The sequence below is a fragment of the Camelina sativa genome, chromosome 8, assembly GCF_030686135.1.
Source record: "Camelina sativa cultivar CO46 ecotype springtype chromosome 8, ASM3068613v1".
In the NCBI taxonomy this organism is placed as follows: domain Eukaryota; kingdom Viridiplantae; phylum Streptophyta; class Magnoliopsida; order Brassicales; family Brassicaceae; genus Camelina; species Camelina sativa.
Window position 1 is genome coordinate 9,403,960 of NC_141887.1, and position 135,845 is coordinate 9,539,804.

Below are 135,845 nucleotides of genomic sequence, written 5' to 3' on the forward strand. Positions count from 1 at the left end.
TCATAAATGCTTGAAGTACATTTTCACTCAGCCTGAGCTGAATTTGAGGCAAAGGCGTTGGATGGAGTTGGTAGGCGGATTATGATCTGTATATAGCTTACCATCTCGGTAAAGCTAATCTGGTTGCTGATGCGTTGAGCCAGAAGCGGGCGGCTTTGGCTTAAGAGCATGATATAGAGGCGTTAGTAGGTGAGGTTAGTGCATTGAGGCTGTGTGCTATCTCACATGAGCCTTTGGGTTTAGAGGCAGCTGATCGAGCAGACCTATTGAGCAGGGTACGGTTGGCTCACGAGAGTGATGAGGGGCTGGTGAATGCTTCTAAGGATATAGGTTCAGAGTATCAGTTCTCTATTAATGGGACTATCCTTGTGCATGGTCGGGTCTGTGTGCCCAAGGGTGAGGGTCTTAGGCAGGAGATATGAGAGAGGCTCATTCGAGCAAGTTCTCTATTCATCCAGGAGCGACGAAGATGTACCATGACCTCAAGCGATATTATCACTGGGTCGGGATGAAGAAGGACGTAGCCGATTGGGTTGCGAAGTGTGACACCTGCCAGCTGGTGAAGGCTGAGCATCAGGTTCCCGGTGGTTTATTGCAGATTTAACTCATTCCGAAGTGGAAGTGGGATATGATCACTATGGATTTTGTGGTGGGATTGCCTGTGTCGAGGACGTTTGATGCGATTTGGATCATTGTGGACTGTTTGACTAACTCTGCACACTTTCCGGCCATCAAGAAAACTGATGGAGCAGCGGTTTTGGCTATGAAGTATGTGAGGGAGATAGTCAGATTGCATGGTGTGCCTACTAGTATTGTGTCTAATAAAGATTCAAAGTTTACTTCGGTGTTCTGGAGGGCATTTAAGGCAGAGATGGGCACGAAGGTGCATATGAGTACAGCCTATCATCCTCAAACGGACGGTCAGTCAGAGAGGACGATCCAGACTTTGGAGGATTTACTGAGGATGTGCGTGCTGGATTGGGGTGGTCACTGGGCAGATCATTTGAGCTTTGTTGAGTTTGCTTGTAACAACAGTTACCAGGCTAGCATTGGGATGGCCACTTATGAGGCGTTGTATGGGAGGTCATGTCGTACACCATTATGCTGGACTCAGGTGGGGGAGAGGAGCATGTTTGGTGCAGACATTGTTCAGGAGACCTCGGAGAAGATCCGGGTTCTGAAGCTGAACATGAAGGTGGCTGAGGATCGGTAGAGGAGTTATGCTGATAAGAGGAGAAAGGATCTTGAGTTTCAGGTGGGTGACAGAGTGTACCTCAAGATGGTCATGTTGCGGGGTCCGAACAAGTCGTTGACAGAGACTAAGTTGAGTCTGAGGTACATGGGTTAGTTCAGAGTAGTTGAGCGGGTAGGACCAGTGGCATACAGGCTGGAGTTGTCCGAGGTTATGCTTGCGTTCCACAAGGTATTTCATGTGTCGATGTTTAGGAAGTGTCTTCACGAGGGTGATCGGTTGTTGGCTAAGATTCCTGAGGATATTTAGCCCAACATGACCTTTGAGGCGAGACCGTTGAGGGTGCTCGAGAGGAGAGTCAAGGAACTTCGAAAGAAGAAAATTCCTTTGATGAGAGTCATATGGGACTGTGATGGTGTAGAGGAGCAGACTTGGGAGCCAGAGGCGAGGATGAAGGAAGGTTTAAGAAGTGGTTTGAGAAGCAAACCGTGACTTGAGCTTGTCTAGCTGGGTCCCAGTTGTAGTCTGTGCCTGGAGCGGGTATAGAGTATTCCAGCCCATCTCTCTTGATACTTGGTCGTTTAAGGGTGGTTGGTTGTGACTACGTACCAAGATGAGGTGGTGCTCAGGATGCGGGTCGTTGGCTTGGATTGTTGTATCTCATTTTTCTTATGTATTTTCGTTGAGGTTGTAACTATTATTACATTTTGACTAAGGTTGTCATGGAAAAAGAGAAATAGCTCGGGTTTCTTTATTAGGAAGTTTCCACAAAATGGAGGTTTCCATAATTAGAAAGTTCTAAAAAGGGAAAGTTTTGTGGAAAGAGTTGAGGTAGATCTAGTCGGGAGATACTCGATGGCATCAGACTTGTTTGCTCAAGGCCGTGTGCGCCCAACTCGTGTGATACCGATAGCTCGATGTACTTTGTGGCCACAGAGTGGGAGTGGTATGTTGCTTTAGATGACGATCTGAGAGTGTGCTTTAGGGTGACGACCCAAGAGCGGAATTTTTTAAACTCCCTGGATACCGTAGCTATGGGCCGTGGCTCGTTAGTGAGCCGGTATATCTCGAGGGTTGTGACCCGAGAGCGGGGCGGAGTGTGTGTGAGTGTTTTCCTGGATGTCGTAGCTTGATGCATTGGGTGTGTCGGTCGATGCATGGTCGGTTTTGAGCGGACGAGTTTAAGTTAAACGTTGCATTTTGGGGTTAGGAAAACCCTTGTGTCGATTATAAAAGGAGTTTTGTCGTTTTGTGACATAGGTTTAGCCGCTTTTGAGAGAAAGAAATAGAGGAAAGAAGGCTCTTACTGTTCTTGAGTGTTCTTGGGAGTTTTGAGAAATTGGAGGTTGTTCCTGTAGAGATCTGTAGATGGGATCGTTGTAGGAGCTTCTTAGGAGCGTTTCTCTTCCTGTTATAGAGTCAGATTCTTCTTTGGCAAAGGTAAGTGCATGATCATAGCTTATCTAAGCTGGAGATTTCTCTGATCTTCTTGATTATGTGTTTTTCTTGGCTTGTTAGTACGTTGTTGAGTCGCTAGAGGCTTTGGGAAGCTTTTTGTGGCTTTGGTTTGTGTGTTTTGGTGGTTTAGGGACGGAGATCCGGCGAGAAGCTTCGAGGAAAAATGGTGTTTGACATGTGCGTTGGTCGATGCAATGCAAGGACGGCGCGGATTGACCTAGGAGCATCGGTCGATGCCATGTGGAGGCGTCGGTCGTGGCAATTAGGGATTTCGTGCAATGTCGAGCATGCGTCGGTCGATGCAAGTGAACCTTGTGTCGGTCAATGAAAGCTTGTGTATGTCGATGCAATCCCAGTTGGTGTCGGTCGATGCATGGGTTGGTGTCGGTCGATGCAGAGTCCTGGTTTGTTGTTGATTGGTTATTTGATTGTTGGATGATGGTTAGAGATGCCTCTATTGCTTGTGTGTATAGCCCAGTAGATGGGAGGATTGCTTTACTAAGTGTTTATAAAATACTCATGCATCTCAATTTACGTTTGTGGTGCAGGTAAAGGAAAAGTGTGATCGTGAAATCAAGGCGATGAGGAGGAGGATGTTCTAGAAACTTGATTGATTGTGGTCTAGCTATTGTTAGGTTGCTAGAAATGAGTTGATAGAACATTGTAGGATGTTGGAATTGCTATTTGCTTGATTGGTTACTGGATTAATTTCATTGTTGGATTTATTGGGTTAATGGAATTGTTTGGTTATCTGTTGCTGTTTATTACTAAGGCCTTGATTGGAACAACTGTTAATGGAGCATTAGCATTATGCAGCATGAGCAGTATGCTGCATAAGCTGTATGCTATTAATATATTAACAATGATATGTGATTGGTACAGTTGTTAGCATTTAGACATAAAATTACAAAATTAGACATTTTAAATATACAAATATACTCATACCTTGCTTGTTGGTTGCACACGTTCTTCTTGATTCGACATGTTGAAACTGTTTACAATATTATTATATGTTATATTTCTGGCTTTGACAAAAAATGTTGTGAGACGTTGCATTAAAAAACAAAAAGGTAATAATAGATGAGAAACAATGAAAACCATCATCTTCAAGAAAAACAACAAGACATCTTCGTACCCTTTGCATCATATATGAATATACACAAGAAATTTGACTATAAGATTAAAAAATGGAAGAGTTGCTTTTCAACTTACGAGGTTTGCTGCTGCAGACTTTTCTCTGATGCGTTTTCTTTAGGGTTAGATCAAAAATATTATTGTGAATTTATAGTAAACTCTAGGTGATTAATGAGAGTAAAATTGTATTTTAATAACTTTAAAACCATTATGCTAGGGAAATGTTTCATTTAGGAGCATTGGGCTATAGAGCATTTAAAAGCCTTTTATGCTCGCTTTATGTTCCTTTTATGCTTTCTAAACAAAACATGATTGGCTTTATGCTTATTTATATACACTATCAATTAAGGTCTAAATTGTTAGTAGATATAGACCACTAAAATATTAATATTATTATTTTGTAAAAAAACAGGATGGATTGTTTCTGAGCATAACATACCGACATAATGATGATCTTGTCTAAGGGAAGAACGTCCTATGAAAACAAAACAAAAAAAAAGTTGAAAAAATCTATACAATTTATTTTACTCATGCTTGTGTCATTCCAAACCTTATCTCTTCAGTATATTGTTTTTGTAGTCTACCTATTCAATACACACAACTCCAGAAAATATAGAGGAAAACTTTGTTTTTTGATAACCTATCATAGAAAAGGAAAAACAAAATCATTTCTCAATATAGAGAAAAATAAATCAACGAAAGTAAAAATTAAAAAAGGGCAGAAGTATTAGAGTTTTTGATTAATCATCCTCTCGTGAATATTAATTTATATTTTCAAAATCAGTAACACAAACACATATTTACAGAGATATCAAAAGAATATAGCATGGAGAAATAGAAGAAAATGGAGAGAAAGCTTACTTGTAAGCAAAAGACCAGAGAATCTTTGTGAGAGATGGTGGGCGAGAGTGAAGAACAAGTAGCCAAAAAGACTTGTGGGAGAGAGTGTAACATTTTCCTAATTATGTGATGAATTAAACGACATCTTTACAATTAATGCGGTAAAAAAAGTCTTAATGGTTTCAGTTTTTGATATATGAAATTTGAAATAGAAATCATTTTTTCCTGTCAACATCAATTTAAAATAGAAATCTTGAGATTTACTTGTCATTGTGATTTTTTAAGATCAAAAGTATTTAAAATTATCATTGCTATCTGTCTCTATAAATTTATAATGTTGGGACTACTACATTTTATTAATTTATCTATAAATTAATAATTATTATTTTATAGTGTAAATTAATAATTATTAACTTATTGATATATATTTTAATTTTTTAATTTTAAAAAATTATGAATTGAAAGAATTTTAGCAAAACAAGATTAACATTTAGATGTTATCAAATTAGGAATGAATTTGTAATATATAGAAAACATTATTGATTATAAATTACAAATAATCTATACTAATAAAAAATAGGAGCTATAAACTCCTAAGGCCGTCCACATAGGATTTTAAACAACCAATAGAAATTTGATATATCACTTATTAACATTTTATACAATTTCTAGAATTTTCTATAATAAGAATTATTTTAAACAACCTATCATGATTTGACATGTCATTCATTAACATTTTTTAAATTTACAGATTTTTTTAGAAAAAGTAAAATTTTAAATTTATGGAAATCAAAGAACTAAGCACAATATCCCATATCGGCTAGAATTTTTTTAGATTATGGTTCAGAACCAGTATAAATAAGATTAATATGCTTCCAACAACGAATGAGCAGGAAAGCTTGATTTATCAGGCGTCCAAGTTTAAAAGTTTTATTTGGTTTGATCTGGTTTTTTATTTGATCAAATTAAAACTTTAAACAGTTTCAAAAAAATATTCTAATATTCAAAAAATTTAAAAGTTTAAATATTATAAATATTGAAACTTTTAAAAGTTCTTAGCTTTTAAAAAGTTTTTAAATATTATAAGTTTTAAATTTTAAAAGTTTAAAATATTATAAATATTGAAATTTTTTCAAAAGTTCAAATTTTATATTTTGAAACCTTTTAAAAGTTTAAAATATTATAAATATTGATGCAAAACATAAATTATCTTATTTATCTACATTTGTGCTTTTTATTTCTTATGAGCTGTAAAACATACTTTTGTGTATGATTTTAGAGATGAGTTTATATTCTTTCATTAATTTTTTATTTTTGGGTCTAAGGAAGAAGGATTGACATCGCAAGACCTTAATTTGATGTTTGAGTCAAATTTTAAGGTTTAAAGAAGAAAGATGGACGACAAACACACAAGTTTTATTAGTTATACATATGCATGACCAGAGTTACGGTTGTCACGGTTAAAGTTTATTAACCTTCGGTTATGGTTAGAAATTTTTGTAACATTAACCAACAGTTACGTTTAAATACAGTTACGGTTCAAGCGGTTACTGTTATATACGGTTACGGTTATTTGATAATATGATACGGTTGATATTATTTGATGATATAATATAATTGATATTATTTATTTATAATTAATATGTTCTTATAGTGTACTCATATTTCTATATATTATATGATTCATATTAAATAAATAATTATTAGTATATTTTTAATGTTTTTAAAATATTATAAACCAAGTAAGGATTTTGGTTTGAGAAGTTTCTAAACGCGTGGATCTAAAACCAAATAAGTATATAGATAAAATTGTCAATAATTGTGTGCATGTGTTGACTTGCTGGTAATCATGAATTTAACAAATTTTATGAGAAAAGAAATTATTTTGTTCTTGGAGTTTGATGGGTTAACAAGTTGTGTGGTAGTCTAAAAAAAGGTTTTTCAGTGGAAGAATGTGAAGAAGTTGACGAAGAAGAAGAAGAAGAAAAAGAGTATAACGAAGAACCAAACGGTAAAAGTTATGATGACAATTAACACAAAATTTGACAATGAAAATGACAAGAAATAATATGAAGAATAAGAAAACATTGAATAAAAAACACGAAAACATAGGTGGTAGCGATCAATTAAATATGAAAACGAGTTAAATTCATGATTATAAAATTGTTTCATTTTTCTGGTGGTCAAAGAAAATGGTTTAGGATATGTGAGGTCATCAGTTTGATTTGTCTCGTCTAGACGTCAAGTTAAATTTATGATTTTGTTTATGAGATTTGATTTTATAACACAACTGATTTTTATATTTTAAAAAATTGGGTATCTGAAATTTAATTTTTTTCCTTAGTACTAATTTTAATTTTTGTTATGAGATAATATTTTAATACCATAATCAATCATATATAATTTTTATCAAAATATATCAAATAAACCCACGCGTAGCGTGGGTTCAAAACCTAGTCTATAAAATATCAAAATAAAATGATGCATATGTAGAAATTGAAAATTTACAAAAAAAAAACTTAGCTATTTTTGTGACATGTTATAAAGTATTTTCCATCATTTTAGTTTAAAAATATAACATAACAATTTTTTTATAGATATGAGCTCTATGAGAAAATTCAAAATTAGAAAACATATATATATCAACATATATGTATATATATGTAAATTTACATGATTATTAATTTACGATATTATTGGGACCAAATTTTACATGTGAATTTCAAAAAAAGTATTATCTTATCGAATTTTGTTATTTTTTACACTGACCCAATTTGGGAACAACAAAATTTATTAATTTATAGAGTATTAATTTATAAAGGTTTTACTGTATATTGGTATTATAATGAATTTCTCCACTTTTTGTTTTATGTATTAGTAGAACGTTAACCACGCCAAATGTTTATACAATCATACTGCACCATATTATACGTACCATGAAATAAAATACGTGAGAAAAGTTTTTTAGTATCATATAAACTAAAACGACTTTTCCCCTTCTTCTTTTTATTAATCATTTCGAAAAATATATGATTAATATAATTACATATTGGAGACACCAATTGTGCTAGCTGGAAACGTTTCCGAACGTCCCCGTATCCAAATCTTTGTCGTACCATAAACGGCGAGCCGTCCCTGCCATGTTTGAAACGTAGGAGACCTTACCGAGCCGCTCGTGTTGAAGACGTAAGCCTGACTACAAATAGGCGGGCTAAATAAAGTTAAACTATATATATATTTAGTTTATGCCTATAGAGAAAATATAATATCATAACAAAAACTGAAGAAATAAATATCAAACAATTTCAAATTAGAGCTAAATTATCACAACCTATACATATAAAAATCTGCATTGTATATCCTCTCCAAGACATTAAGAGGATAACATGAAGACCTCCATGAGCAGCATCGTCTTCTTTGTGACCTTCATTGCAGTTTATGTTGCTTCCATGGCCGAGACAATAAACCGCGAGGAAGACTGCATAAGAAGAAACATTGCCCGGTCGCAACAACCAAGCCTTTCAGCTGAGCCCATCAAGAGATCAACGTTCTATTTCCTCGAAGACCAATTCTGTAGAGAATTAGTGTAAAATAGAGTTACACTATATAATAGGATTTGAGCAAATATTACTCTACAATTTTGACTCTAAAACAAAGTGACCTTGGAGATTTCCTTGCTTCTCCGGTTTTCCCTTCAAGCGTCTGGGCAACCACAGTGAAGCATGAGTGAGCAAATCTTTTTCTCCGGCAACAATGAGGCGTGAACAAACCGTCGATGCAGCTGTGGCTCCTTCAAGGCAGTCAAGGGACTCTACTCTCGTGTTTTCCATAGTAGAGGACGCGAGAGGATGTAGGCGGAGGTTCTTGAGGCTCAACCGTATTGGGGGTCACTGTGGTTGCGGCGGAAGTTACCGGCGGGGCAAGGAAGGTTTCGTTACTAGTCGCGGGTGGCTTTAGCATTCACCAGACCGGATTGAAAGGGAGTCTTGTCTCGGAGAGGGCAAAGGGAGCATGCAACGGTGCTCAATCGAGTGTATGGCGTCTTGGTGGGTATGGGATTTGTCAACGGAGAAACGCTGTCGGATATTAGATTTTTCCGGGAGAGTTGTTCGTCGGGGTTTGCTCGGAGATGGGAACCGGATGAAGTGGTCAAGGAGCTCAGCGCCTTCGTTCGTGCCCCAAATTGGTGAGTCTTGTAACCGTCGGACTCTTTCTTGGGCCTCGCCCGTAATAATGAAATGGTTTATTCTTGATTTGAATCATGATAACTAGGTGGTGCTAAACCACTCTTCTACAACATGCAACAGCCATGTATAAAATTGAAAAATAAAAACTAGAAATAGAATTTTTTTTTTAATGAAAACGGATTCATATTTAATACTCTATAATTTTTTTATAAGACCATCTCCAACCCATCTATATTTTTTACTCTATAATAAAAAAATTCTATAATAGAACTAAGTTTTACTCCAATTCATCTCTATTCTCACCTATAAAATAGAGATTGCTATTTTTTCCTCTATTTATAGAGAACTCTATTTTTTTCTACAAAGGTTTCTCTATAAATAGATGAAAAAATAGCAATCTCTATTTTAGAGGTGAAAATAGAGTTGGGTTGGAGTAAAACCCACCTCTATTATAGAGTTTCTCTATTATAAAAAAAAAACTAGGGAAAACCATTGGAGATGGTTTGTTTCTGAAATAGGTCTTTGATGAGTCTTTAATTGATAGCTTGATGAAATTAATTTATTTTATCTATTAAAAGTCAAAAATGAAGAATGACACATTTTATTGGTTAGAACTATTATACTTTTTAATTAATTAAAAGTAAAATTTCTTAGAATGAAAATGGATTCATACTTAAAACTCTATAACTGTTTTCTACGTCTCTAAAATAAGTTCTTGATGAGTCTCTAATTATTGACTTAAAAACTTTATATACTATTTCCTTTTTAACTGGCTATTACCATATAATACCATTACATAAATCAGTGATTTAAGTTTTTGTAATATTATTGACGATTACAATAAGAATCAAATTTTTTTTTAATATATAACAATCAAGGTTAGTTCACATAGACCTAGTCATGGGCGTTCGGATATTCGGTTTGGTTCTGGATATATCCATTCGATTTCGGGTAGTTTTGATATAGAGGTTTAGGATCCATTCGGTCAATTTGCTATATTGGTTCGGGTTCGGTTCGGTTTCGGTTATTTTTGGTTCGGTTCCGGATACTCGAAACAGTGTAATCTATTTTTAAAAAATATTATTTAAATAAAATTTGATTATAATTTAACAAATATATGTAAAAACTTCCAGATATTTGGTTTATTTAAAATATTTTGATATTTTGGTCTAAATATATATGATATTGGTTTGGTTTTTTAGTTTAATTTTTATTACCCTATCTAAATTAACACGTATTGTAAAGTCAAAAGTTCAACGTGGCGCAGTGGCCACTTCGCACGCTCAAGTTTGTAGAGGTTTCAGGCTCGATTCTTGGCTAAAACATATTTTTAATATGAATTCGGTTTGATTTGGATAACCGAATGGATATCGGTTCGGTTCGGTTAATAACTGATATCCATGCATAGATGAAAACCAATGCCATATGATTCGAACAATGGAACGATAAAGTTTTTTTTGTAATTACTATATGTAATAGTTTAATGATATAGCTTTTTTTATATACAATGAAGTTATATATATATATATATGCACATAAAAAATTCATAAATGTATATAATGTTTCTGTTGACAAAAAATATTATCATGTACATTTATGCTTTTTATCATTACTATTCTTTAAGAAGTTCTTAATTTAACTTTTTTCCAAAATTTATAATAAAATAATTTTTAAGTAACTTTCTTTAAATTTATTGGTGGATATGCTCTTAAGCTTGCCAGGCCGCCAGCCTTAAAATATTATAACTCTACGTTGTTTTTAATACGAAATATTTTACAATAGCAATAGAAATATAAATTTTTTATACATGAAACCAATACATCATCTATTATTTTTTCTTTATTTTGTTCTTTTATCAAATATAAATAGAAGGAAATTTCACCATTTTTTCTTTCTAATTTACCTCTTTCAAATTATTAAAAATATATACTATTTGAAATATTAAATATACTATCTACTTCTAAACCTCCATTTCAAATATAGATAAAATCGATTAGTCATAATTTTAAATTTAATTTTTGATTTCTAATTTGACGTAAATTTCATTCCTTAAGACTTTAAGAGGATAAAATTATAAATATTTTACTAACTTTATTCAAAATGAAATTCTACACATGTTATATAATCTTATCAATAAAACACATTTTCAAATAGGATACTGTTTTCTTTTTTTTGGTCAATAAAAAATCTAGACACAATAATTATAATGTAGACATATAATGCCAATGCATATATGAAACGTACACATTATTCAGTACTATTTACTAACAACATTGTATTTGTAAAAAGCATTTTTTTATCTCACAAGTTATACAATTCATTTCACCAATCCAAGAATCAAATATTAGTGATATTATCTAGCACATGTGATTTCGTTTAGGTAAAAGTAATAATTATTATTTAAAGATAAATATAAGAAAATATATAAATGTTGAGTTCGTCGATTTGTTTTCATCTTTTGTTGTAGAGATAACATCTTATCAAAAGAAACTAAAGTCCAAATAAAATTGGCTACTTTTTTCTCTCAAATTAAATTGCCAACTAAAACCGTGTAAATTTACAGAAAGATACATCTCATTTCCATTTATTTATTTTTTCTTTCTAATTTTTTTTTGTTGCTTTATTTTGGACATGTAAAATTGCGTTACCGTTTATATATATAGGAGACGTCTAAAGGAGAGGCTCAGAAGACATCGAAACAAACATGGGTTTGACAAGAATGTCGTTGCTTTTCTATTTTCTCTTGTTTCTCTATTTGCATCACAACTTTTTTTCCTTTGTAAACTCACGAGATTTACGTCTAGCCTCCGTCGATATAGGCCATGTTTCCACCATATCCAAACCAGAAAGTATTATTGGCTATGGAAGAAAGACACCGAAACTAGCAATTTTTATTCGAAAAGGTGGTGGCGGTAAGGGAGGAGGAGGACGCAGTGGTGGTATCAAAGGAAGAGGAGGAGGAGGAGAATATGCAAGGCAATCTCACGGCGGGTACCCGTTTTTTGTGGCTTCGTCGCACCACCATGCTAATCCATCGAGCGGTAGCCGGTATGTTATTGGAAGGCCAGGGTGTGGCTGGTTGGGTTTATTATCCGTTTTAGCCGGATTTGTTTTGATTTCATAGTATTTATGAGAATGCTAATTTTAGGATTGTTCCTTAGATTTGCATAATTTAATGGATTTAAATTTTAAATATATTGTAGGAGTATTATTAAAGCATTGGTTTAATTTGTTGTCAAAACAATTTACAAAATTACAAGCAATTAAGCGACATAGTCAAAGATTCAAAGTCTCAAACTATGGCCATGAATGAGAGCCGCATTATATGTGGGATTGGAGGAACTGCAGTGTATGTCACCATTCCCAATAATTATGTGGTTAACTTTTGGTATTGGTTTATTGAGCTATTTTAGGGCTTAATGTTTGGTGCAGGACCGTGCATTTCTTAGTGTACATATTTGTCTCGCCATTTATACTAAATTTTACAGTTTTTAGTTAAAATTAAAAAAAAAACAAAAAAAAGTAAAAAACTTTTGGACCGCTACGGTATAAAATACTAGTACATTTTCAGCATTTAACGAAACTTGAGCGTTTGGTGCGGATTTATGAAACGTACAGCATATTATTTATCGTGTTTCCATTAAAATTACGTTATGTTGATCCACACCACGTACTGCAGATATATGAAGAAATTAGAAATATACAGATCCATACTATTGTAACTAAACACACCAAAATTGCTTTGTTTTTAAGTCTTAAGACAACGAAAGTAGGATACTTTAGAAAATAAGCCATAGGTTTTATATTAATCAATGATTGGTTATGATGCGTATTTCTTGTTGAGATATTCAGCCCCTTATATTATTAAATAAATAGTTATGGAATTTTCAAAGTTAATTAAAGACATGAATGATGTACATCCGTTTTTAATTTATGTATTTAAACAATATTTCAAAAGACTTATTTATTTGAATTCACTAGTAAAACTAAGGAGGGGGTATTGAGAATTTAAAGTATTTTTAAAATCCTTTGTTATTCAATTGAGAATTTTAAAAAATCTAATAAAATCTGATGTTATTCAACTAAGATTTATAGAAAATTCTTTAAAATAATTCAGAATCCCTTGTTATTCAATCAATAGTTTATAAATCCAACTTTAAATCTTTTGTTATTCAAAATATGACAACCTTTTTTAGAATGCTACTTTGAATGATTCTAGGAGACTTTTTTTTTCTTTTTAGTTAAAAAATACTCCTCTCAAAATCATACCTTTTGAGGTAGAATTTTGAAGGATTTCATTTTAAATAAAAAACACAGTCATGAACTTCGGCACTCTCCGCAGATCATCAACCACCTTCTCCATAGGTGAACCTGAAGCTCTCTCTCTTTTCTCCATATGTGTCCTTCTCCACAGGTGACACTGTAGAAGGTGAAATGAAAATGTAAAAGAATGAATTAATGCCCTACACAAATGAAAGGAGCAGAAAACTCTTGGGCAACAAGGGTCAGCAAATGATGCACGAACCCTCAACCCATCGTCTCTTATTACAATTTTCCATTAACGTATCATGTTGCTCCCTCCTTTCCTCGTTTCCTCTCATAATTGGTGTCTCTCATAACGTCTCTCTCTCTTTGTTTTTGTTTTTTTTTTTGAAAAATATGTGAATTCCTTTAAACTGAAAGTTTGCATAAGTTACAAAAAGCATGATGCAAAGACTGTCTCTTGCCAAAAAAAAATTAAAAACAAGAGAGCGTTTAAAAATTTAATACGAGAGTAGGAATCCCTAAGCATACTTTAACCAGATCCCTAATGAGTCCTTGAACTGCTTCCTCCTTTGTTTGCCGAGAATGACGTCTCTGACTTGTCGATCGAGTCCTTAAATATATATTTTTTTTGTAAAATATTTCAAAATCACACAAGTTTAATTAGAAAATCTCAGAGAATCTCATAGAATAACATTTCATTTTCTAAAATAGAAAAATAAAAAATCTAAAACACAATCAAATCTCCTAAACATCTCCTAAATCTTTCAAAATTCTAAAAATATTAAAATCTTACCAAATCCTTTAAAATATAACTTGAATACCCCCTCTAAACCTCCCAAACTTAAGGTACTCTCCCGTCATTAACTTAAGTTACTCTCTGGTCATAAACTGTAACAATCCTTTTCTAACGAAAAGTTGTTTTTACTGTTGAAGATATTAACAATACGGATGTTATTAACATACCATGTTCTTCTTCGATCCATATGTTATGTGTTTTCCTCTGGCTTTGTAAGCCAAAGCACCAAAGCACAATATATAACCTTGAACCAAAACAAAAATTAATAATGTTAACTTTCAAAAGTTCATGACAATGATTAACACATTCTAGCCTAAGGGTTGCAAAGGCTCGTCCGTGAATCAGCCAACCATTCTAGACTTTCCAAAATGAAAGTTGCAGCCCCGACCATACTAAACTAAGCTAAACTATGTAACTATTCTTCAATGGAATTTTCCTTCTAATTTGCAAAATTTGTTGACACTTTTATTTATGTTTGTTCTTATAAATCTACTTTCAACAGTTTTCTAATTAGTTTTTATTAACATATCTATAAATATGAAATCAAATTTTTTGCTACTAAATATGTATTAGTATTTAATCCACAGTATACCGCGAAACACTTTTTCTTTAAAACAATCTGAACTAAATCAATTTTATTTTATATGTCGCATATTTGTAATGTTCAAAGTAGAAAATATAGGATTTAACCCATATTAAAATACGGATTACTGATATTTTATTTTTTTAGTAATATCGATTTAAATTCGTCCCGTCATACAACCCATCATATAATATAACCCCGTCTTTGTTATTTTAAACTTTTATTATGTTTAAATATTTGTAATTTAAAAAAAAATATAAAATTTTTTTGTTAAGTTTAGATATATCAATTATAATATTTTAAACGTCTTTGAAATTTAAAATTTTCTATATACGATTAACTAAACTATGCAGCTAAAAAAAAGATTATTATACAAAATACAAAAATTAAATTCGGATGCTTATTACGTGAAGCTTCCTACTCATACGGATTTAGATTCATTTTTATCTTATTTATTATAATATGACTGTGAATCATTCTCTAAATATTTTTGACAATGTGGGCATTAAACACATCTTTTTATATTTATTAAGTAATATATATATCCGTTTTTAAAACTTTGAATCACAATATATGCAGAAAACTTTATATTGTTATTAACTTTATGTATTATATAATTATTTAAAACAATAATAAAAAAAATTAAACAAAAATGATAGGAAAATCATAATTTTATTTTAAATCATGAAAAATCTTATATAAACTATATTATTAATCGTGGAACATTATATGAATATTTCAAACTTATAATTTTGTTTGCTTATATGGATAGTAGAGAGAATTAAGTAACGATCTTTCATGTAAAATAACTAAAATGTAAATTAAGTAACGATCTTGCATGTTTAGTGAATAAAATTTCAATTCTAATCAAGTTACAGTTTACTTTTACAAGAAAAAAATAAACGATTTGGCTAAGTGAATAAGAATTCACTTCTTTAATAAGGTTACACGTTACATTCACTTTTTTTTTGTGCAAACCACGTTACATTCACTTATTGTAAATATATATATATATATATATATGAATTTCATATATAAGAATAAGATTACAATGTATATTCGATGTAAAAAAAAGATTACAATTTATATTCACTAAAGACTTCGAAGATTTTAAGTTAAATATTTAATAAGATTAAAATTAAAAATTTATTAAAAAAATATATAAGAAAATCAAAATATACATCATCTGGCCAACCCAAAACTATACTCATCAACGTTTTCTCCTAAATATGAGATTCTCTATTTATGAATCAAACGTAAGAACTATTTTTGTGATTCTCTTTTTTTGAGATTCTTAATGTAACAAAAAGGTTTAGAGAGAGAGATGAAGGAAGAATCTAATTTCTCATTAATTGGTATGCGAAACCATACAAATGTATTTATATTAAGTGTATTAAGCTAAAGGAGACTTAATACACTAACACTATACTAACCATATATAAACTATACAATATAAGATTATAGTGTTAACACCCCCTCCTCAAGTCTTTGAACTGGAATCCGTGGATGGAAGGAAAAGACTTGAAACAGACATCCTGTCAAGAAGAGAGTGAAATGGACCAGCTTGCAGAGGTTTGGTAAGTATATCTGCAAGTTGATTGCCTGTGGAAACATGGATGACTTGCTGAGTCCCTGCGATCACGCGATCTCGTGTACGGTGCAAATCAATTTCCATATGCTTGATGCGCTCGTGAAAGACAGGGTTGTTGGCAATATGAGTGGTCGATTTGTTATCACAGTAGAGCTTCGGTGGTCCATGAAGTGAGATACGGAAAGCCTGCAATAGTTGTGTTAACCAAACCAACTCATCAGAAGCTAAAGCCATTGCCCTGTACTCCGATTCAGTACTGTTGCTACTGACAATCTTCTGCTTTTTAGATCTCCAAGTAATAAGAGAAGAGCCTAAGAAAGTGCATAGCCCTGTGACTGACCGTCGACTGTCAAGACAAGTTCCCCAGTCTGCATCAGAAAAAGCAGTCAATCGAAGATCATCCTGAGCAGAGTAAAATAAACCTTGTCTTGGGTTCCTCTTGAGATATTTAAGAACATGCTGCGCTGCGTGGAGATGTGCATCAGTAGGACAAGACAAATACTGGCTCAATTTGTTGACAGCGAAGGTGATATCAGGTCGGGTGATAGTAAAGTACAATAGTCGGCCGATTAAAGCTCTATAAGAACTGGCCTCGTCTGCAGAGAGAAGAACACCAGTGTCCTTGAATAACGCCTTAGTAGGATCCATCGGAACATTCTTAGGCTTGCAGCCTAAATAACCTGTATCACTCAAGAGATTCAAGCAGTACTTGCGCTGACTAACAGATATACCAGAAGAATTACGAGCTATTTCAAGCCCCAAAAAGAACTGTGTTGGTCCTAGATCCTTGATCTTGAAAGCCTTCGCAAGGATCGCCTTGATAGAAATAACCTCTGCATCACTATTACTCACAATCATGATATCATCAACATACACTAAAAGTGTTATAAAAGATGAATTAGTCATTTTGACAAATAAAGTATTCTCATAAGGTGCCTGGGTAAATCCATTGTTCAAGAAAACAGAAGAGAAACACTTGTACCATTGACGAGAAGCTTGTTTTAAGCCATAGATGGATTTCTTCAAGCGGCAGACAGGGTTTGGAGGTAAAACTCCAGAAGCCGGAGTATATCCAAGAGGTAGGCTCATGTATATCTCTTCATCAAGTTCACTATGTAAAAAAGCACTTGTGACATCCATTTGGCAAAGACTCCATCCTAGCTTTGCTGCCAAACCAAGAAGAAACTTCACACTACCCATCTTAGCAACTGGTGAAAAAGTTTCAACGAAATCAACTCCCTCCCGTTGAGTAAAACTCTTGGCTACCAATCGAGCCTTATACCGCTCAACACTACCATCGGCATTGTATTTGATTGTATAGACCCATTTACAACCAACGACGTTTTTACCAGGAGGTAGAGAAACAACCTCAAGCATCCCACTATCCTCCATATTATCTAGCTCCACATCCATAGCCTTCGTCCATTTCTTACATTTGATGGCTTGTTGAAAAGATGTAGGCTCGGTGTGAATAGAAAAAGAAAGAACAATAGACTGATAGGGAGATTTAAGATGTTCATAGGAAAGAACTGAAGAAAGTGGATATGGAGTTTTATGTGTTTCTGGGAGAGGAATAGGTGATGTAAGATGAGAAAGGGCACAATGATAATCAGACAAATAGCCCGGTACCTTAGCTGTGCGTCGTGGTCTAGCATTGTTTAGAGGAACGACACCAGTGTCTGCTGCAACACTCTCTGTGGTAGAAGGAATAGCACTAGAGGGTGTATGCACATGTTCAGATGATGCATGAGACGTTGATGCAAGAGGGGTCGGTAATGAATGCATCACATCAGCAGGTAAATCAATCGAAACTGGTAAAGTTTTGGAACTAAAGAACTCAGAAGGAAAAGATGCAAAGATATCATGAAATGGGAAAATTGTTTCATGAAAAATGACATTACGAGATATGGAGATAGTATTTGTATCTAAATGCAACACTTTATAGCCTTTGTAACCAGACGCATAGCCTAAGAAGACACATCTATCAGCACGAGGGCTGAACTTATGACGATCGTTCATCAAAGTAGAAACATAGCACAAGCAACCAAAAGATCTAAGAAGGGTATACTCTGGTTTTCACTTAGTAAGTAACTCATAAGGTGTTGCATGATGAAGCAAAGCAGATGGAGTTCTATTGATTAGAAAAACTGCAGTTAAAACACAATCGCTCCAATATGCAAGTGGGACATTAGATTGAAAAAGTAAATCTCTAGCCACATTCAGGAGATGCTGATGTTTTCTTTCAACTATAGAGTTCTGTTGAGGTGTGTAAGCACAAGAAAACTGATGCAAGATTCCATTTTTTTAATAATATCTGTAAATGCTAATTCAGGGGCATTATCAGTTCGTATGACTTTGATTGTAGAATTATATTGAGTATGAACCATTTGTATAAAAGCTTGAAAATGTGTAGAAACATCACTTTTATTTCTCAACATATACAACCAAGTAGCTCTAGTACAATCATCAACTATACTGAGAAAATATCTATATCCATCTACTGATTCTGTTGAGAAAGGATCCCAAACATCTAAATGAAGTAAATCGAAAGGTAAATCTGACAGTTTTCTATTAGACACATATGACAATCGTTTCTGCTTAGCTAAATGACACACATGACATGGAGATGAAGACTTCGTAGATTTTGAGACAATACCCGGAATATGTTGTAACTTGTCAGCAGATGGATGTCCAACGCGAGCATGCCAGAGATAACCATCAACCACCAAGGATCCAAAGAAATGAGACGAAGTAGAAGGATGTGTGATGGAAGACGAAGCATGAGATGCAGTGGAATCAAGTTGCAATATGTAGAGATTATGTAATAAGATGCCTCTACCAATCATCAAGCCCTGAATAAACTCCTGAATGAAACATGAGTTAGGAAAGAAATGTGCAGAGCAGTTGCTAGATTTTAACAAACTACTAACAGATATCAAGTTAAATTTGAAAGAAGGAACATGTAAAATGAGAGAATGCGAGAGATGAATTGTGCCAGTGTGTGCAATATCAACTCTAGTAGCATCCGGTAAAGAGACTGTCACACCAGATACCGGTATCGTTTCACTGAACAATGCAAGATCAGAACAAACATGCGTTGTGGCACCAGTGTCTATAATCCAAGAACCATGGGGAAGACTTGAATAAAGAGATGAGAGACATTGGTGTTAAAAAGTAAGGTGATCATGTTCATAACGAAGAGAAGAAGAAGGAAAAGGGATAGTACCAGCAGATGATTCAACAGCCATAGCACCATGTTCAGAAATGGAAGAAACCTTGGTAGGAGCCTGATTTTCTGGAAGAGTCATGTGAGCAGAAAGTTGCTGAATCAGAGTCTGCATCTGGTCTAAACTCATTTTACTAACATCCAGATTGATCGCATTCAAGGCAGGTGGAGGAACAAAAGGCATCATCGATGTGACATTGGCAACAGCATGAGTCCTTGGTTGATATTGAGCCTGCGATGGACCTTGATTTTGACTCTTAGATGGAAGACTCTGGGAATGTGGTCGTTGTTGAGCATGATAACTAGAAGAGATACTCTTGAAACCAGGAACGTATCCAGGTGGATAACCATGAAGTTTGAAACATTTCTGAACAACATGTCCTGACATACCACAATGAGTACAGAGAGGTCAAGATTGCCTTGGACGATAGGAGTTCTGAACAGCATAAGCTACATGATCATGTGGTCCAACATAGGTAGAAGCATCAGTAACAACCGTATTAGGAGGACCAGAAGCTTGAAAAACAACACCATCAGTCCGAGTAGGTTTAGCAATGTTCCGTTGCCTCTCATCTTCAGTCACCATGTGAAAAGCATTCTCAATTGATGGCATGGGCTTGATCATCAAGATATGACGACGAGTGGCTTCATACGAGTCATTTAATCCCATCAAAAACTTAGTCACACGACTCCTTTGTTGCAATTTCTCCCATACCAAAGCAGCACTACACTCACACTTGCCACAAGTACAAACAGGGAGCTCTACATAGTTCTTAAGCTCCTCCCAAAGAGTTACCAACTCAGTGTAATAAGTAGTCACATCCATTGCTCCTCGATGAAATGAGCTCAGTTTCTGCTCTATTTCATAAACTCTTGGAGCATCATCCTGCTTAAACCTCGAGATTATATCCTTCCAAATCCCTTCAGCAGTTGGGATAAACAAAAGACTCTGGCCTATTTTCTTGGACACAGAATTCATCAACCAAGTAGAGACCATATCGTTGCAACGACTCCAAGAACCATAGTCACGGTGATCTGATGATGGTTTAGAGATCGTACCGTCAATAAATCCCAATTTGTTCCTGACATTGAGAGCCATCCGCATGGATCTTCGCCATGAATTGAACTCTGCACCTGTAGTCAATCTATCCGAGACTAAAACCAATCCAGCATGATCAGTGCCATGAAGGAAGTAAGGATTGTTGTATTGATCAGGTTGTTGAGCTGAATCGGATACTGAATTCGCCATAACCAAGAATACGATGCCAAGAACAAATCAAAAAATCACCAATCTCTCAAACAGAGAAAGTAACAACAAGAACACTTACGAGAGCAACGACAAGGATAACAAACACTGTGATCGCCAGCAAAAAATGTAGAACAAAGAGCGAAGCAATCTGATCAAACGTCGCACTCATCGCGAAACAAATTTGTGAAATCGAGCTGGATTTGAGCTCCAAAAACGAAATCAAAAGAGAAACCCAAAGAGAAAAAAAAAGATTGAATGAGAAATCAAAAGTGAAATCGAAAGATCAGATGATGAATCAATCGAATTCAACGAAGCGGAAGAAGATTCTCTCACTAACGTACTTGCTCTGACAGTTAGAGAGAGAGACGAAGGAAGAATCTAATTTCTCATTAATTGGTATGCGAAACCATACAAATGTATTTATATTAAGTGTATTAAGCTAAAGGAGACTTAATACACTAACACTATACTAACCATATATAAACTATACAATATAAGATTATAGTGTTAACATTTAGATCCATAGCAAAACCATGGAAGGAAGAACAAATAATATTTCATCATTTCCCATGACAATGCAGCAGCAAAGACTAAATGCACAAAACTAGTAATTTTTGGGTTAGAGACTTACCCCAGTGACCTTCACGTATTGACCATTTTTGGCAGTTCTAAGATCAGCATCAGGATAACGAGCGATAAAATCTATGATACCACGTCTTTCACAAGAAATATTCCAAATGAAAAGTGCAGCAATAACTGTGAACAAGACCGCCACAACAATGAGGAGAACTGCATTGTGAACTGCTCCAAGAATGAAGCCTCCAGCAAGGAATCCCATAACAAATATAAGTATCACCAGCCATAGCACAGGCTTGGGGAAGCTCTTCATGCAGGAAAAGTCATCTTCTGGACCAAGGGTAGTTACTGCCTGGTTGTGGACAACGGAAGTCATATTTGTCTTCATCGAACCAGAATAGTCTAGAGGACCAGAAATTTTCCTGGGAGCGGCCAGATGAATTTAAAGGGCCCGAGGTAATTTTCCTGGGAGCCCCAGTCGTCGTAAGTCGTAACTCAAAACTATTTGACTACTGAGTAAAAAAATACATTTTTCCAAAGAACGTTTTATTTAGAAAACACAAATACCTTAGTATCGGGAAAAAACAAAAAAAAAAAACAAAAAAACAAGAGAATTCAAATTAGGTTTTTAAAACCAAATACAGTAAATGTAAAACTATTTACCATCAAAACTAAACTGGCCGCTTACGTGTAATGGAGTTTAATTAGCTTTTTAAAAACAACATTATTGTTAAAACAGTTAGATTCATGGTTTACTGATTAATCATGTTTTATTTTAAATTCACAGCCCCATTTTCCCGTAACGGCGACCAAAACCAAATTTTGCTTTCTAATTTCTAGCCAATGATATTCTGACACCTCATCATTACAAGTCTTTCTCATAATTCATTCTTCTTCTCTCACAATCTATTTTCTTGTTTTGAATTTTCTTCAATTTCTCTCTGTCTAACATATTCCTCGATTCTTGCGGTCTCCAGGTATATCGAAGTAGATTCATTGTAATGATCTATTGAACTTTTCATTTATTCACTCTCTCTCTCTTTAGAATTATGATGTTTTAGGGTTGTAACTATAAAATGCGTGTGTAACACGCTTTGTATCTCTGGATTGATGCAGCAATGGAGAGTGAAGGAGGAGGAGGAGGAGGTCCATTTCAAGGAATACTCCGAGATATCGAAGGTAGACGAAAATGTTACAAACAAGATTGGATTCGTGGCATTAAAACCGGTATAAGGTAAGGTTAACTAAATCTCAATCTTTCTTGAAATGTATACTGATGCTAGACATTGAAGTCTTGATTTCAATGTTTCACTAGAATCTTGGCTCCGACTTGCTACATTTTCTTTGCGTCGTCTCTTCCTGTAGTTGCTTTTGGTGAGCAATTAAGTAAACATACAGGTATATATATAAACATCTCTTTTTCATGTTGCTATTTTTAATGATTCTCCTAGTGGATTTACCTCAGATGATTTCTATTTAACTTTTGGTTAAAAGGCGGAGCTCTAAGCGCGGTGGAGACATTAGCTTCTACATCAATTTGTGGAATCATCCATGCGATTTTTGGTGGACAACCTTTGTTGATACTTGGGGTTGCTGAGCCGACCATCATTATGTATACTTATCTTTACAGTTTCTGCATTAGTAGACCGGATATAGGTCGAGAACTTTACCTAGCATGGGTTGCATGGTAATGATAACAACAAAATAAATAATCACGTTACTTAAATTAGATGTAATCTGTTTTCTAAGATTTCTGTTTCTGTTTCTGTTTCTGGCAGGGTTTGTGTATGGACTTCAGTTTTGCTTATCCTTCTTTCGATATTTAACGCGTGCACGATAATCACGAGGTTTACGAGAATCGCTGGAGAACTCTTTGGCATGTTGATTGCTGTTCTGTTTTTACAAGAAGCTATCAAGGTATACAAACAAATTTCATAGTCCAAGTTAGCCATATATATATATGTCGCAGTTAACATTCTTAGTTATAATAAATTTGTAGGGATTGATCAGTGAGTTTCATGCAACTGAGAGTAAAAGCCATGAATCAGGGGAATCTCATTTTCTCTTGTTGTATGCAAATGGGTTACTCGCTGTAATTTTCTCGCTCGGCCTTGTAATCACCGCGCTAAAGAGCAGGAGAGCGAAATCTTGGAAATACGGTTTCGGTACGTCATATATTGTCTATTTACATTAGTTCCTTAAAAAGTATTACATAGATATTCACTAAGACCAATGAACAACAACAGGGTGGCTTCGGAGTTTCATTGGAGATTACGGTGTTCCTTTAGTGGTCTTGTTCTGGACGGCATTGTCTTACACAATTCCTAGTGAAGTCGCTCCAAGTGTTCCTCGGAGATTGTTTTGTCCTCTTCCATGGGAGCCAACTTCATTGTATCATTGGACTGTGATCATGGTAAAAACACTTTCATGCAAAACATGCTACTATGATCAGTCCAAATACAAAACTTATAGAACTATACAAAACGTATTACATACAGGACATGGGGAAGGTTCCAGTAATGTATATCTTTGCTGCGTTTATACCTGGTGTGATGATAGCAGGACTTTACTTCTTCGACCATAGTGTAGCTTCACAAATGGCACAGCAGAAAGAGTTTAATCTAAAGAACCCTTCTGCTTATCATTATGACATCTTCTTGCTTGGAATTATGGTTAGTTTCGATGTTCTTGAAACTGATACTTTCTTCATGGAGAAACCAATTAAATCTTGTTGTTATGGTGATTTTGTAGACTTTGATATGTGGACTACTTGGACTTCCTCCTTCAAATGGTGTGATCCCTCAAGCTCCAATGCATACAAAGAGTCTTGCCGTTCTAAATCGTCAGCTAACACGCAAGAAAATGGTGAAGAAAGCAAAAGAGTGTATGAAGATGAAAGCAAGCAAATCAGAAATATATGGGAAAATGCAAACAGTGTTTATAGAGATGGAGACATGCCCACCTCAGGTTAATAAAGCCTCTTCTCCTATATATATATATATATATATATATATCTATGGGAATAACAAGCTTGAAAAATAAACAAGTATCAAAAGTTTTTGCAGGATAATACAGTAGCAAGAGATTTAAAAGACTTAAAAGAAGTTGTAATGAGACCGGACGAAGGAGGAGATACGAAAGGAAAATTCGATCCCGATGTGCATATAGAAGCTCACTTACCCGTTAGAGTAAACGAGCAAAGAGTGAGCAATCTATTACAATCAGTTCTTGTTGGTTTAACACTTCTTGCAGTGCCAGTCATCAAAATGATCCCAAGTTCAATACTTTGGGGTTACTTTGCTTATATGGCAATAGACAGTCTCCCGGGTAACCAATTCTGGGAGAGATTGTTACTTCTCTTCATTCCTCCTAGCCGGCTTTTCAAGTTAGTTACATATTAAAACCCTTTCTTTAATCTATTTGTAGAGACCAATAGCTTTTTCTCAATCACTAGTTACATCTAAGTGCAGAGTCTTGGAAGGAGTACACGCTTCGTTTGTCGAGTTAGTACCATACAAAGTGATTGTGACATTCACACTTTTTCAGTTGGTGTACTTTCTCTTGTGTTACGGCATGACATGGATCCCAATGGCCGGGATATTTTTCCCTGCTCTCTTCTTTCTACTCATAAGTATAAGAGAACACTTGCTTCCCAAGTTATTCGATCCGCAACACCTTCATGTACTAGATGCTTCTGACTATGAAGAAATAGTAGCAGCACCAATACAACAGTCAAGTTTTGCTTACCGGGTAAAGCTCTATTTGTATTTTTTTGGTCTCTTATAATGAGTTTCAACTGAGTCTAAGAGGTTTCTGTTATCGTGAACAGAAACTAGGGTCTTCTCATCATTTATCAGAAGGTGAAGATGAATTCCATGACGCGGAGATATTGGATGAGATGACTACTAGCAGAGGTGAAATCAGGATTCGAACCATAAGTTTTAAAGAGGTAATATATATATACATTATTTTCCTTAATTACAATCCAAGAATTTATATATGTAAAAAAATGCATAAACAAGAATCTTGTTTCAGGTGCAACAAGAGACTGAAGATAAGCGTGTAACGTTTGAACCTTATTAAACAAAATTTCATAATATTTTTGCAGTTTTTGTATACAAAATGTATTTGTGCATATGCCATACACCATTGTCTTCATAAATTTTCTTATAGTGGAACATTGTAGTTTTCTCTTCAAATCTGAGCTATGTTTTATAAGCTCACACAAAAACCAGCATTGGCATTGATGATATACACCACATAGACCGACGACGACAATTAAAATTAGTCTAGTATCGATAAGTCAACGTAAACCCGTTGAAAAGGTCAGCAAGTTTGCAAAATTCTAATACGGCGACGTTTATTAGAACGAATAATACGACAGCGTTTAATGAGATGTCTCTGGATCTTTCTTCTTCCTTCCTTCCTTATTCGTTCCCGGGTTAAATTACAAAAGCCTTTGGCTCCTCCATCACAAATCTCTCATCTTCATCGGAAGAAGAGTAAATGGCGTCGTTTCTCCAGAGATTAGTAGATCCCAGGACCAACTTCTTAGCTCGTATGCATATGAAGTCTGTCTCTAATCGCCTCCGCAGATACGGTACACTCTCTCTCTCTCTCTCTCTCTCTCTCTCTCTCTCTCTCTCTCTCTCTCTCTCTCTCTCTCTCTCACGCTAGGTCGAACGAAACCCTAGTTCTTTCTATTGGCTGATTTTGGAAACTTAACAAATTTTTTTGTTTAGGTCTGAGATACGATGATCTCTATGATCCTTTGTATGACTTGGATATCAAGGAATCGCTTAATCGGTTACCGAGAGAGATAGTTGATGCTCGGAACCAGCGTTTAAAGCGTGCTATGGATCTTTCTATGAAACACGAGTACCTCCCAGCTGATCTTCAGGTATATATGTCTCCAACTATAAGTGACAACTGAGTGAGCTAAGAGATATGGTAGCTAGCTATGGAGTTAGATCCGGTGATAGTTTGAATTCCTCTGTTGTGGTTTAGTGTTCTGAATTAGAGAAGATGATTGTGTTCTCTTGATTGATCATGTGTATCGAAGCAGTGCTTGCATAGATATGGTAGGACTACTGCACCAATAATAAAATGTTTTCTAAATTAAGGTCTAAGGTGAGGCCACTTGCTGTCTCAGACCATTAATTTCATCATCCAAACGCTTAATCTGCTCTGAGGCTTCCTCGCTTTTCGCACCATTTGTTTCTCCAACTCTTCTTTTTGCTTTACGGATCAATTGAGTGCTAGTCTATATGTGAAACAGAGTAAGGAATTTTATAATTTTTCATAAAGCAGTCAAGTCTGTGGATTCAATAGATCTTGCATGATTGGACATATGATTTTGTATCAAGATTAAGAACACTCTTGTGTTTAGAGAGCTCTTTTGTGATCAGTCTTACATTATAGCTTTTTGGATCTTTATTATAGTATAACCGTGACCTGATAAGTTGTGTGTGTATGACATTACTCATGAGTCATGACTATAGAGAGGCTTGCTAAATCTAGTACAGCTTCTTCCACCTTTTCATTGAAAGAAATGTTTCTGATATGGGTGCGTTAATTTAACTGTGACATAGAAGCTTATGTAAACCTTTTGCCTTCATTTGTCTTCGCAGGCAGTGCAGACACCATTCAGGAGCTACCTCCAAGATATGCTGGCTCTTGTAAGTCCCTTTTCATTTTAGTAATAACTAAAAACAGGATTAGGCCTAACTTTTTATGTATTTTCCTTGTAAAAGGGGAAACAGGATTAAGCCTAACTTTATTTTGCCAGAGCAAGCTACCCAATATGTTGATTTGATCTACTGCACAAATATTCCTATTTTTATCTTCTGCCTGCTAGATTAATGATAAATGCTTGCTCCATATACCACTTGCTTCTATAATTCTAATGAACTTGTGTCATATGGAATTATCTATCTTGTAGTGTTAAGAAAACCTGTAGCAAAGTTCTTATAATGGGGGTTTCTCGTGTGTAGGTGAAACGGGAGAGAGCTGAGCGAGAGGCTTTGGGAGCTTTACCTCTCTACCAAAGAACCATTCCTTAAGCATGTTAATTACTCTCTCTCTCTCTTGTGCTAGAGTAAACCCCACTTAACCAAACAGATCTTAATATTCTCTCTGTTTTAGTACTCTTATCTCTAGTCTTAAATTTTCCGCACAATGTGCTATTGTATAGTTTATGCACAACGGTTTTCATGTTATATTCATTTAAACCTATTCATAAGATTATATGATGTTGAATTTGATGTGTAACGTAACCTCGATTGAGATATGGGTTACAGAAGTCTTGTTGTAACACATAAAAGGAAGTAGAGATGTTAATGTTTATCCACAATTCCTCAAAAATGCCACTTATAAACATTTTTTACATGAATTCATACACAGCGATGCTTTGCACGGGTGTGGTGAAATGAGGTTAGATAAGAGAATATGATAAAAGTACTACATTTAATAAGAGTGGTGTCAGTGCAGTAGAGAACGATATGGATTTGTATTTTGAAGACATTTCCATGTGAGTCACATTAGCACAGGAGGGTCCTTTGCCTAAAATCATTAATGAATTTACTTAAGAAAAAAACAAAAGACAATGTTGAATTAAATGTGAGTTAATTTCCTTCCTATTCGTTTCTGTCACTTGCGAGTTGCCAGATGCCAATTATTATTTATTTATTTTTTTTTGTCAAGAAAATATCAACTCAAACGAGCCAATGCGAAGAAAAGTTGTTTATAAACAAAACATGATGCGGAGAGGTACGAGCTTGGCGTGCCAAGGAATTCGCACTAACATTAGCGTTTCTTGAAATTAAAGATAAAGAAAAAGATGAAAATTCTTCCCTATCAATCTTGATGTCTTCCAGGTACGTAGTGAAGGCTGGCCAGTCAGAAGGAGAAGACACCATCTTCACTAAATCGGAGCAGTTCGTATAGAAATCCACGTCTCGGAAATCATGACAAATCATACACCGCATCGCCCAAAGAAAAGCTTCAGCTTCGGCATGTAATGGTGATAGACTTCGAAGAAAATTCCTAGCGCCCATCAGCGGTGACACAACCTGGAGCGAGGTACAACACCATCCAGCACCTGCAAATTGGTCTCCTGCTTTCCAGGAACCATCTATAAAGCAACGATAGCCCGAGAAAACGGGTGGGAGTGAAGTAGTACCCACCAGACCCGATAAACCTACAGGGATAGGGTGAGAGATGTCTACATCATCCTCTACTTGAGCCTGCTGCCACCCTGTAGCTTCTCCTTCTGCAACCCTAACAATATCCTCTGGTTTCTCCACAATATCTTCAAAAACTCGTGCATTCCGGGATTTCCAAATATACCACATAAGCCAAGGAAAAGCCACAACATGAGCCCCTGGATTCTGCTGCCCTAAGAAATGATCCACATTTGCATACACCGAATCTGTCGGAAAGGAAAGTGGGCCCACCGGCACATGGGCTAAAGCCCATACCTGACGAGCAGGAGGACAAACAAAAGTTGCATGATTTATGGTCTCCTCCTCCGTTCCACAGCGAACACATCCTAAATCACATGCAATACCACGGCGTCCCAGATTAGCCGAGATCGAAATACAGTCAGATAACACCTGCAACATAAAATGTTGAATTTTTGGAGGGCATCGGACCCGCCAAACGCTAGCGAGAAGGGTTATGTCTGGCCCAGAGCCACGAGCCATGAAAGGCTGATTTACATCAAGTCGTGCAATGTGATAACCCGATTTGACTGTATACCGCCCTGTTTTCGTGAAATGCCAACTGAAAGGGTCTCCCCTTTGATTTTCTCCTAATGGTATAGCCTAGATCAAAGCCACATCAAGTGGATCAAAATGCTCATGAAGCATGTCCATCCGCCAAGTGTTCGTCTGACGATCAATTAAATGATTCATTTGAAGAGAGAGGTCCTTTATCGGGCCCCTACTTAAAGCTGGTCTCGGGGATTGAGCTGGCACTCAAGGATCAGATCATATGGAAATGGTGTCCCCGAAGCCAACCTGTTTAATAAGTCCTTTATTACCAGAGACCGAGCGGAACATATACTTCTCCATCCGTATGATGGGGAGTAAGACCTAATAGGATCCAAAGGATGCGTATTCCTATACTACCTACTTTTAAAAACCCTGGCAAACAGTGAATCCAGAGCATCAATCAGACGCAATAGCTGTTTAGCCAACAGGGCGGAATTAAAATCGTCCACATTCCGAAAACCGAGACCGCCGAGCTGTTTGCTGACACATCATTTTTCCCAAGCAAGCCAATGCATGCCCCTTGATTGACCATTAGTGCTCCACCAAAAATTCGCCACTGCACTCGTAAGTTTGGATGTAATTGTTTTTGGTATCCTAAAACAAGACATCACGAAAGTCGGGACAGCAGTAGCCACAGATTTAATCATTACCTCTTCCCCCCCTTTCGAAAGCAAATTTGCCGTCCAACCATTCGTTCGACTCTGAAGTCGTTCACGAACAAAGGAACAAACTTTGGTTTTTGCCCCACCCAAGCTTTCAGGTAAACCTAGATATGACCCCATACCGCCCAAGGTTGTGATCCCAAGGACATCCTGTAATTCCGACTTCTTTGTGTCATCAATCTTATGGCCAAACTGAACCGATGAGTTGGCAAAATTTATTTGTTGTCCCGAAGCAGATTCATACTGTTTTAGGATATCTAAAATTACCTGACATTGTTCCCTATCCACCTTACAGAACAGACTATCATCTGCAAACAACAAATTCGTAATAGGTGGGCATTTATTCGCCACTTTTATCCCAGTAATAAGCTTGTTTGTTTCTGCCTTCCGTATATTTGCAATTAAAACCTCTGTACATAAAATGAACAAATAAGGAGATAAATGATCCCCCTGCCGTAACCCCCTCTAAGGAATGATCAAGCCATTGGGCTGGCCATTGAGAAGAACTCTATACTCAACCGAAGTGACACAAAACATTATCCACGACACCCATACCTCTGCAAACCCCATTTTGTGTAACAAAGTCGCGAGAAAGTCCCACTCAACCCTATCATAAGCCTTACTCATATCTGTTTTTATTGCCATAAATTGCCCTTTACAAGACAGGTTGGTACGTAAACCGTGAAACATCTCTTGTGCAATAAGGATATTATCTGAGATCAATCGGCCAGGAACAAAAGCCGATTGGATCTCAGAAATAAGGCCCGGTAAAACTCTCTTAAGCCGCTGGCACAATATTTTTGAAATGATTTTATATCCCACATTACATAGGCTAATCGGACACAATTATGCCATCCTAGTTGGCTTGGCCACCTTTGGAATAAGACAAATATGAGTTCGATTAAGATTCTTATCAAAAAACCCCTCCACAAAAAACCTATTAACCAAAGCCACAAGATCCAATTTCACTATACCCCAAGCTTTCTGGAAAAACAAAGCGGTCATCCCGTCTGGACATGGGGCTTTACCCGGGTGCATCATAAACAAAGCTGACTTTACCTCGGCCTCTGTTGCCGGACCTATAAGCCGCTCATTCTCCTCATATGTAATAACCGGGTTTACCTCCCTTAAGATCTCCTCCAAATTGGCCGGATTTGTTGAAGTAAACAATTCCTCGAAATATGATACCGCCGTGTCACAAATGTCACCATCCTCAGTTGACCAAATATTATCCTTACAAAACAAACTCGTAATCTCATTGCGAGCACGTCGCTGCTTTGTTTGGGCATGAAAATATTTTGAATTTTTGTCACCCAATCGCATCCACTTATTCCGACTCTTTTGATACCAATAAATTTCTTCATCCTCGTATGCTTGGCGCAACCTATTCTGTAAATCCGAGATCACAGAAGAAGGAATAGAATCATCCTCCAGAGCCACCTCTAATTGACATTTCAAATCCTCAATGGGGTCCCTGCCGAAAGGAACTTGTGATTTGCGCCAATGGGAGATTGCCCTTCGGCAATTCACAATTTTATCCACAAAGGAATTTGAATCCGGGTCTAAATCCCCGTCCCAGCCCAAATTAATCGCATCCATCAATCCCGCCTTACCAATCCAGCGACGGTCAAAAATAAAGGTCCGTTTCCCCGGCGGCCGCTTGGCACCAATATTAACCACGAGAGGCTTATGATCCGATGCTATCATCGGCAAATATTCAGTGACTGTGTCCGGGAACAACTCATGTTAATCTTCATTCCCTAACGCTCTTTCCAACAGACAACGGATTGGTTTTTTGTCCCGCCAACCTCTCCAGGACAGACAATCGCCAAGATAGGAAAACTCCAAAAAACCACAATCCTGAATCATTCCATTAAAAGAAAGGAAACAGGAAGGATGTCGTAACTTCCCCCCCCCCCCCCCCCCACGCTTTTCATGGTTCCCTCGCAGCTCATTAAAGTCCCCAACCACAAACCAAGGAGAGGAACGAGTAGTACTAATTCGTACCAGACGTTCCCAAACCAAATCCCGATTCTTAGGAACTGGATCACCATATATAAGAGTTAAGTGGATTATCTGTCCTTTAAAAACCGCTTCAATATCAATTAACCGATTAGACTCGAACAAAATCGTTACCTGAAAATCAACTTGATTGCAAAAAAGAGTCATACCCCCACTACAACCAATATGTTCAACTGTTTTAAGATTCTTGTATCCAAAATGACCCACAAATTTTTCTAAGACAAAGTACGATTGTTTCGTTTCCATAAGAAATAAAAAATCAGGCCGATGTTTGGTCCATAAATCCTAGAGATTATCAATGGTGGTCTTGTTACCCAGGCCTTGACAATTCCAACTTACTATATTCATGAAAAAACTTGAAAATTTTGGGGGTGAAGCCACCCACAATGATCTCCTCCCACCCTTAGGAAAAGGAGAGCACGACAAGAAACACCAATTATTATTGTTGCTTATTAAATACATTTATATACATTTTTTTTTATTTTGTGAAGATATGACATTTTTCTAAAAATAAATTAATTATATGGCTTTATTTTCACAAGTAAAAGTAACCTATTATCCAAAACCAAAATGATATTTTACTGGCTGGTAAAATCTTGTTACATTTGCAAATTCAATTAAATAATTTTAAGTTATCTATCTAATGGTATCAAAGATGTCCTATTCCAAGATATGGTATGATCCATGCTGAATAAATCGATATGAAAACCATTGCACCCTTGGAGAATCCGAACTGAAGTCGAACAAAAACTTGGATTCAATATCCCTACCTAATACTAGATGATTATACAACGAACCTGAAATATTATTTTGTCTTTACTTATATCAATTATAAATAACGGAGTTATGTATTAAAAAAAGGTTATCGATAGCTTTTTTCTGTATGATGGATGCAGAGAGAGATAGAGTGATGAGGCAAATGGGCCCGTAAAAGAGTAAAAGAAGTGTACAAAGAGGAGGAGACAAAGCCATGATCCTTCCTTTTGCTATCTCTTCTTTCTTTTTTGGTAGGTTCCACTCCGTTCGTTACCTACATGCCCCACCCACGTTTCCGACGGTTCCTCGTCTCTTTTTTGGTTCTTCTCTCCATCTTATTATACTTTTCGTTTATCTTTCTTTAGATTCAACATTTCTAATTGTGAATTTGGTTTCTTCGAACTTGCTCTTAAAGTCCTAATCAACATATATTTTGATTTTATCGGAAACAATTCTTTTATTGGAACTATATATGTGTTACATTTTTTTTCATGGATGATAAAAATTTATCTTCTTTACCTACCAACTGCGAGGCAAGATATTCTTGTTGCGGGCAAACGTAAATTAGCATAGCCTTTGATTGTGTGTGTATCAGATAGTTTCCAACTAATTAATATCGAATTAGCATTTCGAAATTGCGAAAGAGATATAAACTATGAATGAAGCCAGGATCTTAGTGTTTTCAAACACGAAATATGCCTATGAAAATGAATCAAACGGCTCTAGTTCTCAATCTTTCGGATGTTCTCTTAGGGAACCAAAATTATGGTCACCACTTATAGTGAGAGAGTAGATGTGTTCCACATGAGACATTAAAATAAATTGTCCGGTTCAAAAAGAAAATGATTTCATTCATCAACCAGCTATTACAAGAGACTCCTTTATCAAAATCAACATATTCCCTAGTAATACTATTTTGGTAGAAGAAAGACAACGTATTTAAATAGAAAGGTTTCCAACAAAAATTTTGATGAATAGCGACTGTGACTATAAGTTTTTTTCTTTTTTCTTTTTTGAATAATTAAGAGATTTTGGATCCAGGCCTATACATTCCTTTAGATCCGGGAACATAACAGATTATACAAAGTGGTGTATCTTTTCATTTTCAACGTATACACATGTTCTAATAAGCGTTCCTACAACACATAAACATACCAATACTCAATAAGGACCGAGCGAAACATCTAGTTAGTTTTAGATAAAGTAAACATACAATTAAAAAAAAATGATCTCTAAGAGTAAAACACGCATGTATTGGTAGTTTTGGCGGAGCTACAATCCAGAAACCGAACATAAGACAGGTAGTTAGAACTTGGAAGGTGAATTTGGATAATTTAGAAAAATGGAAACAATACAACCCCCCTTTCTTGGGCCGATAAGATAAGAATGCGAAGAAGACACCACTCTGAAAATCTCTGAGGCCAATTTCATGGCCGACTTCGGAAACCGCATTTTTAGCCAGTGAACGGCGCCCTTAATACCTTACATACACATTTCTCAATTCCATCATTATAAAAAAATATATACAAAATACAAGAAAAAACCAACAACAACAAAAAAAACGGTAGACGAAGACGACAAAAAAAAAAAAAGAAAAAAAAAAAAAGAAAACAGAAAAAAGACTTTCGAAAAACAAAAGTTCAAAAAATAACGAGATTTTTTAGTTATTGAACTTTTTTTGGGGCCATAACACATGCCACGATAAACGATTCTCCTAGTAGTAGTAGTATCTCAAACGGTGACCTATCTAAACGATCAAATTTGGCCTTTACCAGTTATTATCATAATTAAACGATATATATCACGTAGATTCAGATGTGAGATTACTAAAAAACATCTCAATTATTTTCACAATCTTGACTCAAGTGTTTTTGGCATGTGGATAAGGGTGTGTGTGTTTTTTAAGTCTCTAGTTTTAGAATATCACTAGTCTAACTCTATTTCTTCTTCTACGCTATAACTATAAAGTAACTACATGTTTTCTACTAGTTTTTAGAATTAAAAAACTAGAATGATATATATTCTTACATTATCTAGTTACTCTATTTTGGATTTAAAAAAAAAAGTAAAATATAACATTGAAAAAAATTTATAGTTATTTCAAACGGTTTTCAGATTTGATTCATAAGTCATAAGTTTTTATAAGTTTTGGTCTAATACTTGAATTCATATCGTCAAAATTTTGCTAACCATCCGAAATATAGATCTTTATCCGAATTAGTAATAGAATTTCGATTTTTAACTCTTAACTATCGAAATTATCGGAATCCGAACCATGACTAAATGGTCCACTATACCGTATATTCCTAGTAGTTTTATTTTATATATAGTTACGCCTATTTATACGCAGTTCACGTCTAGTACCTGTCCCAGTCGGACACTTCTGGCTTCCCCCAGTCACCGCCTAACAGAGCTTGACTATACAAAAATAATTGCATCAACATTTTATTTCCGAAAGTAACCCCAAAATGTATAAATGGTCAGTTCCAAATCTCTCTGTAAAAGGAGTGAGGTCACAACCCCACGTGGGATACGACGAACTACATCAGTGGCACAGACTCGTAATATACAGTAACCTCCAAGGTCATTTTAATAGCTCCATCCCCTTATAAGCAATAGCCACAAGTCTCTTTGCTAATTACATTTTACACTCATCTCTTCTCTCTCTCTCTCGGCGTCCTTCATTATGGGAGGTGTCACCGTCGTATTTTTCTTCCTTCTTCTCATCGCCACCGCCACGGCCGCCAAGCCCGGCTTCTCCTTCCGTGACGGTAAGCCTTACTTTACACCTATACATAAACGCTATTTTGTCACAAAATTGTTTTAATTTTATATCCACAATTCCGATTTAAATCACCCAAAAAAAAAAAAATCGGATCCTATCCAAATTCCTATATTCTAACTTTGGTTATAGTAAAGTTATGGCCATCTCATTTCTTTTTTCGTGAAATGGTATTTAAATAAAGTGGTAAACTATATGTTGAGATCGAGTTTATAATATGAGTAATCAATATTATGCTGTAGTGGTAGTAGTAGTAGCTAATAAATATCATTGAATTTTCTAGAATAGTAATGATGATATTATACTCGTACGAACCTGCCTCTGCCATAGCCGTATATATGTACTTAAGAAGCGAATAAAAATAGTGAAAAAAAAAAAATCGTTCTCCATACGCTTTAGATTGTTTTTGTAATTTTACAATTTTGCCCATGTTTCTGACACAAAACACAACACGATAAAGTGTTTTGGACATTACCAATCAATGAAGTTTGAGAGTAAGTAAGTAGGTCCTTTGTTCATGTGTCTTAACAGGCCCAATGAGGCTGTCTTCGGATACACTTCACGTGCCTTAATGTCTTTTTTTTTTCAAATTCCAAAATTATTTACAAGGGTAATTTGGTCATTTCAGGTATCTTACCAAACGGCGACTTCGAGCTAGGACCAAAACCATCAGACCTGAAAGGAACAGAAGTGGTGAACAAGCTGGCGATACCAAACTGGGAAGTCACAGGGTTCGTCGAGTACATTAAATCAGGACACAAACAAGGAGACATGCTCCTCGTCGTTCCCGCCGGTAAATTCGCGGTGAGGCTTGGGAACGAAGCGTCGATCAAGCAAAGGCTTCGAGTGGTGAAAGGAATGTATTACTCGCTCACTTTTAGCGCTGCTAGGACTTGTGCTCAAGACGAGAGGCTTAACATATCTGTTTCACCCGACTCCGGTGTGATCCCGATACAGACTGTGTATAGTAGTAGTGGGTGGGATTTGTATGCTTGGGCGTTCCAAGCCGAAAGTGACGTTGCCGAAGTTGTGATTCATAACCCAGGTGTTGAGGAAGATCCAGCTTGTGGTCCTCTCATTGATGGTGTTGCTATGAGATCTCTTTACCCTCCAAGACCAACCAACAGTACGTTATTATTACTATACTCTGTTTTATACTCTGTTTCTTGCTCTGTTTTTGTGATTCTTGAACTTGTGATGTTATTTTAGTGATGATTGTTCTATGTTTGATTTGACAGAGAACATATTGAAAAATGGAGGATTTGAGGAAGGTCCATTAGTACTACCTGGCGCGACAACAGGAGTTTTGATCCCACCGTTCATTGAAGACGATCACTCTCCTTTACCAGGTTGGATGGTCGAGTCTCTCAAAGCGGTCAAGTACGTAGATGTAGAACACTTCTCAGTCCCACAAGGTCGCCGAGCCATTGAGCTTGTAGCGGGCAAAGAGAGCGCCATCGCTCAAATCGTTCGAACAGTCATTGGGAAGACTTACGTGCTGTCTTTCGCTGTTGGAGACGCCAACAACGCTTGCAAAGGATCAATGGTGGTAGAGGCTTTTGCAGGTAAAGAGACACTTAAGGTCCCTTACGAGTCGCGTGGCACAGGAGGGTTCAAACGAGCTTCTATCCGGTTTGTGGCGGTTTCGAACCGATCTAGGGTTATGTTTTACAGCACTTTCTATTCCATGAGAAGCGATGATTTCTCGTCATTGTGTGGACCTGTCATCGATGATGTCAAGCTTATAAGCGTTCGTAAACCATAGATGAATCACAAAATCCTAATACAAAAAGATGCAGCGTGTGTGGGCTTTTTTATTTTTACTTAAATTTGTCTTTGGTGTGTTTTCTATAGGCAGATGGGGGCCTTGCTTATATTGTTTTTTCTTGTATGACAAGGCAAAAGAAACGTTGCCGTTACTTATCTTATGTATGTAGGCCTTTTAAAAAATTTATATGGAGAGTTCGTTACAAACTTTACAAATGTGTGTGTATGCATATCTGATTAATTTACTAGTACATAAATCTTATTTCCAATAAAAGAGCATTCTAAGTTGGATGATGTCTTTAAGTGACAATTGCTTAATTCGATGATGTCAGATAGGTAACGAGGTCAGCATCATTAAGTTGATTTGTGTTTTTCTTAGTTAAGTTGACAAGGAAGATGACTTCTAAGTTGTAACAACACTCATTGAGAAAGACTTGTAATGTCTCCTAGCCGTTGAAGCATAAGGACTGACTAAGGAGCACTTGATCTTCGAGTCTACGGTGTTTTTATCTTTTCCCCAAGCAACAAGCAAAAAAATACCCTGCTTTAGTAACTTAACCGACATAGTACCTAGTGCCACCCACCACCAGAGAACGGAGAGTCGGGAGCATCCCATATTCAAGCACGAGATGGGGAGGGGGGACTAAATGATCATGGGCCTCCACTCTCCAAACAAAATAAACGAAATAAACATTAGGAGAAACTTATCCCAATAAGGCGATAAGTATCCTCCAAATTGCACCAAAGCAACAGAAGAAGAAAATATTTAGCATGTAAGTTCGTTAAACCAGCATAAGGGTCACTCACATTCATTACAATAAGTTTGGTAAAACAGTAATGTTTAGAAACCTAATTCATAACAAAACACACTAGAGAGGGACTCATCTCATATTTTCATTAAAGAAATGCACTCTGACAGCTGTAACCAGACCTCCCGAGCGTTCAAGTTCACAAACCACAGAGTCTCCGGCTTTCAGATTGTACTTTCGACATAGACCCGCCCAACCATTGAAACAAACTGATTTACCATCGGCATAGAATTTAGTAAGGCCATTTATTTTATCATTGGGAAGAAGGTAACTCATGGTAGAATCATGGGGACCAAACTTCAAGCCATACATCTGAATCACCGGTTTGGGCACATACTAGTTGCATCATAGAACATGGGAAATAGAGAGAAAAGGCAAGTCTTAGCTGTGAAGGCAACAGACATAAACTATTAATTTAATGAATCAAACAGACTCTTGAAGCACCTATCTATTATTACCAGAACGTCAATCTTTTTGGCCAGCGTTTTCACAAAGTAGGGGTTCTCGGGGTTCAGAAGGTATCGCTCAGGGTTTTTGATATCAGCACAACCCTCTTTCGCTCGGCCATTGGTGCCACCATTTGCTGAGAATTCCACTAAACCAGAAACAGAAAGAATCAAACTTTGGCACTTAGAGAGAAAAGAAAACAAATAGTACTGAGTTTGAAAATTTGAATGGCCTTTACCAGAAGCAGAGGCAGAGGCAGCAGTGGCTGTATCCTTGTAAGAACTCTGGGTATTAGAATGAAGAGGCTCAGTTTCGGGTTCAACTTCAAGAGGTACATCCATGATCTCATCCCCATTATTCTTAAAGATTTGCACTTCAAGAAACATCGTGTCATCGTGTCTGAAGAACAAGTTGTCATTTGGACCTAAATGGTTGTCATCCACAAACTCATCCCAGTCTTCTTCTATCATATACAGATCGTCCTTCTCTCGCTCAAGCCAGAGTTGCCAGGAATTTCCCCAACGAACACTAATCACAACACTGTGCTCGAAATCCCCAGGCGTGCTTCCCACAAACTCATCCGGAATAATCCTCTTCATAACAAACCCATAGATCAGAACAGTTGACAACAACAACAACAAAACAATACTGACATTAGAAAGAGGAAACATGAGACTAAAGGCTATCACACAATTTGCAAAACATGAGTTTAATCGCTAATGAAACAACAGGCCAAGTAAAGGTACCCATATGAAGAGATACAATAGGCCAATAAGTAACAAGAAATTTCACAAAATATAGACAAAGCAGAACAAGAAGCCATAAAAATCTCCCCAAACGCTTCTTGAAAGATAGAAAGATCTGAGCTTTTTCGAACAACAGCAACAACAAACAGATAATGCTACAGTATCTGGTAATAACAGGTGTACAAAATCAAAGAAACTCCATTTCTCGAAAGATTAGAGAGGAGGATAGTAATATTGGGCATACCATGGATTTAGATTTCCAGTTTTGTCCTGAAGACAGAGACTTCCAAAAGCAAGGCTTGCTCACATTTGCTTGTATCTTACCAATAACACCCTTAGGCAACATTTTTCTTCTCTTCGAAGCTGGATTGATTCTGAAATTAGGGTTTGTAAGATGGCTTTGCATCTGTAGTCAAATCAGAAACGACATTAGGTTGACGAAAAGATTAAAAAAAAAAAAAAGCAAACCTTTAATGTCTTATTTGGACTTTCTTACTTCACTTCTTCGATCGTCTCTTTCGATTGCTATAAACCCTAAAGTGACTGATGAGAGACAGAGCAGAACGAAGAAAGAAGCAAACTTGTTCGGTCAAGGGGGGAAATTTCTTAATAGGTCAAGAACAAAATAAAGAAAAGAAAGAGCGTAAAAAGCAAGTAATTACGTTAAAAGTAACGTCGCCGGAGCGTGAACTGAACGCACCGTCACAGTCGAAGGAAGCTTTACTCTCGCTGCGACTGCTCTTCTTCCTCAAATCTCTCTGCTTTAAAGAAGTGAGAGAGACTGAGAGAGGAAGGACTCAAAACCTGCCAAATCTACTGTCACTTTGACTCGTACGGATATTTTTGTGCCAAACATTATTATTGGGCCTGACCTGAGACCCATTGAGAGAAACTGGTCCATCTTAGTCTTGAATCGACGAAACACTCATCGGTGTGTTTACTCTTTTAGTTAAGGTGACATTAGTCTAAACTTTTTTTTTTTTTTCAGTCAGACGGATTACAATTCTGACATTAGTCTAAACTTACCAGCACAGTATTTTGACATCTTAAACATACAAGGTTTGTTTAAACAAACATTTAGCATTACAACATTTGAGTTGGTAGAGATATTGTTACTAGTAGCGAGGACTAGTCTTGCCTTCGTTGACGAAATGCACTCTAATAGCCGAAACCAGACCACCTGACCGTTCAATTTCGCAAACCACAGAGTCTCCGATGTGCAGGTTATGCTTCCGACGTAAATTCGACCACCCATTGAAAAAATGGTGCCCGTTATAGAGCCTTAGAATGCCTTCCACTTTTTTGCCCCCGGGGAGAAGGTAGTTAATGGTGGAATGAAGAGGACCAAACTTCAAGTCATACCTATGAATCGCCGGTCGGCTTACATACTAGTAGTTGCACATACAATGGGAAACAGGGAACAAAGACAAGTCTTAGCTTTAAAGGGAAACAAAGAAAAAACTAACAATGTAAACACTGCTATTATTACCAGAACGTCATTCCTTTTTGTCACCGCTTTCACAAAGTAAGGGTTTGGGGGATTCAAGAGGTACTGCTCAGGATTTGTGACATGACGACCTTTTCTTCCTCGGTCATTTGTTCCTCCACTTTCTGAGAATTCCGCCAAAAACAGAATGAAACTTAACAAATGATAGTTTTGAGTTTGAGGAGTATTAAGATTGATTATTTCCATCTAAATAGCCTTACCAGAAGCAGAAGCAGAGGCAGTGGCTGTCTCCTTGTGAGAATTTTGGGACTTAGGACGAAGCGGTTCAGTTTCAGGTTCAACTTCAAGAGGTACATCGATGATCTCTATCCCATTACTCTTAAAGATTTGCACTTCAAGATTCATTGTATCATCGTATCTGAAGAATAAGGTATCATTTGGACCTAGATGGTTGTCATCCACAAACTCATCCCAATCTTCTTCTATCATAAACAGATTGTCCTTTTCTCGATCCAGCCAGAGTTGCCAGGAATTTTCCCACCGAACACTAAGCACAATTCTGTGCTCGAAAGCCCCGGGCGTGCTTCTTACAAACTTTTCCGGAATCATCCTCTTCATAGACCCAAAAAAACAGAACAGTTGACAACAACAAAACAATTCTGACATTAGAAACAAGAAACATGAGCCTAAAAACTATAGCTTTCCATAGGAAAACACGGGCTTAAAATATTAGTTTGTAGGTCAAGCAAATGCAGAGAAAAGGTACCCAATAACATTAAAAGCAAAGAGAAGAAGCAATTCGACAGAGGAAGCGTCACATGTTTAACCGAAACTAGAAACCATATATTCTTGTAACAAAGCAAATTCAAAAGAAAGAATCGAAAGAACATTAAGTTACCATGGATTTAGACTTCCAAGTTTGCCCTGGAGACGGACACTTCCAGAAGCCAGGCTTGCTCGCATTTTTTTGGAACTTATCAACAACATTCTTGGCCACCATTTTTCTGTAAATTAGGGTTTGTGTTTTGTAAGATGACTTGCATTTGTTAATAACATCAGCGCCACACAACAAAAAAAAAAAAAAAAAAAAAAAAATTGGAGAAGAAAAAAAAAGAACAAACAATTTGTACGGACAAGGGGAGAATATCTCATTCAGGTCGGAAAAAAATAAAGAAAATAACGTTTCCGAAGACTGACCTTAGGTTGGTACCGCCGGAGCGTGAACTGCAAGTACCGACACAGTTGAAGAAAGCTTCCCCTCGCTGCGGCTACTCTTCTCCGTCAATTGAGAGTGACTTACGTCTTCTGGGAGAGACTAGAGAGAGAGAGAGAGTTGAATGTAACATGCCGAAATGATGATCACCTTTAACTCGGTACGGCAATTTGGAAAAAGAAAATTATTACTGGGCCGGATATAGCCCATTTAAAAGCCTGTCCCATATGAAAGTTGAAAATCATGATGATAGTGAAATGACAACACTTTAAAGCTCCATCAGACTGAACATATCTTATCAGTAAACAAAATTGAATGATATGAATTGGCATGTTTATCCAAATTTTACAGAGCAGATTCTATATGGTTATGCGCTCCATCGAAAGAACATGGTCATACAATGTCGCAAAAAGGTAGAAGCTTGTTCAGGAGAATAACTGGTTCGGGTAAATTGGTTGCGTCACTTACTACTGCTTCCAGTACTGCAGTCAAGAATCGAATAGGTACGAAAGCAGAGGAGCCACGACTGCTACACTTAAACTGTTTCCAAGCATAGCGTATCTGCACAAAAAGGGGAATTCATGAATTTCTTTTTACAGTGTAGTTGGCAACATCGGTTTGTTATAAGCATAGATTCATACTCCACATATCGAACACAAAGTAGTGAGAAATAAGGGTATAATGAGGTTAAATTCTATTTTGGAATATCAAAAATGAGCCTCTGTTATAGTTGGATTTACGTAATCTATATATTTCGTAGCGTTTTCTGTTGTGTGTGTAATGGTATGAAACAGCGTACCTTTGACGAAGGCTTATGTGCTTGGGGAACTCAAAATCCTCAGGGAATGAGTGAAAGTTAGCTACCTAATCAAACAGAAACCCAAAATATTATTTTTCACTGAACAAAAGCTGATCCATCTCATAAACGAGGCATTGGTAGTAAAAATAAACTGTGCTTAACCTCTCTCGGGGTGAAGTATCTAAGCCGTTGCTCCTTCAAACAAGATTCTTTACCCTTGATTTTTGGCTGCGCGGTCACGGATTCACGATAAGCATTTCTTTTCACTTGTAGCAAGTAAAGGAAAATGATATTGTATACTTGATGGAAGAACATACCTGGACAGTTGCCAAGAAGGAACCAGTGCCTTTAACATATCGATAATAACTCTTTGTAAAACAACAGCATCTCTTTGAATCAGGGTAAACAATGTCCATTGCGTTTCCCCATCTCTCTATCAAACTTACTGGTACTAGATATTGATCTACAGAGTCTGGAACAGAATCGTCTTCTTGTCCATTACAATCTTTGGACCCATTCTCAGAGTCATCAAAACTACTTGGCTCGCGATCAACTTGCGCAGCTGACTCGAGAAACTTCTCTACTGGTTCGCAAAACTTAAGTAATTTATCCAATCCCTCTTCTGTTTGACAATCTCCAAACTCCACCTGATCATCACGCCCATATAACGGGTCTGGAGACCAGACTAGTTTGTAATTACTGTGTTGGGACTTAAATGGCAGAGGCTTTCTTTTTGCCTACAAAGTAACCAGAAAAATCAAATGATTTCAAAGTTTATACACCTTCATAATCAGCATATACTAGTACATTCTCAGAGTACTAGTAGAAATAACAGTTTTGGATACACAGATTTGCAACAAATGGTACTACGTATTCACAAGGTAAAGAGAACGTACCAGACAAAAATAGCGTGGTCTTGAATACGGCACACCAAACTGCAACGGACTCAAAACAAACTCTTGTGTGACATAATCTAATTTTGTTAATGTATCAATCATTTCCATATGTGTATCCGAAGTCTGCACCAACAAAACACCACCCAATAAGCAAAAAAATGTGGCGAAATTACCAGAAGATAAATCTGTTTATAACTCAGCTCGTAAGCAGAGGCAAACACAAACCTCAAATCCAACAACATTCTCTACAAATAACATCTGAGGAGGCTTAGTTGTATGAGGTATAAGCTCAAGAATCCTGAGAAACGAAAATGCCCGAGCATCACCAGAGTGTTTCTGAAGGCCTAACCACAAAAACTGTTTAGTTATCCTCCAACACAATCCCCCACAGATAAACAAGTAACAACAGAGAGAAAAAAAAAATCACCTTGACGAGTATAAGGTTGACAAGGAGGAGAAAGAAGCCAAGCATCTGCATTATACTTATCTAGATCATCAGCAGTGAGACTCTGAATATTTCCCTATGAAACAAAGAACCAAGTCACACAATCGATAATTTTGCAAATGTAACAATGCCTTGCTTGCATCAACCAAACTAGTTAAAAAAAAACAAATCTCAAAATCAAAATCAAATTGTGTAGACGATCTTAACAAAGAAGAAACCTGATAAGGACGGTGTTTGAAATTATGCTGATAAACATCATTAGCAGAATCATTGATCTCAAAAGCTTCTACTACTTCTGCGACTACGCCCGACGCCGTCAAAGAGTATCTCTAAGAGCAAAACGACACATAAATTAGGGTTTTAGAAACAGAGTAGACTACACAACACCATCAACAATAATATCAAGAATTAGTGGTGCAGGGAGAGGAGAGTGTTTACCATCCCACCGATTCCACTGTAGAAGTCGAGAACTCGCCATGGCTTCTTCTCATTGATTCTCGGCAAGCCTAGTTCCGCCATGGCTTCTTTCTTCTTCTTCGTTCTCTGCTCAATTTTTGGGAGTTTTTATTTATTTTTCTTTAATACCTTTGGGTACAATCAAATTAAACATTTTACTAGGGATTGGACCGGCACAAAACCTGCGGGGTTAATTTTAAAATAACTAAGTTTGTAATTAGGTTTGGATTATGCCGAGTTACATTTATAATTATGAATGTTAAAAATGTTATTAACATTGATAATCTAACTTTATACCAATTTATTTTCAGTTTGGTTTGGAAAGAAGATGATTAGATGTAAGTACATTAAAAAATAGTAAAAGAAAGATAGTATATCTGTTTATGTATTTCTGGAATCTGTCCCATTCCATCTACGGTATGTCCTTTTTTTTATCTTATAATCGTAGTTTTAATAATATTTTATTAATTTAAGATTGTATATTTTAGTCCAACAAATAAGGAAGTAGGTAAAAGATTCACATCCACATGACATTTTATTTGTAAATATAGTTATTTGGTATAACATAAACTTATATTGGTTTACCTTCATCAAATTTCTAAACGTTTGAAATAATAACCGCTTCACCATAAATTTTGGATTCACATAAAATTTAATTTAACTATCGTAATTTTATAATTTCATCTTGATATATTTATTTCTTGTTCTTTTTCTATGGAAAAATAGTTTATATAATGTTTATATTTTTTTTAAATTACCCATTCTCGTCTCGTATCTGATCTTCCCTGTACATTAGATTTTTTAATTAATTATATATTAGTAAAACTAAAATTATTTGGGGTTAATTTCTGTGAACTAAACCTATGGACCAACCCACACTTTTGTGCAGGGTTTTCATTTTTTTTTTTTTAATTTTGTTTAAATTGTTTATATTAGACAATTTATTAAAAATAGTGAGAAGACATATAATATATAAATTTTGACAGAAAACATAAATTTGTCTAATTTAATTCAACCCAAAGTCAGTCTTTAGGAGCCATAATTATAGAAGTCCATTATAGTAAGTATTGATAAAATAAAAAATGAAGTTAAAAATATTTAAAAACTAATATTATTATTATTTTGGTAAAAATAAAAGAAAAATAAAAAAATAATGAGTCAAAACAGTATATGCAATTCAATTTGATCATGTAGAAGTTACAAAAAACTTTTTCAAAGTTGTAAAGGTTGCATTCATAAAAATTACAGATTCAAAATATAACTTTGTAGTTAATTATTTTAAATGAAACTTTCTGATTGTTTGTTTAAATGGATATATGTCATGTTTTTTTGTTTTTTGGTATCCCTAAGTGTGCTCCCTAATTAATATTATAGATATATGATTATTTGTTTCTATCTAATTGTATTAAATTGATTTGTTATTTTCGTAAATATCTCACAATTTAAAACCAAATCAAATATGTTTACATATATATATATATATATATATATATCTAATTTTCGATTTAAATTCTTTGATTATTATGGAAGCAAACTTTAAACTTTAAACCATTTCAAAAAATATAGGGTAATTTTTATTTTATAATTAATTTCATAATTATTGTTTCCATAAATATTAGATTTTTGACTAACAGTTTTTGTTTACCATATATTGTTTATTTTTTATTTTTAATTATATAAGTAATTGAAAATGTTTGGCAACATGGATATATGTCATGTTTTTTTGTTTTTTTTGTATCCCTAAGTGTGCTCCCAATTAATAGTAGATATTTTATTGTTCGGTTTACTAGTAGAGAACCATACCAATCTTGTTCGGTTTACTGATAGAACCATGTTTTTCAGAAAAAAAACGAAGAATTTGTCGTTTTCCTTTCTCAATTAGCATAGAAAACCCTAAAAGTAACCAATATTTGCAAAATAACACCTACCTTACAAAAATAAAACACAAATCAGTAATCTTGTATGAGAGAATAAACCTAAAAAAAAAGTGAGTTATGTTGTAGTTTAGTTTACTGTATGTCTAATTAATCTTTCACGGGGCTAGAAAAATCTACATGACAAATTAACAATGATCTATCGTCGGACATTTCTTATGTCAATGCTTATGACGGTTGATTCATACCATATGCATGTATAAGGCTGTAGCTAGCTTTGAATGGTTTTAGTGAGACATTAAAAAGTAATAAATTTTTGTTTATTTAACAAGTTTATCTTTGCTATTGCTTTTGTTATAAAAATTGACTTCAACCGTAAGAATTTTTGTTTATTTAACAAGTGATATATGTGTACTTTGGTCTGGTCATCGACGGGTCTCTCTCATTTGCTCGTTAGAAGAAGCACTATATATCTATGTATAAGAGTTTATATTATACTATTACTTATTTTACTACGCTAATGTGTTCTAACTTCTAATTAACATGGATTTGCATTTAATATGACTAAAGCTATACAAAGGATGATTTTTTATGATTTTTTTCTGTATCAGAAAGATTGATTTTATATATGTTTTAATCAATTAATGCTAATAAACTGTGAATTTCAATAATTAATAAATGAGAATTTAAAAGTTTGATGGATTACTATTGATTAATAATTATAAAAATATGTTATTATAAATAAAGAATGCATTTCTAGCTAAACATTAAAAAAAAAATTAATCTATGTGAAAATCCTAAAACATCATCTGATAAGACTTAGTTTGCCAGCAATTTATGTAGCTATAAGTTAGATGAACATGATGACTATATGTTAGTTATAATCAAATTGTGTTTAATAATTAACGATATGATTTGGGAATTATGTAATACTATATATATTGATAAGCTGGAATATTAGTATTAATAATGCATTGTAATTTGTGAATGTTGATATATAAATACTACTAGTATACATCTAAATCGAATCTTATCATTGATGGTTTTGAAATTCAAAGTGGGGAAGACGTTCACCATGATGCATGATAATAATACCTAAGACGTACTTTCACTGCACTAAAACCAAAGAAGAATAAAATGATGAATGAACTTAAAAATGGGGAAAAAAACGGAAGATTCTTTAGTAAAAAAGCCAATTAGTGCAACCCTTTAACGCAAAAAAATAAAAGCTAAGCAATGGATTATAGATTTATAGTAGCAGACATTAAAGACTGCTTGTCTTCTTTTTTTGACCCGTTGATGATAATCTTAACTACACCTCTATGAGTTTATTGAAATGAGGAATCTTTTGCAAAGTGCAACGTGCATGAGGACACGTACGTGCGTGTACGCTTGCTTATATACAAGTTTAGAGTCCAAAATCCAAATCATATGATAGTAGAACGAACAATAAATTAAAGGAAAATAGATCAAACATATCAAGCGGGTGTATCTGTAATCTGTGCGAAACGGCCAGATATAACGTACAAGTGGTAAAAGTTGAATAATGAACATGAAAAAAAAATGAATCCATGTACACAAATAAAAAAATAAAAAAATGAAGTGTGCCAAATGTGGTAATTTTCTAACATTACATGCTACTAGTTAAAAAAGTTACGGGATGAACTATATTTTTTAATTTTAATTGGTCGGCTTTTTAACAAATAATTACTGATAACATAAATAATATATGCTTTTGATAATTAATTAGTTATTCTCATGCATTTTTCTTTCGATTGGTGGTAAATACTCATTATCCTCAAGCCACATCTTAATAAAAGTACACGTACAACTATTATGGATGCTTACTCTTGATTTACCTTTTAAAATTTAAAATTTTATTATTGTTCACACCTTTTTTTTTTCTATAGGCATTGGATTGAACAAAAGGTTTCGTTGTGGTCCATGGATCTATCCATTTCAAACATTTACTAGATTTTCTGTTTGGTTTAACAGAAACCTCCTTTCCTACTAAAATTTAGATGATAAAAATAATTGCTTAATATAGCATTTGCATGCACTTAATTTGGATTTTAACTAGTCGATCAACAAGTCGATCAAGTGCTTCAAACTACGAGAGAATCGTGGTTGTAGAATCAGAATGCAGCAAGTTTAACAAAAGTAAGAATAGATTAAAACAAACGTACGCGTACTAGCTAGCTAGGAAACCGATCACATTAGAACAAAACGCTTCCGGAAAATTTCGAATTGCCTACATTCTAAAATAACCAGAAGAGGGTGCTACGAGATATGAGAGGAGACAAAGGAAAGCAAAAAACAAATCATCACGACATAAAGGGTTGCCGGGTCGGTATCTTGCTCCAATTCTTCATCAGTACTCTCTTCTTTTGCTGCTTTCTGATGAATCCAAAGAATAAAAGATATGATTAAGCTACTGTTGTTAGTCTATATACAAACACTAGCATATATACACTTACATAATAGAGTAGTAAATGTTAAGAACTCGTACAGTCCAAATATATGTATATGTTGAGGCTTGTGATTTGAATTTTAGAACTATTGTTGCAAAATGAAATTAAGTTACTTGAAGATGATGGGACTAATAGGGTGGTTCGGTGGCAGGTTCCTTTGGTGCGTTACACCTGAAGCACTCTGACCTGCTTGCGAAGTTATGTTCGTTGCAGCCTGACCTATATATACAAACCAAATTAGTTTCTACAATATGCTAATTATACATATATACTAAGATATATAAATGGTCGTTTTAGCTTATGTACGTAAGCCAGCATGCATGAGTTAATATATGTTACGTGATGAAGTAAACCCATGAACCATACACATAAAAATAAAAAAAAACAAAGTACCTTGGGCAAATCCAATCTCCAGATTTCCAAGGAGAACGGCCTGTGCCGCCACCACCACTGCTGCTGCCAAAACCAAAAAGGCCACCACGTCTTGGACTAACATTCATGTCTATAAACCCCGTTGTTGCAGCGGCACTTGAGCTTGGGAACTCATCTTTAGCGGCACCGCACTTGAAGCAACTAGACCTGTTGGCAAAATTGTGCGTCCCACAATTCCTAAGGTTGCAATACCAATCACCCGGTCTCACGTCTGGCCCTGTATTGAAACCGAAGGAGTTACCAAAACCGCTGATTAAGTCCGTACTTATGCCGCCCAGTACTCTAGGCTCTCTGCAACGTTGGCATGAATCCCTTCTCTGGAAGTTGAGGTGGCTACACGATCTGCAGTTCCAATCTCCCGGCCTATTCATCTTCTTCTACGTACGTACGGCCCCATTGGAAAAAATTTAGAGTATATAGTTACACAAAACTAAAATCATTTACTTTATTTTACAAAGGTAACCTATATATAGTATGTTTTTTTTATGATTACCTGATTATGTTAAACTGGAAACTAAAAGGAGAGTGGAAGTGAGTAATATATATATAAGAGATGAGGTCTGGAGTTATAGCATATGAAGGTGATGTTGTACTCTCCTCACATATTTATATGGACAAAGCAAATTAAAGTCCACTCCTTTAACAAACCGGGAACATTTTTTGAAGTGAAACTAGGGTTTCAATTGATTTTCACTTTCTCATTTGCTTCAGCCTTAGTGCATTTCCTTTAACGTTGTGTTTCTCCGTAAACTGCGTTTTTCCCAAAAGAAACAAATTTTATCTAATTATATATTTAGAGGACTTTAAATATATCTATCATTTTTAAACCCACTATTTTTAAAAAAGATAAAGAAAATAAAAGGATTCTTTGACCTTTTTGGGACCCCAGCTCGTATATGCTTATAGATTCATTCTTAACAGTATATGCATATATATATATATATAGATTGACGTATACATAAGACAAACTAAAGCTGAGGGATATATAGTTAGCATCTCATTATCTATTTCGAGTGCATGTATGACTTTCACATGCATTATTGATGATCAACCTCTAGCTATGATTGGTAAAAATACTCCCAGTATATATAAATAGACACACACATATAGCTTGATGGAGCTAGGTTCATGGGTGTATAATATGCTCTCGTGCGCGTCAGGAGTAAAGATTTCTCTAGCACTGTTTAAAGCAAAAGTTGCATGGCAACCATTTCAAGGAACGTATCTGTTCCCCTTAGCCGCGGAAATGATGAACGTTTAAAGGAATAACTTCTCCTTTCTTTAGTTTTAGTCTTTTGAAGTTTTAAAATTACTTCCAATATATATTATTCTGAAATTGAATAGTCATGTGTATATCTATTTAGAACTTAGTGGTTCATGAATATTCTCAAACAAAACTTAAGGAAAACATCCAAAACTATATGTTAAAACAAAAATAAGAATCATTAAATGGGAAGTGAGGTTCGTATCTTGACCATCGTTGTGTCCTCTTCATTTGTCTACTAGAAAACAATTTCATTTTACCTTTTTTTTAACTGATGTTTTTTTCTTACTATATTCCACATACAAATTATATATTGTCGTTTGTGGTATTACACCGGAATCGCTTTTGTACCGTCAAATCACCCTTTCCATTGTGGTATACTTGTCTCTCTAAAGTAGAGTCAGCAATAATATAATAAGACAAAATTTCCACAGTAACATATATAAACAAATTATATAAAATTGGACGAAATTTCTAACTTTATTTAATTAATTTTATAATTATTTAGGTTAAACTCTCGTCATTTCATATTTGTAAAATAAAACTAAATAAAGCTCGGATACTACACCAAAATGGTATTCTCGTCAACTATTGCTCAAAATTCTTGGCTATATATATACCACCGTTATATGTTCAAAAATATGTTAACAGGATTTAAACCAAATAAAAAAAGTATGTTAGCACTAACAAGTTTCATAATAGAGGAATGGTTTATATATCGTTTGTTTTAGTTGGAAATCTGATATTACTTCTGTTAAGGACTTAATTAATCTGGTATGCAAGGTTGTCTAGCTAGTTACTAGCTACTTGAATTAAATACAATCGTTCATTGGTAACCAAGTGATGAGCTTCCTTGGTGTTTAAGCGTATAATTATGAATTAAAAAATAGTATATAGTTATGAGTTGCATCAGAGATAGAGGGTCCAAAAAGGTACGAGTCAAAGGACTTTTATGTAGAGCTAGAGGTTAACATAATAACACTTAACAAGATCTCTTTATTTTAGTTGGGTGTGGGCTCCTTGGTTGTTTGTTGGCTTCTTATCGCTCTAATTTACTTAAAATGACATTATGCTTTGACCCAAGATTCTAATCAAAGTACTTTAAATTTTTACAACTTTATATAAAAATGAAGTTATCAAGATGATAAAAAGAACGATGAGGTAACAAATTAAAAAACCATATCGAGTAAAAATCAAGTTGTGGGATCAACTATTGAGTCTATATTTGGCTATATATAATTTTGCATAAATGAAGATTAATTTGAGCACAAAACCCATAAACATCGTTTTTCCAACAATGTTGGTGATGTAGCAAGGACAATAAGAAAATCCACAATACTATACCCATAACTAGTATATAAATTATTTTCAAAAAGTTTGATTTTTTATATGGATTCCTATAAATTGTGAATAAGACAACTAAATGATGTCTTTTAATAGAAAAATTATGTCTTTTAATAAAAAAAATTATGTTACATGAATATGCTTCAATCTAAATAAATCATAATACAACAAAGCTACTGCTCAAAGTAATTACCATATTATAATTGAACAAATATTTATCATAATACAAGAAACACTCTAAAGCTATGGCCAAAGTAATTTACCCATACTAAAGAATTTATCGGCTTGGAAATCTCAGCCGAAATTATCACTTAATTTATTAATATTTTCATTTATTTTATTTTATATTAATTATTCGTTTGCGAAAGTTTACAATTGAGGTGAAAGAAACGAAAGAGTTATTATTAATTTATTATTTTTTTGAACGAGCCGCCAGTTGTATTCTTCTGTGTTCTACACTTCTACTTATGCCCATTCTCTTCACATCACTCTTTTAAAGCCTCATGCCTTCTTTTCATTCACTAAACTCATCATCACATCTCTTCCAAGTTCTTTTAGGTCCGTCTTTCAATTTACATTATTTCGTAACAACTTGATTATTTTTTAGATATTGATTTCAGAAATATATAGCGACAAGAATGCAATTGGCAAATATATGTATATCCGATATGCATAAATAAATTCAATTCTTGTCCTAACTTTTAACCAAAGCAAAGAGTTCAATACATAAGAGAAATTAAAGCAATCGGAGTAGGATTAGTGAGTTTGATACATAATAGTTGCGAAGAAACGAGTTCGTTTCAGTAGATACAAGTTAAAAAAAAAAAAAAAAAAAAAAAAAATCGACATATACCTATAGTGTTATTAGGGTAATTTCGGATGAGTATTCGTTTTGTATCTTTTTCTGTAAAAAACAAGTCTAAAAACTATATTAATTGTGGATCTTGGACATATGATGATTTTTAACTCACTTTTAATATTCCTACATGGGAAGCATTTCCCAAAGATAAATCGAATAGATTCTCTCTTTTCTTTTGTGTTCGTCAGTTTTTCTTTAGCATTCCCCGAGACAATATTGGTGGGTTTATTAACTATAATGATTCTTCATATATTCTCCATACCATTTTAATTTTGTGTTACTTTGTCTCTATTATGATTCTTTTTATATATTCTTTTCTAAGTTATCCAATTTTTTCTTCAATTTCGAGTTAACTTTTACGGCGACTTATGGATAAGGCATATGGCTCGGGAGCCCTGGAATGCAATGATGGACGGAGTCTTGGAAGTTGGATAGAGCGTGAAATCACCATAACCATATATCAATTCGCATACTATTGTATAAATAATTATTTTAAGTTTATGAAAATACAAAAGTCTTTTTGTGTAATTACAAAAAACTTGTTTAAGGTGCATATATAACAAATTAGTTGATTGCCATTTGGCTCTTCAAGTTAGTATGTATATCATACGTGATCTCAAAAAAAAAAAATGTTATTTATCTGATAGCATGTTAGTTTAATTACAAATGTTTTAATTTATAACACATAATCACAATTGCCAAATAAAACCATCTTTTACCAACTAATAAATTCAAAGAATAAGGATAAAACAAGAAATTTTATCAAGTTTATAAAATTACACAATTTCACGAAAGTACATCAAATTATTTTCGCCAGTTTACGTGAAAATCACCCTTTTCTTTAATTATAAAAGGGGCATTTGAGTCTAATTATATATAATCCAAAAATTGAGTATCTACAGTATATAAAAAAAACAGAAAACTTCATCCGATATTATCTTATAGCTGACTCTACTTTAGAAAGACAAGTATACCAGTTCACAATGATAGTAAGAAACAAAAATCAATTTAAAAAAAAAAGGTAAATGAAATTATTTGTAGCAGAAAATCAAAGGATACAAAGATGGTCAAGATACGAACCTCAAAGTCTTTTTCCTTCCCATTTAATGAATCTTATTTTTGTTTTAACCTATAGTTTTGGATGTTTTTCTTTAAGTTTTGTTTGAGAATCACGAACCAATAAGTTCTAAATGGATATACACATGACTATTTCAAACTCGGTATAATATATATTGGAAGTAATATTAAAACTTCAAAGGGCCAAACTTCAAAAGACTAAAACTAAAGAAAGGAGAAGTTATTCCTTTAAACGTTCATCATTTCCGCGGCTAAGGGGAACAGATACGTTCCTTGAAATTGTTGCCATGCAACTTTTGCTTTAACAGTGCTAGAGAGATCTTTACTCCTGACGCGCACGAGAGCATATTATACACCCATGAACCTAGCTCCATCAAGCTATATGTGTGTGTCTATTTATATCTACAAATATATATCTATATATTATATATATATATTTATGTATATGTACAACTTAGTGTTATATATATATATATATATTTAAATATATACTGGGGGTATTTTTACCAATCATAGCTAGAGATCAACCAAGTTGAGGTTGATCAATAATGTGAAAATCATGCATGCTCGAAATATAACGAGATGATAACAATATATCCCTCTGCTTTAGTTGTCTTATGTATACGTCAATCTATATATTATATATATGCATCCCCTCTATATTAATAGAGAAGCACTCTCCTGAAAAAGCTGATGTGTCGTCGCCAGAGAGCTCAAGACACATTTAGCAAAAAAACCCTTAAACTTTCTACTTAATTACATTAACATGGTATTATATTAAAAAAATAATTAACTGAATAATAATTAGATATGTCATCAATTCTCACACAAATTTAAATATCACATATTAAAACTAATTAAATAATTACATACTATATTAAGTCAAAATTTTACACTACAAGAAAACACGTCGTTTGCGATGGACAAATCTATCGCGAATCCCTCGCAAATCGACAAAAGCGAGAAATTTGCGAGGAAAGTCCGTTCCTCGCAAATCGCGTCTCGCAAATCGGTCAACGTTGCAATTCCCTCGCAACTTTTGCGAGGAAACGTTGTCCCTCGCAAATTCCACGCATTTTTGCGAGGAACTACTATTCTAGCAAAATCCTAGCAATTCTGGATCTAGTAAATCCCTCGCAAATTTGCGAGGCTTTTGCAATTAAAATTTCCGTTGCAAATTTCGGTGCAAATTGTAAAAAAAATAGAATTTTCATTTTGGTAATTAAATTAAACCTGTAATTAAAATTAAACCTGGAATTATAATTAAACTTTATACTTAAGCAAATTAAAAGTACTAAGTTTACAATAACAAAACATAATAACCGATAATGTTCTAAATATGAGAGGATAAAGAGTACTAAGTTTACAAAACAAGTTCATCATTGTTTACTGTCCGGTGGTTCCATCTCCGGTGGTTCCATCTCCGGTGGCAGGTCTGGCCGGTGAATCTTCTCGGCGAAATCTAGCAGCAAACTCTGGATCTTTAGATGCAAGATAATCAAAGTATGCATCATAACTATGCATCTTCTCTGAATTTTCTTGCATATTTTATGCATTGGCCTGTAATTGAGTTGCCTGAGTTTCAAGAACAGCTTCGGCAGCAGCAAGCTTCGCAGCTAGAACAAGTGGATCTTCAGAAGGAGGAGGCGGTTGAACAATATGAGCTGAAGATGCTTCTGCTTGCATGTTACCAACACCATATATCCGGTTCTTTTTCTTTAGAGCAACCTGCGAACAAAACATATAGACACCATAAGTGTTTACACAAACACAAACATTAACATAAACAATGAAGCATGTTTTACCTCGGCATAAATTTGGTTCTTCACAATTAGTGATAACCCACCAGAAGCACTACTCTCCATGTTATCCGCTGATATTAGGGAAGACTCAGCTTCAGCTATCTTTGACGACACTTCATTGAACACCTTCTCAGACAGTCCATCAACAAACGACCCATCAGGTTTCCTATGAGTATCTTCTAGTACTCGCAGGAAATCAGGTAGTGGCTCACCAGTACTCTCAGATTAAAAACAGAGAAATCAAACAACTATATTACTATATTGTATATATGATATGATTAATGAACTTGTGTTAAACATAGATACATACAAGCTTTCGTGCTCGGGCTTTAAAAGAGGTCTGACCAGAACGGTGCTTATGTATTCCGGTGCCATCAGGATCACTATAGCGAGCATTATGGCTGTTGGTACTCTTTGCTTCTGATTTTGGTTCACACCAAAAGTTGACCAAGCCATCCCATACAGTAGGATCAAGCCACCGCGGCATTGCGTCATTACCTTTCTTCCTCCACTTACCCTTCCACCGAGACACTTGATACTCATCCGGGTCTTCAACTTCTTTTCAAACTCAGCTCTAACTCTTCCATTGATGGACGCATCCCAATTGTATGTTTGCTTGTAAAGACATAAAATGAATCAGAAACAGAATCAGAACCAAATTCAAATTTAAACACAACAACAATTTGTAACTTACCGCGAAAGTTTCCCAATCGAAACCCTAATCCCAATCGAATCGAATTAAAACCCCTAAAATCGAATCGAAACCCTAATTGAAACCCTAATTGAAACCCTAATCGAATCGAAAACCTAATCGGAAAACCCTAAATCGAAACTCTAATCGGAAAATCCTAAATCGAAACCCAAAAATTGAAATAAAAACCCTAAATCGACAAACCCTAAATCGAAACCCATCTAAAAAACAACAGAAGAAGAGAGAGGAGGAGGAGATTAGTCGGAGAAGGGATGAGAGGAGGAGTAGCATAACCTGAGAAAGGATGGGAGGAGGAGTAGACACCGGAGAAGAGATGAGAGGAGGAGTAGACACCGGAGAAGAGATGAGAGGAGGAGTAGACAACCGGAGAAGGGATGAGATGAGGAGTAGACAACCGGAGAAGACAACCGGAGAAGAATGAAATCGGAAGAAGAAGAGAAGTTTTTAGGGTTTGTCGGCTGCGGGTGATGGTTTGAGCTTCGCTCAAACTAGGTTTTTTACTTATATAAGAAATTAATGGCGTCGCAATTCCTACGCAAAATTTGCGAGGGATTTACTAGAGTCCCTCGCAAAAGCATCGCAAACAATAATTAATATAAATTTTCTTATTTACAGTTTTTTGCGACCAAATTGCGAGGGACTCTTGCAAATCCCTCGCAAAGTAAGTCTTAAAGGTCTAGGTTCAACGGTTTAGGGTTGTTATTTGCGAGGGAATTGCTATGTATTGAGACCTTTGCAATGGATTTGCGACTGATTTGCTAAAGCCATAGCAAATCGGTCGCAAATTTGTCGCAAACCTTGAATATCTAATTTGCAAAAACCATCAAAATAATTGTAACAAATTAGTCAAATTAACTTTCAAGTATATTATAAGGTCCAATGGTGTCATCATACTCTTTTCTATCATCAAACTTTCCAAAATTGTCCAATTTTGCATCTTACTCTAAACATGATGATGTTCTACACTATATCACATATATGTTCAATACATTGAGACAAATATTTGCCAAATTTTCCAATTCTCTAACAATTGTGTTGCACTGCTATCTTTGATTAACAATTTTGGATTCATCCTTTTTAATCATTAATAGTAATGTAATAAGTTTTTAGGGTTTAGGGTTTAGGGTTAAGGGTTTAAAGTTTTTTTTAATAGGGAATTGCTATGTTTTGGGTCTTTTGCAATGGATTTGCGACGAATTTGCTATGGCTCTAGCAAATCAGTCGCAAATTTGTCGCAAACCTTGAATATCTAATTTGTAAAAACCATCAAAATAATGTTAAAAGTTACTAAATTCACCTTATGAACACATTCAAATGTATTTCAGAATAATTCTATTAAGTTTTGTAATAGCAAATTTGCTATGGCTTTCGCAAATTACTCGCAATTCCATAGCAAATTTGCTATGGAGGTTGTTCTCGCAAAATCGTCGCAATATTGCGAGGGATTTGCGAGGAAAGGGACCTTCCCAGCGAATTTGTCGTAAATGCGTCGCAAATGAGCAGCGGATTTGCGACGAAGTTGTTCCTCGCAAATTTGCGAGGGATTTGCTACGGTTTTTTATTTCCTATTAAATCCCTCGCAAATCTATCGCAAATTTACAAGAGCTGTACTCCGTCGCAATGTGTCCTCGCAAAAGGCTTGTTTTCTTGTAGTGTTACTAAAATTTACTTACAAATATACAAGTCAAAGTTATATTATTTTTAAGAAATCAATAAAAAAATATTGATTTCTTAAAATCAATATAAGTAAAATATTCTAAAAAAGCTATAAAAACATATAAAGTTAGTAAAAATAAAGAACATATAACTTATTAAACATATAACTTATTAACAAAATCATTTAAAAATTGTTATTTTTTATGTTAATTATCATAATAATTTAAATAACAAGCTTTCAATAGTTATCATAATTAATTATAAAAAGAAATATAATACCCTTGAATTATCTCCAACTCATTAAAGAAAACTTAATTCCCAATAAATATAGATTTATATATATTCATAAATAAATATAAAAATGACAACAAATTAGGGGATATCATGATGTATGATTATTTATATATATCTAAGTATGTAAACTAATTAATCTCAACATTTAGTGTGGTTATTCATTAAAAGTAGAAATATTGATAACCAAATAGGAATATACGTTTTAATTGTACATTAATCTATGTGCTATTAAAAAGGAATGAGACAATAACCCTTATCATTATAAATAAACTTAGTACCCAAAAAAAATCATAATATTTAAAATGAGTGATTATTAGATTATGAATAATTGTTATAGTTCCTCGATTAACTATAAATATAAAAATTTGATTTTTAAAGCACACAAAAATATATATTTCTATAAATTGTAACATTTTATAACTATTTTCTTTACCACGTTCACATAATTCACGGGTGAAATGTATTCTTACACGAATACGATGATTTTTGAAATTTCATTAATTTGTTCATAATGGTTTTTTTGGTAATAATCTGTTATTTATAAAAATATTAACAAACCGGCTAACTCAAAAGATTTAAATAGCCTAATCACAAATATTAAATCAATAAATTAGATTATCTTCAAAAAATTTAGTTTAGAATCCGATTGTTACTAACATATAATAAAATTAATTAATTAAACTACCGAGTAATTTAGTAAATGTTGTTATAGTTATATAAGAAACATGCAAAATTATTATGATTACAAAATAAAACATAAGAGATATGAATTTGATTTTTAAACCACACAAAAGGCATGTTGCAATAAATTGTAACATTTTATCAATATTTTCTCTTACACATTTAAAGATTTCACGGGTGAAACATATTTTTTACACGAAAAAACACAGCTATAAATAAATAAATAAATAAAAAACTTTAGTTACATATTATGTTTGACACAAAAAAATATTGGTTTTAGAATAATAATTTTAATTGTAATAATTTTCTTTAAATCGATTTATTCCGCACTATGTGCGGGTTGTTATCTCGTATACCTTTAACGAAGAATCTATAAGCATATACGAGCTGGGGTCCCAAAAAGGTCTAAGAATCCTTTTATTGTTTTGAGTTTATTTGTGAAATTTAGTGAGATATTCATTTTGTCTCATATTCATAGCATGAGTACTCCACCCATTAGTCATAAACAATATAGTAAGTCCAAAAAAATAATACTTATATAGTAGGCCATTTTGATATCTCTGGTTTACGTATATATTCCACACCAGCATTTACAAAGCAAGAGTTGTATAAGAGACTATTGTTTTTTACTTTGATTTATACGCCGGTATACATCTGTCAAGTATTTGAAAAAGACAAAAAATGGTATTGAATAATTTGGCTATGTATTAGCTTTTGTGAAGCAGAAGCAAAAATGAAAACGGCTGATGTCGAAAGCCTTTAACCTTGTTGTTTTCTTTTCTTTTTTGTTTAAAATAGTGGGGACTAAAATGATAGATAAATTTAGTTTCTTTTAGGAAAAACGTAGTTTACCGAGAAACACAACGTTAAAGGAAATGCACTAAAGCTGAAGCAAATGAGAAAGTAAAAACCAATTAAAACCCTAGTTTAACTTCAAAATATGTTCCCGGTTGTTAAAGGAAGGGCCTTTTGCTTTGTCGATATAAATATATGAGGAGAGTACAACATCACCTTCATATGCTATAACACCAAATCCCTCATCTCTTATATTACTCACTTACTCTCATCCTGATCAGGTAAGCATAACACTTATAAAGATATGTACGGATAGATATTTGGTTCTGTCTAATTTATATACTTTTTTTATGGGTCCGTACGTAGAAGAAGATGAATAGGCCGGGAGATTGGAACTGCAGATCGTGTAGCCACCTCAACTTCCAGAGAAGAGATTCATGCCAACGTTGCAGAGAGCCTAGACTGGGTGGAATAAGTACCGACTTACTCAGCGGTTTTGGTAGCCGCCCAGTCAATAACTCCTTCGGTTTCAACACCGGACCGGACGTGAGACCGGGTGATTGGTACTGCAACCTTGGGAATTGTGGGACGCACAATTTTGCCAATAGGTCTAGTTGTTTCAAGTGCGGTGCCGCCAAAGATGAGTTTTCAAGCTCAAGTGCCGCTGCAACAACGGGGTTTATAGACATGAATATTGGTCCAAGACGTGGGGGCCCTTTTGGTTTTGGCAGCAGCAGTGGCGGTGGGGGCACTGGCACAGGCCGTTCTCCTTGGAAATCTGGAGATTGGATTTGCCCAAGGTAATTTTTATATGTGTTCATGGGTTTACTTCATCACGTAATAGTAACTCATGCATGCACTTACGTACGTAAGCTAAAACGACCATTTATATAATATATATATATATATATATATATGTGTGTGTGTGTAGTATTAGTATATGTATAAGCATATTGTAGAAACTAATTTGGTTTGTATATATAGGTCAGGCTGCAACGAACATAACTTCGCAAGCAGGTCAGAGTGCTTTAGGTGTAACGCACCAAAGGAACCTGCCACCGAACCACCCTATTAGGCTCATCATCTTCAAGTAAATTGATTTCATTTTGCAACAATAGTTCTAAATTTCTAATTAATCACAAGACTCAACATATATATACATAAATTTGGACTGTACGAGTTCTTAACATTTAGTACTCTATAATGTATAGTATTTATATGCTAGTGAATTGATAAATAGACTAACAACAGACAGTAACGTCTTTTTTTTTTAAAGATTCATCAGAAAGCAGTAAAGGAGAGAAAACTGATGAAAGCATTGGAGCACGATCTTAGATACCGGCCCGGCGACCCTTTATGTCGTGATGATTTTTTATTTGCTTTCCTTAGATTTGACTCCTCTCATATCTCGTAGCACCCTCTTGTGATCTGGTTATTTTAGAATAAGCAATGCGAGTTTTTCGGAAGTGTTTAGTTCTAATGTTGATCGGTTTACTAGCTAGTACGTACGTACGTTTGTTTTAATCTATTCTTACTTTTGTTAAACTTGTTGCATTATGAATTTATGATTCTACAACCACGATTCTCCCATAGTTTGAAGCACTTGATCGACTTGTTGATCGTACTCAACACTGAGAAGTGATGTTTATGTGGCTCAAAATCAAATCAAGTGCATGCAAGTCTTATTACGCAATAATTTTTATCATCTAAGTTAAACCAAACATAAAATCTAGTAAGTGTTTGAAATGGATAGATGCATGGACCACAACGTAACCTTTTGTTCAGTCCAATGCCACAAAAAAGGGGGTGAATAATAATTGAATTTTAAAATTTAAAAGGTGGATCAAGATTAAGCCTCCACAGTTAATAGTTATACATTCTTAATTATAATGTGGCTTACTTAGGATAGTTACCACCAATCGAAAGAAAAATTCTCCGAGCACTCTTCTAAAATGAGAATAGATAGCCAGTTATCAGAAAATTATAATGTTAATGTTATCCTTAATTAATTGAAATGAAAAGCCATGAATAAATCAAAGGATAAGTAGTTCATACCTTAACTCTTAAATAGCAGTATAAGCATGTCATAATAGATTATCAAAGGATATAGATGTACACCACTAAACGTGAAAGAACAATTATGATAAACCCATTTGGTACACTTCAATTTTTTTATTTGTATATATATGGATTTATATTTTTCATGAAACACTAAAAGAATGTGCCAGTTAATTTTACTAACTGATAAATTCAATTTTCAAAAATAAATATTTATTTGGTTATTCAAAGCGCCAAAAAAGAAGAAGAATTTGTACCGCAATTTTCATGTTTACCATTCAACTTTTATTCTAGTTATTTTTACACTCCCTTGTTACATATATCTATTTCGCACTAACTACATTTACTCCGCTTGATATGTTTTGATCTATTTCCTTTTTTTTTATCGTTCTACTGTCATGATTTGGACTCTAAATAAGCAAGCATACACATACATTTCCTCTCATACACTTTGCACTTTGCATAGGATTCCCCCATTCAATGAACTCATAGAGGTGTGTAGTTAAGATTATCATCAACGGGTCAAAAAAAGAAGACAACCAGTCTTTAATGTCTGCTACTATAATCCATTGCTTAGCTTTTATTTTTATTTTTGCGTTAAAGGGTTGCACTAATTGCCTTTTACTAAAGAATCTTTCGTTTTTTTCCCCCACTTTTAAGTTCATTCATCATTTTATTCTTCTTTGGTTTTAGTGAAGTGAAAGTACGTCTTAGGTATTATCACATGCATCATGGTGAACGTCGTCTTCCCCACTTTGAATTTCAAAACCATCAATAATTAGATTCGATTTAGATATACTCCCTCCGTATCATAAATGATGATTTTCTAGTATTTTTTTTGTATCACAAAGAATGATTTTTTTGTATACTTTTATTAATTAATGCCAAGAAATTGTAAATTACAAGAAACATTAAAGGATAATTCTTAGATTCACCCGTAGGAGTGAACCTCTCTTATTCACCCCCTCTTGATTAAGGAAACAAATTATTAATTAAAGAAACAAAATATGTTTATAATTCAATTTTATTTATAAACATTATATTATAGTTTTTAATTATAACATCTAAATCTAAATTACATTTTAATAAACCCAAACCAAGATATAATTTTGTTTAATTGTGTAATTTAAACTCTAACCATTCTTTTATAAACCCAAATTGAAATACAATTTTGTTTAATTATAAAATCTAAACCCTAACCACTCTTTTATAAACTCAAACCGGCATATAATTTTCTTTAATTATAAAATCTAAACCCTAACCACTATTTTATAAACCCAAACCGACATATAAATTTCTTTGATTGTAAAATCTAAACCCTAAACCCTAACCACTCTTTTGTAAACCCAAACCGACATATAATTTTGTTTAATTATAAAGTTTAAACTCTAAACACTAACCACTCATTTGTAAACCCAAACCGACATATAATTTCGTTTAATTGTAAAATCTAAACCAAATCACTATTTTGTAAACCCAAACCGACATAATTTCCTTATTAAAAAATCTACAGAATTTGTTTCCTAAATTTATTTTGTCTTTTTATTTTAATTTTGATTTATTTTATAAACATGATATGACATGGCGTTTTGTTGTATTTTGATTGATTAATTAATAGGGGGTGAATAAAAGAGGTTCACTCCTAAGGGTAAACCCAAGAATTTTTCAACATTAAATGAGAATTTAAAAGTTTGATAAAATACTATTGGTTAATAATTATAAAATATCTTATTATAAATAAATAATATATTTATTGCTAAACATTAAATGTTTTTCTTAATTCATGTAAAAATCCTAAAACATCATCTATTGTGATACAAAAGGAGTATATACTAGTATTTATCACCATTCACAAATTACAATGCATTAAGAATACATTTCCATCTTATCAATATAGTAGTATTACATAATTCCTAAATCTTATCGTAAATTAAAACACAGTTTTATTATAACTAACATATATAGTCATGTTCATCTAACTGATAGCTATTGCTGTCAAACTAAGTCATTATATATCATGTATTTACAAGGTCAGGAATCAGAATAAATGTGTGCATCTTATATATATATATATATATATATATATATATATATATATATATATATATATATATATATATAGCTTTAATCATATACTCCATCCGTTTCATAATATAGGATATTTGGAGAAATATTTTTGTTTCATAATATAAGATGTTACAATTTTTCTATGCAACTTTTAGATTAATTTTATATTTTATATTACGTAGTCTTGTTTGTGATTGATTAAACTTTTTAAAAGCAATTATTTCTTAATATGCATGTTTTATCTAAAACATCCTATATTTTGAAACGGAGGGAGTACTTCATAAACACATACGGGTATATAAAATCTAAACTCTTATATATAGATATACTGTTTCTTTTAATGAGAGCAAATGAGAGAGACCAATCTAAGTAAAGTACACATCACTTGTTAAATAAACAAAAATTATTACTGTTAAAGTCAATTCTTATAACAAAAGCAATAGCAAAGATAACTTTTTATCAATTTCAAAACACCCTTAGAAAAAATAATAAATTCTTAAATACTGGGGAAATTGCAGTAACTTTTAAAAAAGTTTGAAAATTTCTCTTTAACCCACATAAAAAGAGCAAAGCATGTTCATCTTTCTATAAGGCCTTTTTTTTTTCTTTGCCCTTCTTTCTTTTGTTTTGTTGCACCCTTCCACATTCTTCTTAATAATTTCTATCTTTATGCAAAGCAAGCATTGAACATGGATGGAACATGTATTTTGTCAATATATTTGATGAACACTCACTTTTCTTTGAAGGGTATGGGTAGTATATATATATCTACTGGAAAAAAAAATGAAATCTCCACACGAGTTCTTTAATTTTTTTCACCTAAACACAATAGTATATGGATTTTTGAACATAGATAATGACACGTCAATAATTCTAGCATAAATTACCAAACCTCCACATAAATTTGTTATCGAACAATTGTTTAACGTTTGTAGTTAAATTTCATATAAAAGGATTGAAACATTATCATTTATCAAATACTACATTTTCTTACAAATAGATAAATGAAGAAGAAAGAAGAAGAAAAATCTGAAGGAGGGACAAGATAGATCACATATTGTTAATTTAGAATGCATATAAATCATTACAAATAATTTGCTACGAGAATAACATAAATGATCAAAAGATTTATTTTAGGAGTACATGACCAGAGTTCAAAGTCTCGTAGAGCGATTTGAAGTAGCAAAAATAACCGGTTTTTTCACTTAATTAGATTAGTTTGATTTCGGTATAAAATTTATGTTATATTTAATTATTTATATATACATACTCATAGTAACTAAGATTATAGGAAATACAAATTGGACTGAAATTACTGACCTCATTCATATTCATGTAAAAGTCTTTATATTTTATGTAACAATAAATTACAAAAAAAAAAAAGCGTACGCAAATTTGTTGGGGACCAAAATAATGATTCTATTTAGGTCTGAGCATAATATCCGAATCTAAAAAAACCGATCCGAATCTGAGCTTTAAATTTAGAATCCGTTAGGATATTTCTAAATTTTCGGATCCAAAAATCTGAATCCAAACCTGATCCGAACCAAAATTCGAATGAATATACTAACATGCCCAAAATATAAATACATAGTAATAATATTTTCGTAATACTTATAAGTTGTAATAACTTAGGTGTCTCGAAGTTTAAATTTTTGGATATTTTAAATATTTTCATGTATTACAACTATTTTTGAATATATTTAGATAAAAATTAAGCATAATTTTTAGATACTTTGGTTCATTTCAAGTAGTTTGAACAGATTTAGACACAAAATTTTAGATTTTTGAGTATTTTGGATAACCGAATCCGAATTCGAAAGATCCGATCTGAATCTGAAATTTGAAAATATCTGAACAGATTTTAGAGTTATAAATCTGAAAAATCGGATCAGATGCGAAAATCCGAACGGCTACGGCTAATTCTATTGGTTATAAATTAGTTTGATAATTTAACAAAAAGAGGCCTTTTATATCATCGGCCCATTAATGATCCAACCGCCATTACCAAGCTCTTTGCTTCCAACTCCATCTCTTTATCACGCAGCTTCACTTGTCAGTTGATCTCTTCTCCCCAAATCGCTTCACTTCTTTGGACGACACAGATGCTCTATTGCATTACAAGTTTTAGTTTCTTAAAGAGATCATACTTTGTGGAGTAGCTACGACCCCTATTTTGGTCATGTTTTCATTTCTCAAGAGTTGCATGCAAACTGTTCGATAAAATTCCCAAAAGGGGATTTGATGTCTGACTATTAGCTCGTTGCTGTTTCACTTAGCTGATTTTTCAAATGTGGGTTAATGGGCAACATCACGTAAGAAGGAACCTGAACTCTGGAATTTTTTTCAGAGCAAATCCGAGTCGCTTCTTCCGTTCAGTTCAAGTTTTGTATCATTCTTCAGTTGATGGTTCCTATAACGACGCATTGCCCTGTGAATGGTACGAAACGAAACTCCCAGTTTTGAAAAAACTGAACCGTGCATTGAGAGACTTTGATTTAGTCGATGGGAAGCTCGAGGACATCAATGGTGTCATCATCTATGATGATTGTATCAGAAAGAAAATGCACGCTTTCAAGTCTCTGGCTAGGATCTTCATTGGCTCTCCTTCAATTCAGCTGAAGCTCAGAGAAAAGGGACGATTCAAGTTCCCATTTTTTGGTACTGAAAGTGAAAGAGAGCCATTGGTTGTGAATTCATTGACTAAAGTTAGCAACTTTCTTTCTTAACATCTCGGCGCAACAACGGAAGGTAGTGAGATGCACCGTGTGCTCACAGGTCACACAGTACCGTATATGGAGAGGTGCTCTTGAAGATGTTCTGAATAGTCTCAAAGAAGAAGTTGATTGGTTAGTTGAACATAGGGAGATGAGGAGTCAAGGTAGAAAATTGGGTCAGCAAGTGATATTGTCATGCCTCAGATACTTGTCTGAATCATCGGTTTCGTTTGAAGCAGAGAAATCAACTTCATGGATGCGACCTGTGCCAGCTAGATACGCAAAGGCAAATGCTTCTGCCAAATGGGAAGATGTTCTTGACATGGTGAATGATCTGAGAAGGTATCTTGAACATGATGAAGAAATTACAGTACTTTACCATTTGGAGAAGCTCGTATCGATGAAAGAAGGTCTTTTACAGATCAAAGATGTGTTTTTGGACAACACTATTGGATTCAGAGAGGTTAGACATCAAGAGCACCTTGTGCACAGAAAGCTCTCAAAGATGTTGGGCAATCCGTCGCCGTGTTTGTTTGCTCTCGTCATGTATTTCCTCTACGGAAGTGTGCGTGACATCGAAGTTGATCTCTGTGGAGGGTTTTACAAGGAGAAGAGTGAGTTCTTGTGCTTAAGCATGGGGAGGATCTTGACTTCAGCGGATGAGAAAATGTTGGAGAGAGGGATGAAGCAGTTAGATAGGGCACTAGGGCTGTTTGGGTTTGTGTGGGAAACAGCAGGAATGAAAGAGACTCTTAACCTGCAAGGCCATTTGTGGTGCCTTGGAGCTGAAGAAAGGTCCATCACATATCGTGGGAAAACGTTCTTCGTGCATGACCTTAGTCTATGAATTTTTTGTGAGGAACAAAACAACAACCTGCACATTTGTTCCTTGTAAACTTTGCTCTGTGTTCACATAAACCTTTGATGTTTGTTATTGTGTAATCTAAGTTTAGATCCATAGAGGCATAGTTGAAAGAGAAAGGATATATATAAACTTAATTGATTGATACAAAGAGTTTGATAAAAATCTGCAGCATGGTTTCATTGCTTTAAAAGGAAGCAAGAGATTTAGCAATAAAACCCCACACAGCTAACAACATCAAAGTTATATAATATTACAACGGTCAACCTGATGAAAAGTACCAAAGACCATAGCTTTAGCGACAGCCACTCCATCATCTTCTTCTGATGTTGCTGCTTCATTTTCTTTGGATAAACTGTCCGCGAATTGGTTATAAGCGCGCACTATTTAGCAGGCAATGGAGGTTGCTCGAGGAGTTACCAGAACAGCCGTCTTTCCTGTTACCGGCTTCATACTTGCTGCGTTCTCTAGCCTTTCCCAATCTTGTTTCCTTTTTTCCGCTGCAGAACATTGCTTTGCTTCGTCCTCCTTAAAGCGGGAGTGGCAAGACATGAACAGAGCCTCGTCCATTTCACAGAACATTTTTCTTACGTTTAAGGTTAAGTTTAGTACGGATTGGTTCCAGTGGTCTTGAGCATTCTTTTCTAAGGCAGTGAACATGATTGGTAAGATGGCTTGCCGGTTGTGTCCAATCAAGTTCACAATTTGATCATTGTTCCACAAGAATAAAGCTCTTTCAGAAACCTGAAACACACAAGAAGCCCCAATTGGTTTCAACTTTACAAGGTTGTATTTATGCTCTTGAAAATCAAACCATACACAAGAACTATGAATTGATATATGTAACAGCGTTCCTCCGAAATTCTTCCTTAGTGGATAAAAATGTCTCTTAAGAAATAGGAATGTACCTGAAAGTGGGAACTGGTTACACAACAAGCAATCCGCAAGAAGAGAGGGACCATAATCTTTTGGAATTCCATCACACTCATTGCTTCTAAAATCTCTTCGACCTCCCCAAGAAACATGACTTCCTTTTGGCTGTTTGTGATAGGCCAGAACTTCAACAAACCCTTTATCACAACACTACCCAATTTAGGCTCCTTATCTATGAACTGAGTGATGCAGTAAGATAGCTGCTGGAAGTAGTTCCCAACAGATTTAGGCTTGTGCAATGGTATCAACACTCTCCACAAGAAGATCTTGTGCTCTTCTTTCAAAGGCAAAGCAAACCCGCTCACTATACTCCCAAAAATCTCCAAAAGCTCAGCTATACCGCTATGCTTCTCAGTCTCAAACACAAACCGGTAGAATATATTGCTCATGGACTTGCGTACAAAGGGCCTGTGAACCATGAATTTACCATACACACGATGCAGAATCGTCTTCAAACACTCCCGTTCTCTCGGATCCTCGGAATCAAACAAGTCAAGCAACCTCACAATGAAAGCATGATCTAGATACTTCTTTGCCAACTTAGCATCAAGACAAGGTGAAGTGATAAACTTAAGCAGCAAATCATAGACGATTTGCAAATGAGGCCAAGCAGGGTCGAACATTGGCTCATCATCATCGTTCTCGCCGCCACCACCGCCGCCACTAGACCGGTAATTAGGAGGGAAAACCCTAAAGAGATTCACAGCACACATTCTACACATGGCGAGAATAGCTGGCTCAGTAAACTTAACAGAACCTGAAGCAACAAAATCAAGAAGCTCCAACAAGGTCTGCCTTTTCACATCTTTCTCAATAGAGTTTTTACCAGGGTCGGAGAAATCAAATGTCACACAGCATAAACTAACTTTACTCACAAAGAGATTCAATTTCTCCGAGGTTGGTACATCCTTGAACGGTACCAAAGGCTCAATCCCAGCAACAACACTAGCTGGGAACACAGCAGATGACATACGTTTCCCTGAGTTAGATCGAACCGGACCAGAACCAACACCACTACCAGCTCCGGATCTCTGAACCGGAGAAGGAACCTGACCGGAACTCGAACGATTCAGCTCTCCTCCACCAGACTCAGATTTTGAAGACTTCCGAGGAAGCTTACTCAGAAACTGCTTAAACATTATCTTTCCCCCAAAAATAAATTGACAATTTTGGGGAAATCAAAAACACATATCGTTCAAAAACTTGAGCCCTAAATCCTCCTCCTGAGACGAACACGGCGGATCTGATGACATAGAAAAAAAAGAGAGAAACGTGAAATGTGGTTTTAGATCCGAAGAAGCAAAAAAGGTTGAGACTTTAATAACAACAACCCAATACTTGGAAAACCCTAATCATTACCTGCTTTTTTTTCTCCCTTTCAAAATCTTATTCTCATGATTCCAGTTTTATCACCACGAACAACAAACCATTCCCTAAAGAGAGATAAAAAAAAAAACTGAATCTGGAAGAGAAAGAAGAAGAAGAAAAAAAACAGAGGTGTATTTGAGAAACTTATGAAGATGATTCGTTTCGTTACGGTGTCATCTTCTTCTACGATTTGCTGAGAAAAAGAGAGAACAAAAAAAAAATGATTAATAATTTTCTCGGCAATTTGCAGGAAAAATTTTACTTTCCTAATTTTAATTTTTTTTTTTTTTCCCTTTTTCTTCGAAAAGACAGCGTCTTTTGTTTCTGTTTTATTTTTTTCGGATAATTTAAAAACAAATCTGAATTTTTAAAAACAAAAAAAAAACATCTCGCATGCAAATTATTAACGTCCGTTTAGATGAGACGTTGACACGTAAATCCAACCGTTGGATTTTACTGAGCGAGGAATCCTAAGCACGCTACGGCCCATTATTACACTAAATGGGCCTATTATACATGGCCTTACATGTTTCGTCGTCTTTAGAATTTTCTTTTTTTCTTTCTGTCACTGAAACAGCTGAAAGTACGAACTCTCATCCGTCTCCATCCCCAAAATCCAGAAGCTTTTTAGGGTTTCCATTTCCATTCGCATCTTAAATCTGCTCCGATTCATTCTAATTAAACCGTTGTTTTATCTTTTTTTTTTATCAGGTAAAACTTCTATGCTCGCCGTGTTTAACTTGATTGTGTTCTTGTTTTACCTTTATGTGATCGTTGCTTGTGAGGCTCTAATTGTTAGAGCTTTAATCAATTGCTAAAGTTTCTCTCTTTGTGTTGGCTTTGTTGCCTTGTGTAGACAGACTCGTGAGAACTCTATGATGGTCTGTGAGGAAAACGTTGGGAATGAATCTCTTGTTCTGATAAAACAAGGAGCCGAAGCTGTAAGTGTATCATATGGTTGAATCAAAAGTATATACGTTTTGGGTGTGGAAAGGCTAAGTCTTTTGAGTTTTATCTTTAGAGGGTGTTTGAGTGTACGTTTGCCGGAAGAAAATCCATAGTGAAAGAACGATTCTCGAAGAAGTACAGACACCCGATTTTGGATGCAAAACTCACACTTAGGCGCTTGAATGCGGTTGGTTTTGTTCTACATCACCCTTATTATTCCTGTTTCATTTGTTTATATCATGAGAGAACAGAAGAATTCAACTACTATGTTGTTGAATATAGGAGGCTAGGTGTATGACAAAGGCAAGAAAGCTTGGGGTTTGTACACCAGTACTCTATGCCGTGGATACTGTGCTTCACTCCTTGACACTTGAGTACATTGAGGGCGACTCTGTTAAGGACATTTTCCTTGACTTTGGAGCCAATGGGATTGTTGAGGAACGGTTAGATGATGTTGCTACTCAGATTGGGGCTGCCATTGCGAAGCTCCATGATGGTGGCTTGGCTCACGGTGATTTGACCACATCAAATATGCTAGTCAGAAGTGGAACGAATCAGCTCGTAAGTATTTTGATATGTTCCCTTGATTAGTTACGTACGTATGATTCGTGACAATGGATGGATATGTCTTCCCTCAGGTACTAATCGATTTTGGCTTGAGTGTCACATCGACCTTACCTGAAGACAAAGCTGTTGATTTATATGTACTTGAAAGAGCCTAACTCTCAATGCACTCTTCATGCGGGAATGTGGTAAGAGTGATGCATATCATCATTGTTCACTACTATTGATGGGTCTGTTGTTGTTGTCTCATATTAGTGTATTTTGTTGTTAACTGTAGATGGATCGTATACCGACAGCGTACAGGAAGTCGTCGAAGCAATGGTCAGCCACGTTTAACAAGCTTGCACAAGGTTTTATTAAACCCTCTTCCATGCCCCCCCCCCTCTCTTAAAACTAGATATTTTTTCAAACCTGTAAGCAAGGTCTTCTTTTGGTTATGTAGTAAGGCAACGAGGGAGAAAGAGGACTATGATTGGATGAGCCAAGATATTTATTGATCATGTTGATGCATATGGTTTATTGATTGGTACTGAAGCTAGTGAAGGTGATGTTGTTGTTGAAGAACAGAAGGGACCATTGAATGTGAATGTCACAAAAGAGTGTCATGAGGCTGCACTAAGATCAGATCCAAAGTCTCCCTATGTGTGGGTTAGAAAATGGTTTGAGAATGCCAGCCAATGTTTGGTCACAACAGCTGAGGAAGAAGGAAGAATAAAAACAGAGTTGGATTTGAGAAACTTATGATAATGATTCGTTTCGTTACGGTGTCTTCTTCTTCATTGTTTTTTTTTTTTCGATTTGCTGAGAAAGAAAGAAAGAAACAAAGGATGATAATTTTCTTGGCAATTTTCAGGAAATTTTTTAGTACTTTCCTAATTTTTATTTTTTTTTTCCCTTGTTCTTCGAAAAGACAGCGTCTGTTGTTTCTGTTTTTTTTTAATAATTCAAACAAAAATCGAATTTTTTCCCGATAATTCAAAAAGATTATCGGAATTTTAAAACAAAAAAAAAACACCTCGCATGCAAATATTAGCGTCCGTTCGATGTGACGTTGACACGTAAATCCAACTGCTGGATTTTTGCTGAGAGAGGAAAATCCTAAGTACCCGATAAGGCCCATTGTTATACATATGGGTATATTATATTAAAAGCCCATTTACCATTTTGGCCTTACATGTGTCGTCGTCTCTAGAAGAAACTCTTCTTTTTTTTTCTTTTTGTTGCTGTCACCACCGAAACAGCTGAAAAAAAAATTAGTACAAGCTCTCCTTATCCGTCTCCATCCCCAAATCCAGAAGCTTTAGGGTTTCCATTTCGTATCTTAATCTGCTCCGATTGATTCGAATTGAACCTGTGTTTTATCTTTTCTTATCAGGTAAATTTCTAAGCTCGCCGTGTTTAGTTTTTGCGAGCTCCGAATTCGATTCGATTGAGCCTATGTTTGTTTCTTCTTCTTCTTTTGATTTTGGTTGATGATCATACTGTGTAGTTGAGGTGACGAATCGGTTTCGATAATTGAGTGTTCTTAGGGTGATCAGATTATTTGATAAGATTGATTGTTTCACTCTTTATGTGATCGTTGCTTTCATTTGAATTGTTTTTAGTATTCAGAGAATTTGTAGTTTTCGTGTTTGATTTTTTCTAAAGGGAACCCATATTTTGTAGTTTTGTTTGTCTTACAGCTATTGAAGTGAATGTTGAATTCAGCTGTGGTTGATCATGTCCAGTAATATGGGAACAGAACCTATCTCTGCCCATCTAGAGACATTGAAAACGGATTTAGATACTTTTGGAGAAACGATTTTGATGGAGATGGGATCAAATGAGCATCCTTCTGTTCAGCATATCTCAGTTTCAGACATGGAACAGGAGCCTGCAGTTTCCACAAGCAGCAACCTTGACTTTCCGAAAGAGGAAACATCTGTCTCTGGTCCTTTGTCATTCCAATTTGATCCAGAGAATGTCTCTTTTCAGTCCTCTTTGTTGGTTGACTCTCAGTCTTTGATGCCTCAGTTACAACCTCCTGTTGCACATCCATATTCTGGAGATAGGTCATTGCAGCTGCTAGGGAAGCGGAAATCACCGGCAGAGACTACTCTCGGTGGTTCTGCTTCCGAGAAGTTAGATTCACCAATCAAGCGAGTAGAGCCAGTGCATCACAGACCTTGGCTAGAACAATTTTATTCATCAAGTATTCAGCTGGGTCATATGCCATCATCCGTTACTCTTTCTCCCAAGACGGAACATTCACCAACGCCTACCAAGAAAGCAAGGCAAATGAAACCCGCTCCCGGAAAATCTGGGAAGCAAGTGATGAACAAGAAACAATCAGGCCTGTCGCTAGGGTCAATGAAAACACAGAATGATGGTAACGAGTCTCTGAGGTCTAAAATGAAGGAATCATTAGCAGCTGCCTTGGCTTTGGTTCACCAGCATGAAGAGTCTCCGAAAGAGGAAAAGACTTCAGAAACTGAAGAAGCTACTAATGTTCCAGTAGCTGAAAGTAGTGATCCTGCCTCAGCCTGTGTTACTGGCGTTCCAGTAGTTGAGGGGATCATACCGGCATCATCCACAAGGGATGAAATTTCTGGGCTTAACGGCAACAATGGAAGAATCTTGTCGCAAGAGACTTCCAATGACACAAAGATGAATTATGTTAATCAATCTGATGTACAGAAAACTCAATTTGACGAGGTTTTCCCATGTGATGATGTTCGTTTTAGTGATAGTATTTTATCCGGCGATGAACTTTTACGGGGAAATGGACTCTCATGGGTTTTGGAACCTGTTTCAGATTTTTGGGAGAATGGAACTGTTAGAGGAAAATCGTTGGAGGATCCAGACCTCCTGGCATCTAAGATTGAGTTGGAACTTTTTAAACTATTTGGAGGTGTGAACAAGAAGTACAAAGAGAAGGGAAGGTCTCTCTTATTCAATTTGAAGGATAAGAACAATCCTGAGTTAAGAGAAAGTGTCATGTCCGGAAAAATCTCTCCTGAGAGATTGTGTTCTATGACAGCTGAGGAACTTGCTTCTAAGGAGCTTTCTCAGTGGCGACAAGCAAAAGCAGAAGAGTTGGCTGAGATGGTTGTCCTAAGGGATGCAGACATCGATGTCAGAAATCTGGTGAGGAAAACTCATAAGGGTGAGTTCCAGGTAGAAATTGATCCTGTTGACAGTGGGACAGTGGATGTCTCTGCTGAGATTACCTCACATAGTAAACCTCGAGCCAAAGCGAAATCTGTGAATTCATCTACCAAATCCACTCTAAAGAAAAATGGCTCGAATGATAAGAACTCAAAATCTAACCAAGAAACATCATCCGGTATAACTCTACCCTCAGCGGAGGAGCCTGATCCAATGCAAGGTCTGTCGATGGATGATGAGATGAAGGATGTGGGTTTTCTTGCACCAATTGTATCACTTGATGAATTCATGGAATCCCTGAACTCAGAACCTCCATTTGGCAGTCCACATGAGAATCCTCCTTTAAAGGAAGAGCATGCATCTGAGAAGAGTGACTCAGAAGTTGGGTCACATTTAAAATCACCTTCACAATCTCCAAAGGAAGCCAAGGAGAGTGTTTCTTCTAAAACAGAACTCGAAAAGACTAACGTAATGTCCCCAAAACTGGATACCGGTGTCAAACTCGATGCTGATGTCTCTAAACCTGAAAATACACATTTGGTTGATAGCATTAAAGAAGACCGCATATGGGATGGTATTCTGCAGCTTAGTGCCGCTTCAGTTGTCTCAGTCACTGGATTTTTCAAGAGGCAAGTCTCGATTACTTTTTAACTTTTTTCTCTTGTTTGCTATTTGGATTGGAACATAGTTAAATGAATCAAACCATGATAGAAATGGGATTTTAGTACCAAAGATAAGAATGAAGATAAGTTTAGACTTAATTAGGAAACAGAAACTAAGTTTAGACTTAAGTAGGAAACAGCTCACAAAAGAGCACTTGTAGGATTAAATCACACTCTGATACTTGTTATATTTGTTGAACAAAAAATGGAAGGAGAAAAGGATCATCAACATAAATGTTATCATTGAATTGAAACATTATCGCTGACTGGATTTACTCGTGCAGTGGTGAAAAAGCAAAGACAAGCGAGTGGCCAACACTGGTGGAGGTAAAGGGTAGAGTGAGACTCAGTGCGTTTGGGAAGTTTGTACAAGAGCTTCCGTTGTCTCGAAGCCGTGTCTTAATGGTATACAAAGTTTATTACTTGCATCATCCTTGTAGTAGCATTTGCATATTAACTTCACTCTCTCTTCTTTGTTACTACTGCTAATACGAGCAACAATAGATCCACAAAATCTCATCTCAATATTGCTAGTCGTTTCTTAATGCAGAGAGACACAATCATAGGCTTCCCATTAGCTAAAACATGGAACCCAAAAAAAGCAAAAAGCTCACGGTTGATCTGCATCTGTGAAACAGGACCGGGACAGTAAAGAGCCCTGATTGACCAGAGAATCAACTGTGGATTGAATCTGAAATTTTTTGTATAAAATCATTAAATTTTGTATGCCAGATTAGTTTTAGATGTATTGTTAAACTTAGGTAGTAGGATATAGAATCATCAAATTGTTACCAAGAATCTCTTACAGAGAGAAAGTAACAAGACCACCACAAAACGCCAGAAGAACATAGTCAATAAACGAATTGCAGATCATGTCCCAAAATAGATTCTCTCGAGAAATATTTCTGTCTTAGAGAGGAAAAAGTTTCTTCTTATATCATTTTTTGGTAATCAGTGTAAAATAATTAAGTTGGTACATTAAATTTGCAGGTAATGAACGTGGTGTGTAAGGATGGTATCTCTCAGAGCCAACGTGACAGCCTTTTTGAGGTACTATTAATTTTAATATACTAGTCATATTCCTTCTTTTACTGCATAAACACTTTAAAAGTTTTGCTTTAAAAAGTCTTTGCCTTTTGTCCTTTTATTCAGGTTGCTAAGTCGTACGTTGCTGACCAAAGAGTTGGTTACGCAGAACCAACCTCTGGCGTTGAGCTTTACCTATGTCCGGCACGTGGAGAGACCCTGGATTTGCTGAGCAAAATCATCTCCAAGGACCATCTTGATGAGGTCAAGTGTTCAGACGATATCGGGTTGATCGGCGTTGTTGTGTGGAGGCGTGCAGTTGTCGCGTCTCCTGGCTCACGCCATAAGCCCGGGTTCAAACGTCAGCATTCAGGCACTAAGAGGTCTGTGTTGGCTCCAGAAAACAAAAAGTCTAGTAGTAGTGTGAATATTACGAATCATCCTGTTGTAAAGGTTGCATCCATTGGGAATCGTGGTTTGGTTGGTTGTGATGCTAATGACGAAGAAGACGTGCCACCTGGATTTGGCCCTGTAGGTGTGAAAGACGACGATGATTTGCCAGAATTTAACTTCAGTTCCTCTACTGGACCGGTTGCTTCTTCTCCCCAGCCACCACTTCAGTCTAGATCCATGGATCAAGTAAGGGAGCTCATTCTCAAGTATGGGAATTCAGCTGGTAGTGGTAGTAAACAACCATGGAATGGTCCTGATGATGACGATGACGACGATATTCCTGAATGGCAACCGCAAGTCTCAGGCCACCAAATTCAATTACCACCACCACCTCCTCCTCCTGACTTGAGTCCTCAATTTCATAGCAGAACCATGGCCCGACCGCCGGCACAACGGCCTGGTGGATGGAGGGCCAATCAAAACGCACCTAGGCAACAACAGTACAGTGCACGCAGAAACAGAGGATTTTGATCTTTGTGAATGCGTTTGTGTAAATTAGTTAGGTGTATCGACTTCTCCATCATCAGTTTTTTTATATTTCTGTAGTGTTTAATAGAGTTGTAAACCTTTTGAATAATGGAGTATAAAAGTTTGAATTCAACACAACCAAAGATTTTGTACAGATTATTTTATGACACATCTCAGTTTCTTATTCAACCAGCTAAGACACCCTTGAGTGCAGATTTCTGCTCTGTTGTCAATCTTGCGGGAAACTGAACATCGAATTTGATCTTGAGATCGCCTTTGTTTCTTGGTTCTTTAGCTATTGGCATCCCTTCTCCAGGAACAACAAGCTCATACCCTGGACTGACGATTTCCGGGACACTAACGGGTAGATTCCTCCCATCGAGCGTGTTGATATTCACATTTGTTCCTCCTATAGCTTCTGCGAGCGTCACTCTCCGGCTTGTCATGAGATCATTCCCGTCTCTCTTGAACAAATCGTGCGGTTTCTCGTCGATAACAAACACCAAATCAGCTGGTAATTGGTTCACTTGCTCGTTTCCTTTGTCAGGAAACTTGATCTTTGTCCCTTTCTTCCATCCCGGTTTCACAACAATCGTCAGTATCTCTGTCTCTTGTGCCTGTCTCCTGCACCATCCCAAAGAAACAACACTAATGAACTAACATTTCTTGAAAACGTAAGAGAGAAACCTAACTCTAATAATAGTAACAAACCCGTTAGCGTCAACGATGGATCTAGAAATCTTCATTTTCCTAGTTGATCCAGAATACAACTCTTCAAGACTACAAAGCAATTTGCTCTCAACGGGTGGAGGTTTCTTAGGCGCAGGAGTGCCTTCACTGTAAGTTCTGAATATATTATTTTCGCTACCGTTGTTTCCTCCACCAAATCCACCAAACATTCCTCCACCTCCATCTGATTGAAACCTCGTCGACCTTCCAGGACCACCGGCTGATCCAAAACCAAATGGACTACTTCCAAAGAACTCTGCAAATATATCTTCTGCATTCCTCGGGTTAAAACCTCCTGCTCTTGCATTGTTTCCCGTGCTCCCGGGAGGCGGCATATCGCTTAACCCTTCTTCTCCATATTGATCATATACCGCTCGTTTCTGCGGATCACTTAGAACCTGAAAACGTGGGACGTTTTGATAAGCACAATGCAGCAACATTGCCTTTAGGAAAAATCTGCTTATAGAGGAGATACATTTTTGCTTATAACCCAAGACAACTCTACTCTCATTCATATATATAAGTCTAGATTATTATTAGCCAAAGAAATGGATCTAATTAAAGAGATGAAGGAAATAAAGACTTGCCTCATAAGCCTCAGAGATCTGTTTGAACTTGGCTTCAGCTTCGGTTTTGGTGTTAGGGTTTTTGTCAGGATGCCATTTCATAGCCAATCTTCTGTAGGATTTCTTTAGATCATCCTCTGTTGCGTTCCTATTCACTTTCAATATGTTGTAATAATCCAAACCCATCTTTTTTTATTAAAAAGAACACTAAATCTTCTTCCTCTAACCAAACAAACTCAGAAGAAAAGAATCAGATCTTTCAATAAATCACCAAATGTATATATATGATGGAGAGTCGTCGTTGTGCATCTAAATCTAATGAAGATTAAAGTTGAAGAAGCTTTTTGTTGTTCTGTAGAAAGAGGAAAAAACATAAAAAAAAAAAATCACCGACTTGGGGGTAGGGGAACTTATTATTATTTTTTATTTTGTTTTTTTTTTGGTTCTTTCTATTGAAACGGATTTGATTTTTGATGGCCAGGAAAAAAAAACAGATTGATGTTTAATTGCTCTAAAATCATATATGACAGCTTTTTCAGGTTCTTTTAAGTTTTAACACACAGAAATTTACGGAATCTATTTTCCTCATTTCTTCTTTTTTTGTTGAATACAAGGACGTGATTAGATGATTTCCTAATTATAGTAACCAGAGAAGGACATAGGGCCGCAAAAGTAGCTTCACATAGCTAGGGGTTTAATAGTAGTTCCAAATTGTGTGTTTTTGTTTAACTTGCTCTACCAATTTTGTATATCAACATGACAATAGTAGTAATAATAACAAAGATTTCGATTTGACTAGCACATAATTAACGGATGTTTAAGTCATTATTAGCATTTAAACAAGGGATGTACCATTAGTAACATATCACTGATTCGATATTAATGGCCAAAAGAGCAGAACGTTGATTCGAAGCTTTTTCTTAAAACCACAGAAAAAAACAAATCCCAATTCTCAAACTGAGGAAACTATACATTGTACTCTCTTTTCCCCCAGAAACAAAGTGGGGAGAAATATAGAAAGAGATCTCCTAAGAATATCATCATCCATTTGCAAGAAACTTCACATTTTTAAGGACTCATCAAATCAGGAGGAGGATACACGAGCGTTGTGGATACCCGAGGACGACGCACTCGCTTCATTCTTTAGTTTCGAAGCTGTCGAGGTTGAAGGCTCGGTGATGGTTTCAGGTACATCGCCAATGTCCAATGTGTCAGGGAGGTACTCCTGAGCTTCAGTACTGTAAATCTGTCATTTACAAAAGCTCTGGTTTTGTTAGAAATTATAAACTTAAAAAACCAACAAAATCTAATGAAGAAAGAGTTAAGAAATGAATAACCTCGAGCTGGTTTAGCATTTCGATAGTTGCATCAAGATCACAGTTGTTAGCCAAGTACACATCATTGATAGACTCATGTGAGAGACCAGAGAAAGTGACTAAAAGGAACTCAATATCCATGTCCATCTCCAAATCCTCATCCTTCATCTGCTGATTGTAAACCATGTCAGAAGCTTTCTTAGGCAAGGAGGACACTTGAGGACTCGGATAACTTCCCCCCATTCCTTGGACTCCATAACCTTGAGCTACATGATGAGGTTGCTGCTGCACTTGATGATGATGGTATGCAGACGGCTTAGCAGCACCACCACCACCAACCAAAGAACCTTCTCTTTTGGAGAGTGGTACATAAGATGCAGCGTATGGATTCAACGTAGATGATCCTCCTGACTTCATTGCTAGAGCAATTATTCAACAAACGAAAGAAACGAATCAAATCAATCTACACTAGCAATTAAATTTTCCTAATTGGCAAAAATCGATTCCAGTCCAATCCAAATCAATAAGAAACATGACCTAATCTATGAATCATGATGCCATAAAACAACTCGCTGATAATACAATCAACTAATCTTAAGACTCTTCGCGACGACGGCCACGATACAGATCAAAATCAAACTACGCAAACGAACAACGGAACCCTAAGGCATCGATTCTTAGGGCTTTTCACACACACACATGGTTGAATCAGGAATCTAAACAAGGAACAAAAACGAAATGAAACGAAACGACGAGAGAGAGAGAGAGAGAGATCACACACGATTCGCGATATCAAATCAACATAGATCGAAGAAAAAAAAAAAAAAAAAAAAGGGATTCGGATATGATCGAAAGAAACGGATTCACAAGAAACAGGAAAACACGGCGAGATCATTGCGATCACGTCAAGGATTCGCCGTAGAAGACCTAAAGAGAGAAATCGAACTTACCTGAGAAGAAGAAGATCGTTGAAGAAGACGAGAGATTTGTAGAAGGAGAGATCTAAGAAACGCTAAAAAGGTGGGGGGGGGGGGAGAAGAAGAAGAGAGAAAACGACTTCTTTTGATCTTTTCTCTCAATCAATAATGAACTTTTTTTTATATATTAATGAAGCGCACACACAAGGAAGAAAGAAGCGTTTACTTGAAGGTCCGCATCATTCTTGGGTCTCTGTTTGGCAACGTGCTTTTTTATCTTATTCTTGACCTGGTTTATTCTGTGTCCTTATTTTGGGAAAACAAAAAAACAAAAAAATCCTTCATGTGCTGCTGACATGTCTGTTATAAATTGGTTTAACAGAATCAAAAAGGATTTTTTTTTTTAATAAAACGCCTCAAAGTATCTATGTTTTTTCTTTTTTTTTTTGGAAATTTTTACTACACGTTCCACGCAATCAACTGTATGATCCCCTTATATAATAATAAAATGGAAGTACATAACTTTTTTTAAACTATATAATTTTTATAAGTTAGTTACAAAATAGGTTACAGATTAAATATAGGTTGGTTACAAAAAAATTATAGATTAATTGGTCAATCTATGAACTACATAAATAGAGTAAAGAATATCCCAAAAAAATATTTTATATTAACATTTTTGAAGTAAATTTTGTATTATACCTTTCAGATGTTGTTTCCTAAATATTTTACATAACATTCCAACTAAAAAAATACAGCAGAATAAATATGGAAACAGAAATTATGATATATTTAACCACACTTTCTATTATATATTAAAGATATTCTATCTATGAATCCTTTGCAAACAAATAAAACAACAATTTGATTCCTATTTTATTTTTCAAAACATGTGAGCTTTGATTCTTAATGTAAGAAAAACTTCAATTCATATTTATTTAAATATTATAATTAATATATATAAACTTAATAAAATCTTAAAATATGTAAAATATGTAAAAAAAAAAAAATTAAATACTATATAATATGGTTGTATAGTAGATGTGTTATAAAGAGAACATGTTGAAATTAATAAAATATCATTAAATTTGTGCTAACATGAGTTAAATCATCATTTTATTATTTGTCAACATTATTAATATTAGAATATTTGACACATAAAAATTAAGTTTATTTAACTAAGATTGTGTAAAATAATTAAATTATTAAGAAAAATATGATTTAATCATAGCTTATAAATGACTTACTATGTAGTTAGATCCTTTATTTTCTGTTATAATAATTAACAATCAAAATAGAATATCAAACACTAAACAAAACAAACTAAATATAACAAACAAATGGTAATAAAGTATATTGCGAGTTAAAAAATTAATATAAACATTTAGCCAGAGCCTTCTCTGAAAATATTAAGGCATTTTTTTGGTGGGACCAATTATACATTAATATTTTTTTAAAAAAAAACTTGAAAAACACAAAGAAGACTAGAAAATATTTGAATCATTGACATTTGGTACTAATATCCTACCTAGAACTAATGATGTTTTTAAGAAAAAAGGGCTAATTATTCACTATCTTATTTGAATGCCACAAGCATGTGCTTCACCTGCCTATGTCAAGGGTTGGCTCTACATTTAGCTGCACAAAACGGACATGAAATTTAGTTATTCCTCTATATGGAAAACATCAAATATTTAACAAACAAATACAATATAAAATATAAACAGTAATAAAAATTATATACATGCGGTGTACCGCGGGTTAAAATCTAGTGATTTATACAATTTCCAAAATAAAATTTTTAGTATTCCATGTATTGTTACAAAATAAGATCTTTACTATTAGGCATAAAAATATATTGTTAGGCATGAAAAGAATAAAATCTTGGTCATTTATCACATTTAATCGTGATTTTCGAGATCTTATTGTGCAATTGAAAATAAAATCTTACCTAAACACGGGTCATATTAAAAAACTTTCACCAAACATGTTCAAAAATTAAAATAAAAACAAACAACAAACATAACCATTTCTCATAAATAAAATTACAAAATTAACAATATAAAACTTACAAAATAGGTGTTTTTTTCAAGCCATCATATTTAGTATATGATTTTATTGCATAATGTTTTATCCAAAAAAACTTTTAAAAACAATCATATAAATTATATTTTATTCTAAATAAATAAATTTCATGTCATAAAATCTACACAATATATATATATATATATATATATATATATGTTTGGGTTAAAAACTTATAACATATCGCCGACAAAAAAAAAACATATCGTTAAGAGTTGGATGAATCATTAAACATTACAAGAAATTCAAGCGTAGAACTCTAACCTCTAATCTTAAAAATGTTTTTTTTTTTTGTGTGTTAAGCATAATTTTTATGACGTTTTTTTTTTTTTTTTGGCAAACAATTTTTAAGACGTTTAAACAGAACCACTACACGACGACGATAATACTAACATCAAACTACTCAATTTTTGTTTTAGCGTAAAAAATCTTAGTTCGTTGAATATTTTTTAGCCCATGATCGAGCATGCATCATGTATGGTAATGTATCTTAAATAATTACTCAGCGCGCCATAATTTAGCTTACACAAACCCAGAGCCGTGCGGACATAAACTGTGGCCAGAGGCGATAATTTTTTTTTTCTATAAATATAGTGTAAAGAACGATAATAAGTACTAGTCATAAGTCATAACAAAAAAAAATCAAACAGCGAACTTAAAAAAACCAATGAAATCTAAACTGAAATTTTCTTTCCTTGTTTTTCCCTAAAAACCCAAATATTCAAAATCAACTTTTCCAAGTACGAAATTTTAGTAATGAATCAACAAATGATTAAAAACTAGATTAAAGAAAAGATAAAGATCAATAAAGATATAAATTTAGTAATTTATTGTAATAATGACGATAATCGATGCTTTTGTAGACAAAGCGTTTAACTCTAAATGTATACCCTAATTTTAAAACTAGTAGCAGCAATCAAAATAAAAGTGAGAGATCGTGTGAACAATTTAGAAAACTGTAGAAAAAATGTATACCCTAATTTTACAATGTGTACTCAGTTTTTTAATCTTTTGATTTATTCTTTAAATAGAGTATTTGAAACAAATAAAAACTAAAAGACTGAAACAAATAAAGTATTTGAAACTATGAAGCTGTAGTAAACATTTAAATTGAGACCGACGTAAAACAAAGGTCCTTGATTTTTTTTCAAAATTATGAGGCCGTACGCGAAAGTTTCTTTTGTTTCCACATAGGCACGGCTCTACACAAACCATTTCAAAATAAAGTCTTATTTAGTTTTATCTTTTGGTTTTGGATTCGTCTTACAGCTAGGTGTAGACTTGTAGTTATTCGTTATTTTTATTTGTATGCTTGTTTCGTAATGCTACATTGTCTTATGGTGACTCCTCAGCTCTTTTGTAATTGTAACTAGCAATAAAACAAACCCCCTAAGTTTCACTCCTAAAAACTAGCATCATCACATACCTTTTGTTTTTCTCTTAGTTTCCGCAGACGCTAAACTAGTGGACAAACTTTCATTTCAGATTTGCTAAGTCAATTCCAAATAAAATATATTAAATCTTAATTTACAAAAACAGACTGTTTCCCCCCTAACACTAAACGTGTTATTTGCTTGTTTATTGATAAAAATTGTAAATGATAAAGAGAAAACAGCACGCGTTTCAGACAATCTCGGTCAAACCAAATGCTGTAATGGAAAAAAAGAAAAACAATTTAACATAATCTACTAATTACAAGATCTAAAAATAGCAATACATATGTTTTTACTCCACTACCTTTCACTGCTAATCTCTCTCTCTCTCTCTCTTTCTATCTTTTTACATATTCAAATCTAACTAAAACAAAAAATATAATAAAGGAAGAAGAAAAAGAAGAAGACAAAAGAGTGATTAACGTAACACAAAACTCCATTAGAGTGTAATGAGGATTTATCAACCGACCTTATTATCATTCACCACCATCGTTTTACTCTACGCTTCCGCAGCCGCTCCCGGTGGATCACGGCAACTTCTGTACACCCGAGACGACCCTATAACCATACCGCCATACCTCATCTTCGAAAACGTACGGCTCGAGAGAGCTTACGTAGCGTTACAAGCGTGGAAACGTACCATGATCTCTGACCCGTGGAACCTAACGGCTAACTGGTTCGGATCACGTGTGTGTGACTACAACGGAGTAGTATGCTCCTCAGCTCTCGACGACCCTTTGGTTAAAACCGTCTCCGGCGTCGATCTAAACCATGGAGATATCGCTGGTCACCTCCCTGAAGAGCTCGGCCTCTTAACCGACATTGCTCTGTTTCACGTTAACTCGAACCGGTTCTGTGGTACCCTCCCGGTCGGGTTTTTGCAATTGAGTCTCCTATTCGAACTCGATCTTAGCAATAACCGGTTCGCGGGTAAATTCCCGAAAGTTGTAATCGGTTTACCGAAATTAAAGTATCTTGATCTCCGGTACAACGAGTTCGAAGGTGAATTACCCGAATCTCTATTCGACAAAGATCTTGACGCTCTGTTCTTAAATAGTAACCGGTTCGTTAGTAAAATCCCGGTTAACATGGGAAATTCTCCGGTATCGGTTCTAGTTCTTGCGTCAAACCGGTTTGAAGGATGTATACCGACGAGTTTCGGTAAAATGGGTAAGACTCTGAACGAGATCATTCTTATGGATAACGGTTTACAATCTTGTCTACCTGATGACATGGGGTTGCTTCGAAACGTAACCGTTTTGGATATTAGTTACAACTTGTTGGTAGGAGAGTTGCCTAAGTCGATGGGGGTGATGGAGAATCTCGAGGTGTTGAACGTTGAGCGTAACATGCTCTCTGGTGTAATGCCGGATGAGCTATGCTCGCTTGAGAAGCTAAGAGATTTTAGATACGGGTCTAATTATTTCACCGGAGAACCATCTACGTGTCGTTATCTAGAGAATTATAACTATACTATGAACTGTCTCAAGGATATGAGGGATCAAAGATCGACGATGGAGTGTACAGCGTTCTTGTCGAAACCTGTAGATTGTGACTCTTTCAAGTGTAATCCCGTCTCGTCGTGTTTTTCTCCTCCTCCGCGTCAAATATCACCATCTGGTCAGCCTTCATTGGCACCGGCACCGTCTCCAAATCCACCGCCTCCGGCTAGACCATGTCCACCGTTATACTCACCGCCTCCACCACCACCACAAGCTCAACAACCGGCGGCTCAGTTGAGGAACTAACCGATCGATATCTATGTGTGTAGAAACTAAAAATGGGCATGTGTTGATGAGAATGAGATTGATTTAGATGTCGAAAGTATAAAAGCCAATCTCTACGGCGTTTAATTTTATAGTGGGAACCGGGATGAGGTTACAAGTAAAGACAACAAGCTGAGTATCTTTAGGACACCAAGTGTAGACGGACTTGTCTTTTTTTTTTTATAGATTGCATTCATGTGTGTGTTTATTTAAATTGAACTTTAATATAATATTCTTTTTGGTCTATGTTATTCTTGTTGTTGAGTGTTTCCTTCAGATTCATTAATATGATTATAAGAACAAAGGTTAGCAACCAACCATTTGACGGCACCGATCAAGGGTCTGTTTTGGATATGAGTGTAATAACTTAATACGTAGGCAACCATTTGATACGTACGCAATTTGTTACCCATGTTAGAAACGAACTTCGATTTCTTGTGAATATCTACTTGTGCACTCAACGCTTTTGATTCGATTTGCGGAACAGAGGAAACTCGAAAGCCAAAAGCAAGAAACGGAAACAAAGAACACACAAGTTTGTTTATCCAGTTCAGTTAAGTTGATGTGACTAAACCTACGTCTGGGGCCAGATTCGATCCAGCAATCCATTATCAAAGCTTCTCTCGTTCGAGATTGAGCTTGTACAACAATGGAGTCTCTCAAGCTTCTCTCGTTCTCTCACTTTTACAATAGTATGAAAAATAGAATCTCGAGAAGGCGAAGAAGAGTTTGTTGCTTATAACGGCATAACATCTTTCGCGACTAGAGTCTTTGCCTTTTTTTCTTATTTTCTCCCAATCCAATAACCAGAGATAACCGGTACTCAATCAGAATCAATTCCACCGGTTTAGGCCAAACCTGGAAACTGAATCACAACTAAGAACCTCAACAACCCATTTAGTTATTCACGAAAAGATGGAATGTATGAGGCGGTTTATAATGCGGTTCAACTTTTTTTTATTTTTTTGTTAAATCACCTTGTGGATTAACGATTACCCTCAAATAAATGGTTCACAAATTCAAATGTATTTGACATTTTTTAAAATTATCTATTTTGTGTGGGATAGGTGTTTCCTTATGAAATGACCTATACTAAAACATTTTAGAGACGGCTACATTAACATGGGGAGCAAGAGAGAAAAGCAAATTCATGTTTTTGTGAAGGTTTTGGATTAATATATAGGTTCAGGGTGGTCGATACGATATATAAGGGTTTTTGTGTGTGGACGTTTTTACGTTATGATTGCCAGAGATTTTTGTGCTTTATAGGAAAAACATCGATATATATATATATATATATATATCAAACTTAGTGTTTTGAATAGAGCAAAATCGAGAATTTAAAGCATGTAATGTACAGTATTAGGTTAAATCGATATTTTCCTTTAAAATGCATATCATAGTTTATTTAGTCCATTTTGTTTTTTTTTGGGATGAGATTTGAATTGTGAATAGTATCGTCCAAAATGATTTTGCCCTAAAAAAAAAAGTCTGTCTACATCATTTAAGAGATAAGATTTGATGCTTTTTGGGTATAAACACTGATGAGAATATTTCCACAGAATCAAAACTTATAAATAAGAGATTATCCCCAATCATTTAAATGCCAGCCTTGCAAGGTCACACCCACCCGTATCTCCGTTATACTTTTAAAATAAAATAAAAAAAAAAAGTCCAACACGTAAAATATTTTTTCCATACATACTAGGATTTTTTTTTTTTTTTTTGTTGAAATTTAAACTCTAAATGGTGTGTGATTGAGAAATTTTTGGTAACTTATTTTCACATTTATGGCATCCAAAAAATAACGATCTTTAGACATATGGAAAGTTATAATTATTTCGTGACATCTGTATTATGAAATATGATTTTTTTAGATATTTATTTAGCTGTCAACTTATAAAAAAATAAAATAAAATGATTGCTTTCCCCAAAGAACAAGCTAAATTCGAAGTATCTGGAAACTTTTCATCCCCCCCCCTTTATAAAAAAACTCAAGACTCGTTTTTATTCTTTCTTCTCTTACTTAAAAAAATCTCCTCACCTGAATCTTTTTCGTCTGTGAGACGTCGTCGTCATTGTCACCTGAATCGCCGGAGAACTTATCGTCGTCGTCACTCTCCTGAAAATTCTGATCGGTGGAGATCGTCTGATTTGAATGTTCGTTATCTTATATTATAGTATGAGATTATAAAATTTATCTCTCCTGTTTTACGTTTCTGTGATTAGATTTGAGATCCTTCTTCGTTCTTTGGATGTTTTTTTTTTTTTTTTGGTAAATGTGTGGTTGAATGATTTGATCTCGTAAACTCTGATTGTGTTCTGTATCTGTTTTCTTAGAACGAAATTGGAAGATTTCGAGAAAAAAGAAGAAGAAACCAAAATCCTTAGTCTAAACCCTTTGAATTGACCTAAAGCAGACTTCTTTGAATTGAACCATACCAATGACCATGAGGTAGTCTTTTGAGTTTGGCAGGGTTTCTTGAGGGAATCTTTTAATATAGCTGTGGAGGGGCTTTTAGTGTACTGTTTCAGGAGAGTGAAAAGGTCAGGTTTTATCCATGGAAATGAAGTATGTTGGTCATTGAGCAAAACCCTTCTTCTTGTTGATCTATTGCAAAAAAAAAAAATCTCGATTCCTCTTTATCATCTGAGCCTCGCTACCCTTTGTGTGGGTTTTATCTTTGGACATTATGCAATCTTGATTCAACGGCGTTTCCCTTTCTTTGATTTGGCCAAGAGTGCTCTTTGTTTTGTCATCTATCTCATCTGAGTGTCCTCCTCATAGTCAGTTTTGAAGAAGGCGGCCTGATTGCTCACTTTTTTTTAGTCTGCTTATCTCAGCTATGGTCTCCATAGTGAGTTTCCTTAGAGCATATTCCATGATGAAGTTTTTGCTCTCCCTCAAGCATGCTGTAGTAGAATATTATCGGTAAGGGCGTCAAAAGATTTGTATTCCAAGACAGGCCAGCTTTAAAGATGGGGCTTCGATAAACTAAGAGCACTCTTCAGGCTTTCATTTCCTTAGAATTTTCCGATCCGTATGTTGACTGAAGAAACTTGGTTCAGAATGGCACCGGGAGGTAGGTCTGTCCTCGTTTTGGACATCAACCCATCTCTTTAACCCGGTTTTTCCCATTTTTTATGTCAGTCCCAAACCTTGTTTGATCCTGTTTGCGTTCCTTTTACAATAGGTTGGGCATATCTGGTTTATACTGGATATATTTCAAGGACTGAAGTGAGCACTCAGTGTGCTTAACTTTTATTTCTATATGAAGGCTCCAACTACCAAGAGGGCTGTGTTTAGTTGTTTAACAGGATACTTGTAGATCTTTTTGTTTTGGTGATTCTTCCTTTTGGAGAAAAGCTGATTTGGAGCCGTTTCAAATTTGGATTGGTGTGCTGCAAATGTAGATGGAAGCAACAGTTCATCGATATGTTTGCTGGATTTTCAGGTGACAGATAATGTTTATGAGATGAGGAATATATCTTCTAAATCTTTTCGAACTTGCAGGTTTCATAAGCTTTCCATCAGCTAGCAGTGTCTGCCATTTTTACTGACTGATACTACGTAATGGGAGATGTGTATGTCAACTTCCCTCAGCAACCACAGAAGTCTGACCGAGAAAAGGGTGAGATGTCAAGAAATCTGCACCCTCATTCAATCAATGAAGAATCTGAATCGTCAACTCTGGAAAGGGTAGCGGCAGAGTCATTAATAAACGAAGTTCTTGGTAGAGGACTAATGGAGCATGGGTAATTTTCTTGCTTCCTATTTGTGTGTTCGTAGGGTTGAGCATGTTTCTTGGATTAATATCTCTTATTTTTCTGGCAGATGTCCGCATTACAGAAGAAGGTGTTGCATTAGAGCTCCTTGCTGTAATGAGATCTTTGGTTGCCATCATTGTCATAATGAGGCAAAGGTTAAAATTTTATATCTAAAGTTAGAGATGTCAGGAAACTGAATTTTGTAACTTCTATATATCTCAAGAGCTGTATTACTGATTCTTGTAATCATGTCTCTGAAACAGAATAGTATAAACGTAGATCAGAAACAGAGACATGATATTCCTCGACACCAAGTTAGACAGGTAAAATGTTTGTATATCTTTGTTGCTCTATCTATATTATTTTGATGTTCGATTCCCAGTTAAAATGATTTCCATCTTTTTCTTCACAGGTTATTTGCTTACTCTGTGGCACTGAACAAGAGGTGTGTGTTTAACTCTTATCCTTTTTTTTATAACTTTTGCTGCATTTAATAATCAGATTGCCACCAGTGAAGGAGCTATCAAACATTTTCGTAACTTTGTTGAATAACTCTTCTCTTTTCTCTGGCCTTCACCAGGTTGGCCAAGTTTGTATGCACTGCGGAGTGTGCATGGGGAAGTACTTCTGTGAAGTCTGCAAGCTCTACGATGATGATGTAAGTTTTCGGATCGTTCCTAAGCTCGTTTGTTGTATTCCATTATGCTAAATAAGAGGCCTTCTGATTTCCAGGCTTCTTTATTGTTACTCGTTAACCATTCTGTTGTTTTCTTGTTTTCAGACGTCTAAACAACAGTATCATTGTGACGGGTGTGGAATTTGCAGGTACATTCTTGGACTCTTCTTTTGTGTACTCCAGTTACTGTAAAAATTTGTTCATAATTAAAATCTTACTTTTTGTTCCAGAATCGGTGGACGTGAAAATTTCTTCCACTGTTACAAGTGTGGTAAGCCATTTTTTTTTTTTTTTGCATCATATAAGCTTTCCTTTACAGGCCGGACACTGCTATATTTTTGGTTTGTATAATCTGACAATCTCTCTAATTCTTAACCAGGCTGTTGTTATTCAATCCTCCTCAAGAACAGTCACCCTTGTGTTGAAGGAGCAATGCATCATGATTGCCCCATATGCTTTGAGGTATTAGTTATTGTCAATTTTGTTTCTTCTTCTCCAGCGTAAAACATGAATGTCCCTTGTTGACTAAACTATTCTGGCTGGTTTCCCTCCAGTTTCTTTTTGAATCAAGGAACGATGTGACCGTTTTACCATGTGGACACACAATCCATCAGAAATGCTTGGAGGAAATGAGAGATCATTACCAGTAAGCACATGAATAACTCAGTTTCTTATGTCCTGTTTTCAAATGGTGTTATTGTAGATATTTTTTTCAACTGACGACTATTAAATTTATGCCTGCAGATACGCGTGTCCACTTTGCTCAAAATCTGTATGTGACATGTCAAAGGTGTGGGAGAAATTTGACATGGAGATTGCGGCTACACCGATGCCAGAACCATACCAAAACAGAATGGTAAGTCTGAAAATTACTTAAAGTTTACAAACTCATCTTTTAAACCAAGTAAAAGAAAGAGTTTAGAGAATGATGTAACTAGAACGCTTTTTTGTCGAAAACAAAAAAACAGGTTCAGATTCTATGCAACGACTGTGGGAAAAAATCAGAGGTACTGTACCATGTGGTGGCTCAGAAATGCCCAGACTGCAAATCATACAACACTCGCCAAACCAGAGGTTGAATCAGATGCAATCAAGGAGAAAAAATAGTGTGTCATTGGCTCCTTTTACCTGAAGACTTATCTCTCGAGTTCATCCTCTCTCTCTTTTTCTTCAGTATTCTCAGTGGTCTATGTCTCCTTCGTGCCCTGTAGTAGTCTGCTTTAGTTTCCATGTTATAATACGTCTCCTCTACCCAACGTTGAGTTTTATAATTCTATCGGCTTTGTTAAATAGTTTCATGTTAATCTGATAAACCCCAAATCAGAACTTAGTGGGAACAATTTGTACCATCATCATTTTTATCAGCTGTGATTATTCTGTCCAGTGTATGAATAAAATCCACTCCTGATTAGGAGAATGATTTAGGCATTTTTAAAATTAACATCTTGAATAAAATTCCGGTTTAGCTATTTTGTCAACCGGTTTAGTTATTTAACTTAAATATTTCAAAAGAGAAAAAACGAGTTTGGATTTTGGAAAATATTTGAAATTTGAACTCAAATCCTCAATAAGTTTGTTTGGAGACTGAAATTGCCCAAAGGCTAAAAATTTCACACGTCTCAAAATAATTGTGTTCCCTCCCTCCCAAATACACACGATCTCTCGCTTCTCGCTTCTCGCTCTCGGCGATAATGGCGGAATCACCGTCGCACAGTGACGCGCAGCTCGTTGCTCATCAATCTCCTGGTCATCAAGCCGAATCGGATCTCACGTCTCTCGTCTTCGGTTTGTTTTCTTTTTTTCCCCTTTGTTCATTCAAAATTCGAATTTCGGACTGACCTAGAAATCAGGATCGAGCGTGTGGGTTCATCATGTTTGTGAAATCAAATGCTCTTGTGATTTGGTGTATTCGACGAGTTTCTTCATAAGCATATTGTGGCTTTAATCGCTTCATCTAAAACTTGAATTCGCATTTCCTTTTGTGCTGAACAAAGCTATAAATCCACCTGTGGAATCGAGATCTGTATTAGAATCCGCCATTGATACTTTGAAGATGTGCATAATCATTGGGTTGATAAAAAATTTGGAATCTCGTAGTTCAGATTCTGTAAAACAGTGTTTATTTTGATTCATTTTGGCTTATGCGCACCATAAGTCTATTGAAGGTTTATCATGAAATGTATCATGGATTTGAGATTACAACTCAAAATGTTATGTCTATTTTAAGGATTCTGTGTGCTCTGAGATTTAATATCTTTAACCTTTGGCTTATGCAATTGCATTGAGCAGTGACTATAAGTCGTTTTGGGGTTGAGATTACTTATCAATTTGTGTGTCTATTTCATTTTGAACAATGTGTATATAGTAGATTTGTTGTTGCAACCTTTTGGCCATGTTTGTTCTGATTATGTTTTTATAAACAAACGTGATTGTAGATATGTCACAGCAAGTTCAGATGGGAATGGAGAACATGCTCAAGATGGTCAAGTAAGTATTGTTTTATGTGTTGTGCCTACTACAGCTTAAGAACTAGTGGTTACTTGCTGAGTGCTGATCCAGTGCCTCTCTCTCTCTCTTGGTTGACAATTTCCCTGGCAGTGAGATCGATCAAAACTCTGTTGGAATCAAGGAAGAGATTGAGAAATCAAAGGATTTTGCAATGGAGAAGAAAAGGATTCTCGAGGACGAGAAGGAACAGTTTCAGAAAGCTGCTTACACTATTCTTGACATGCTAAGCAACAACAGCCGAGGCTAAAATCCGGTACTCAGATTCTTAACCTCTCACAGCTTCACTTTTAGACAAGTGAAACTGCTAAAGTCATGATCATTTCCCTGATTCTGTACTTCCTCATTTCCTCATGTAGCAGGAGATGCTCTGGACTGGAGAAAACTCTATCAGGTAAAAGAAAACATTATAATGTCAATAAAGAAAGACTCTTACTGGTTTGGTTTTGTACCCTTATTGAGTCCATCTTATTCATTAAGGTATTAGCTTTGTATTACTGAAACCTTTTATCACAAAGTGTTAATTCATAAACAAATACGAAAATTATCAATGATTTGCTCAACATGTCAGGCTTCTCAGAGAATCATACTTTTGTTTTGAGGTTATGCGGACCAGTGGTTTTTTTTTGGATAGTATATATACAAGATTCAATTTACTGTTTAAAGTCGTGTGAAAAAGAAGGAAATTACTGTTCAGAACCAGGTAGTACAAATATAAGATTAAAGCCGGATTACTAAATGTTTTCAAAATAAGGGGACTGAAAATACAAAGAAAGACTAAATAAAGGGAAAATAATAACCCTAGGTTGTGGTAGGGTAATATAGTAAATTAGTAAAATAAGCCCACTTTTGGCGGGAGAATTCCCCCAGAAATTTCTCCAATTTCACAACACTCCTCCTCCACTCCCAAAAAAACCCATTCATCTTCTTCTTTCACTTTCTCTCTCTCTCTCTGACAAAAATGGTAAAGCTCCGCCCAAGAACAGCGGTTGTGACCGAAGCACCTGAACCGAAGTTGGAAGAAGAACGAATCTGCGAAGACTTGATGATTCTCTCCGACGATTCGGACGACAACGATTCATCCTCCTCCGATTCAGCGGTCAAACACTTGCGCGGACGTTGGGAGCTTGCTTCCGTTCTCAATTTCTTAAATGTATGAACCCAGAACCCCTTTCTCTTCTTCCTTTTCGTATATACCAAAACGATTCGATTTGGCCTTTTTTTTTTTTTTCAGACGAAGAATAATTTTAATTTCGTGTTAATTGATATCTAGGGTTTTGTTAGAGATGTTGCTGTTTGGGTGTCTCAATTTCATGGAAAAAACTTAAACATTTTGGTGTTGTGATAGGTCTTTGAACCACTTGTTTCGGAGAAATTGAAGTTAACAGCTGAGGAGATTGAGATGGGTCTTATCGAGTCCAACAACACAAACGCGCAGCTTCACATTGCTCTTTTAAAGGTTTTGATTTTGTTCTGTTATTGACCTTGCAGGCTGTTTAATGGATTCTAACAAGCTTAAGGTTTGTTGACTTATAAGAAACCTTATGGAACTCAAAAATTTTCATAGGGGATACCACCGGTAAATAAAAACATTGACGATGAAAATGCATGGATCACGGTGTTGTGTAAGAAACTTTCTCCATGGTGGCCATGGGTAAATGCCACACTTAAACTTTTCTTGCTAGCTTATGTTATATATCCTCCTTTGAAACAGTTTTATGTTTGTTTTCTTTATTGACTCCTGTTAATGGATTTATTGTAGATTGCTACTGGTGAAATTCCTTTAACTGCTAACAAAGGGTAAGTGGTGTGCTGAATTTGATGTGGATTTATAAAGTTTGGATTTATTTCATTCAGGTTGTAATGGTATTGATGAAAACTTCTCTTCTGCTGTATGGTTAGGAAGGAGATATCTGAATACCAAGGACTTAACCCTATTAATCGCCTCAAGTTTCTCAAGGCACTTTGTGAGCTTCGAGTCCAAGTAATTTCTTCTTGTCATTTAGTTTCTGAAGATCATTACTAGTTGCTTTTGTTACTTTTTCTTATAAGTTTATCCTGTTGTTTATGTTGGTTGATGGTATAGCAAGATGATGTTCGTTCTTATATTCAAGAAAATACAAAGGAAGAAGACTTGGATTCCCATTTCCGCAAAAGGAAGTTAGGAGGAGATGGAAAGAAGACTTCTTTCTGGTACTTTACATGTCCTATACCTACTTTGCTATGTTTTTTACATTTGGTGTGATCAACTTTTATCTTTTACTTTTCATTCTAGGTTTGATGGTAATGACATGCAAGGGTACAGATTATATAGGGAAGTCAATGAAATCTCAAAGAAGAATGCTTTCTCAGATAAATCTTGTTTGAGCTGGGAAATTGAAGCAACCAATCTTGATGAATTTCAGAGAGTCGCTGTAAGCTTTTTGATTGTGCTTCTATTCTTTAAGATGTATGGAAGTGTTCTTTCTATTCAGTCATTATGTTTTATGCTGTTATTGGCAGAGAGAGTTATCATCAAGCAAAACTTCTCCTTTGGCTGCAACTGGCGAGATGATTGAGACAGAAGCTATACCTGTGGTTGAGAAATATCATAAAGTATTTTTCTTTTTCCCACAGCTAGTAGCTGCTTCTCTCAAATTCTTTCGTTATTCTTATGCGCACATCTGCTATATCATGTTTTTTACGGTGTGTTCATTCCTTCTGCAATAACAGAAGAAAGAAAGGGCCCTGAAAAAGAAAATGAAGCTAGAGAAGGTCGTTAATGTCAATTTCTCCCGTCCTATGCGAATTACCCGTTCTTGTCGTAACCGCATGCCTGCTACTTACACCTTTGGTAAAGTCATATTTTCTTGCGTTTCTGCTGTGTGTTTTGATATACTATTTACCCATTTGGCGTGGCTTATTAGTTTGCTTATCTTTTTATGCAGATGACTATGACAAGATGATCAGTGATGCTGTGGAGGAAAGAGAGTAAGAGCTTGACTTCTTTCTTAATACAAGTTATCTATCCACCAACATTTAGCATATAGATAGTATTTTCATTGGGGTCAAATCTGATGAACTAGAATGAAACCACTGTTGATCCCACATTAATAGTGGAGATGTGTAGATTCGTTTGTCATGTGATTCTATCTGTCAATGGTATGCTGAAAACCGAATGTAGTATTAAAAACAGATCGGTTGCCTGATAAGTTATGGAACTGCAACCATGCTCTATAACGCATTCCTTTCTGGCTCCTCTGCAAATTGATTTACTGAGTGCTGCTTCGAGTCATTTTGATGCAAGAGCTTTAGCATGAGGAAACCCATCATTCACTTTTTTTTCTTGGTCAGGGAAACGGATAAAGATGAGGTAGAAGGAAGGGAGCAACAAAGTGCCTCATTGGGGTCAAACGAAAGTTCTGAAGGTAACAAGAAAAAGTTAACAGAGGATGAAGAACCTGAAATCAACAAAGAGGATGAAGCACCTGAAATCACTAATGACGATGAAAAAGAGAATGAAAAAAGCAAGGAGGACGCTGAGTCAAAGGGAGAGTACGGTGTCAAAAACAGGTTGAGACAAAGAGTTACCAGGAACTCAGCCCTCTGCTAGTTTAAAAACCTCAATGTTGTTAAAGAAATGGTAAAAGCTTTTGAACTACTCGACATCGTTTCGTCTGTTGGTGGAGAGACTAAGCTTTTGATTAGATATGGTTTCGTACTTGGGAGATATTTTTTGTTTTGGTGGTGGTATATGATGATGACCATCCGTAACAGTGTAGATCTGACTCTTATTATGTCGTATCGCCTATCTATATGATATCATGGTCAATTATTTTCAGGAAAATACTGTCTTCTTCAATTGGCTCATCCACTCTTTAGAAGTTTTGAATATATTATTTCTATAATGTAAACTTCTTTGTCAAAGTCAGGGTGCCGAGTGGTCTAAGGCGCCAGACTCAAGTTCTGGTCCACGTAAGAGGGCGTGGGTTCAAATCCCACTTCTGACATTTAATTTTAAATACGTTTTGCTTTTAGGTTTTCATGTACGAGACGTAAAATAACATTCGATCCATAAAGATAACTATTTTAGCATGTTGTTTTATTTTGGACATTATATTTTGATTTAAATTTGGATGGTAAACATAGCAAGTAAGCAACAATCTGGTCACAAAAAACGATGCCTTAATGTTTCCATCATAATACATAAGTCAGGAAAGAACTAAAACTGGTTCAAGAAGATTCAGTGGCTCCACCGTTTGATTTGTGACTCTGCGATATGATTCTGAGCTTCTCGTATGAGTCAGCACACGAGTGGGCATAATCAGACAGTGCTCTGAAGATCTCAGGCAATCTGATCTTCAAACTGTTGAGAGATTTCTCCCTCACCTGAACACAGTGTCTCTGGTGAGCTTCTTCTTCCTCTTCAAGCCTTTTCTTCAGTGTCTCCACTACTATTCTCCTCTCTGTGACATGATCTCTAGAGCTTGTTGTTGCGTCATCCCCACCTTCAGCTTCCTCCGTTGGTCCTCTTTTCTGCAAATGTTTCTGATACCAATCCTCAAAGCCTTGCTTCTTCCGTATAAACTCCCTTCGGGTCTCTTCGCATTTCTCCTTAAGTTTTATCTCTTCTTCCTGATGAAGCAAGATTGTTTTGATGACTGCAGCGAACGACGAGATAGCTGATTTGGCGACTTCATCGGGAAGTTTCTCAAGACGGTCGTGCCATGAGTGAAGAAGGGCTTGGATTGGTGGGCGCTGAGGCCGTGGAGGAGAGGAGACCTTCTCTTTAAGACTGCTCTCGATGGGGATAAGGTTTAGCTTCAACCAGCTGTTGAGACAGTTAATGTACTGCTTCTGGTGGGTCACGAGTCTATCGAACTGAACATGCCATTCTTCTAAGACGGTGCAGAACTGCCGGGTCTGATGGTGATGTTGCTTTGTGGTTTCTTTCTGAGATGTTGAGATTTCAAGGGACTTTAGCTGTCCAACAATACTTAATTGCGTGTCGTGGTGTATGCACATGTTTGTCCACATCTTCGCCATCCTGCAGATCTCACGAGTCGATAAAATTGGTTAGTGAGAGAGAAGGCTAAGCTATGGCTTCACAGAGAATCACTTTGAAAAGGACAGAACTTTACCCTTCAACTAAAGCGACAAGTCTTGGATACAACTGGTCATCCCTTAAACGGTTGACTTCTGAAACCGTTGAATCCATGGACTGCATGTCAACTATATATCTTGTGTGTAAATGACTCACAGCCGCCTTTGTTTTCTCCACGGTCTCTGCACTCGCACCTCGTTTTTTATGTCTGTTGAGTAAAGATACCTTTTTCTGATACTCTATCTTCATAAGCTCACCTTGCTAGAGAAAGAAAACACCATACCAGAAATGCATTCAACTAGACATCCTTCACTTATTGGTGGAAATGATCATAGAGTTTTAAGTTAAATTACCTTCACTTCATCATAGAGTTTCTTCTCCCATGCTAACAATTTATCCAACACAGTAGCATGAGTTTCATGCTCATCTGATTCTTGATCATCTTTTCCACCTTCACCATTCGAAATGCCTCTTAACGATTTATTCCAAGTTATAACCCGCATTACTCTAGCAGAATGATCAACATATCCTGAAAAGGAAAAAAAATCAGAAAAGAGCACTTTTTCATCAGCAAGAAAGCAACAATTGTACAAGAAACATTCAACATAAACAGTAGAGACAGATCAAGTAATGGAGGTTAAAGTGTTGTTTAGTCAAATCCAGAACTTTGTTAAATGGCTTTAAACTGAAAAGAAAAAAAAAGTAATTAAGAAACCTACCAGATCTATTAATTTAAGGTTCATCTTAGATTCTCATAAAAGTTAAATTACAGACCAAAAAGTGTATCAAAGACTCAAACTTTAAGAATATTTGCACACCACTAAACCAAAGAAACTCTCTCTTTTGGTTTTCTTTATTTTCTTGTTTCAATTAGAAAACAAAAGAACCAAACTTTCTAAACAATCCAATCACACACACATTATGAATCACTTAAAAAAGCAGCAACCAAAGTTTTGGTTAAAGCTATAAGGGAATAATTACTAATCCAAATGTCTCAAATCTGAGAAAAGCAAATATCAAACTACATTAGAATAAGCTTTGATCATTGACTAGGGCCGCACTAAACTCGTATCTTGACAGTGACACTCAATAAGATTCACACACATAAATGCTCAATCACAAGGAATGAGAGAGGATTTCAATACCTCGGTTATCTGCAAAATTGGAGTGGTAATGTAACCTGGTAGCTTCAAGCATCTTGGAAACCTCTTGAGCACACTCAGATGCCTTGAGGAATCTATCATCAATCTCATCAAGTATCTTCATCAAATTCACACTTGGATGACTTGATGCAGTAGTGGTCTTAGCAACCGCACGCCGAAACTCCGGTGGAGCAGTAGTCGAATGCTCAATCTTAGCTTTCCCTTTCTTCTTTTTCTTCGCCTCTACCACCACTTCATCCTCCTCTTCCTCTTCCTCTTCCTCTTCCTCTTCCTCTTCCTCCTCCTCCTCCTCCTCCTCATCTTCTTCTTCTTCTTCTTCTTCGACTTCTTCAACTTTCTCTGGCGTCTTAGGCTCCATCTCCTCAACTACCTTATGAGAAACAGAGTTCTTCCGGAATATCCCAGATCTTTCCTCCTCTTCTTCTTCTTCTTCTTCATCTTCTTCATTGAACTGAAAATGACTACTCTGATTCTCATAACCATTTCTCATCTCTCTATCATCTAAATTAGGTCCAGGCATATTCTCCACCATGAAAAAGTAATCCCAAGCCATACTATTCCCGGGAGAAGCACTCACAATCTCCGGCGTTGTCTCCAATCTCTTCTTCCTCACATTATTCCCAACGTTCTCCGGCGTCCTCGGCGAAGCCTCTTCCTCCTCCTTACGAGCGGTGGCGGTGGTGGCTCTACCACTCACACCCTTCCCATCCTCTTCATCATCATCATCATCATCTTCCTCCTCTTCCTCAATCACCATACCATCTAAAGTCCGAACCTTTCGACCTCTAACAGCCATAGTAGGCAAGCTAATCGCACGTTTAATCGGGGAAGGAGAGAACTTAGGCAAAGGAGGAGGCGGAGGAGGAAGATTCTCAATAGGCGGTGGCGGAGGAGGCTGAGGAGCAGCCGGATCTACATTGTTCCGGCTCTGTTTCTCGTAATGCTGTTGATCTAAAACATCATCCAAAGCTTTCTGATCAGATTCTCCATGGCCATAGTCACTTAAAGCAGCACCAGTGTTCTTCAAAGCAATAGCGTAAGCGAAATGACCGGCGGCGAAAGCTTTGCTCGCTGCAACTGCTTCTTTGATTACGTTTCTCCGTTCTTTGCATCTCGCTACTGCTTCCTCGTTATCAACCCTAGATTGAGCACAACCCATTTGAAAAAAAGAGGTTTTTTTTGTTTGTTTGTTTGAGAGAGAGAGAGAGATTGATAAAGAGAGTACTGACAATGAAGGGAACAAAGATGCAGCAGAGAGAGAGAAGATGAAGAGAGAGAGAGAGAAGGGAGTGATGTTTGTTGTTCACGCGCTGCGAGTGGAGGTTTTTTTTGTACTCGCTCTTTCATGCTATCGTGGTGTCTTGTCCTCTATATTCTTTTTTCTTTTTTCTTCTGTAGCTAACGGTCACATATCTCAATGCATTACGTCGTCGTTTTATGCAACTTTTGTACACGTAACGTTTTTAGGATTGAATCTAAAATCTATATAATAATAACGATCTCACACACAAAACATTTTTTAGTATTGAATCTAAAATCTATATAATAATAATAATTTGAATAAATACCAATAACAGTTGCGATTTTTCGTCAACTTTTCCATAAAATATATATATATATATATATATATATATATATATATTTTTTTTTAACAGAAAATTTTAACGGTTGCATATCTCTCAAAACCAGAGGCGTTACATCGGTCATCATCAGGCAGGTTTGGCTTCCAACTAGATGTAGGGCCATGTATGCTGGTTGTTATATTCTGTACGACCGTAGCTTTTTTCTCACAACTGGTTTTGTTAAAGAGATACTTAACTGCAACGCAGAAAGGGAAATGAAGATATGAGGTAATCTGAGTGAAAATAGCTAATAACCACATACACTAGAACAGTAGAACTAGATATGAAAAGGAAACCAAATGTACCATCAACTCCAGCAATTGTATCATTTATCTCTTCCAAGACTTTTTTAATGCCAAACATCAAAAGTTCGATGAAAAACGAAGTCAGCCGCCTTGATTTCTTCATCCGAGGGTTGCGGGTTCCTTACGTCTTTCGAGGTGCATAGGACATAACATTTTCCAAAAATTGCTTCCTGTTGGAACGATGTTACTATATTAAAACAATCATTAGCCTTTTAAATACAAGTTTAACACTAAATACACGTTTAACTAGGAATAAGCGTTATAAATTAATATATAGAATTATAAGGGAAAGAAACTTTTTAGTTACCATTGGGTTTACATTAGTGAGACCTTGACCTACCTGTTCCTGAAGCCAAGAACACTTCGTTGACACGTATATCTTGAACTCCTTGAAGATGCGACGACTTAATCTCACAAGGTCTGAAGAACCATAGTAGCTCGACTCTCCTCGGGTCTTCACGTTGATCATTGTGTTCCCACATTCTTATGATATTGCCAACAAAGATCCCTCTAAATTTTTGTTCAACGTCAAAGCAAGTTGTCACACAGTCATAAAGACAATATTCAGAACCTTTATAGGTGAAAGATTCATAGAATTGGACATCTTTGTTTTCTACACCGGTTCCTGATATCTTTTTACCCCACTTAAAGCTTAAGTAGTCTTGAACTTGTGCTGATCTATTCATTCTCTATATGGAGCAGGTATCTCCTATAAAATGCAGTACATAAAAAGAGTCACTAAATCAGCATTACACATCATCTAGAGAATAATGTAAGGACAATGATATGTTTACATAAAGCTTATTTTCTTTAAAGAATACTAAAACTCAAAATGAACTAGTAAAGAATGCAAATTGCTTGATTCGTCTCTAGAAGAGCTAGAAAAAAATAGATGTGAAAAGACAAAACAACCAATACACTAAGATGCTACGAAAACCAAAGCATATGGATCTTTAAAGAAATCCACCCTTCAAAAACTTAAAAGTGAAAATTTTATATAAACTGCCAAATTAATAGTCTTCTTAGTGGTAAAAATATATGCTTGAAATCAAATTTGAGCAAAACAAGTTAATTTAGGTGTGATTTTGATTTGATTATATGATATTAAGAGTAAACTCCTCATTAACTTCACACATCAAGTTCACACAATATAAGCAATCAAGATTTTTTATTAAATAAAATATCTCTTTACTTTTTATTTTCATGGAAAATAGAAAAATTCACATAACTTATTTCAAAATGTAAAGAATTAACAAAAACAAATAGTGATATGCTGATAATATCTAAAAACCAAAACAAATTTACTTAGCAATCAATCCAAAATGGTACAGTAACCGGATTGTACCCGCCGATCTGAATTTTTTGCCGATTGTTTTGATTAGTTTGGAATCCAGAAAACCCAAATCTAGATGAATTATATAAAAAGATTGCTTCAAAGTTTTTTCACAAAAATCTCACCGTACATAAATTTTGTGTGATATGCTACTATTATAATACTCCTTACTTGTAATATTATCTTCAGACTCAACTTTTTCGCTTTCTAGAATTTAGAGTTTATGCTCTTTATTGGTTTTTTCTCTCATCTTACAGGGTTAGCCGCACACCTTCTTTTTAGGGTTACTGTCTTGATGGTGAGTTCTTATCATATATATATACAAAATTTTGATATGCATTGGCTCACTGTGGGCCGAAAATTAGATAAATCCAACACGAAAATAAACTCTAATATATCAGCCTCACGAGTATGTTTCTGTGGACCTAAAACTACGTTGGGCTTAACTGGTAAAACTTATAAATGGGCATATTGTTTGTTTCATGTTATAGTAGTTTAGCATGAAAGACAACATAAAAGGCTTTTTGAATCTCTATAGTCCAATGCTTTTCAATGGAGCATTTCCTAATTTTTATTGTAACTAGATGGTGAAGATGCATCTATTGACATAGGTGATGTACTACAACAAAAGTAGTACAAGATGTGGATCAACAGGTTCAAATTCAGAAAGAAAATCTATTAAGGTGATCAAACGAAAATTCGAGAAGCAAAGAGAAGATTCTAAGAAGACTAAAGACTTTCTTGCCATAAAGATAAAAGGAAGTTTTGTGAAGATTATTAATTTCCTAAATTGTAAAAAGGAAATTAACAATTCCTAGTTTGAACAGAATTGGGAATTAGCCAATTGTGTGGCTAAGTCCAATTAGTATAAATAGGGGAGGCTGAGTCTTGAGAAAGATCAGCACTTCATAGATTAAGAGATCTTAGCGTTTGAATCTTAAACTTCAAGAAAGAATAGTTTGAAGATTCAAATTAGGCTAGAGAGAATAAGATTAGAAAATAGAGTTAAGGAAAAACCTTGTAAGAACTTATTTTCTAACAAAGAGAGTGAATTGTTTATTTCTTTGTGCGATCACATAGCTCTTGCGTTTTCAATTGGTATCAGAGCTTACACTTGTAAGGATTTAGTAAGGGTGAGATCCTGTGGAAGAGATGGAGAGCTACAGTGATCTTCTCAATAACAACAAAGTCATTCTAGACGATGGAAACTATGGATTTTGGAAATCAAGGATGAAGTCAATAATCGGTGGGATAGATCGACTTGCCTGGAAGACTGTTCTTGAGAAGTGGGAAGAACCAACAATAAAGGATGAAAAGGGTTCAAGGATAGCTAAGCATGAGGAAGATTGGACAGAAGATGAGCTAAAGAAGTGAAAGTACAACTCACGGGCTCTCACAGCTATTCACTGCAGCGTAGGAAGAAAACAATTCTAACTAATTCAAGGGTGTGAGACCACAAAAGAAGCATGGGATATTCTCCAAATCCAGTATGAGGGCACGACGAAGGTTCAAAGCTCTAGAAAAGACATGTTGGCGTCTCAGTTTGAAAATTTAAGAATGGAAGAGCATGAATCAATCTCTGATTTCAGTTCAAAAATTAGCACTTTGGCTCAAGAAGCTGTAACCTTGGGAAAAACATACAAGGATCAGAAATTGGTTAAAAAGTTTCTTCGTTGTCTACCCACAAAGTTCATGGCTTACAAAACTGCGCTGTGTGTATCAGACAAAATCGAGGGTTTAACTTTTTCAGAAGTAGTAGGAATGCTACAAGCTCATGAGATGGAGTTGGGAGGAGTTAAAACTACTAAAAGTGTTGCCTTAACAGTCTGTGAAACCAAAGACAAGATAGAAGATGATGACCCAATTAGTTTGTTGGTTTGCAGATTTGATCGTGTACTTAAAAGAGTGGAACAAGGTCAAAGGCCAGAAAAAATTCACACCATATAAGAAGACTGGCGAAGAGAGCAAATTTACGAAGAAAACATAGATGCAGTGTCATGAGTGCAAGGGTTATGGACATTTTATTCAGGAATGTCCTCCAGTCAAGAGACGAGAAAACAAATGTTCTGTATGCAAAGGTTTAGGAACACACTCAGGAAGAATGTGTAAGTCGAAAGGAGAAATCTTTGATTAGTATGGATGAAGATACTGAGGAAGACAATGAAGAAGAAATTTTGAATTTTGTGGCTTACCTAGGGATTACTGAGTTCGTAGATGGAGAAGAAATTTCAAACTCTGAAGGAGAACCTGAAGAGGAGTTAATCGAAAGCTATAATGAAGTTCGAACTGCACTCATTACCCTTGGAAAGGAGAATCAAGATTTGGTAAAGGAGAAGGAACGTCTTACTGATTTAGTTAAAGCTCTGCAGGATGAGTTAGAATCTGAGAAGAAGCTTAGTCAAGAAAGTGTGCTATTGATCAAAGAAAAACTTAATCTTGCTAATCGTTGTGGAGAACTAAAGAGCAATTTAAATGCAGAAAAATAAAAATCTGCAAAATTGCAAACTGAGCTTGAGATTCAACATAAGAAGATTCACATGTTTGTTGGAACTAAGCAATTAGATGAAATCCTAAGCTATGGAAGCACAGAGAAAACTCATAGAGGCCTAGGATTTGATGGTCGAACATCTATTAGTACAGGGCAAACCAAATTTGTGTCAGGAGGATTGAATACTCTACCAACAGATGCAGGAAAAAGTCAGCAAGATAGGATCAATGGATGTTATTACTGTGGGAAGTATGGGCACATAAAAGCTTTCTGCTATAAGTACTGGGAAAAGATTCAGAAACTCAAGTATCAAGGCAAGTTTTTCTGGAATAGATTTCGTAGACAAATTTGGATAAGGAAGTCGGATCTATATCAAACTGTATCAAAAGGAGTTACAAAGTTTACTTCAGGTGTAAACTTCAGATGCAACATGGCATTGATTACAGAAGAACCAGATAATAACAGTCCTTGGTATTTTGACAGTGGCTGTTCTCGTCATATGATAGGCACACAGAACTATTTACAAGATTTCAGAAGAATTAGAGGTGGTAAAGTTACATTTGGTGATGGAGGTCATGGATATATTCAAGGAAAAGGAAGAACCGATGATACTACATTGCCTAAGCTAATGGATGTATATCTAGTTCAAGGTTTGAAAACAAATTTAATAAGTGTGAGTCAATTGTGTGATGAAGGATTGGCGGTATCATTTACTAAAGTAGACTGCAAAACTACTAATGAAGAGAATGATGTTGTTCTGAGAGGAAAACGGTCTGGAAACAACTGTTATATGTGGAATGGCAATTCGGATGTGTGTTTCTCAGCAAGAGATGATCTTAACCTATGGCATCAAAGGCTTGGGCATATGAATGTCAGAAATTTGACTACCTTAGTCAATAATGAGATAGTGCGAGGAGTTCCACATATAAAAGGTGTTGATCGAATGGTGTGTGGTCCGTGTAATCCAGGAAAACAAGTTAAGATTCAGCACAAGAAGGTTCCTGATGTTCAATGCAAGGATGTTCTGGATTTAGTTCATATGGATTTAATGGGACCCATGCAAACAGAGAGCTTAGCTGGGAAGAAATATGTGTTTGTGTTAGTTGATGATTACTCAAGATACACATGGGTTCGGTTTATTCGAGAAAAATCAGATACCATGGAGAGTTTCAGAATTTGGGATTTGCAGCTTATAAATGAGAAAGGAGGAATTAAGAAGATACGTAGTGATCATGTTGGAGAATTTCAGAATGAAGTTATGAAGGTATTTTGTGAGAATCATGGTAAATCACATCAGTTTTCTGCTCCTAGGACGCCTCAACAAAATGGAGTGGTTGAGAGGAAGAATAGAACATTGCAAGAAATGGCTCAAGCAAAGATTCATGGAAATCATGTGTCTCAGAGATTCTGGGCATAAGCATTAAACACGACATGCTATATCATAAACCGAGTTTATGTAAGGAAGAACTCGCCCAAGACACCTTATGAGCTTTGGAAAGGAAAAATTCCAAATCTAAGTTATTTTCATGTGTTTGGGTGCAAGTGTTATATCTTGAATGACAAGGATTATCTAGGTAAATTTGATTCCAAAAGTGATGAAGAAATATTTCTTGGATATTCAGAGAGTAGTACAGCCTTCAGAATCTACAACAAGAGGTTGAGCACTATAGTTGAATCAGTCAATGTAGTGTTTGATGATTACTCCTTTAATCAATGGAGAGGAAGTGAATCTGATAGTGAATCAGAGGAGATGGCTGCAAGTGAACCAGAAGAAGTGGAAACTAACAAGAAAACAGAAGAAGAGACGGTAAACAACCATGAACCATTATTGCAAGTTCATAAAAATCACTCATCATCTGATGTTATAGGAGATCTCAAAGAAGGTATGAAAACCATAGGTGTCAAGATTGATTTCAAGAAAATGGAGAGCAATTTTGCAAGTTGGGAAAAAGTTCACTTTGAGTGTTTTGTCTCATTTCTTGAACCAAAGAATCATAATGAGGCTCTTGAAGATAATTCATGGATTGTAGCAATGGAGGAGGAGTTAGAGCAGTTTGAGCGAAATGAGGTATGGGAGCTAGTTCCTCGACCTAACAGTGTAAATGTGATAGGGACAAATTGGATTTTCAAGAACAAAACTGATGAGAATGGAATTGTGGTTCGAAACAAGGCAAGATTGGTGGCTCAAGGATATACACAGATTGAAGGAATTGATTTTGAGGAGACATTTGCTCCAGTAGCAAGACTTAAATCAATAAGGTTTTTCCTGGGAATGACTTGTATCATGAATTTCAAGGTGTTTCAAATGGATGTTAAAAGTACATTTTTGAATGGAATTCTACAAGAGGAAATCTATGTGGAACAACCTAAAGGATTTGAAGATTCAAGAAATCCAGATTATGTGTATAGTTTGAAGAAAGCTTTATATGGATTGAAACAAGCTCCAAGGGCATGGTACGAAAGGTTGACTAACTTTCTGATGCAGCAAGGTTATGAACGAGGAAGTGTAGACAATACTTTGTTTGTACTAACCATAGAGGAAGACATCATGGTTGTGCAAATTTATGTGGATGATATCATTTTTGGTAGCACATCGCAAGATTTGGTGAATAAGTTTGTGGAGAATATGTCTCAAGAATTTGAAATGAGTCTTGTTGGAGAATTGAAGTACTTTCTGGGATTGCAGATCACTCAGACAGATAAAGGAATATTTGTGTCACAAAGTACCTATGCAAGGAAGCTACTGACAAAGTTTAAGTTAGAGAAGTGTAAAGAAGCGGTCATTCCAATGAGTACGACAAAGAAGTTAGCGAAGGATGAGAAAGGACAAGATGTTGATGTAACTCTATACAGAGGAATGATCGGAAGTTTTTTATATTTAACAGCAAGCAGGCCAGATTTATGCTACAGTGTAGGAGTTTGTGCAAGATATCAAGCAAAACCCAAGCAATCTCATCTAGAAGCTGTGAAAAGAATTATTAAATATGTCAAGGGAACACTTGATCTCGGTCTTTGGATGTCAAAAGGGTCAAATTCAATTTTAGTGGGATATTGTGATGCAGATTATGCTGGGGGTATGGATGATCGAAAGAGTACAAGTGGTGGTTGTTTCTTTTTGGGAAATAACTGAATCTCTTGGTTAAGTAAGAAACAAAATTCTGCATCATTATCAACAGTTGAGTCAGAATATATTGCTATGGGAAGTTGTTGTACTCAATTACTTTGGATGAAGCAGATGGCTGCAGACTATGGTATGGACTCAGGAATTCTTCAAATCTTGTGTGACAATGAAAGTGCCATTGATCTCTCAAAAAATCTTGTACAACACTCTAGAACGAAGCATATTGATGTAAGGCATCATTTTATTAGAGAGCTTGTGGAAAATAAGCAAGTTCAGATTGATCATCTATCCACTGAGATGCAGTTAGCTGATTTGTTCACTAAAGCGCTAGATTTTCAGAGATTTGTGATGTTGAGAAATCTCATTGGTGTTTGTAAGGTCTGAAAATACCGCTGTGGTACAAGAACTGGTTCAGAATTTGTTGAGGTGTTTATTTGGAAAAAGGACCAGTTGGGTGTTTTGTGTTTGGATCGAACAGTTATGGGCTTGGGCTGGATTTTTTTAATAAAAAAGGGAGTTTATTGATTTATAATAGGAGGTCTTGGCGGTTGCCGAAGAAAAGGAAGAGACGGAAAAAAAAAACACCTAAAATTTTGCTTATCGAAGAGAAGAGAGTGTGAATCAGTCATATCCTACAGACAAGGATGAGGAAGAAGAACATATGAGAATCGGTCCGATGGTGATAAAAATCGCCCATATTTGATTGATGAAGAAATTGAGGAAGTAGAGCATGCACCGGGATTGGTTCCGTACTCGGAGGACTCATCATCGGCAGAGAAGACCACAAACAAGGATGAGGAATCATTTGGGACTTCCTGTGATGATGATCTAAGTAAACCGGAGGATGTGGAGGTTGATGAACCGGCGGTTGAGTTTGCGACTGATCATATCCCAGAATCACGAAAAGGGAAGGAACCGACAGTGGGACTTTCCGATGAGGAAATTGATCCTACAGAAGTTACGGTTCAAGAGCAGATTGATAGGATGGCTAAGAAAAGGAGAATTACCAAGAAGTCTAGGCATGCATCACCGAAGAAAGCAAGAAAAACAGGGGAATCAAGCACAAGATCTAAATCAAAGGTTAATTCAGCGGCTCAATGAAGGTACAACATTTCTATCTCTTGTGGAATTACGGAGGAACATTTTGTGGATCTTAAGTGTAAGGATGAATGAGGCTATTTAGATTTGATAAAGAGAATGGGTTTGCCAGATTGTGTTGAAGGTTTGTCTTGCTATGTTAAGAAAGTAATTGCTGAGTTTTATGCTAGTCTTCCAGTCAAAACACCAATTGATGGAGTTGCAGTGAATGTTCGTGGGTATTCTTATGATTTTTCTCCGGCAGCTATTAACAAAGCGTTTCGACAGCCTCCTATGACTGAAGCAGAAAATCAAGCTGATGCAGCTGCTGATTTACTTAGCTTTGGTAAAATTGCTGAAACCTTGAGTGGGGAAGATAATATCACATAGGATGATATGAATCCAAAGAATTTACCAGCTGCGTTTGGGGCTTTATTCAGCATCTCTGGTTATAACTGGATACCATCATCTCATAGGAATCATGTGTCTGAACAGCGGGCTAGGCTTGTTTACAAAATCTTCAAAGGGATTCGCTTTGACTTTGGGAGAATGGTGTATGATCAGGTGTTTGAGTTGTCTAAAGTTAAGAAGAATGATTCTCGGTGGTTAGTGTTTCCTAGGACCAATTTTAAGGTTCTTATGCATCAGAAGAAGCTAGAGACGACTGAGTCTGAAGTTTTTGTCAAGCCTGTAGCTTATCGGAAAGATGTTCGCACTGGAAAGGCTTATGCTACTAAGTTTCCTGAGTGTCCTAGTTTTTATGTTCCACTGGTATCATCTGAACCACCTCCTGCTGCAGCTCATGGTCAGAATTATATTGATGTTAAGCTTGGGAGTATTTGTATGCCTTTAGTTGATCAAAATGATCCAGAGATCGTTTATGGAGCACTGATTGATACAACTCGAGTACTACAAAGTCTTCTTGGAGTTGTGTATCGCTTGACTCAGAATCATCCCATGTCAAAGGTGATCTGATTGGTATTTAACCTGTATACTCTTCAAGCAGGGGGAGAAGGATCAGTTTATGTGGGAGTGTCACTTTACGGGGGAGCATCAAGTCAGAATGTTTGTTCTTTTTGGTGTTTCGATTTGATCATTTGAAACTCTAAAACACTTTGCAGTTTGGTTGTTTGTCTTTTGGGAAGTTTTTGTTTGGTAAGCTTTTTGAAGGATTGTCAGGATTGTCAATTAGACTTTTTGATAAAGTTTATGTGTGAATTTTAAATTGCTGGAATTATTGATCAATGGATGCTTGAAGGAGCATAGTGTTAAAAATGGAGAGATTGAAGATGCATCTATTGACATAGGTGATGTACTACAACAAAGGTAGTACAAGATGTGGATCATCAGGTTCATGTTCAAAAAGGAAATCTATTAAGGTGATCAAACGAAGACTCGAGAAGCAAGGAGAAGATTCTAAGAAGACTAAAGACTTTCTTGCCATAAAGATAAAAGGAAGTTTTGTGAAGATTGTTAATTTCCTAAATTGTAAAAAGGAAATTAACAATTCCTCGTTTGAACAGAATTGGGAATTAGCCAATTGTGTGGCTAAGTCCAATTAGTATAAATAGGGAAGGCTGGGTCTTGAGAAAGATCAGCACTTCATAGATTAAGAGATCTTAGCTTTTGAATCTTAAACTTCAAGAAAGAATAGTTTGAAAATTCAAATTAGGCTAGAGAGAATAAGATTAGAAAATACAGTTAAGAAGAAACCTTGTAAGAACTTATTTTCTAATAAAGAGAGTGAATTGTTTATTTCTTTGTGTGATCACATACCTTTTGCGTTTTCAGGTGGTACCAATCGATTTGGATTTTCGCATGACATGATTGTTCTGGATACTTTAGAATCTTGAAAAAGCTAAATCAAGATTAAATAAAAAACAGCTTGGAAGATATTTTCACAAAAATCGCATCAAATTTGGTGTGATATGCTACAATTAAATTAATTCTTACTCATAATATTATCGCTAGACTCAACTTTTTAATTTGCTTTCTAGAGTTGATGCTTTTTGTTGGTTTTTTCTCTCATCTTACAGGGTGGGGATGTTGGATCCCACACTCATTGATATTAGTGGTTGATACGAGTCTGATCTCAAGAGCTAGTTTTGTGAAAGAAATGTGTGTTATTAAGCTTTTGTCGTCAAATCAATGTCTTTTTTTGGGATTACAAAGTCATGTATTTATACTAAGCACAAAATGAATTAGACATTTAAACATAATTATTCTCTACAAATGTGTCTGTTTGATCTTAATATTAAACTTGTATCGTTCAAATCTTCAAGTTGACCGAGTCTTTCTCTAGTCCGAGAATCTTTCTCTAACCCGAGAATCTTTCTCTAGCCCGAGAATCTTTTCTCCCGATCCCGAACTTCTTGCACATTGCTCACTTAAGGGCCCGAGCTCCTTTTGCATTTCCTGAGCTGGAAGATTCCAAACTGACCCACCTCAACGCCGAGCTCACTGACCCCCATAACGCTAGTGACACGTGTCCTAGATTCTGATCCAAGTCCACTCTAGGCGTTTGATCAAAGCTTGGGGCCTGGAGGGGTTCTGGGCCCAACATAGGGAAAACAAACTTTTTTTTGTGGGTTATCGTCTCGATGGTGAGTTCTTATCATATAGAGAGAAATTTTTGATATACATTGGCTCACTATGGATCCACAAATAGATAAATTCAACTTGTAAGTAGACTCTAATATCAGCAAGTATATTTTTATGGACCTAAAACTATGTTGGCCTTAACAGGTAGGACATATAAATGTGCATAATGTTTTTTAATAGCTCATCATATTTTATAAGTTGACCATGAAAGATAGCACAAAAAAAATTTAATGCTCGATAATCCAATGCTTTTCAAGGAAGCATTTCCTAAGCATAAAATCTTCAAAACTATAAAAATACAATTTTATCCTCGCTAATATAATATTTTTTATAATGATATCTAACTTTGTAATTTTATATCTAAATGTTAAAAATTATATAGTGACATAAATCATATTAATATATCTAATAGCTTACTACTTTTTATTTGCTTATTTTTTATGTTATTACTACTACAACTTTACTATAGCTTTATCAATCATGCTCTCTATAACCAGGGCCATTTATAAGATATAGGGCCCCAAAACTATATTTTGTTATAAATGACAATCAATATTTGGTTAAAAATTGGAGATCGCTTTACTAGAAAAAAATAATACTAAATACGTGTGGTCAAAACCAACGTTGTTCGTGTGGGTGATTGTCTCGATTTATTCGTTGTTCTCTTCGCTTAGATTAATGATTTTCGAGGAGTTATGTCTCCCTCCTTATCAATGTTTTCCATGAAACAACCGACCCGTTTTTTTTAATAATGAATACAATATATAATTAAGCATCTCATACTACTTAATTAAACCAACTCAAACCACAACTCAACATTAAACCAACAATAACCATTAAGCATAGTGGAAACATATCAATAATACAAAACCAATATAACATCAATACAATAACATTCCTAACCATTCTATCCAGTAACCTAGCATAACTCTATCCAAGGTTCCAGCATAAACAATATAACGAAGACCACCAAAACACAAACGAGACCCTAGATCATTCTCCTCATCATCGCCTTGATTCCACGATCACACTTAGCCTTTACCTGCACCGCAAACACAAATTGAGATGCATGAGTATTTAATAAACACTTAGTGAGGCAATCCTCCCATCTACTGGGCTATACACACAAGCAACTGAGATTTCAATGTTTAACAAACAACAAAGCAGCACAACAAACCAGGAAGAACTGCATCACACAAGTTGGTGTCGACCAACACCAGAGAGGTGTCAATCGACACTAACTCTGCAACACGATCTGCACGAAGCCGAAAGTCGAAGAACCGCTTCCCAAAACCTCCAAATCGTCCGAAACTCATCCAAAATCCCTGGAAACACATGGGAACCACATCCCAACCACAAACAAACAAGAAAACAACACAAACAGCCACAAAACAAGCAAAACAAATGATTCTCAGACTTAGATAAGCCATGGTCATGCACTCACCTCTTTGCAGGAAGTTTATGACCAACAATCACGAATCCCACACTCCCAGCAAGCTTCTAACACCTTCCTAGCTTTAGATCCCTCAAGAACAGTCAAGAAATCTCACCAATCTTCCCAAAAACTGAAGAACGCTTCTTTTCTCTCTTTTCTTTCAAAAACAAGGAAACGGCGACAAAACAAACTTGCCAAAACCCTTCTGGTCGACAATTCCTTTAAATAACTTGGTTTAATGGTTTTCCCTAAACCAAACCGATCCAAAACGATAATTAAATCGAATTGGTCGAACCAGAAATTAATGGCCATAGTGTTGGTTGCACGGGAGATCCTTGACTGTTGGTTCACGGATGTTACAATTCTCTCCCACCATCATAGATTCGTCCTCGAATCTAGCACCAAACCAGCAGTCAAGGATCTCCCGTGTAACCAACACTATGGCCCGCACATCCTCCGACTTGCAATGAGGACTCAATCTGCCCAATAACCCGCGCCTCTGACACTATACGCTCTCAACTCATGCATCTCCCTCGCTCTCAGGCCTCGACATTCGAGTCTTACCGGCTCGCCATCGGGCCTCAGCCCTCCAGCTACGGTATCAGGAAGTGGAATCGGGCTATCACCCTACAGCACACCTTCAGATCGTCGCCCGAAGTTGATATACCTGTTATACCCTTAGGCCACAAAGTCCTTCGAGATAACGGTACACAGAAACCTAACCGTCCCCTCATGAGTTGTTTGAGATCTCATATCTCTAGAGCAATAATTATGAGCTCGACTGAGTACCACGCTGACTAGAACTACCTCTATGGCTCTCGCAGGAACATCGCAATACCCCACGGCCAACACTCGCCACTAAGGCTACCAAAACGTCACAAAGCCCCTAAACACGTCACAAAGACTCCAAACATGTCACGAAGACCACACAAACATCCCGCATGACCACCATTAAGGCCACAAAAAATGTCAAAAAGGACCGCCACAAAGGCCACGAACGTCACTGGGACCGCCACCATGGTATCCGACGTCACTAAGACCACCACCAAGGTATCCGACGTCACCAAGACTACTACCAATGACCAGCATAACCAAGAACTCTGTCACCAAGACCACCATCAGGGCTCCAAACATCGCAAAGAACGCCCTACCACTGACAAGTGTCACCAAGATCTCTATCACCAAGACCAGTGTCAGGGCACGACACCTCACAAAGAAAACACTACCACTGGCAAGCGTCACCAAGATATCTGTCACCAAGACTACTGCCAGGGTACCACAACATCACAAAGAACCCTCTACCACTGACAAGCGTCACCAAGATCTCTGTAACCAAGACCACTATCAGAGCACAAAACGTCACAAAGAAACACTACCACTGGCAAGCGTCACCAAGATCTCTGTCACCAAGACCACTGCGCGGGTACCACAACATCATCAAGAACGCTACAGCTGACAAGTGTCACCAAGAACTCTGTCACCGGCACCACTATCAGGGTACAAACTGTCACTCAGACCCCTATCAAGGCACTAGCGTCACCAATACCACTCAATACCATGATACTAAATGTCACAAAGACCGCCACCCAGGCACACATTCCGCAGGATCATCACAAAGATCGTCACACATTCCACAAATCTTTCCATTTTTAGAAACTTTCTATCTACGGAAATTTTCCAATTATAGAAACTCTGAGCTATTTTTCTTTTTCCATGACAACACCAGTCAAAAATAAAGAAATACTCATCTTATTAAATCCTCAAGTTCAATAAAAGGTTACAACTCCGAAACGAAAGAAAAACTTAACAAAACCAATCAAAACAGAAAGAAAATCTAAACTCCGGGATTGGTGCCCGGCCCTTCCTTCGGCTGCACCCCTCCCACTGCCAACTGCTGCAACCTCGGACAAAATGGTCTGATATGTCCCACCTCCTTGTAGTAAAAGCACACTCGAATTCTATCTTACGTCCCGCTCCTCTTGGGACAGCCTGCCCACCTGTGATCCATGCTCCCGCATCCGAAGCATCCCTGACCGCCTAGATTTGTCACCGATGTGTCTTCCCACTTTGTCTTATGCTTTTTCTCTGACTTGTTACCCTTGCTCGGAAAACTCTGCTCCAATGTCTCCTCTGTGTGAACCGCTGGACTGTCCACCACTACCTGGGACCTTAAGTCATCCTCTATCCCAGCTGCAACTCCTCACCCTGCACCGAGTCTTCAGATCGTCACGCAGAGCCAACAAGAACCTCCGCACCTGAGCCGCTTCTGGTTCCAAAGCCCGACCTGCATACACCACAAACCGACTAAACTCTGCGTCTAGCTCCCGCACAGTACGGTCACCCTGAGACAACCCCAAGAACCACGCCTCCATGCGATCAAGTGCTTCCTGTGGAAAATACTTAACATTGAACTCTCTCACAAAGTCCATCCAAGTCATCTCACGCTGCACTCGCCGTGACGTCTAGCCCTGGGCATTTTAACCGAACCCGAAACCTGAATCCGAACCAGACCCAAAGTAAGCAGTTCGGTTCGGGTTCGGGTGGTCTATAATACCCGATCGGATCTGGAGGTTCTGAAGATCGGATACCGGATCGGGTTCGGGTAATACCTGATACTCGAAGTCAATCCGAACTAACCCGAACCTATATAAACACATGTTCGATCCGAAAATCCAAAAATCCGAACCCGAATCCGATCGGGTACCCAAATGCCTAGGGCTAGTGACGTCACTGACCTCCACCAGACCCTCACATCCCCCGAAAGGTAGTGCGCTGCAAAGTCTACCCGATAGTGGTCTGGACACCGGAGAGACTGGAAAATATCCTCCATCCGCTCTCTCCACTCATCTGTTGCACTTGGATCTGTGCCACAAAGGGTAAAATCCCGCTCTCACATGTCGTAACTGCACCAGCATCTGAACATACTGAGCATCCACTACCTCGGCCCCTGGCTGCACACCCGCCTGCACTCCCGCTACAGGCTGCATCACTGGACCTCGCCCACCAACCACCGGCGGCACTACTGGAACCTGCCTACCATCCACTGGCGGCACAACTAGAACCTGCCCACCATCCACTGGCGGCACAACTGCTCGAAACCGCGCCAAAACCTGAGCTAGCAAACCCGCCAAGACATCCTCTCTACCTGGAACACCTTCCGCTGTAACCCCCACTCTCGGGGAAACACCGTGGCCGACAACGGGCCCATCCGCCCTACCGATACCACCACCAGCTAGGTTTCCAAACACACTAGGATGAACCTGTGACTCTGCCACCTCCTCATTGGCCATGCTTTGGGTCACACCCTCACTGACCTCGGGGATCTGTCCCCGTCCATGGCCACGCCCACGGCCACGACCACGACCACACCCGCGACCAGCAGCTCCCACACCTCTAACCATCTATATCACCAAGAATAGAAGGTTAAGCAAACAAAACGATTCTGACTGTGGAATCACAAAGTAGGCTCGAAGAGGATGATACTAGGATTCCATACCACAAACAAATTGATTAACTACACACAGACAATTCCATCACACAACAACATGCATCCAACAACAGGAAAATAATTCAACCAATTAAATTCCTAAACCGCTCTAAACCATCCACTTAACCATCCTAGAACCGTAAGGGCTCTAATACCAAACTGAAACAACCCGACCCGTTTTTTAAGTAATGAATACAATATAAAATTAAGCATCTCATACTACTTAATTAAACCAACCCAAACCACAACTCAACATTAAACCAACAATAACCATTAAGCACAACAGAAACATACTAATAATACAAAACCAATATAACATCAATACAATAACATTCCTAATCATTCTATCCAGCAACCTAGCATAACTCTATCCAAGGTTCCAACATAAACAATATAACGGAGACCACCAACACACAATCGAGACCCTAGATCATCTTCCTCCTCATCGCTTTGATTCCACGATCACACTTTGTCTTTACCTGCACCGCAAACACAAATTGAGATGCATGAGTATTTAATAAACACTCAGTGAGGCTATCTTCCCATATACTTGGCTATACACACAAGCAACTTAGATTCCAATGTTTAACAAACACCAAAACAGCACAACAAACCAGGAAGAACCGCAACACACAAGTTAGATTCCAATGTTTAACAAACACCAAAACAGCACAACAAACCAGGAAGAACCGCAACATACAAAATGCATATGAACAAATAATATACAAAATACATAACAAATGACCCCCTTAAAAATACATATCAATTATTTTGTATATTATTTGTTATGTATTTGTGGCTGATTTGGTTAAAATATGAGAATTTTATCAATACTGCCATGAACAGTACCAAACATTGTGGCCAATGCTATTTTCTTTTACTTCTTTTCCCGCTTGCCACAACTCTATAGTCAAAAGACTATTATAGCCTTATTCTTTTGATAAATAAAACTAATTATTTTTTTTATTATTTTTGGGAATTGACACAAAACATAATACAATAAGATAAACAAATGCAAAATTCTCTTTCGACCATCAATTATTTCTCCAAAACAAAAATCTCTCGCTCCTCCTTCTAACCCTCGACCTTCCGTTTCTTCCATCTCAGGTTCTCTCAACTTTTATTCTTCTTCCATCTCAGGCTCTCTCAGTCCGTCACCGGCACTGCGACACAAACTAAGTCTCTCTCTGCCAAACTCCATCTGTTTCAGTCCGCCAGTCGCATATAATGGAGTAATTCGTTATATGCAGATATGGTAGACCAAATCCAACAACAAAGGTTTTTCTCCACCATTATTATGTCATTCGTTCTGTTTATGGACCATATATGTTTGGTCTAACCCTTTGTGTTTATTGCTAACAAAAGAAATTGTACTCACTGCAGGTCTATAGTTCTAGTGGACCAGATCCATTAGCCAATGTTTCTTCATCTACAGTTCTTCCACTACCTAAAAACCACTCCTCTCACCCCATGCTTACCAGATCAAAGGCTGGCATAAACAAACTAAATCCCAAGTATAGTCTCACTATTACTACCACTATTAAAAAAGAACCAAAATCTGTTATTTCTGCCCTTACGGATCCAGGATGGTGTCAAGCAATGCAGGAAGAACTTGATGCTCTCTCTCGGAACAAGACTTGGATACTTGTTCCACCTCCAGTTAATCAGAATATTCTTGGTTGTAAATGGGTCTTCAAAACCAAATTACATTCTGATGGTACTATTGATCGCCTAAAGGCTCGCTTGATTGCTAAAGGGTTTCATCAAGAAGAAGGTATTGAATTTGTTGAGACCTACAGTCCGGTTGTGAGGACAGCCACTATTCGTACTATCTTGAATGTTGCACAACAGTTAGAGGTTGGCCAATCAATCAATTGGATGTTCAAAATGCATTTCTCCATGGGTATCTTCAAGAAAAAGTTTATATGCATCAATCTCCTGGTTTTACGAATCCTATTCATCCATCCCATGTGTGTCTGTTGAAAAAGGCTCTCTACGGATTGAAACAGGCGCTTCATGCTTGGTTCGACAAGTTTAGCGATTTTCGATTTTCTTCTGGAGTTTGGGTTTGTCTGCAGCTCAGCTGACCCTTCTCTGTTCACGTATCACAACAATTCTGATGTCATGTATCTGCTTCTCTACGTGGATGATATTCTTCTCACGGGCAGTTCCAACACTCTGCTCAATATGTTGATCTTTCAGCTCAGCTCCACCTTCTCAATGAAAGACCTTGGACCAGTCCACTATTTTATGGGAATTCAGATCAAAACTCATCCTTCGGGTCTGTTTCTATCCCAAACCAAGTATGCTGAACAGATTCTGAACAATGCAGGGATGTTAGATTGCAAACCTATGTCTACTCCTCTGCACCTTAAGCTCAACTCCTCTGTTTCCACTAAGTATCCGGATCCTTCAGACTTTCGCAGCATTGTAGGTGCTCTCCAATACTTAACTCTCACTCGACCAGACATAAGTTATGCCCGTGAACATTGTCTGTCAGCGAATGCATGAGCCTACACTCGCTGATTTTGATCTCCTGAAGCGTGTCTTTCGCTATGTTAAAGGCACCATCTTTCATGGGCTGTATATTCACAAAAACAGCAAGCTCAATGTTCAGGCCTTCTGTGATAGTGACTGGGCAGGATGTACATCCACGAGGAGGTCTACAACTGGATTCTGTACGTTTCTTGGATGCAAATATTATCTCCTGGTCCGCAAAACGCCAGCCCACAGTGTCTCGTTCTTCTACGGAAACGGAATATCGAGCCCTTGCACTAACGGCTGCGGAGCTCACTTGGTCATCTGCTTCGAGATCTCGGGATTCCTCAGGAATGAACACTAACTGAAAGCGGCCGAGAATGAGTACCTATCCCTTACGGGAATCAAACCCGTGTCTTTGACATGAAAAGACGATGTCCTAACCACTGGACGAAAGGGACCAAAAGGCCATTCTTCATATACCTTAGCTCCGAGAATAGAAGTGGTTGTGGATTCGAACCACTGACACAAGGATTTACAGTCCTTTGCTCTAACCAGCTGAGCTGAACCACTTTTCCAAAAATCTCTTTTTTTCTTCATCGAAGAGCGCCCTACCTTACCACTTGACTAGTAAGGGAAAAGCCCTTTACTAATCTAATTAATAGGGAAAACTTCTTCGTCAAGCTTTAGAGCAGCTCTTTCAATTAACGACTAATCTCCCAACATGCTCAAGAACCGAGAGCCGTCCAGGGACTGGACGGCCATAGGGAGCTTACTTATGAAGATAGGCCGGTCAAACAAAAAAACGCGCAACGGGCTCCCCGCTCCTAGTCACTAAGTAGTGTTCTTCTCATTTCGCCCGCCCGTTTCACTTCCGCGCCGGAGGAAATGGGATTCGAACCCATGATACAATCTTCTTGTATGTCGATTTAGCAAACCAATGCCTTAAGCCACTCAACCATCCCTCCAAGTTGTTGATCGGAATTTTTTAAAGAGTCAAGTCTTACTTATTTAAGCTGGAATGAAAATCTTCTTCTCTTATGATATTTTATAGAGTTTCGTTTCTTTTATCTATCTCCCCCATTCGAACGAGAGAATTGAGTTGATAGCTTCAGTAGTGGTTGCTTGATGGTGTGTAGTGGGATGACCTGGTAGCGATCATATTAGTATGTATATGAGCAGGACTTTCAAGATCTGATATCTTTCAAGAAAGTTGGACCATTTATCACATCAAGGTAACTACGATAGGCAAAAGAAGACTCTTAGGTCGTTGATTCAAATTCTACCTATATTTGCATTCACTTAATGGTCAAACCTACAATGGAATTGACTCTAACATCCGATCCGGCTGGAGGAAAGACTTACTACTACAAGGGCTTGTGCCAACCAACAAGAAGGGGGACGGAGCAAAGACATCTCTTGGCCAGAACCGGACATTGCCCTTTACCATCTCACCACTAGGAGACTGGGACTCGAGGCGTGGTTAAGTATTCCCTTCCACTCTGGAAGTCAATTTATTTCTTATCTTTCGGTTCCAAATCTTTTTTTCTTATAAAGAGTATATTGTATGGTCTAGTTGGTGTGGAGAGATGGGTCATTCTTGCGCATCTCGCGCTGTGGTGATTGGTAGAGGAGCCGAGCGTACGAAAGAATCAAGTGCCTCAGGGCTTCCACTAGGCAATCGGACCACTACATCCGAATGAAATAAACTGGTTTCACGCTGCCTGAGGTCAAGTCTTCCCCGCTATTCTAACTCTAAATCCCGGTCGCACCCTTCGCACAACAAATCCACTTTGAGGCGTCGGCTGAACCTTCGATCCTTTAGGAAATGACCAGCAACAGGAGGATGAGATGCCGAGGAATTTTGGTGCTAATCCCACAGGACCAATCCCGTTGTTTGGGCCAGCCGAGAAGACAGACAGCGCACTCAGGACTAGGCCCGTATCCAGAACGAATAGAAGGAGGATAATTGCCATTTTTATGCTAACAGGCTGCACCAGAACTGTCCACCACTCTATATATTATGTTATTCATTCTCTTAAGTGGACTAAATCCGTTTGGTATGACACTTTCGTGTCTATTGCTAACCAAAAAAAATTTCCACACTGAAGGTCTACAGTTCTGGTGGACCAGATCCAAGATCCAAAGTTTTTGTGCCACCGCTGTTATGTCATTCGTTTTCTTAAGTGGACCATATTTGTTTAGTCTGACCCATTGTGTCCATTGCTAATATTAAAAAATTTGTCCACACTTCTGGTTTATAGTTCCGATGGACCAGATTTAACAATTAAGGTTTTTGTCCACCATTATTATGTCATTTGTTCTCTTAATTGGACCATATATGTTTGGTATGATCCATTGCTAACAAAAAGTTTTGTCTACATTACATGTATGCAGTTCCGGTGAACAAAAATTTAACATGCAAGGTTTTTTGTCCACTACTATCATGTCCTTCATTCTATTAAGTAGACCATATCCATTTGGTTTCCTTTTTGTACACATTTAAGATCTGCTGACAGGGCATGCATTGATCATGTTGTGCCTCCGGTGGACCAAAGCCTCAGAGAGCTTTTGTTTCTAACCTATGGTGGAAAAGTTTATCTGTTGTCCCTCCTTGCATTTTTGTCTATCTAATCTTCAGAATTTTATTATGTAACCCCTAGTATTTTCTTCTCCTAAATATACTATATTTTTGGTCAATCAATATAATCTGAGCAGTAGAAAAGGTTTGTGCAAAAAAACTAGTTTGTCTTACGCTAGTTGAATAGATTGCCTACCACATTTTGATAGACAACAATGTCAACAATTACCATTATTGTTCAAGTTTGAATAAAAATTAGTGTCCAAGGTTCTCATATATTACAATAACCGGATAGACACAAAATAATTGTCAACAATGCGACTTACATTACCATTGTCTACCACCTTATGGATGGACAATAATTATTCATTCTTATAGTGCTCTATAAATTGTCTACACATACACAACCTAATGAAAGAGAAACTTGTCGTTAATGCTTCTTTGGGAGCCGCACATAACAGTCGCCCATGCTGCTTTTTTTTAAATTGAAGGTATTTATGTCTTTTATAAATATGACACATAATTGAAATGTGACAGTTTAGAAAAAGAAACATAAAACTGGCATTTTCCATAACTTTTGTTTTGAAAATGATATTTTTTGTGAAATTCCCTTAAAATATCTTCTTTTGACCCCCTAAACCGAGGATCGATTCCTTTTCCCGACCATAAATTTAGTTTTAACATCTTTTTATTATTGGGCTATAATTTTGTTTTAACATCTTTTTATTATTGGGCTACGACCCATTTTCACTTATTTCTTTTATCTTTTTTATTCTTTTTTCCGTTATATACCATTTAGAAGATTTTTTTTTTCCAAATGACATATCTATTCTAATTAAAATTAATTAAAAAGTATCAAAAAACTTAGAAGGATAATAAGGTATTTTTTTGTTGAAATATATTATATTAGTTCCTTTGTATCATAAATAATGCTTTTCTATGATTTTTTTTATCACAAAATTTTAATCAATTAATGCTAGAAAAGTGTAAATTTCAAGAATCATTAATTGAGAATTTAAAATTTTGATGAATTATTATTGGTTAATAGTTATGAAAACATATTACTATAAATAAATAATGTTTTTATAACTAAACACTAAATGTTTTTTAAAATTTATGATAAACTTTTAGAAAATCATCCTTTCTTATACATAGGGAGTATATAAAAATCTAAAATATTTTTTAAAATATATCGTTTTTTCTTTAACGAATTTGATCCCGAACAAAAAATATTGGGTCAGCCACTGGTTATAACCCATTTGAGTGATATTACATGTTTGTCAAAATATTTTTTTTTTAAAACTCTTTCGTCCTCTCTTGAGATTTTTGTTTTAGAATAAATAAGAGGTTATGGGTTTTCCATCCATTCTCTCGGACCGGAGAACAAACCATTTTACATAGTTCCCTTCCAAGTGTCACTTAGACTGATAACCTTTAAGATTTGCCTTACATACATTACCCAGTTGAACTATTGACACTTGATAAATAAACATACATGTATAATTTAATTTCTCCTCTCATTGTAATTTATTTAGCTTAGCTTAATCACATGTATCAAAAAATTTCGTTATAAAATTCAGACAATTTGAAAAGGGATGCAACACGAGGAAGGATTGCTCGGCTACGTTGATTTTAGCTTGCGTCTCCGCTGGGAGAATTACGTAGAGAAATGATGTTGTGAGTAAAGTGGAATCGGCTTATCCATCTCTCGTCCTAGAAACGACTTTGGATTCTCAAGAGCAATTCCCAAGCTTCTAGATGTTATCGTAGGATTGATCAATTCAATGGTGATGTATTTTTAGTGAAAAGAAATTACCTTCTAAATTGTAAAACGCAGAAGTCAAATTAATATGGATGTAACGTAATACATCCCCAAATTTAATTACAAACAAACATCTATCACAGCCAAAGTATATTTCACCTATCTTCTTACATGCTGATATTTATGTTTTCCGTCAATTAAGTCCCAAAACATAGAAATGGAAACCTTTCAACTCTAATTTATTATAGCGTTCTTGTAAAACCACAAGAAGCACTGAAGCAGACCACAAAAGACAGCTACATAGGTTTAAAAAAAAAAGAACATATAGATGCCGTCACTCTTATATTGGAACCACGCATTACTATATGTATATGTATCTATATTCATAACCAAAACATACCAAAAGATAGATTATATGAAAAGTTATTATACATTAACCCACAATAAGATAGAAAGGCAAATCTATCTAGTAGCCAAACCACACAACATGGGTCTCCGGGAGGAAGTGGCAGACCGGAACGGTCCCTGGCTTCACGTTAAGAACTTTGAAGGCCAAGTGGTTTGGGTTCCAAGCTGAGGTGTTCTTGTGGCACACCGCAACTGCTTTAGCTCGCATCCCGTTCTCTCCTTCGAGTGGAACCGCGTAAACGCTAGTCATCATTGTTTTGTGGCAGTAGAACACCGCGAATGGGTACTTCTGTTTGTGACACACTACCGAGTTGTTGTCAGTCAACTTCTTTACTCCAGCCGCCGCGATTTTGTACTTCTGCATCGGTGCATTCTTCTTAGCCACCTACAGTAACCAAAGTTAGATCGGTCAGCCAATATTTTTAGACATAATATATACTAATATATATTTTTAAAATTTGGTTTTTAGCTTCGGGTTTCTTTTGGATTTACATATATAGACCAATCCAACTATACATGAAAAACACATGGTTCGGTCAGCCAATACCAAACTGAAATTAAGATATTTGTGTTTAACAATTAAGATAAGATAAAATTAGATATTTAGATGTAACAAAATTAGCTAGCGTACATAGTAGCTGTGAATGTGATTAGCTAGTGTATCTAGTTATGGGTGTGTTACCTCAGTGGAAACAGCCCTGATGTGAGATTTGCCAAGTTTAGAGACGCTAAAGTCAACCATAGACTCCAAAGACGTCGCACAATACTTCTCCTCCCCACCGACCTTTTTAGCTTCACACTCCTCAATCGTCTTCTTCATCATCTCAGCTTCTTCCGAACCAGCCTCCACTGAGAACCGGTTCAATGTCTCCGAAAACTTCTCCGAACCAAATGGCACCGTTTCCGCCTCTCCACGTGGCAAGAAAGCCGTTTTGCCTCCGTAACCATCCTCCGCGTTAAACCGTACGCTCATAGCTTTTCCCGGGACCAAGTCCTTCTCCAAGAAGAAGATAGCGGCGTTAGTCTCCTTCGCTGCATAGTTATACACGAAAGGGTTGGGTCCTGGTTTCACACCGACGTAAACCGGCTTGCCCTTATGGCGCGTGCGCACGGTCACACCGCCTTTGCCGACTCCTACGTCGGTTCTCTTCCCGGGTTTACCCGTGTGGACTCCAACGCCACCTCCGTGACCTTTTCCGCCGCTAACGCTCACGTGTGTCCCTCCTCCAGGCTTACCCTTGCCGGTGTCCACATGTACACCTCCCTTTCCGACGTTCACGGCAGTTCCTCCGCTGGGTTTACCTTTTCCGGCGTTAACGTTTACGCCGCCTTTACCTACTTGGACGTTGGTGCTTTTCTCGTCGGTGAAGTCTACAAAAAATAATTTGAGGCACTTATTATATTAAACAAAAAAAAAGGATACATTTATTTGCTAGTAATTACGTACAGGTTCAAAAATATAGGAGTATGTTTAAAGATAAAGATAATGTATTGTAAGAATACAGTCAAAGACATTGCATTTATGCGTATAATTCTTCTTTTTATGTGTCTTAAACTGGAAAAAAACAGTTAAAAGTAGTGAAAACCATAAATACAAATTCAGAAAAACATCCTAAAGAAATTAGCAAAAGAAACGTGTATTTATAACATAATCATAGAACAGAAGTTCGAAGACTATAGTAGATCGATTTTTTTTTGTAAAGTCGGTAAAGTAAAAGATACTAACCGAGATTCAAAAGATTATGGAGAGAGTTTGGAATGGGAGTGTTTGGTAAAGCAGTGCTCCAATAACGCTCCGGTGTTAATTCAGCCGCAATAGCAATGACCTACGGTTAAAAAAGAAAAACATCAAACGCATAAAGAAAAAAAAGTAAGAAAGTAATTTTTTGTTTTGTTTGAGTTAACAGGTACCATGAATGAACCAAGAAGACATATCACAGGAAGACGAATCGCCATTTGTTGGAGTCGAAAGAGAAATGGGTCTGATAAATTTTGAGGAGAAGAAGTGGGAAGTATACGTAGAATTTATAGTATAAGGGTTTTTAGTAGAAAGAAGCTGAGGTTGAAGTTATGAGCATGGATGATGTAGACGGCTACTATTTGGGCCGATTAATTATATCACATACCCTCTAACCACTACTTGCCTTCCACTCCTTAAATGCTCTTGTATCCATGTGTGGACATGTGTTTTTGATATCTCCTGTTTATTTTTGTTTGTGTGTGTTACATTACATATTAAGTCGGTTTCCATATTTTTCAGAGAGGTTCGTATTTTGGGTTCTATTTGTTTTGCAGTCAAGTCATGGAAAAACAAAAGATTATTCACAAATGTTTTCTTTTGGTTTCCTCATGTCAAAATCTTGATTAACTTCCCGATATACTACCATTGACGGGTGAATTTTGTTAATAGACCATGATCATGCCAGTCCCATCCAAAACCATTTGCTAAATGTATCTAAATTTTTTAACATATACATTTATGTTATGTTCTATGCCAAAAAAGGATATCAAATAGAGCTAGGGGTGTCAAGTTGGTTAAACTAAACTGCCAATTCGTATCCCTTTTCTTTTTTTTTTTTGCCATGGATAGAACATAACATATTTCCTTTTTCAGTCTTTCAAATTTTTTTTTTATTATAATTTCATATCAAGTGTCTATTGGTTGAATTTAGTAACTTAGGCATCAAAGTATTCGTTTGACAAAAAAAAAAAAAAAAAGGCATCAAAGTATTCTCGGAAAACATTAAACATGTATTTCAAGGCTTACATAAAATATCTGTTTTTACTATTTTTAATCAAAGTAAGTATACAAACAAAATATGGCAATTTGACCTAAAATGTAAGTAAAATTGGAAGAAGATTCTTATAATTGAAAGTCAGTTTTAGAAGATTTTTAGATTAAAAAATATCATACTGGTAAAAATATTTACACGTAAAATATTCTCTTTTAGATATCGCAATGTTAAAAAATTAATTAATTCGGTTCAAATCAAAATACCAATAATGATGGACGGTCGCCGGCATGTTTTCGACGGTACTTCGGTGTCAATGTGTCATGTGCCGATGATATTTTTTTCACAGCGATCGAGAAAAAGCAAACCAAACGAGAGTGTGGGGATATGGTAATCTTAACTTTCGTGTGGACTTTTCAAACAAATAGAAATTAAAACGAACAACTAACTCATTTATGGCTTACCAATACATACATTCGTTTTCATCATTATTTTATTTTCATAACTCCATGGTTGGGGAAAATGAGTGTACAACGATGTATTAAATGCTGTTGATTTTGGTTAAAATAGTTTTAATAGAAACTCTTATCCCAACCATGGAGTTGGAGACTAATATTTTTTTTTTTTATTATTATTTGGTGCAATGTCCCTTTATATTACGGTTATATATTATTTTTCCTTATATAATACTTTTTTTTGTTTTAAAGAATTTTTTTGAATTAAAAAAGGAGATTACAAAGGAGCCTATAATTTTCTTGAATTTTCTTATATGCTGAAGTCGAAGCTTTCATGTGGGCTATGCGTTGCGTTGCATGATCAGACATGATTACCGTAATGTGGCGTTTTACTTAGACTGCTCTGATTTAGTTAAGATGGTGTGTTCGCCACATGACTGACCGACGTTCTCGACATACCTCGATGATATCAAGATGGACAGAGAGAAAATTTCTTCTTTTTCTTTATCCTTTATTCCTAGAAATGCAAATGTAAAAGCGGATCTTTTGGCACGCCATGCGCGCGCACATCTCCGCATAATGTTCTGTATGTAAACAATTTCCCTTCCCGTTGCTCCTCTGAGCTTATCTTTTGTTGAAAAAAAAAGGAGCCTAGATAGCCACTCAAGTATTAAAATACTGAAAAGAAGAAATCTAGCCTTAACTAAGAGAAACAAGAGAATCTATACTAAATAAAAGGAGGAGCTAGAAGCTCATAAAACTCCACCTAAGATTTAAAATAACCAATAGAAATTCGACATCTCACAGATTAACAATTTTAAAAATTTTCAGAATTGCCTATATTAAGATTTTTTAAATAACCAATCGGGATCAGCCATCTCAATATTTAACATTTTTAAAATTATGTAAAATTTATATATTATAATACTAATAAATAAGTGTAGGTACAACGTTCCACATCGGCTAGAAAAATTTAGACAATGGTTGGAAACCATTATAAATAAGACGAATATCATTCCAACTAAGAATGAACATGAAACTTGATTTATCAGACGTCCAAATTTAAAAGTTTTATTTGGTTTATTATAGCAAATTAAAACTTTTAAAAAGTTTCAAAATATTATAATATTTTAAAAAGTTTAAAGTATTAACAATATTGAAACTTTAGATGTAGTTGAAAAGTTTAAAATATTATAATTATTGAAACTTTTAAAAGATTCAAATATAATAAATATTTAAACTTAATAGAATGTTTAAATACTTCCATAGAAAGTTTGAAATATTATAAAAAAAGTTTAAGTATCATTAACATTTAACTCTAAAAAAATAAAAATGTTATAAATATTTAAACTACATCCAAAGTTTAAAATATTATAAATATTTAAACTCTACTAAAAATTTAAAAGTTTAAGTATTATTAAATATTATATATTCAATTTTCAAATATCTTGAAAATATCTTATTTATCTTATTTAGCTGTCCACATAGATTTTTAAACATCCAATAGGAGTTCGACATGTCATTAATTAACATTTTTAAAAATTTCCAGAATTTTGTATATTCAGATATTTTAAACGATCAATCGAAATCAGAGATCTTAATATTTAACATTTTCAAAATTATGTAAAATTTCTATATTATAATACTTAAAAATAAGTGTATGTACAACGTCCCACCTTGGCTATAAAAGTTTTAGACAATGACTAAGAATCATTATAAATAAGACTAATATGCTTCCAACAACGAATGAGCACGAATCATGATTTAGTAATCGTCCAAATTTAAAATTTAGAAATTTTAAAAGTTTTAAATATTACAATTATAAACTTTTTAAAAAGGTTCAAAAATATCATAAATATTTAAACTCTATAGAATGTTTAAAAATATTATCAATACCCCCATAGAATGTTTAAAATATTATAAATATTTAAACTCTATCAAAAGTTTAAGTATTATTAATATTTAACACTAAAAAAATAAAATGTTATAAATTTTTAAACTACATCTAAATTTTAAAATATTATAAAAGTTGAACTCTATTAAAAATTAAAAAATTAAGTATTATAAAATATTATATATTTGATTTTTAATATCTTGAGAATATCTTATTTATCTCTCTTTGTATTTTATATCTCTTATGAGCTGTAAAACATATTTTTGTGTATGACTTTATAGATGATTTGATATTATTTCAGTAAATTTTTGGGTCTAAGGAAGAAGGATTAATGTTGCAAGATATTGTTTTTTGTTGTTTGAGTTAATTTTTGATGTTTAAAGAAAAAAGATCGACGACAAGCTGTGACAACCCGTCCGTGGACCCCACTAACCTCACTGCTAGTTGCTCCTATAGGCTGGTCCTGCAGGGCATCGATTCTAACCCAACACTGTGGATATCCAAATCCACCAGTAGGTTATTGGTGCATCAGACGTTCCTCGAACAACCTTCCTCGAAGATGGTTTTTTTTTTTCTTCTGATTCTTTGCAATTTCAATATCTCAGGGTTAGGGTTCCAGTTTCTTATTTTCCATGATGACGCAGCTAGTTACTTGATTACTAACTTGACAGTGTATTTTGTATAAACTTATGTGTCGATATACCATGTACGTTTAACATTATGCGATAATTTTCTGTAATTTGATCGATACTTTTTTTTTTGGATTGTAAATGAAGGTTTTAGGACAATTTGGTTGCCCTGCGGATTAACGAATAGTGATTTAAGTTAGAGTTCAGTGTCCCTCAAGGAAGTTCCCTGTTTGAAACTGTTTACTTTTGAACTTTACGAATGATCACTTGTAAAGTTAAAAAGTTGGGTGATTAAATCGTAAGAAAGTAGAATTTTTAACAGGCTGCTCATAAGATTACTTCCCTGCAGTAAACTTATCTTCATCTACCTATCTCTCTTAGCGAAGTTAACAGCAATTTTTAATTTTTTAACAGTGATTTGTGCTCATTAGTTTTATGAGGAGGAGCTGCTTAAATTTCTGCCTACACATGATAATAATAGTTCGTTTTGTTTTATGAGCTGTGATGTGGTGAAAAAGCTACATATGTAGAGGTACTCCTTTTTGTGCTTTAGAAAATTTTCAAATTGAACGCTAAGGTAAATTTTAGTTAATTTAATAAGAATTTATTAGAAATGACCTTTTAGAGATATCTTTTCCGAAATATATTTTTTTTTGAACATTTTCATTTTTGCCCCCTTTTACACAATTACAATATATTAAATTAATTTTAGAATTTTTTTTTTAGGTTTGAATTCTCTATTTTACATGTAGGATATACTTTTTAGGAGGTAGAGTTTAGTTTTTGGAGTTTAAGGTTAAGAATTTAGTCATTTTATATATTAAAAAGGTAGTTTTAAAAATGAAAACCATGAAATTGTATTTTTGAAAAGTAACATAGAAAAAGGGGCATTGCAATCTAAATTTATTTGTTTAAGATAAAATAACTTTTAGATGAATAAAATAAGGGTTTTTAGCACTCACACCACTTTGAGGTAAACTTCTTTCACAAAAACCCACTTTCCTTCCTCTCTATACTTTTCTAAGTTTGTTGCTTGTGTGTTCATGTTTCTTTTACAATTTTGTCGTTATAAAAAAAAAAAAAACCCACTTTCCTTCCTCTCTATACTTTTCTAAGTTTGTTGCTTGTGTGTTCATGTTTCTTTTACAATTTTGTCGTTATAAGAAAAAAAGTAAATGGTAAGTTAAAAACTTACCGTTACTTTATGTTGGTTTCCTCCCCCTCCTTTTTCTTTCTCTCTCTCTTATCTCTTTCTTTCTTATCATTTGTTTAGTTATTATCAATAAAATATATAACTTTTTTACAATAGATTATGATTACATTTTTTCTATATTTTAAGATGCATTTTGCTATATTTTAAGTGAATAAATTATATATTATCTATTTTTAGCAGAACAATTGTTCATTGATAAGTGGATGGTAAATTATGGTATAGTTTATGGATACTTACTTATGTTTGAACATTTAAAAAACATATGAAAACCTAATTAATTAAAAAGTTTGTGATTTGGTAAATTAGTTATGAATAACTAAATTTCAAAAAAATAATATAATTATTGAAGGTTAATGATGAAATTTATTGACAAGTTTGTTGCAGGTTCAAACATCACCATAGTCTAGGGTTTAGAGTTTGGAGGTTATATAGATTAAGTGTCTATGTTTTGAGTTCAGGTTGTATGTCTAAGGTTAAAGGTGTAGGATTTAGGGGTTAAGGTTAAAATTTTAGGGTTTAGATATCAGAGCTTATGTGGATGATGTGTCTATATTTTTAGTTCATGGTTTAGGATTTAGGGTTCAAGGTGTAGGGTTTAGGGTTTAGGATTTAAGGTTTAGGGTATAGGGTTTAGGTTTTTTGGCTTATATGGATTCAATGTCTATGTCGTGTTATGGTTACGAGCTAGGGATATATCTAACCAAATTTTAGTGGTGAGAGGGTGGATGGGCTTTAAAGTAAACCCTAAACATGGGGATGTTTTAGGGTTTAGAGTTTAGGTTTTGTGACTTATGTGGATTTAGAGTTTAGGATACAACAATAACATCAATACAAATATTCATGGTTATGTGGATACCAGTAGAATTTGTGGGTTCTCTAGAGATTTAGGGTTTAAGATACAACGACAATATCAAATCCATATATTCGTGGTCATGTGGATACCAATAGAACTTTTGGGTCTATGGTTTAGGATACAACGATAATATGAATTCCATATTTGTGGTCATGTAGACACCCATAGAATTTGTGGATTCTAGAGATTTAAGGTTTAAGATTCAACGAAAATATCAAATCCATATATTCGTGGTCATGTGGATACCAATAGAATTTTTGGGTTCTAGAGATTTATGGTTTAGGATACAACGACAATATCAAATCCATATAGTCGTGGTCATGTGGATACCCATAGAATTTGTGGATTCTAGAGATTTAGGGTTTAAGATACAACGACAACATCAAATCCATATATTCATGGTCATGTGGATACCAATAGAATTTGTGGGTACTAGTAACATATGACCATAAATGTGGGTATTAGTAACACATCAAAGTTTGTTATCAAATCCATAATACATGACCGTAAATATGGTACTAGCAACACATCAAATCCATATATTCGTAGTCATATGGATACTAACCGAATTTGCGGGTTCTAGAGATTTAGGGTTTAGGATACAATGACAACATCAAATCCATATATTCATGGTCATGTGGATACCCAATAGAATTTGTGGGTACTGGTAACAAATCAAAGTTCTTTAAAACTTATCCAAATAGATAACTATTTATGAATGCAATATTTTATTAATCGATTATGCATCTAATTTAACCTTAAAATATGTGTACAAACAGTCTAATTCATATTGAAAATTTAGTTAAATAAATTCATTAATTTCTAATTTGTTTAATTAATTTAGTTTAGACTTAGAAATTGTTGATTTGACTATGAACACCAATTCAATTGTATTTGATATAACTTTGACTCATAAATTATTTTTATTTTTTTTTGTGGAAAGAAAAAAATATTGAAAATGCAAAAAATATTTAGTTACAAGTTACTTAACTCTTTTTGTTTGTCAATAACTAAAGTTATTAAACTTAAAATATAGTAATAAAAATGAAAAATAAATGGTGAAAAATAAAAATATTACAAGAGAAAGAGAAAATAGATAAAGAAATGAGAAGGAATAAAAAAGGTAAAAAGAGAAGGTAGTTTAGTTGGAGGGTGTAAGTTGTAATTTGACATAAGTAAAGTATAGGGATAGTAGAAAGTAGGTGTAAGAGTGAATACTTTAGGGGAAAATGGGTGTAAGTGCAAAATTCCCATAAAATAATTTGTAGCTACATAATGTGCTTTTAAAATTATGTAAAAAGAAAGAAAAAATATTAAAATATTATTTAAATTAAACATAGTGCATATAAGCGATAGATTTCCTTGTAAATAAAACATTCGTCGCATACGTCATCTTAAAAATGAAGGATCAGCATATACAAATTGTCCATACAAAATGATGAGACGACAATTTCCAATAAGAGTTTGTTATGCTATGACAATAAACAATAATCAAGGTCAAATTTTGTAGAATAATAATTCTACCAAAGCAGGTTTTTAGTCACATATAACTCTATGTTGCATTATTAAGAGTCACCTTAGAAAAAGGATTGCAAATTTAGAGAGCATAATCTAACAAAGTAAAGAAGCCATCTATCAAAAATGTCATTTACAAAGAGATATTCAACAATCTCCAGTACAAAGACACATGTATTCCCAACAATAAAAAAAGTCTAATTATAATTTAACCATTAAATTTCACCAATACTAATCAAAATACAATGCAGGTGAAGATAATCAAGAAACAGAAGAAACTTAAGTCAGAAAAAAATAATAACATCTCTTTTTCCAAAAAACTATTTCATAATTTACGGTCAATGTATGTAAAAAAAAACAGTTCTTTTAAATTCAAGTACGTTTTTTATGTTAAATACACAAGGCTAACATACACAATGCAATTTAGCTATTTTACAATTAATAAAAACAATAATATATAGAAACCATAAAATTTGTAATCATTAAACTTAATATCATCAGCCAAAATTGATTAAATCAAAACAGCTAACAAAAATAACGGTGCTCCAATGCATCTGAATACAAGAAAAAAAAAACAAAATTGATCTTAGTGTACAATTTTATTACAATAATAATAAAAACCAACCAGCAACAAATAATAACAAAAACCTAAAAACAAAAATATTACCAATGAACATTATCAAACAAAATATATTAATAATACTTTTAAATTACATACACAAGAAAAAAATTATCCTCAAAATAATTAAAATAAAAACTAAACAAAAAAAATCTCACGGCGTAGCGCGAGTATTATCCTACTATATATAATGATAACATAATAGACAGCAGAATAATATAAAACAAATCAGATATATGATGTGTCTGTATTTTAAAGATTTTAACCATAGTTTTTACATTTGTTTTGAGTCTTTTATTGAGTCAAAATGTGCTTTTAGAGTCTTTTTAGTCTTTTGTAAGCCTGTACAGGTTCTAGACTACTTTGGAAGCAAACTGAGTGTTTTCGGGATGAAAATATGTATCTGGAGCCAATTCGGTGAAGACTGATCAGTCTAGCAAGCAAATTGAGCAAACACAGAAAAAGCATCCAAGAACGGCTGATCTTCATTCGAGATCGACCAATCTCGTACCCGAAGAAACTTTTTCTTTTTCGTTTTAAACCGACTTTTAGGGTTTTATTTTAGTATTTAAGTTAGAGGCTCGGTCTCCAGAGACATAAGCTTTATTTTCTGAGACTATTCTATATTGAGAGCTGGGGGAGAAGATCTCTAATCCTTCTTGACACTTTGGAGAAGATTTCTAAACCCTATTTCTACTCTTTGCAATTCAATTATGTTTTATTCATTTTTGATTTGCTGTTTTTTTACTTCCATGTTTGAGTATCTTTCCTATTGAGTTTCGGGTTTCAAAAGGGGTTTATGATTCTCTAACGTATGGTTGTTAGACTTGTGATTGATCTATTTGTTCTTCATCTATTGTTGTTCTTAAAGCTTAAGCTAGATTGATCAGCTAGATTAAGATCTTAGGTTTAATTCATCAGGGCACCAAAAGTGTTGTTGAGTTGCTTGAAAAGAACATAGGTGAGCAAGGTGATCCTTAGCCAACGAAAGTTGAAGTTAAGCACCTTGCGAACTAATCAAATTTTAACTTGTTATTGCTTGCTTGGTTTGCTAGATCCAAACGATGGTTTATGGTTTAGTGAATTCATTGCATAGATAGTTAACGCTGCGAGAGTATGTTAGTTTTACAACCGTGATTTGAGTTTTAGAACGGTATTTAACGCATCCCCATCTAACCACCTTAGTCTGAGATTATATTCCCCATAGATTTCCTGCACTCAATATTTCCTTCTTTTTTTTTAATTTCAAAACAACTTATTTACTTTTCGATTTTGATTAGTTACTTCATTCACAAACTTCCTTTTTTCTGTCTTAGCTATATTCGATCTTCATAGTTCCATAGTGCAATTACTTGGTTCATGTGGATTCGATCCTGAAGTGTTACGACGATACCACTAGATTGTGGTTGAGTACGCATTAGATTTTAATTGACCTTTGATCAATATACTTTCAAAACTTCAAATATTTTTATTTTACTTTTATCATTTCTTAAAACTTAAATGAATACTTATAGAATAATTTTAATTTTTGAAGATTTCGAATATAATGTGTGTATAAAATATAATCTTATTTCTATAGAATATATATAAATTTGGAGGATTTTCAAAAATACCATTTTTCCTATGTCACTTTTTAAATAAACCCTTTTATGTTGTCCATTTTCAAAAATACCTATAAAGCAACTAAATTCTAAGTCCTAAACACTTAATACTAAACTCTAATCCCTCAAACTATATCCTAAATATAAAATAGAGAAACCAAACCTAAAGATTAAATATGAAAATATTCAAAAAAATTATACTTTTGGAAATGATATCCAAAAATGATATTTCTAACAAATTCTCTATAAATTTTGTTTATTATATCTTGTAATTTATCGTGTTATTAATTAAACATATAAATTTAATAATTAACACAATAAATACATCTTACACTTACAACTGAACCAATCAGAATTTCGTTTTTTAGATGTTATTGCCACGTCAAAAAATTACAGCAAAAAAAAAGCGTAGCATATGTTGACTGTTTAGAGACTGAATTACAAAGAAATTAGAAGTACTGTAGCTAGTCTTTGGGCAGCGAGAAAAGTTGTCTCCTGATATGTAAAACGAGTAGATCATATGACCTGCAAACGAAACAATGGGCCTCCTTCAAAGGCCTGAAATCTGACGTGAACAAAAAACCCACTATCATCTTCTTTCCGTAAACAATCCTCTATCACCGTGTTTGATTTGATCAAATGAAATTATCAAACATCTATGCTTTCAAATGTAACAGTACATTCAACTTGTCACATGTTTATCTACTCTCAAACAATCTTTTTTTATGATTAATGTTTACGGGTACTTGCCCTTATTTAATGATTAATTCGGATTTAGTGCAAGTCCCTCATTGTTTTTTATGTGTAGTATATGATTTCATAGTTGTACGTAGCACTGGACTTTTATTTTCCTTTTTCTTCTCAACTAGGTATTAACCCACGTTAAACTGTGGGTTAAACATTTTATTTGAATTAAATTTGAAATATATTTTTTGTTATTTTGTTATTTATTATTAGCAATTCATCTCGCTTACTTAC

General features: G+C 35.6%; 21 protein-coding genes, 1 non-coding gene and 4 pseudogenes across 51 annotated transcripts; 14 read left to right on the forward strand and 12 right to left on the reverse strand.

The window, feature by feature from the left end:
* The first annotated feature begins 11,493 nt into the window (after positions 1-11,493).
* LOC104709391 (glycine-rich protein) lies at positions 11,494-12,080 on the forward strand. Its single transcript, XM_019229152.2, has one exon. The coding sequence runs from the start codon at positions 11,516-11,518 to the stop codon at positions 11,933-11,935; it is 420 nt and encodes a 139-aa protein (XP_019084697.2). The 5' UTR covers positions 11,494-11,515; the 3' UTR covers positions 11,936-12,080.
* A 6,802-nt stretch (positions 12,081-18,882) lies between these two features.
* LOC147939843 (uncharacterized) lies at positions 18,883-20,522 on the reverse strand (annotated as a pseudogene).
* Positions 20,523-22,216: 1,694 nt separating this feature from the next.
* On the forward strand, positions 22,217-25,181 carry LOC104706864 (putative boron transporter 6). Its single transcript, XM_010423091.2, has 12 exons — positions 22,217-22,332; positions 22,414-22,496; positions 22,593-22,785; positions 22,877-23,015; positions 23,098-23,263; positions 23,345-23,511; positions 23,597-23,770; positions 23,850-24,065; positions 24,164-24,483; positions 24,569-24,848; positions 24,928-25,047; positions 25,134-25,181. Exons 1-12 carry the CDS (start codon positions 22,217-22,219, stop codon positions 25,179-25,181), a joined length of 2,022 nt encoding a protein of 673 aa, XP_010421393.1.
* A 314-nt stretch (positions 25,182-25,495) lies between these two features.
* Positions 25,496-27,461, forward strand: LOC104706865 (Cytochrome bd ubiquinol oxidase, 14kDa subunit). The gene is made up of 4 exons (XM_010423092.3): positions 25,496-25,698; positions 25,841-25,998; positions 26,729-26,776; positions 27,092-27,461. The coding sequence occupies exons 1-4, from the start codon at positions 25,605-25,607 to the stop codon at positions 27,158-27,160; spliced, it is 369 nt and encodes a 122-aa protein (XP_010421394.1). The 5' UTR covers positions 25,496-25,604; the 3' UTR covers positions 27,161-27,461.
* Positions 27,462-27,811: 350 nt separating this feature from the next.
* Positions 27,812-31,239, reverse strand: LOC104709393 (uncharacterized). Its single transcript, XM_087461054.1, has 5 exons — positions 30,478-31,239; positions 30,088-30,318; positions 29,800-29,916; positions 29,521-29,682; positions 27,812-28,921 (listed from the first exon to the last, which is right to left on the reverse strand). Exons 1-5 carry the CDS (start codon positions 31,237-31,239, stop codon positions 27,812-27,814), a joined length of 2,382 nt encoding a protein of 793 aa, XP_087317180.1.
* Positions 31,240-34,676: 3,437 nt separating this feature from the next.
* LOC104706866 (protein DUF642 L-GALACTONO-1,4-LACTONE-RESPONSIVE GENE 2) lies at positions 34,677-37,075 on the forward strand. The gene is made up of 3 exons (XM_010423093.3): positions 34,677-35,081; positions 35,721-36,218; positions 36,331-37,075. The coding sequence occupies exons 1-3, from the start codon at positions 34,997-34,999 to the stop codon at positions 36,855-36,857; spliced, it is 1,110 nt and encodes a 369-aa protein (XP_010421395.2). The 5' UTR covers positions 34,677-34,996; the 3' UTR covers positions 36,858-37,075.
* A 549-nt stretch (positions 37,076-37,624) lies between these two features.
* On the reverse strand, positions 37,625-39,735 carry LOC104706867 (B3 domain-containing protein At5g25470). Of its 7 annotated transcripts, none has more exons than XM_010423095.3 (6): positions 39,524-39,735; positions 39,330-39,404; positions 39,106-39,235; positions 38,354-38,708; positions 38,127-38,263; positions 37,625-38,004 (listed from the first exon to the last, which is right to left on the reverse strand). In XM_010423095.3, the coding sequence occupies exons 3-6, from the start codon at positions 39,205-39,207 to the stop codon at positions 37,741-37,743; spliced, it is 858 nt and encodes a 285-aa protein (XP_010421397.1). In that variant the 5' UTR covers positions 39,208-39,235; positions 39,330-39,404; positions 39,524-39,735; the 3' UTR covers positions 37,625-37,740. The 7 variants fall into 7 exon arrangements, with proteins under 7 accessions (XP_010421397.1, XP_010421396.1, XP_087318332.1 ...); XM_010423094.3 differs by having other exon boundaries at positions 39,106-39,267; positions 39,358-39,404; positions 39,524-39,678; XM_087462206.1 differs by having other exon boundaries at positions 39,562-39,676.
* An 86-nt stretch (positions 39,736-39,821) lies between these two features.
* On the reverse strand, positions 39,822-41,645 carry LOC104706870 (B3 domain-containing protein At5g25475). Its single transcript, XM_010423099.3, has 5 exons — positions 41,506-41,645; positions 41,207-41,312; positions 40,569-40,920; positions 40,351-40,472; positions 39,822-40,249 (listed from the first exon to the last, which is right to left on the reverse strand). Exons 2-5 carry the CDS (start codon positions 41,306-41,308, stop codon positions 39,977-39,979), a joined length of 849 nt encoding a protein of 282 aa, XP_010421401.1. The 5' UTR covers positions 41,309-41,312; positions 41,506-41,645; the 3' UTR covers positions 39,822-39,976.
* LOC104706869 (tRNA (cytosine(38)-C(5))-methyltransferase 2) lies at positions 41,506-44,336 on the reverse strand. Its single transcript, XM_010423097.2, has 9 exons — positions 44,100-44,336; positions 43,880-43,990; positions 43,644-43,737; positions 43,442-43,560; positions 43,217-43,339; positions 42,638-43,057; positions 42,483-42,548; positions 42,321-42,385; positions 41,506-42,082 (listed from the first exon to the last, which is right to left on the reverse strand). The coding sequence occupies exons 1-9, from the start codon at positions 44,178-44,180 to the stop codon at positions 42,010-42,012; spliced, it is 1,152 nt and encodes a 383-aa protein (XP_010421399.1). The 5' UTR covers positions 44,181-44,336; the 3' UTR covers positions 41,506-42,009.
* A 3,805-nt stretch (positions 44,337-48,141) lies between these two features.
* Positions 48,142-49,526, reverse strand: LOC104706871 (RNA-binding protein csdA). 2 transcript variants are annotated; one of them, XM_010423101.3, is made up of 4 exons: positions 49,388-49,526; positions 48,856-49,271; positions 48,576-48,681; positions 48,142-48,388 (listed from the first exon to the last, which is right to left on the reverse strand). In XM_010423101.3, exons 2-3 carry the CDS (start codon positions 49,263-49,265, stop codon positions 48,591-48,593), a joined length of 501 nt encoding a protein of 166 aa, XP_010421403.2. In that variant the 5' UTR covers positions 49,266-49,271; positions 49,388-49,526; the 3' UTR covers positions 48,142-48,388; positions 48,576-48,590. The 2 variants fall into 2 exon arrangements, with proteins under 2 accessions (XP_010421403.2, XP_010421402.2); XM_010423100.3 differs by having other exon boundaries at positions 48,856-49,402.
* Positions 49,527-59,374: 9,848 nt separating this feature from the next.
* Positions 59,375-60,954, forward strand: LOC104706872 (RNA-binding protein involved in heterochromatin assembly dri1-like). 2 transcript variants are annotated; one of them, XM_010423103.3, is made up of 4 exons: positions 59,375-59,659; positions 59,745-60,178; positions 60,363-60,468; positions 60,655-60,954. In XM_010423103.3, exons 2-3 carry the CDS (start codon positions 59,751-59,753, stop codon positions 60,451-60,453), a joined length of 519 nt encoding a protein of 172 aa, XP_010421405.1. In that variant the 5' UTR covers positions 59,375-59,659; positions 59,745-59,750; the 3' UTR covers positions 60,454-60,468; positions 60,655-60,954. The 2 variants fall into 2 exon arrangements, with proteins under 2 accessions (XP_010421405.1, XP_087316565.1); XM_087460439.1 differs by having other exon boundaries at positions 59,526-59,659; positions 59,748-60,178.
* Positions 60,955-65,660: 4,706 nt separating this feature from the next.
* On the forward strand, positions 65,661-67,247 carry LOC104706873 (uncharacterized; annotated as a pseudogene).
* On the reverse strand, positions 67,190-69,769 carry LOC104706874 (serine/threonine protein phosphatase 2A 57 kDa regulatory subunit B' kappa isoform). Its single transcript, XM_010423105.3, has 3 exons — positions 69,375-69,769; positions 67,991-69,258; positions 67,190-67,826 (listed from the first exon to the last, which is right to left on the reverse strand). Exons 2-3 carry the CDS (start codon positions 69,152-69,154, stop codon positions 67,470-67,472), a joined length of 1,521 nt encoding a protein of 506 aa, XP_010421407.1. The 5' UTR covers positions 69,155-69,258; positions 69,375-69,769; the 3' UTR covers positions 67,190-67,469.
* A 132-nt stretch (positions 69,770-69,901) lies between these two features.
* On the forward strand, positions 69,902-71,804 carry LOC104706876 (uncharacterized). 2 transcript variants are annotated; one of them, XM_019228954.2, is made up of 7 exons: positions 69,902-70,094; positions 70,240-70,324; positions 70,405-70,518; positions 70,614-70,892; positions 70,970-71,083; positions 71,173-71,245; positions 71,338-71,804. In XM_019228954.2, the coding sequence occupies exons 2-5, from the start codon at positions 70,259-70,261 to the stop codon at positions 71,051-71,053; spliced, it is 543 nt and encodes a 180-aa protein (XP_019084499.1). In that variant the 5' UTR covers positions 69,902-70,094; positions 70,240-70,258; the 3' UTR covers positions 71,054-71,083; positions 71,173-71,245; positions 71,338-71,804. The 2 variants fall into 2 exon arrangements, with proteins under 2 accessions (XP_019084499.1, XP_087316785.1); XM_087460659.1 differs by having other exon boundaries at positions 69,926-70,094; positions 70,244-70,324.
* Positions 71,805-72,053: 249 nt separating this feature from the next.
* On the forward strand, positions 72,054-76,789 carry LOC147939844 (uncharacterized). 11 transcript variants are annotated; one of them, XR_015564584.1, is made up of 5 exons: positions 72,054-72,270; positions 72,578-74,671; positions 74,989-75,109; positions 75,255-75,754; positions 75,857-76,789. XR_015564584.1 is itself a non-coding variant. In XM_087463228.1 (5 exons), the coding sequence occupies exons 2-5, from the start codon at positions 72,615-72,617 to the stop codon at positions 76,652-76,654; spliced, it is 3,036 nt and encodes a 1,011-aa protein (XP_087319354.1). In that variant the 5' UTR covers positions 72,074-72,270; positions 72,578-72,614; the 3' UTR covers positions 76,655-76,789. The 11 variants fall into 11 exon arrangements, 4 of the variants coding, with proteins under 4 accessions (XP_087319354.1, XP_087319355.1, XP_087319357.1 ...); XR_015564590.1 differs by having other exon boundaries at positions 72,068-72,270; positions 72,561-74,671; positions 75,343-75,754; XR_015564586.1 differs by having other exon boundaries at positions 72,068-72,270; positions 75,831-76,789.
* LOC104774683 (uncharacterized) lies at positions 76,737-78,465 on the reverse strand. Of its 2 annotated transcripts, none has more exons than XM_087463232.1 (3): positions 77,968-78,465; positions 77,363-77,778; positions 76,737-77,275 (listed from the first exon to the last, which is right to left on the reverse strand). In XM_087463232.1, the coding sequence occupies exons 1-3, from the start codon at positions 78,130-78,132 to the stop codon at positions 76,837-76,839; spliced, it is 1,020 nt and encodes a 339-aa protein (XP_087319358.1). In that variant the 5' UTR covers positions 78,133-78,465; the 3' UTR covers positions 76,737-76,836. The 2 variants fall into 2 exon arrangements, with proteins under 2 accessions (XP_087319358.1, XP_087319359.1); XM_087463233.1 differs by having other exon boundaries at positions 77,363-77,855; positions 77,940-78,378.
* A 383-nt stretch (positions 78,466-78,848) lies between these two features.
* LOC147939845 (polyadenylate-binding protein-interacting protein 6-like) lies at positions 78,849-80,513 on the reverse strand. Its single transcript, XM_087463234.1, has 3 exons — positions 80,213-80,513; positions 79,284-79,681; positions 78,849-79,192 (listed from the first exon to the last, which is right to left on the reverse strand). The coding sequence occupies exons 2-3, from the start codon at positions 79,677-79,679 to the stop codon at positions 79,031-79,033; spliced, it is 558 nt and encodes a 185-aa protein (XP_087319360.1). The 5' UTR covers positions 79,680-79,681; positions 80,213-80,513; the 3' UTR covers positions 78,849-79,030.
* Positions 80,514-84,052: 3,539 nt separating this feature from the next.
* On the forward strand, positions 84,053-85,709 carry LOC104709395 (leucine-rich repeat extensin-like protein 7). Its single transcript, XM_010426019.2, has one exon. It carries the CDS (start codon positions 84,147-84,149, stop codon positions 85,443-85,445), a length of 1,299 nt encoding a protein of 432 aa, XP_010424321.1. The 5' UTR covers positions 84,053-84,146; the 3' UTR covers positions 85,446-85,709.
* Positions 85,710-87,091: 1,382 nt separating this feature from the next.
* LOC104706880 (putative E3 ubiquitin-protein ligase RZFP34) lies at positions 87,092-91,344 on the forward strand. Of its 8 annotated transcripts, none has more exons than XM_019228408.2 (13): positions 87,396-87,623; positions 87,804-88,546; positions 88,658-89,219; positions 89,299-89,386; positions 89,495-89,554; positions 89,644-89,676; positions 89,812-89,889; positions 90,013-90,056; positions 90,138-90,178; positions 90,287-90,369; positions 90,462-90,553; positions 90,652-90,763; positions 90,876-91,344. In XM_019228408.2, exons 3-13 carry the CDS (start codon positions 89,038-89,040, stop codon positions 90,984-90,986), a joined length of 924 nt encoding a protein of 307 aa, XP_019083953.1. In that variant the 5' UTR covers positions 87,396-87,623; positions 87,804-88,546; positions 88,658-89,037; the 3' UTR covers positions 90,987-91,344. The 8 variants fall into 8 exon arrangements, with proteins under 8 accessions (XP_087319364.1, XP_087319365.1, XP_019083954.1 ...); XM_087463241.1 differs by having other exon boundaries at positions 87,403-87,623; positions 89,314-89,386; XM_087463239.1 differs by having other exon boundaries at positions 87,174-88,546.
* Positions 91,345-91,432: 88 nt separating this feature from the next.
* LOC104706881 (uncharacterized) lies at positions 91,433-92,975 on the forward strand. Of its 2 annotated transcripts, none has more exons than XM_010423116.3 (4): positions 91,433-91,692; positions 92,343-92,394; positions 92,506-92,668; positions 92,775-92,975. In XM_010423116.3, exons 1-3 carry the CDS (start codon positions 91,599-91,601, stop codon positions 92,660-92,662), a joined length of 303 nt encoding a protein of 100 aa, XP_010421418.2. In that variant the 5' UTR covers positions 91,433-91,598; the 3' UTR covers positions 92,663-92,668; positions 92,775-92,975. The 2 variants fall into 2 exon arrangements, with proteins under 2 accessions (XP_010421418.2, XP_010421417.2); XM_010423115.3 differs by having other exon boundaries at positions 91,434-91,692; positions 92,772-92,975.
* A 218-nt stretch (positions 92,976-93,193) lies between these two features.
* LOC104706882 (DDT domain-containing protein DDR4-like) lies at positions 93,194-96,238 on the forward strand. Its single transcript, XM_087463236.1, has 11 exons — positions 93,194-93,565; positions 93,761-93,871; positions 93,980-94,066; positions 94,175-94,212; positions 94,315-94,396; positions 94,499-94,605; positions 94,688-94,826; positions 94,915-95,007; positions 95,125-95,245; positions 95,340-95,382; positions 95,746-96,238. The coding sequence occupies exons 1-11, from the start codon at positions 93,374-93,376 to the stop codon at positions 96,002-96,004; spliced, it is 1,272 nt and encodes a 423-aa protein (XP_087319362.1). The 5' UTR covers positions 93,194-93,373; the 3' UTR covers positions 96,005-96,238.
* An 80-nt stretch (positions 96,239-96,318) lies between these two features.
* On the forward strand, positions 96,319-96,401 carry TRNAL-CAA (transfer RNA leucine (anticodon CAA)). Its single transcript has one exon. It is a non-coding gene; the product is annotated as a tRNA-Leu (tRNA).
* A 90-nt stretch (positions 96,402-96,491) lies between these two features.
* LOC104706883 (protein ALTERED PHOSPHATE STARVATION RESPONSE 1) lies at positions 96,492-100,021 on the reverse strand. Its single transcript, XM_087463235.1, has 4 exons — positions 98,641-100,021; positions 97,849-98,024; positions 97,533-97,756; positions 96,492-97,438 (listed from the first exon to the last, which is right to left on the reverse strand). Exons 1-4 carry the CDS (start codon positions 99,815-99,817, stop codon positions 96,625-96,627), a joined length of 2,391 nt encoding a protein of 796 aa, XP_087319361.1. The 5' UTR covers positions 99,818-100,021; the 3' UTR covers positions 96,492-96,624.
* A 285-nt stretch (positions 100,022-100,306) lies between these two features.
* Positions 100,307-102,207, reverse strand: LOC104706884 (protein ANTI-SILENCING 1 pseudogene; annotated as a pseudogene). The gene is made up of 4 exons (XR_002032994.2): positions 102,090-102,207; positions 100,926-101,294; positions 100,586-100,772; positions 100,307-100,476 (listed from the first exon to the last, which is right to left on the reverse strand). The product of XR_002032994.2 is annotated as a protein ANTI-SILENCING 1 pseudogene (transcript).
* Positions 102,208-103,070: 863 nt separating this feature from the next.
* On the forward strand, positions 103,071-103,865 carry LOC147939846 (uncharacterized; annotated as a pseudogene).
* Positions 103,866-123,166: 19,301 nt separating this feature from the next.
* LOC104706885 (BURP domain protein RD22) lies at positions 123,167-125,562 on the reverse strand. The gene is made up of 4 exons (XM_010423121.3): positions 125,268-125,562; positions 125,083-125,182; positions 124,039-124,727; positions 123,167-123,741 (listed from the first exon to the last, which is right to left on the reverse strand). Exons 1-4 carry the CDS (start codon positions 125,310-125,312, stop codon positions 123,415-123,417), a joined length of 1,161 nt encoding a protein of 386 aa, XP_010421423.1. The 5' UTR covers positions 125,313-125,562; the 3' UTR covers positions 123,167-123,414.
* Positions 125,563-135,845: the final 10,283 nt, after the last annotated feature.

What these genes read in the sequence shown, in the direction of transcription:
- LOC104709391 (XM_019229152.2), top strand. Translation starts at nt 11,516, where the DNA reads ATGGGTTTGACAAGAATGTCGTTGCTTTTCTATTTTCTCTTGTTTCTC.
- LOC104706864 (XM_010423091.2), top strand. Translation starts at nt 22,217, where the DNA reads ATGGAGAGTGAAGGAGGAGGAGGAGGAGGTCCATTTCAAGGAATACTC. An exon ending in TGGAGACATGCCCACCTCAG is followed by an intron (nt 24,066 to 24,163) that starts GTTAATAAAGCC and finishes AAGTTTTTGCAG; the next exon opens with GATAATACAGTAGCAAGAGA. An exon ending in GAACCATAAGTTTTAAAGAG is followed by an intron (nt 25,048 to 25,133) that starts GTAATATATATA and finishes ATCTTGTTTCAG; the next exon opens with GTGCAACAAGAGACTGAAGA.
- LOC104706865 (XM_010423092.3), top strand. Translation starts at nt 25,605, where the DNA reads ATGGCGTCGTTTCTCCAGAGATTAGTAGATCCCAGGACCAACTTCTTA. An exon ending in TAATCGCCTCCGCAGATACG is followed by an intron (nt 25,699 to 25,840) that starts GTACACTCTCTC and finishes TTTTTTGTTTAG; the next exon opens with GTCTGAGATACGATGATCTC. An exon ending in TCCAAGATATGCTGGCTCTT is followed by an intron (nt 26,777 to 27,091) that starts GTAAGTCCCTTT and finishes TCTCGTGTGTAG; the next exon opens with GTGAAACGGGAGAGAGCTGA.
- LOC104709393 (XM_087461054.1), bottom strand. Translation starts at nt 31,239, where the DNA reads ATGATAGCATCGGATCATAAGCCTCTCGTGGTTAATATTGGTGCCAAG. An exon ending in ACAAAATGGGGTTTGCAGAG is followed by an intron (nt 29,917 to 30,087) that starts GTATGGGTGTCG and finishes AATATACGGAAG; the next exon opens with GCAGAAACAAACAAGCTTAT. An exon ending in TTTCGAAAGGGGGGGAAGAG is followed by an intron (nt 28,922 to 29,520) that starts GTAATGATTAAA and finishes GCTTTGATCTAG; the next exon opens with GCTATACCATTAGGAGAAAA.
- LOC104706866 (XM_010423093.3), top strand. Translation starts at nt 34,997, where the DNA reads ATGGGAGGTGTCACCGTCGTATTTTTCTTCCTTCTTCTCATCGCCACC. An exon ending in CGGCTTCTCCTTCCGTGACG is followed by an intron (nt 35,082 to 35,720) that starts GTAAGCCTTACT and finishes TGGTCATTTCAG; the next exon opens with GTATCTTACCAAACGGCGAC. An exon ending in CCCTCCAAGACCAACCAACA is followed by an intron (nt 36,219 to 36,330) that starts GTACGTTATTAT and finishes TTGATTTGACAG; the next exon opens with AGAACATATTGAAAAATGGA.
- LOC104706867 (XM_010423094.3), bottom strand. Translation starts at nt 39,267, where the DNA reads ATGCAAAGCCATCTTACAAACCCTAATTTCAGAATCAATCCAGCTTCG. An exon ending in TGCCTCTGCCTCTGCTTCTG is followed by an intron (nt 38,264 to 38,353) that starts GTAAAGGCCATT and finishes TTTCTGGTTTAG; the next exon opens with TGGAATTCTCAGCAAATGGT. An exon ending in CCAAAAAGATTGACGTTCTG is followed by an intron (nt 38,005 to 38,126) that starts GTAATAATAGAT and finishes TGATGCAACTAG; the next exon opens with TATGTGCCCAAACCGGTGAT.
- LOC104706870 (XM_010423099.3), bottom strand. Translation starts at nt 41,308, where the DNA reads ATGGTGGCCAAGAATGTTGTTGATAAGTTCCAAAAAAATGCGAGCAAG. An exon ending in CTTGGAAGTCTAAATCCATG is followed by an intron (nt 40,921 to 41,206) that starts GTAACTTAATGT and finishes GGGTCTATGAAG; the next exon opens with AGGATGATTCCGGAAAAGTT. An exon ending in CAAAAAGGAATGACGTTCTG is followed by an intron (nt 40,250 to 40,350) that starts GTAATAATAGCA and finishes TGCAACTACTAG; the next exon opens with TATGTAAGCCGACCGGCGAT.
- LOC104706869 (XM_010423097.2), bottom strand. Translation starts at nt 44,180, where the DNA reads ATGGCGGAACTAGGCTTGCCGAGAATCAATGAGAAGAAGCCATGGCGA. An exon ending in GACCACGCTATTTTTGTCTG is followed by an intron (nt 43,058 to 43,216) that starts GTACGTTCTCTT and finishes GTTACTTTGTAG; the next exon opens with GCAAAAAGAAAGCCTCTGCC. An exon ending in CACATAAGCCTTCGTCAAAG is followed by an intron (nt 42,083 to 42,320) that starts GTACGCTGTTTC and finishes CTTTTTGTGCAG; the next exon opens with ATACGCTATGCTTGGAAACA.
- LOC104706871 (XM_010423101.3), bottom strand. Translation starts at nt 49,265, where the DNA reads ATGAATAGGCCGGGAGATTGGAACTGCAGATCGTGTAGCCACCTCAAC. An exon ending in GGAGATTGGATTTGCCCAAG is followed by an intron (nt 48,682 to 48,855) that starts GTACTTTGTTTT and finishes TTGTATATATAG; the next exon opens with GTCAGGCTGCAACGAACATA.
- LOC104706872 (XM_010423103.3), top strand. Translation starts at nt 59,751, where the DNA reads ATGAATAGGCCGGGAGATTGGAACTGCAGATCGTGTAGCCACCTCAAC. An exon ending in GGAGATTGGATTTGCCCAAG is followed by an intron (nt 60,179 to 60,362) that starts GTAATTTTTATA and finishes TTGTATATATAG; the next exon opens with GTCAGGCTGCAACGAACATA.
- LOC104706874 (XM_010423105.3), bottom strand. Translation starts at nt 69,154, where the DNA reads ATGTTTAAGCAGTTTCTGAGTAAGCTTCCTCGGAAGTCTTCAAAATCT. An exon ending in TAACCAGTTCCCACTTTCAG is followed by an intron (nt 67,827 to 67,990) that starts GTACATTCCTAT and finishes TGTGTGTTTCAG; the next exon opens with GTTTCTGAAAGAGCTTTATT.
- LOC104706876 (XM_019228954.2), top strand. Translation starts at nt 70,259, where the DNA reads ATGATGGTCTGTGAGGAAAACGTTGGGAATGAATCTCTTGTTCTGATA. An exon ending in CACTTAGGCGCTTGAATGCG is followed by an intron (nt 70,519 to 70,613) that starts GTTGGTTTTGTT and finishes TGTTGAATATAG; the next exon opens with GAGGCTAGGTGTATGACAAA. An exon ending in GAAGTGGAACGAATCAGCTC is followed by an intron (nt 70,893 to 70,969) that starts GTAAGTATTTTG and finishes GTCTTCCCTCAG; the next exon opens with GTACTAATCGATTTTGGCTT.
- LOC147939844 (XM_087463228.1), top strand. Translation starts at nt 72,615, where the DNA reads ATGTCCAGTAATATGGGAACAGAACCTATCTCTGCCCATCTAGAGACA. An exon ending in GTCACTGGATTTTTCAAGAG is followed by an intron (nt 74,672 to 74,988) that starts GCAAGTCTCGAT and finishes TTACTCGTGCAG; the next exon opens with TGGTGAAAAAGCAAAGACAA. An exon ending in CTCGAAGCCGTGTCTTAATG is followed by an intron (nt 75,110 to 75,694) that starts GTATACAAAGTT and finishes TTAAATTTGCAG; the next exon opens with GTAATGAACGTGGTGTGTAA.
- LOC104774683 (XM_087463233.1), bottom strand. Translation starts at nt 78,132, where the DNA reads ATGGGTTTGGATTATTACAACATATTGAAAGTGAATAGGAACGCAACA. An exon ending in TTATTTCCTTCATCTCTTTA is followed by an intron (nt 77,856 to 77,939) that starts ATTAGATCCATT and finishes ATAAGCAAAAAT; the next exon opens with GTATCTCCTCTATAAGCAGA. An exon ending in TCCATCGTTGACGCTAACGG is followed by an intron (nt 77,276 to 77,362) that starts GTTTGTTACTAT and finishes GGGATGGTGCAG; the next exon opens with GAGACAGGCACAAGAGACAG.
- LOC147939845 (XM_087463234.1), bottom strand. Translation starts at nt 79,679, where the DNA reads ATGAAGTCAGGAGGATCATCTACGTTGAATCCATACGCTGCATCTTAT. An exon ending in AAATGCTAAACCAGCTCGAG is followed by an intron (nt 79,193 to 79,283) that starts GTTATTCATTTC and finishes TGTAAATGACAG; the next exon opens with ATTTACAGTACTGAAGCTCA.
- LOC104709395 (XM_010426019.2), top strand. Translation starts at nt 84,147, where the DNA reads ATGAGGATTTATCAACCGACCTTATTATCATTCACCACCATCGTTTTA.
- LOC104706880 (XM_087463238.1), top strand. Translation starts at nt 89,038, where the DNA reads ATGGGAGATGTGTATGTCAACTTCCCTCAGCAACCACAGAAGTCTGAC. An exon ending in CTTCCACTGTTACAAGTGTG is followed by an intron (nt 90,179 to 90,286) that starts GTAAGCCATTTT and finishes ATTCTTAACCAG; the next exon opens with GCTGTTGTTATTCAATCCTC. An exon ending in AACCATACCAAAACAGAATG is followed by an intron (nt 90,764 to 90,875) that starts GTAAGTCTGAAA and finishes ACAAAAAAACAG; the next exon opens with GTTCAGATTCTATGCAACGA.
- LOC104706881 (XM_010423116.3), top strand. Translation starts at nt 91,599, where the DNA reads ATGGCGGAATCACCGTCGCACAGTGACGCGCAGCTCGTTGCTCATCAA. An exon ending in TCTCACGTCTCTCGTCTTCG is followed by an intron (nt 91,693 to 92,342) that starts GTTTGTTTTCTT and finishes ACGTGATTGTAG; the next exon opens with ATATGTCACAGCAAGTTCAG. An exon ending in AACATGCTCAAGATGGTCAA is followed by an intron (nt 92,395 to 92,505) that starts GTAAGTATTGTT and finishes TTTCCCTGGCAG; the next exon opens with TGAGATCGATCAAAACTCTG.
- LOC104706882 (XM_087463236.1), top strand. Translation starts at nt 93,374, where the DNA reads ATGGTAAAGCTCCGCCCAAGAACAGCGGTTGTGACCGAAGCACCTGAA. An exon ending in CCTTTAACTGCTAACAAAGG is followed by an intron (nt 94,213 to 94,314) that starts GTAAGTGGTGTG and finishes CTGTATGGTTAG; the next exon opens with GAAGGAGATATCTGAATACC. An exon ending in TTTGTGAGCTTCGAGTCCAA is followed by an intron (nt 94,397 to 94,498) that starts GTAATTTCTTCT and finishes TTGATGGTATAG; the next exon opens with CAAGATGATGTTCGTTCTTA.
- LOC104706883 (XM_087463235.1), bottom strand. Translation starts at nt 99,817, where the DNA reads ATGGGTTGTGCTCAATCTAGGGTTGATAACGAGGAAGCAGTAGCGAGA. An exon ending in CAATTTTGCAGATAACCGAG is followed by an intron (nt 98,025 to 98,640) that starts GTATTGAAATCC and finishes TTTCCTTTTCAG; the next exon opens with GATATGTTGATCATTCTGCT. An exon ending in CTTGTCGCTTTAGTTGAAGG is followed by an intron (nt 97,439 to 97,532) that starts GTAAAGTTCTGT and finishes TGAGATCTGCAG; the next exon opens with GATGGCGAAGATGTGGACAA.
- LOC104706885 (XM_010423121.3), bottom strand. Translation starts at nt 125,312, where the DNA reads ATGGCGATTCGTCTTCCTGTGATATGTCTTCTTGGTTCATTCATG. An exon ending in GTCTTCTTGGTTCATTCATG is followed by an intron (nt 125,183 to 125,267) that starts GTACCTGTTAAC and finishes TTTTAACCGTAG; the next exon opens with GTCATTGCTATTGCGGCTGA. An exon ending in TCAGGGCTGTTTCCACTGAG is followed by an intron (nt 123,742 to 124,038) that starts GTAACACACCCA and finishes TGGTTACTGTAG; the next exon opens with GTGGCTAAGAAGAATGCACC.